This window comes from Alosa alosa, chromosome 19 (assembly GCF_017589495.1).
Source record: "Alosa alosa isolate M-15738 ecotype Scorff River chromosome 19, AALO_Geno_1.1, whole genome shotgun sequence".
NCBI lineage: Eukaryota > Metazoa > Chordata > Actinopteri > Clupeiformes > Clupeidae > Alosa > Alosa alosa.
Genome location: NC_063207.1, coordinates 3,124,378 through 3,264,600, shown reverse-complemented (window position 1 = coordinate 3,264,600; position 140,223 = coordinate 3,124,378). Strand labels below are relative to the sequence as shown.

At 43.5% G+C, this 140,223-nt stretch overlaps 2 protein-coding genes and 2 long non-coding RNA genes across 5 annotated transcripts; all 4 read right to left on the bottom strand.

Annotated features, from left to right (window-relative positions):
- Positions 1-11,127: 11,127 nt before the first annotated feature.
- LOC125312267 (CD59 glycoprotein-like) lies at positions 11,128-13,169 on the bottom strand. Its single transcript, XM_048270716.1, has 4 exons — positions 13,079-13,169; positions 12,673-12,729; positions 11,599-11,721; positions 11,128-11,279 (listed from the first exon to the last, which is right to left on the bottom strand). The coding sequence occupies exons 2-4, from the start codon at positions 12,719-12,721 to the stop codon at positions 11,167-11,169; spliced, it is 285 nt and encodes a 94-aa protein (XP_048126673.1). The 5' UTR covers positions 12,722-12,729; positions 13,079-13,169; the 3' UTR covers positions 11,128-11,166.
- A 16,001-nt stretch (positions 13,170-29,170) lies between these two features.
- LOC125284345 (paraneoplastic antigen Ma3 homolog) lies at positions 29,171-32,203 on the bottom strand. The gene is made up of 2 exons (XM_048228259.1): positions 32,154-32,203; positions 29,171-30,131 (listed from the first exon to the last, which is right to left on the bottom strand). The coding sequence occupies exons 1-2, from the start codon at positions 32,201-32,203 to the stop codon at positions 29,171-29,173; spliced, it is 1,011 nt and encodes a 336-aa protein (XP_048084216.1).
- A 3,140-nt stretch (positions 32,204-35,343) lies between these two features.
- On the bottom strand, positions 35,344-40,230 carry LOC125284443. Its single transcript, XR_007191863.1, has 3 exons — positions 40,078-40,230; positions 39,397-39,666; positions 35,344-36,581 (listed from the first exon to the last, which is right to left on the bottom strand). It is a non-coding gene; the product is annotated as an uncharacterized LOC125284443 (long non-coding RNA).
- A 33-nt stretch (positions 40,231-40,263) lies between these two features.
- On the bottom strand, positions 40,264-75,204 carry LOC125284253. 2 transcript variants are annotated; one of them, XR_007191843.1, is made up of 5 exons: positions 75,118-75,204; positions 68,293-68,462; positions 41,935-42,177; positions 41,254-41,523; positions 40,264-40,348 (listed from the first exon to the last, which is right to left on the bottom strand). It is a non-coding gene; the product is annotated as an uncharacterized LOC125284253 (long non-coding RNA). The 2 variants fall into 2 exon arrangements; XR_007191842.1 differs by lacking the exon at positions 68,293-68,462.
- Between the last annotated feature and the right edge of the window lie 65,019 nt (positions 75,205-140,223).

The following is a 140,223-nucleotide window of genomic DNA, read 5'->3' as shown; positions in this document are numbered from 1 at the left end:
CTCTCCTCCCACGGATAAATACTGTTTTAATTCAGTATGTGCATAATTCATATTGGTATTGTTTTCCTGAAATATTCAATGTCTTCCCTGAAAAGACTGTGTATGGATGACAGTATATGTTGCTATAAAAATGTGTACATCATTCAGAATTGATTGTGCCTTGCCAGATGTGCAAAATTCCCATGCCATAGGCACTAATGCACCTCCACACCATCATAGATGCTTGGATAGTTGAATAGTCCCTCTCCTCTTTAGCCTTTTTGCCTTTACCTCAGCTCAGGCTCAGATAAGATGGTAGCATTTCTCTATTATGTCTAAATACAATATATTAGGTGGCATGGTAGAGCTTACACTAAAAAAAAAAAGAGACAACTAAATGCAGTTAGCGTTTTACAGCATTTGTGAATGTGCATTAAACTGTGCTCATATAATGATACTATCAGTTTCCCTCGTTTTAAAGATTTCTATGAGTTCTCTGAATATTTCAATGATATTATGTAGCCTACTGTAGATTATGAAATCCTCAAATGTGGACCCATGGACCCTCACACACACACACACACACACACACACACACAAAGACATAAACACACACACACACACACACACACAAAGACATAAACACACCTGGTTCATCTCCTCCCTCCTCTGACTCAGAACTGGCATTCATAGGCTGTTTACCCAGTTCATGTGCTTCTCTCGTCTGGTCAAAGTCCAGATATATATTTGCAAAAGGCAGCGATCTGTTGCCTGTCTGTCTACAGTGGAGTGGTGTTTGTGTGTGTGTGTGTGTCAGGGGGTTGCTATGCGATAATATATTTGTCTCAAATACTAGGTTTCTCAATGATATCTGATGAGCATGAGCATTATGTTGTAAAGCAGACACTTTATTTGTACTGTGTCTTTAAATGTACATGGCTTTCAACAAAGACAGCGTATCAAACATTCTTTAACATTTAAATGTACGTGGCTTTCAACAAACAGCGTATCAAACATTCTTTAACATTTAAATGTACGTGGCTTTCAACAAACACAGTGTATCAAACATTCTTTAACATTTAAGTGTACATGGCTTTCAACAAACACATAGCGTATCAAACATTCTCTGATATGCCACTTTCTTCTTTATTACTTAGGTCAAACAGTATTTTATAGTATTTACAGTATTTGCACTAGTATTTTATTGACTGTCTATGCACAATTTGGACAAAATTTTGCTGCTCTTATTTTTTCATTATTATATGTGCCCTCTTATTTACTTATTTACTTACTTTTTTGTTTACTTGAATGTTATGTTTGTCTGCGGACTTAAAATTGGTCAAATATGTCTTGTCTTCACCGTGGGATAGTGAGAAACGTAATTTCGATCTCTTTGTATGTCTGGAACATGTGAAGAAATTGACAATAAAGCTGACTTTGACTTTGATGACTCAGCAGACTTCAAGTGAACCGGTGCAGAAAGATCTTGACATCTACAGGCTGGAGGTATGACATGGCTCCTGAAGAATCTAAGGTGTGTGTGTGTGTGTGTTGATGTGTGTCTCCACACATGTGTGTGTGTGTGTGTGTGTGCCCTCATTTTAATGCACCTGTTGAAGTATGAGACTGGACAGAGAGACAAGCAATTAGATCAGATACTTGATAAATGCCCCAGTTAGATCAGATACTTGATAAATGCCCCAGATACTTGTTAAATGCCCCAAATTGTTTAGTAAGACTTTCTTGGTTGTAATAGTGATAAAATGTGGTTACACACATAATAAGGCCAAACATGCACTAACACACACAAGCCCACACACACGCACACACACACACACACACACACACACACACACAGCCCAACAGAGGTAGTGGTAGAGGAAGCCCTGTAATCAGAGCGGGACTTACAGGGGGAGATGAGGAAGCGGGCGGCCACACAGGCATCCATGTTAGAGGAGCAGGTCTCCGTGGATACAGTATATCTTCCGCCTGGTACCGAAGGAACACAGTGTCTGCACTTCAGAGCACATCCTGAGGAGGTGTGCACACACACACACACACACACACAGACTACCTTTAGAATTTTGGTAATTTTAGCGAGTGTCTATTAGTAAATCATGTCCTGTAGCTTATGCGGCACTAAATTTGTTTAGATATCAATAAATACTAAAAACAAGTAACAAATAAATACCATTTAAAACTGTACATCTAAAATAAATACTAAATGAAATTAAATGTATCCTTATTTCCTCCAGTAGGTTAGACTATTTTAAAATATATGTGCACTTAAAATATACAGTAGTGGTATACACTAGCAGTTTCCCCTGAGTAGCTAGTGCAACACCAGAGTCCCTGCATTGGCCTCCAGTCTTTAAAGCACTACTTGTTTATAAGTCGCTATTTAGATCAGGACCTATTCACCTCAGGCCTCAGCAGAATGCACCATCCAGACCTCTCAGGTCAGGTCAGGGGGAAATACTTGTTGGTAGCCCACAGTCACAGCTACATGATTTAACTCTGGAACCAACTTCCAGATGACATCACAAATGCCCCAAAATAGACGTAAGACCCAGATGCTGTCTGCTAACTGGACAAATGCAATTGCTGTTAATGAGATGCACATATGCTTTTTCAATAACATTTAATTACTCTACTTTTACCTTTTAGTTATTCTATTTTATGTGGGCTAATTAAGTTTTTAAACATGTATTTTAACTCTTGCACCTTTATGCTATCCCTGTGTATGAAATACGCTACATAAATAAACTTGCCTTGAAAAGAGTCAAGTGTGTGAGTTTTGTTCATGCTTTTGTGGCCACTAGATGGCGCTGTCTGAAAGACTCACCATTTGCCACTGCCATCATCAGGAGCAAGGCTTCCAGGAAAGCCTTCATTATTTAGTCTACAGTCAAAAGCAAGAACACACGGCAAAATCACTCAGACAGTGTTCATGATGATTCAAAACAGACAAAGACGTCAGAGTTAGCAATATGGCAAATATCAAGACAGCTCATTAGATAGAGAAACAGACTGAAAGAGGGTAAGAGAGAGAGCAAGAGAGAGAGCAAGAGAGAGAGAGAGAGAGAAAGAGTGATAGAGAGAGAGAAAGAGAGAGAGAGAGAGAAAGAAAGAGTGATAGAGAGAGAGATAGAGAGTATTTGAGAGTGATTTAGTTGAGCAGAATTGATTTAGCATACAAAACAATATTATCAAAACATTTAATTATGGTAACACATCCAGTTTATGAACAGACATGGTACCTGGCTGCTGTTACAAGGATACAAGGATACAAGGAAGTTTATTGTCACATGCATATAGTTACTGGAAGTAAGAAATGCAGTGAAATTATGTCTGGTGTCAGCCTATTTGTGCATTAATGGGGGGAAGTGCAGTAGAAGAGGGTTTAGTAGATTAAGTGGCAAGGGCTGCATAAAAACGGTGGGGGAGGATTGGGATTGGGTGGGGGCACCAACAAGGAGCACCCAAGAGCAACAGGGGCAAGGAAAACTCCCCTTACCAAGGAAGAAACCTTGGGCAGATCCACGGCTCAAGGGGCTAACCCAACTGCCAGGGGTCTTGGTGTGTGTGTTGGGGATGACAGGGGAGATGGGATAGTGTGCTGTGTATGTGGGGAGAGGGCAGTGTGCAATATGTGTGTTGGAGAAGCTTCCTCATGAGACAATGTGCTGTGTATTTGGGGGGCAGTGTGCTGTAAGCCATGTTGGGGATGTGTGTTGAGAAGCTTCCTGATGAAATAATGTGCTGTGTATGTAGGGGGGGCAGGGACTTACTATTGCAAGCAGAGTACTGTATGTAATGTATGTGAGTGATGACAGTGAAGATGTGTGTGTGGGCGGGAGGGGAGTGGAGCAGTGACTGTGTGTGTGTGTGTGTGTAGTGTGTAGGTGGGTAGGTGGGGGCAGTGTGCTGTAAGTATGTAGAGGATGTGTGTTGGAGAAGATCCTGAAGACAATGTGCTGTGTATGTGGGGGGGGGGGGGCAGTGTGCAGCAAGTATGTAGAGGAGGCTTACTGTAGCAAGCAGTGTGCTGTATGTATGTGAAGTGATGACAGTGATGATGTAAGTGTGTGTGTTGGGGGTCAGGGACTTACTATTGCAAGCAGAGTACTGTATGTAATGTATGTGAGTGATGACAGTGAAGATGTGTGTGTGGGCGGGAGTGGAGCAGTGACTGTGTGTGTGTGTGTGTAGTGTGTGTGTGGGTAGGTGGGGGCAGTGTGCTGTAGGTATGTAGAGGATGTGTGTTGGAGAAGATCCTGAAGACAATGTGCTGTGTATGTGGGGGGGGGGCAGTGTGCAGCAAGTATGTAGAGGAGTGCTGTATGTATGTGAAGTGATGACAGTGATGATGTAAGTGTGTGTGTTGGGGATGGGGTGGGGTGGGGGTGGGGGGCAGAAAGGCTAGGCAATCAAGGACATGGGTAGATGGAGGAGAAATCAAAAATAATAAATAAAAAAGTGTGCAAAAAGTTGGAGAAAGTCAGATATGTGTGTGTGTGTGTGTGTGTGTGTGTGTGTGTGTGTGTGTTTGTGTTTTGACGGTGATGAAATAAGAAAATAAATAAAAGGTCTGTAGCATAGGGAGAGGGATGTAAAAGTGCTAAAAAGTCTTGTAGGTGTGTGTGGTGTGTGTGTGTGGGGGGTCATGAGTGCTGAGGAGTGAATGAGTGCAAAGTCAGTATAGTGTGAGTTCAGAGTTGGGAAATGTTTGAGAGTGCTGAGGAGTGAATGTGTGCAAAGTCAGTATAGTGTGAGTTCAGAGTTCTGGATGGCCTGGGGATAAAAACTTCTCCTGAGTCTCTCTCAGTTCTGGCTTTGTGACTACATAGGCGTCTTCTTGATTTCAGCGGTAGGAATAATCCATTGTTAGGATGAGAAGAGTCCTTCAGAATCTTTGGGCTCTTAGGAGTACTCTTCTGGAATAGATATCTTGTAGAGCAGGGAGTTGAGTTCTTATAGTAACGTTCAGCTGAGCGACTACTCTCGGCAGAGTACTACAATCTCTAACTGTGGAGTTCCCATACCAGGTGATGATGCTACCAGTTAGAACACTCTCAACCGCTGAAGTGTAGAAGGCCTTCATGATGGATGTAGAAACTTTGAATTTCCTTATTTGACGAAGGAAGTAGAGTCGTTGTCTGGACTTCAGAACATATTGAGTGTTAACAGTCCATGTTAAGTCTTCAGTAATGTGGACACCAAGGTATTTAAAACTTGTGACTCTCTACAGGTTGCCCGCTGATCATTAGTGGGTGTAACTGTAGTTCTGCTGCTGCCTTCTGTAATCCACTACCATTTCCTTGGTTTTATTGATATTCAGTGTCAAGCTGTTAGATTGACACCACTGTGCCACCCTCATCAACCTGATCCAAGTAGAACTGTTCATTGTTGTTACTAATCAGGCCCAAGATCACTGTGTCATCTGCAAACTTGATGATGGAGGTATGACTACTGTTGGCTTTGCAGTCATGTGTGTAGATGTTGGACAGCAGTGGACTCAAAACACAGCCTTGGGGAGCACCAGTGCTGATGGTTAATGAGTCAGATGTCAGACCCCCACTCTAACCACTTGTGAACGGTTGGTGAGGAAGTCAAATATCCAGTGACACAGGGTGGTGTTCAGTCCTAAGGCCTTCATCTTTGTGACCAAGGTGAGAGGTACTATCGTGTTGAATGCTGAACTAAAGTCAATGAACAGCATCCTCACATAATTCCCATCCCCTCCTCCAGGTGAGTTAAGGTGGTGTGCATGAGGTTTGAGATGGCATCCTCTGTAGACCTGTTGGCTCTGTAAGCAAAATTGAGGGGGTCGAAGGAGGCAGGGAGGGATGAGCAGATAATGTTTTTTTCACAAGCTTCTCAAAACACTTCATCACTGTAGACGCCAGGGCTACTGGGCGGTAGTCACTCAGACATGATGGACTTTGTTTTTCGGTACTGGAACAATAACAGACTGCTTTGAGGCAAGTAGGAACTGTCTCTTGAGCCAATGATGTGTTAAAGATATAAGTGAACACAGGAGCTAACTGAGCAGCGCAGGATTTCAAAACCCTGTTCTGGTCAGGATTGAGAATGTTGTCTCTCCAGATTCTGTTATTGCTCTCTCTCCCACGAGGCTGGCCTTTTAGAATCTGTAGTGTGTGTGTGTGTGTGTGGGTGTGTGTGGGTGTGGGTGTGTGTGTCTACTGAAATTGCAGGAAATTCCCACTGACTCAGTGCTTGCTATGTTTGCCAGGGTCCATACCTGGAACAAGTCATTGTGTTCCATTGCCAGTAACGGTGTGTGTGTGTGTGTGTGTGTGTGTGTGTTTGGTGTTAACCTGGCTCTTACCTGACACTGATCTGGCACTGTCTGATCGGATTCTTAGCTAGGGGTGACCCGTTGGATGTGAGTCAGATTCTGTTCCGCTCCAAATGTTTAATAAGCTGAGTGGGACTATAGGCACTCTTGATATTCTCATAGACTGGCCCTAATGCACATATCAACACCACTGGCCCTAATGCACATATCAACACCACTGGCCCTAATGCACATATCAACACCACTGGCCCTAATGCATGTGTTCATTTGCTAGTGATGTTTTAGTGTTAGGCCCATACACATACCCTGGTCTTTTGTAAAACCGGTTATTTGCTATGTGTTTTGCAATAATAACAAGGCTCATGTGAACAGAGTCTTAGTGTATCAGTCATGACATGTTTGCTGTTTAGTGGAGTTACGCAATCAGGGTTTTTCCTCAGGTCATAGATATCATGAACAGGAAATGCCCTTGCTGCATATTTCCCTGTTGTGAGTGTATGTAGTTTGAATAAAGGTTGGCTAGGTGTGTTTTCTGTTGTGAGTGTATGTAGTTTGAATAAAGGTTGGCTAGGAGTGTTTTCTGTTGTGAGTGTATGTAGTTAAATAAAGGTTGGGTAGGTGTGTTTTCTGTTGTGAGTGTATGTAGTTTGAATAAAGGTTGGCTAGGTGTGTTTTCTGTTCACACAGCAATCACACATTGCACTTTAACCACATGCATCTCCATGGCAAACACTGGGCAGAGAGAGATGGAGAGACAGGGAAAGATGGAGAGTGAGTGAGTGAGAGAGAGATGATAATGAAGGAAAAGAGAGAGAGAGATGGAGAGAAGAGGAGGGGAGAGAGTGAAGCGCCACGTTTGCTGCAAGTTGAGTTGGTGCCAGAGAGAGGTCAGTGTAGTATATTGATACTATAACTGTTTAGCTGCGCCATTTTATATTATTTGTAGTTAAACAGTGCCATCTAGTGGTGACTAAGTTATGCTGTAATCCCCGGATGTTGACTACATTAGGGTCGGAGAGTTTCCAATAAAGAGATGCAGACGTGTGGAAGTTTGTCTCCGTCATCCTTGGCTGTTATGGATATATTAACAGTGTAAGATAAGTCCAAGTTATAACAGTCAGCGCATCAGAGATCCATGGCCCCCCTCCAGACTGGCCTCTCTCTGAAGTGCTCCCCGTGGACCGGACTTCGCGCTCACCTCTACCCACTCACTCACTGTGCACCCTGCTGATTGGCTGGAGTCCCGGAGGACTCCCCAGTGACCGCTCTGTCTGACTCCTGCAGGCGAGCTGACTGAACGAAAAGAAACGTGTGTGTACGTTTGCATGTGTGTATGTGTGTGTGTGTGTGTGTGTGTGTGTGTGTGTGTGTGTGTGTGTGTGTGTGTGTGTGTGTGTGTGTGTGTGTGTGTGTGTGTGTGTGTGTGTGTGTGTGTGTGTGTGTGTGTGTGTGTGTGTGTGTGTGTGTGTGTGTGTGTGTGTGTGTGTGTGTGTGTGTGTGTGTGTGTGTGTATGCGGTGGGTTGCACAGTGCCTGCCTGCCTCCACTGAGGCATCTCTTTTCAGCAGTGTTCACAGTACTGGTTAAAAGAGCCAGTTTACCACAGACTGAGAAGAAAGGGAGAGAGAAGGAGGGAGAGAGAGAGAGAGAGAGAGAGGGAGAATGAGGGAGAGAGAGAGAAAGAGGGTGAGGGGAGAGAGAGTAATCACAATACACTAACATTGTCATTTAAAAAATAACTCAGAAATTCCCCTGGCCACCCTCCATGGTCACCTGCAGACACAGGCCCTCATTCATGAAACGTGCGTATGACATAAAACAGGCGTAGGACAGGCGTACGCTCATTTCCACACAAAGCATGGTATTTATCCATTTGAACGTGAGCGGTGGCTACGCTTAAATCTCACGTCAAGTCTCAACTCATGAACGCGTGTTTTTGAGGCAGAACAGCGCGGTGCAGCAGTAAATCGGTGGAGGATTGGAAATTCATGGAATATCTTGGACCTAAGACTTTTCCTGCACATTTGTAGCCTACTTGCTGTAATGTAGCCTGTTATGTTGAAACATTTGATGACTTAGGATAGCCATATAGGCTATGTGGAGAGGATTACTTTTTCTTTGGAAAACGCAAGTCATAAATATTTTTTTTTATTATTTTCAAATTACAAATGGAAGTGTATGGTTTCGGAGTGAATGTATTTGTAGTATGTTGTGTTCTCTCTGCAAAAATAAAGTCTGTTGCACTTAAATCACTAGTTTCTCGGCTTTCTTGGTGACACTTTTGTAGCTGTCAAAATGAACAAGGTTCAGCTGGACTAGCAACTTCACTGTGGCTATCTCGAGGTCACAAATAGCAACGTCACTGTGGCTGTCTCAAGGTCACAAATATTTGTCTTTTGGACATATAATGCACCTCCATGTCGTAAATTCTAGGGGCAAGGTCTTTAAAACGAGCATATTAAGGGTGGACACAGTGAGGTGAAGCACACACTAATCCCGGCGCAGTGAAGCACACACTAATCCCGGCGCAGTGAACACACAGTGAGGTGAAGCACACACTAATCCCGGCGCAGTGAACACACAGTGAGGTGCCTGCAACAACAGCGGTGCTCGGGGAGCAGTGAGGGGTTAGGTGCCTTGCTCAAGGACACTTCAGCCATGCCTACTGGTCGGGGTTCGAACCGACAACCCTCCGGTTACAAGTCCGAAGCGCTAACCAGTAGGCCACGGCTACCCCACTACTGTGCTGTATTGCTGCTGGTACAGCCCACATACCGGTGGACCCACGAAGCCCAGTCTAAAGACCCACACCAAGAATGATAACTATTACGATAACGGCAAAACATGGTCAGTCTAGTTAATATTGCCATGGTTTACGGTTCAACATCAACATGAGACTCATTGGTCAGTGTGGGCGCTTTTATTATTATAGTTATAGTTATCGTTGTACAGTTATATTTATCATTATAGTTATCTTTTATCGTTATAGTTATCGTTATCATTATCGTTGTAGTTATCTTTCTTGGTGTGAATGGCCCTATAAAGCTATCAAGCCATTCCATATATTTCAATGAGTGCAGGTTTATAGAAGAATAAACTCCCTCCTTAACCAGTCCAGTATTTGCCTCTCAATTCATTTTGAATATATAATATACAACCAGAATTCCGAAAATGTTGGGACGCTTTGTAAAATGTGAATAAAAGAAGAATGCTATGATTTACAAATCAGGTCAACCCTACAGTATATTCAAAGACAAAAAGTCAAAGACAAAAAAAGTATATTCAAAGACAACATATCAACTGTTTAAGGACAAATGTTATTGTTTTTTGGAAAAAAATATGTTCATTTTGAATTGAATGCCAGCACGTGTTGCTTCACCTCTAACAGCATTCTGTACATATTTAGGAACTGAGAAGACCAGTTGCTAGAATTTTGAGTATGACATGTTGTCCCATTCCTGTCCGATATCGGATTTCAGCTGCTCAGCAGTCTCTAAGATTCTTAATTATTTTTTTTTTATTCCATGATGCACCCAATTAGATAGGCCAAGTTAGCATCTGAACTCTCCTCCTACAGATAAATACTGTTTTAATTCAGTATGTGCATAATTCATATTGGTATTGTTTTCCTGAAATATTCAATGTCTTCCCTGAAAAGACTGTGTATGGATGACAGTATATGTTGCTAAAAAAATGTGTACATCATTCAGAATTGATTGTGCCTTGCCAGATGTGCAAAATTCCCATGCCATAGGCACTAATGCACCTCCACACCATCATAGATGCTTGGATAGTTGAATAGTCCCTCTCCTCTTTAGCCTTTTTGCCTTTACCTCAGCTCAGGCTCAGATAAGATGGTAGCATTTCTCTATTATGTCTAAATACAATATATTCGTGGCATGGTAGAGCTTACACTAAAAAAAAAAGAGACAACGAAATGCAGTTAGCGTTTGGCGAGCATTTGTGAATGTGCATTAAACTGTGCTCATATAATGATACTATCAGTTTCCCTCGTTTTAAAGATTTCTATGAGTTCTCTGAATATTTCAATGATATTATGTAGCCTACTGTAGATTATGAAATCCTCAAATGTGGACCCATGGACCCTCACACACACACACACACACACACACAAAGACATAAACACACACACACACACAAAGACATAAACACACCTGGTCCATCTCCTCCCTCCTCTGACTCAGAACTGGCATTCATAGGCTGTTTAACCAGTTCATGTACTTCTCTCGTCTGGTCAAAGTCCAGATATATATTTGCAAAAGGCAGCAATCTGTTGCCTGTCTTTCTACAGTGGAGTGGTGTGTGTGTGTGTGTGTGTGTGTGTGTGTGTGTGTGTGTGTGTGTCAGGGGGTTGCTATGCGATAATATATCTGTCTCAAATACTAGGTTTCTCAATGATATCTGATGAGCATGAGCATTATGTTGTAAAGCAGACACTTTATTTGTACTGTGTCTTTAAATGTACATGGCTTTCAACAAACACAGTGTATCAAACATTCTTTAACATTTAAGTGTACATGGCTTTCAACAAACACATAGCGTATCAAACATTTTTTGATATGACAGGTTATGACTTCAAGTGCACCGGTGCAGAAGGATCTTGACATCTACAGGCTGGAGGTATGACATGGCTCCTGAAGAATCTAAGGTGTGTGTGTGTGTGTTGGGGTGTGTGTCTCCGCGCATGTGCGTGTGTGTGTGTGTGTGTATTGGGGTGTGTGTCTCCGCGCAATGTGTGTGTGTGTGTGTGTGTGTGTGTGTGTGTATTGGGGTGTGTGTCTCCGCGCACGTGCGTGTGTGTGTGTGTGTGGGGGGGTCTTGGACACTCAGGAGGGATCTGGACATCTAAAAGCTGGAGATATTGCACATGTCTGTCTGGCAGCAGTTGGCTTTTATGTAGGGGCTCCTCTGCAGGATCCTGCAGTCGCTCATTTTAATGCACCTGTTGAAGTATGAGACTGGACAGAGAGACAAGCAATTAGATCAGATACTTGATAAATGCCCCAGATACTTGTTAAATGCCCCAAATTGTTTAGTAAGACTTTCTTGGTTGTAATAGTGATAAAATGTGGTTACACACATAAAAAGGCCAAACATGCACTAACACACACACACGCACACACACACACACACACATACACACGCATGCACACACACGCACACATGCACGTGCGCAGACACACACACACACACACAAACACACACACACACACACACACACACACAGCCCAAGAGAGGTAGTGGTAGAGGAAGCCCTGTAATCAGAGCGGGACTTACAGGGGGAGATGAGGAAGCGGGCGGCCACACAGGCATCCATGTTAGAGGAGCAGGTCTCCGTGGATACGGTACATCTTCCGCCTGGTACCGAAGGAACACAGCGTCTGCACTTCAGAGCACATCCTGAGGAGGTGAGCACACACACACACACACACACACACACTACCTTTAGAATTTTGGTAATTTTAGCGAGTGTCTATTAGTAAATCATGTCCTGTAGCTTATGCGGCACTAAATTTGTTTAGATATCAATAAATACTAAAAACAAGCATTCAAGTAACAAATAAATACCATTTAAAACTGTACATCTAAAATAAATACTAAATGAAATGAAATGTATCCTTATTTCCTCCAGTAGGTTAGACTTTTAAAATATATGTGCACTTAAAATATACAGTAGTGGTATACACTAGCAGAGTTTCCCCTGAGTAGCTAGTGCAACACCAGAGTCCCTGCATTGGCCTCCAGTCTTTAAAGCACTACTTGTTTATAAGTCGCTATTTAGATCAGGACCTATTCACCTCAGGCCTCAGCAGAATGCACCATCCAGACCTCTCAGGTCAGGTCAGGGGGGAAATACTTATTGGTAGCCCACAGTCAGAACTACATGTGATTTAACTCTGGAACCAACTTCCAGATGACATCACAAATGCCCCAAAATCGACGTAAGACCAAACTGTACCCAGATGACATCACAAATGCCCCAAAATAGACTTCTGACCAAACTGTACCCAGATGCTGTCTGCTAACTGACTTTTTAATTAAAATTACTTTTAATTACTCTACTTTTACCTTTTAGTTATTCTATTTTATGTGGGCTAATTACGTTTTTAAATATGTATTTTAACTCTTGCACCTTTATGCTTTTATCAACTTATATTCTTTGTTTTTGTTTATGTAAAGCACATTAAATTATCCCTGTGTATGAAATACGCTACATTAATAAACTTGCCTTGAAAAGAGTCAAGTGTGTGAGTTTGATTCAGAAAAATAGATTTGGGCAAGGCTGACATGATTTGGGCAAGGCTGTTCATGCTTTTGTGGCCACTAGATGGCGTTGTCTGAAAGACTCACCATTTGCCACTGTCATCATCAGGAGCAAGGCTACCAGGAAAGCCTTCATTATTTAGTCTACAGTCAAAAGCAAGAAAACACGGCAAAATCACTCAGACAGTGTTCATGATGATTCAAAATAGACAAAGACGTCAGAGTTATCAATATGGCAAATATCAAGACAGCTCATTAGATAGAGAAACAGACTGAAAGAGGGTAAGAGAGAGAGAGCAAGAGAGAGAGAGCAAGAGAGAGAGAAAGAGTGATAGAGAGAGAGAGAGAAAGAGTGATAGAGAGAGAGAATTTGAGAGAGAGAGAGAGAGAGTATTTGAGAGCGATTTAGAGCAGAATTGATTTAGCATATAAAACAATATTATCAAAACATTTAATTATGGTAACACATCCAGTTTATTAACAGACATGGTACCTGGCTGCTGTTCTGGTCAGGATTGAGAATGTTGTCTCTCCAGATTCTGTTATTGCTCTCTCTCCCACGAGGCTGGCCTTTTATAATCTGTAGTGTGTGTGTGTGTGTGTGTGTGTGTGTGTGTGTGTGTGTGTGGGTGTGTCTACTGAAATTGTGGGAAATTTCCACTGACTCAGTGCTTGCTATGTTTGCCAGGGTCCATACCTGGAACAAGTCATTGTGTTCCATTGCCAGTAAGGTGTGTGTGTGTGTGTGTGTGTGTGTGTGTGTGTGTGTGTGTGTGTGTGTGTGTGTGTGTGGTGTTAACCTGGCTCTTACCTGACACTGATCTGGCACTGTCTGATCGGATTCTTAGCTAGGGGTGACCCGTTGGATGTGAGTCAGATTCTGTTCTGCTCCAAATGTTTAATAAGCTGAGTGGGACTATAGGCACTCTTGATATTCTCATAGACTGGCCCTAATGCACATATCAACACCACTGGCCCTAATGCACATATCAACAACACTGGCCCTAATGCACATATACAGCATGACTGGCCCTAATGCACATATCAACACCACTGGCCCTAATGCACATATCAACACCACTGGCCCTAATGCATGTGTTCATAGCCAGTGATGTTGTAGTGTTAGGCCCATACACATACCCTGGTCTTTTGTAAAACCGGTTATTTGCTATGTGTTGTGCAATAATAACAAGGCTCATGTGAACAGAGTCTTATTGTACCAGTCATGACATGTTTGCTGTTCAGAGCAATCAGGGTTTTTCCTCAGGTCATAGATATCATGAACAGGAAATGCCCTTTTTGCATAGTTCCCTGTTGTGAGTGTATGTAGTTTGAATAAAGGTTGGCTAGGTGTGTTTTCTGTTGTGAGTGTATGTAGTTTGAATAAAGGTTGGCTAACTGTGTTTCGTCAAAAAAAAACGTGTTACTCTGTCCTGTTTTCTCCCTTTTATTCCAAACCGTGACCAACGCCAGTCTCCCTTCTCCGCAGAACGCATTAAAAAAATAATAAGAAACCTGCCATAAATCGAAAAATAATCAGTTTTTATAATCTTTACATAAGTGATCCGAATCAGAGCTAGTGAGCGGAGCTGAGCCTCTAAAAAAAAAACGGTCAGGTGTATCTAATCTAGGCCTCTCTTATGTTCAATCAAATTTGCTTTGCCCGCCCGTTTTTTCTGTGCCCACCCATTTGAAAATTTCTGGCTATGCTACTGTTAGAAAAGAAAGTGATAAGTCATACGTGTACTATTCCTACAAACAACTAGATACTAACAATGTAGAGCAAGAATAACCATGTGTTGACACAGTTTCAGTGAGTAAAGATTCATTTTGGAATATTTTGCGGAAACATAAGAGTGTGCGCCAGAGAGCAAAGAAAAACGTGAGCAATGTCAATATGCTTCATATCAAGTAGAAGGATAAAGTAAAACTTGGATGTTAAGCCTGTATTCTTTAGGCAATTAATCCCACTGATCCATTTAGTTTTAGGCTTATTAACGTTGTCAAGCGTGTTTGTTGTTGCACTATCTTTTAAAATAAATGTTCTGAGTGAAATATATTGCCGTTGCTCTAGTTCTTTGGGATTTAAGTTTTCTGTTTAAGGTGACAATTCGTCTTGTAGATTATTTCTCCCTCTTTTAAATTGGAGCGAGCATGGAGTGATTTCACTGGAGCAGGATGATGTTTAAGTGGAACAGGGAGCTTTAAATTGATGGAGCTGACCTAACGCCGAATTTGTTTGAAAAGGGGCCGAGTAAACAGTCACCTGCTCTCAGCGCAGTGTTGACTTGCGCGTCTTTTTAAGATGGTGAGCTTAAACGAAGGAAAGCCCTCTAATCGGACGGGCAAGACTGACAAATAGACGGGCCTAGGCTATATAAATAGGCCCGCCTGTGGCTATGAGTATGCTTTCTAAATTATTTAGCTAACTCCATCCCCATCCACTAACTTAGGCTACTATGGCCTATATCTTTGCAATTTAACGGTCTTGGTTTTATTAGGAAGACATGAATTCTGGGTGGGTTTGGGCATGCCTCAGACCATTGGTTCCCAAAGACTGGGTCGCGACCCACAGGTGGGTCGTAGATTTTATTTGGGTCGCCAGCATAGCCTAGTGACAATTTATGTTGTGTAATACCCCTAGCTTATACCTTATATATATTAAGAAAGCTAACAGCTTTCTATTAGGATCTAGTTTGTTAACTACCACAGTCACGAGTTGGGTCGCAATAGTCTGTCATTTTTAAAAAGTGGGTCCCCAGAAAAAAAAGTTTGGGAAGCACTGCCTCAGACTCGTGGTGTGAACGTGGTCAAATTCCATCCATATTACAGGGGGGGGGAGGGGTGCAAGGAGTGGGTAGGAGAGAGAGTCACAAGGGCCAAGTCAACAACAGAAGCTGGGGAATGGCAGAGAGAGAAAGACAGCATGAGAGAGAGAGAGAAAGAGAAGACAAGGAAGAAAGAAAGAGCAGAGAGGGGAGGAGGGGTGTGTTTGTGTGGGTGTGTGGGTGTGTGTGTGTGTGTGTTGTGCTGGAGAAAAGGGTTAGAGAGCAGCGGTGGGGATGAATATGCAAAGCTGGGCGCAGGTTGAGCTGAAGTGGTGGCGTGGAATGGATGGAATTCCATCCATCCAAATTCGCGTGGTCAAATTCCATCCATATTACACAACCAAGCGCGCCGGAAAAAAAGGGCAGTTGTTTACCACAACACCGACACGGCATCGCGCAGTGGTTCCCAAATTGGGGTAGGCTACGTGAAGGCACTCCAGGGGGTACGTGAGATTTTAACCCTTCGAAGCCGATTGATGCAAAGTGCGTCAAAAAACACACCCTTTCTTCTCTGTTACATTGCTCCGCAACTGTTCAGCGAGAAGCCTTTATCCTGTGATAGAGCAGAAGTGGGGCTTTCCAACGAGACCACGCACTTGTCTGTACGTTAAAGTATGAAGATAAAAAAAAACATGAAATTAAATCATATTTACAGTCTCTGCGTTCACCTGCGCACCCATTACTCTCGTTTGAATTACTCGCGAACCCGTGAACGCATATGGTAAGCATATCAGATGAAAGAGGAGACACAGGGCTATCCATTGGTACATTCTGGTTTATGAAAACAGACAAAGCGACTGAAAAATAATAACGTCATGTACAAAAACCAACTGCACACCCCTTACTCTCGTTTGAATTACTCGCGGACCTGTCATCGGATAGATATGCCACGCATGTCAGATGAAAGAGGAGACAGAGCTATCATTTGATACCAAGTACATCCTTCTGGGTTATAAAACAGACGAAGTGACAGCAAAATAATAACTTCATATAGCTCGACTTACCTCACGTTTTCTCTGTTTTTGTGGCAAAGCATGTTTATAATCCAACGCTATTGAGTGTTTCTCTATGGCAAGGAAATGTTCATAATCCGGTTTTGAGATCCTAGCAAATTCCTGCATGGTATTCAATTCAAGGCTCACATTGCATCCCAATTTGTTCGACAAAGAAACACCTTTTTTGCCTTTATTTTGTTCATGGCAATGCAGTAAAAAGTTGTAGAGAATCATGAGTGCAGACAGGCACACACATAAACTCGGGTCAGGTCAGATCAGTTCGTGTTACAAGTATAGAGCGCAGAAAGGTCATTTTTAATCACTAATTAATGTATAACATGATTACAGTCAAACACAAAGGGAACAGGCACAATTGGGTAACTAATTCTAGTGTCGGATAAACAGTGACAGGTTACTAGCTAACCTTTAAAATGTAGCAAGTAGGTTACGTGCAGATCTTTTCATCACAGTCATTAACAAGGCTTGGCTGCGTGCACAGGATGGAATGGAAATTCAGGTTATGCTGGTGTGTCTGTGTCTGTCAATATCAGGCGCAGTTTATTCATTTAGAACTTGTAGCCTAAATAACTCGGTGCGTAAAAAGACGCTACTTGCAGTCCAATCAGCTTGAATGAAACCACAGCACCTAACCACGCACCTACTGTAACATAATGACAATGTTTGTTAGACTTTTTAAAAATTATTATTAGACTTATATCGTAATATCCCACGTGAAAACGTGCGTGAATAGTTGGCCTCTGGAATTTTCAAAATGGTCTCTGGGAACCCAGCCCGAAACCAGATTTTTTTTTTTTTTTTTTTTTTCAAAGTCAAAGTCAAAGTCAGCTTTATTGTCAATTTCTTCACATGTTCCAGACATACAAAGAGATCGAAATTACGTTTCTCACTATCCCACGGTGAAGACAAGACATATTTTACCAATTTTAAGTCCACAGACAAACATAACATTCAAGTAAACAAAAAAGTAAGTAAATAAGTAAGTAAGAGGGCACATATAATAATGAAAAAAATAAGAGCAGCAAAATTTTGTTGAAATTGTGCATAGACAGTCAATAAAAACTAGTGCAAAGTCAGGCCAATAAGAGGCTTGGGTAGTTCTGTTTGACCTGAGTAATAAAGAAAGTGGCATAGTGGTGCAAGTTATGTAAGAGCAGCAGAAGTGTTGTGTTTTCAGGACAACAACACCAAGTTGTAAAGTGTACAAGTGTGCAAGTGTTCAAGTGTGCAAGTGGAGTAGTGCAGGCGGCCATTGTGGGTCCAATGTCCAGGATGTTATGTAGCTGAGGGTGGAGGGGGGAGAGGAGGGAGAGAGTTCAGCATCCTTACAGCTTGGTGTATGAAGCTGTTGGTGAGTCTGGTAGTGCGGGAGCCGCGAGGCTTCTGTACCTCTTCCCAGAGGGCAGTAGATCAAACAGATTGTGAGCGGGTGACTTGCATCACTCACAATTTTGGTGCCTTGCGGGTGAGGTGGGTGGTGTAAATGTCCTTCAGGGGAGTGAAGCACCAATTATCCTTCCAGCTGTGTTCACTATGCGCTGCAGGGCTTTCCTGTTGTATTCAGTGCAGCTTCCCCCACACAGCATACAGCTGGAGAGGATGCTCTCAATGGTGCCTCCCGGGTAGAATGTGGTCATGATGGCTGGTGGAGCACTTGCTGCCTGAGTTTCCAAGAGGAAGTACAGGCGGCGCTGAGCTCTCTTCGCCAGTGATGCAGTGTTGGTGGTCCAGGAGAGGTCTTCACTGATGTGCACCCCAGGAATTTGGTGCTGCTCGCTCTCTCCACCACAGCACCGTCGATGGTCAGTGGCAGGTGTTGGGTGTGACCTCTCGAAGTCAACAACAATCTCTTTTGGTCTTGCTGACGTTCAGCAGGAGGTTGTTGTCCCTGCACCACGTGGTCAGATGGTCGACCTCCAACCTGTATTGAGTCTCATTAAGCCCTTGGTGATGAGACCCACCAGAGTTGTGTCGTCAGCAAATTTCACTATGTGATTGTTGCTGTAGGTTGCAGTGCAGTCATCGTCAGCAGGGTGAAGAACAGCGGACTGAGCACCCAGCCTTGGGGGGCCCCTGTGCTCAGTGTGATGCTGCTTGAGGTATTGTTGCCAACACGTACTACTTGGGGCCTCTGACAGAGGGAAGTCCAGTAGCCAGTTGCAGAGGTAGGTACTGAGTCCCAGTTTGTCGAAGTTTGCAGATGAGTTGTTGTGGTATTATGGTGTTGAATGCAGAACTGAAGTCTATAAACAGCAATCTCACATATGAGTCTCTTTTTTCCAGGTGGGTGAGGGCTGGGTGGAGGGCAGAGCAGATTGCATCCTCTGTAGACCGCTTGGCTCGGTATGCATACTGGAAGGGGTCCAGGGTGGGGGGGAGAATGGCTTTGATATGTGACATGACAAGCTGCTCAAAGCACTTCATGATGATGGGTGTCAGTGCCACAGGGCGGTAGTCATTGAAGCAGGATGGAGCAGTTTTCTTGGCACAGGTATGATGGTGGCAGCTTTGAAACATGATGGGACGATGGCTTGCTTCAGGGAAGTGTTAAAGATGTCTGTGAAGACATCTTTAACACCCCCACTTTCAAACTCGCACTTGCACCCCCACTTTCAAACTCGTTCCGGCGCCGCTGTACACAACTATACAATAATCTAAACTTCATTCACTCTCGGTGTATAGATCAGGACAGACTTGCGGAACAGGCTGCAGGGAAACAGTCTGACAGCCTGCATAAAGATGGGTATTAATGGTCCAATAGTAAAACAGTATAAGTATATATCTTGTATTCTCAGTGCAATTACCAAAGGGCCCTTAAAATGTTTCTTTTTTAAGCCAAGGAGGATGGCTTGTAACAATGCTAGTTGTCAGCTCTGCCATAAGTAGTGACTGATCACATTTGCGCATTTTGTTGTTTTGCACTTTCTTTGCACTGTTTTTGTTAAAATTGCACAAATTACACAAATATTTTGAAATATTTGTATACTGTTGTATAGTTTGTTTGGTGTTATTACTTTGTTAACTGTTATTTTGAGAAGCTGGTTATTTATTTAATATGCAGTGTTTAGTAAATAATTGTTAAATGTACAGAGTCTGTAGTGTATCGCACAAACAAGATGCCAGCACCCACAACCCCAACGGTCGGCAGGGCTGGGACGGTAACCACATTACCGCAATACTGTGTCATGTGACGCCTACTGAGCTTGTCACTGGCATCACCGCAAAAAAAATAAAAAATATATCCGTGAAACATTTGGGAGATTGGACTTCGGACTAGCCGCTGATAATGATACGAGACTGATACTGATTCTGATACGTTTTCAACCATGATATATGCACAAGTGGTATTTTGATTTTGCAATGAAAATTCTTGGTATGACCGTTGATGTGCCCTGTGAGTGGGTGGAAATAGGGCACCCACCAGCCCAGCACCAAACTCCGAGCACGGTAAACAAAATCGGATTTAAGTCAATGCTTCCGTTAAAAACCAAACCAAAAGAGCTTGATCAGCTGGAGACTTCGCTCACTGCCATGCACAACTGAAAGGCTGAGGAAGTCATTTGTCCCCAGGGCCATTGAACTGTTCAATGCTTCACTAAAGGGAAGAGGAGAGATAGACTTCTCTGCTTAGTCTGTCTGCCTCTCCACCCTCTCCATGTTTGATTACTGACTGCCCACTACTGCTTTACTACTGTTTAAATACTGTTTTACTACTGTCCACAGCCTAATGTTTTTACTACTGTTTTACTGCTACACTTTTTTCATGCTATATTAGCACACATGACCAATGGCTTCTACTACAATACTGAATGGCTGTAACCCTATTACCTCAACCTATACTTGCAATGACATAGTTTTTATATTACCTTGTCTACATTATACTTTACTCTCTTATTTGTATATATTATTTATGCTGGTCTCTAGACCTTATTCTTGCACTGTTGCACACACTGATGCACACAGAACTACTACTGTTGGACTACTTTTTGCACCTTCACCATGACACTCACTCTCTTGAGCACCTCACCATGCGCACAGAACTACAGGCCAGTCCCGGCCCTAACTTAATGAAACATCGGTGAATGAGGGTGCCCACTTGATAACCCCAATGACATGCCGCATACTATATCCTGCTGTTGGATGGGCCATTTGTATTGTGTTTGTGACCATTTGTTGGCGGATTTGTGGGTAGTGTGCTTTTTTAAAGTTAAACTTGAGCAGGGGCTTCTGAATGTGTTTTTACCTTGGATTTTGGCACAAGGGATTTTAACATCTAATCCTGTGTATTACTGTAATTCTGAAGCTAGCGTAGGCTAGTGACTGCTGTGAAAAGGGCAGCTGGCAACTAGGGAAAGACCTTGTGACAGCACGGAAAGACGGCTGACAGGAGGAAATAGACCCCGCCGGGGCTACAATGGGTTAGCAGCTCATTGTGGCAGTAGCCCAGGCTTCACTAAGCTATGGGCTGCACCCTACTAAGCTACAGTACGACATAATGAAAAAAATACCCTAGAGTCAGCGAGAGCAGGGCGGAAGATGACTCACTTGTGATAGACATGGTTACTGACCCTGGAACGAATTTGATTATGAGTAAGGAAAACATGTTTGTGGGAAGCCACTAGTTCAGAAAACTGAGAAAAAGCTGCAGATGTGTGTGTGTGGTTGGCAGAAGGTTACAAGTCTAAAGGGCCTGAAAATTCATCAAGGGAAAAAGAAGTGCTTGGTAGAGGGAACACAGGGTCCCCGCATTGACAGCTATTTCTTAAGAAGTGCATCAAGTCAATCGGTTGAAGTTCAGCGACAGGAAGAAACCCACAGTTCGCAGGACATCAGCACCCCTGTTGTTGAGGAAAGTTCTAGCACTGAGGCAGAAAGAGAGGCCAGTCAACCAAGGAGGGAGAAGATTAATGGTCATAGGCCTGGGGTTAGATGGCCAGGCGCAGCAGAATGTAGAATGTGGGAAGATGTTAATAGTGGTTTGGTCAGCATCCTGGGTCAGCTCAAGGGGACGGCTGAAAGCAAATTACAGAAAATGGGAGACATTATTTATAGCTATGGTAAGGAAAGATTTGGGACTATTGAGATATAAAAACGGCAACATGAGGTAGTCAAATCTAGGCGCCAGCAGGAGAGCTTGGAGCTCTAAAGGAGCTTGAGGAGTATTTAGAGGGAGTGCACAAAGATAGGGAGCGGTTCAGAGAGATGTTACTTCCTGCTGATATCCCACCTATTGGTGAATTAAGTAGCCAATGCGACGATAGTCCACCAAGGTGGAAAGAGGTGCAAGAAGTAATAAAACGTGCAAGGGCTTCTTCAGCCCCGGGACCTAATGGAGTGCCCTACCGGTTGTATAAGAGTGCACCAGATGTTTTAAGATTTCTATGGCAATTGATGAAGATAGTTTGGAAAAAGCAGAGTATTCCCAAGGCTTGGCGGAGGGCTGGGGGAATATTTATTCCCAAAGAAAAGGATGCAGTGGAGATTAATCAGTTTAGGCCAATTAGTCTACTGAATGTTGAAGGGAAGCTTTTCTTCAGTGTGGTGGCATGGAGACTGACAAATTACCTTGAAAGGAATAGATTAATTGATACCACGGTGCAAAAAGCTGGAATTCCTGGCTTCTCCGGGTGCTTAGAGCATACCAGCATGATTTGGCACCAAATTCAATTAGCAAAGCGTGAGAAGAGAGACCTGCACGTTGTGTTCTTGGATTTGGCTAATGCTTTTGGGTCTGTGCCGCATAGTCTGTTGTGGGAGGCCTTTGATTATTTTAGAATCCCGGGTAGCATTAAAAGCCTAGTAAAAGTATACTTTCTGGATATTCAATTATGTTTTACTACAGCTGATTACACCACAGGGTGGCAACAACTCGAGATAGGAATCATGGCGGGATGTACCATCTCCCCACTTGCTTTTACAATGGCAATGGAGGTCATCATTAGGGCCTCAAAATGGGTAGTGGGTGGGGAGAAGTTGCAGGGAGGGCCACGCCTCCCCCCGATTAGGGCTTTCATGGATGACATGACAACCTTGACGTCAACCGTTCCATGCACCAACAGGTTGCTGGATAAGTTAAATAGCAATCTGCAATGGGCCAGAATGAAGGTGAAGCCAAGTAAGTCTAGGACTCTCTCAATTGTTAAAGGGAAGGTAATAGATAAGAAGTTTGCTATAAATAAAGAGGTGATTCCCACAGTTCTGGAGAAACCAGTGAAGAGTCTGGGAAGGTGGTATGATGCAAGCCTTAGTGATAAATCACAGGTTGAAGACTTGAGACAGGTCACTAGGCAAGGTATTGCAACAATTGACAAGTCAGGGCTGCCAGGTAAGCTCAAGCTGTGGTGTTTGCAGTTTGGTTTATTGCCTCAGCTAATGTGGCCATTGACAGTTTATAAAGTTCCTCTGTCAAAGGTAGAGAGGTTGGAAAAAATGATCAACTCCTTTGTCAGAAAATGGCTCAGAGTCCCACGCTGCTTAAGCAGTGTAGCCTTGTATGGGAAGGGCATTGTAGAGTTGCCAATATCTAGTCTGACAGAGGAATTTAAGTGTGCTAAGGCTAGATTGGAAATGACTCTTACTCAGTCCAAGGACCCAGTGGTGAGGAAAGTTGCACCCACAGTTAATGCAGGGAGGAAGTGGAACCCAGAGCAGGCAGTTAAGCAAACTCAATCAGCATTGAAGCATAGGGATATAATGGGCCATGTGCAGCATGGGCGGGGGGGTCTAGGGGTGGGCATGAGTAAACCCTTGTGGAGTAAGGCTTCTGCAGGAGAAAAGAGGAAAATGGTAGTGGAGAAAATGCATAGACAGGAGGAGGCTGTAAGATGTACTAAGGCAGTGTCGCAGGCAAAACAAGGGCAGTGGGTGAACTGGGAAGGGGTGGAAAAAAGATGGATTAAATGGAAAGATCTATGGGGCATGGAAGCTGGTAAGATCAGATTTATGTTAGGTGCTACATATGATGTGCTCCCATCTTCCAAGAATTTAAGTCAATGGTTTAGTGAGGATGATAAATGCATACTTTGCTAGTGTGTGGGCAGTCTCCACCATATCCTATCAGGGTGCAGGGTGCAAAAGTCTCACCCAGGGACCAAAGTGACTTACATATACTATATTACAAGGGCGTCATAACCAGGTATTGAAATGTGTGGCAGCAGGCAATAGAGGATAAAAGGAGAGAAGTCAATTCATTAGCAGCTAGTAAAGGGGGGTAAGGCAAATTAACTTTGTAACGCCAGGGGATAAACCTTGTTCCCTTGAAGGCCAGGTAAAAACCGCCAGTTGAAAAATGGGGCGGGCTGGGAAATGAAGGTTGATCTTGGCCAGCAGATGGCGGTACCTCCACATATAGTGAGTACTAAACTACGACCCGACGTAATTCTATGGTCGGATTCAGAGAAGATAGTTTACTTCATTGAACTCACTGTTCCTTGGGAAGACAGAGTGGAAGTGGCCAATGAGCTGAAGAGCTAAATACACTGAAATAGCAGAGGAGGCAGCCAAGCGAGGTTGGAGTGCACAATTAAGGCCTATTGAAATCGGTGCACGTGGCTTGCTGTCTGAATTGGGCATTTGTGGTCGAAGTCTAAGGCAGGTGGTTAGTAACATGTCTTTAGCAGCAGAACGGGCAAGTGAATGGTTGTGGGTAAGGAGAAGTTACCCTTCCTGGGGCGCAAGCTAAGGTAAGCTAACTGGCTCATTTGTTTTGTGTTTGTGATGGACTGTGCCTAGGTTGATGGTACTTGGCTAAAGTTTTTTATGGTTTATGGTTCAGTCCGCATCAACGGGACGGACCCACCTAGCCAACTTAGACCATGCCTAGGTTGGTTAAGGGTATTTGGATGTTTGTAGTGGTAATATGATGGCAGCATGGGGCGTAAGCTGACTGGCTAATTTGTTTTGACTTTGCGATGGGGCCTAAGCTAACTGGCTAAGCTAACTGGCTAATTTGTGTGTAGGCTGTGCCTAGGTTGATGGTTGGTTGGCCAAGGTTTTTATGCCTATGGTTCAGTCCACATCAACGGGACGGACCAACCTAGCCAACCTTGACCATGCCTGGGCTAAAAGTATTTTGGGTATTGGATATTTCAATGTGGTAATATGGTGGCAGCATGGAGGGGAGTGTCTCCAGGACGCTGGTTTCACTGTTAAGCCTTCATGAGGTGTTGTGGGCCTAACTTAACGAAACATCGGTGAATGAGGGTGCCCACTTGATAACCCCAATGACATGCCGCATACTATACTGCTGTTGGATGGGCCATTTGTATTGTGTTTGTGACCATTTGTTGGCGGATTTGTGGGTAGTGTGCTTTTTTAAAGTTAAACTTGAGCAGGGGCTTCTGAATATGTTTTTACCTTGGATTTTGGCACAAGGGATTTTAACATCTAATCCTGTGTATTAATGTAATTGCTCTTTATTCATATACATATTTATATTATATTTATATCACTAAGTTTATTTATGGTTCTATTTGAGCATGTATTGCTATTTATTCATATAAATATTTATATTATTTATATCACTAAGGTTATTTACGGTTCTATTTGAACTGTGGGTTACAGCCTCCCCTCCTTTCCTGATGCACGTCCCTGTGCATCCTATTAGCAGCTACACAGTCATCACTCTATGTCACTTCCAGGAGTTTGGCTCATTTAAAGAGTCTGAGATGACTGCACTCAAACTCTGGAACAGTGACTGCACTACTGTGACTATGGGGTTTCCTAAGTGGGGGTAAGTCAGTCTCTGTATGGGTTGTCTGTGTCTACTGGACTTTCTTAGGTGGCTTCCATTCTCTCTGGCATCTTCCTCTGGATTTGCATAGGGTTATTCTCTCCTGGATTCATCTCAAGTAAGGCACTCTCTGGATTCTCGTCAGGTAGGTTGTTCTCTGGATTTTCATCAGGTATGTTGCTCTCTGGGTTCTCAAAAGGTAAGTCATTCTCTGGATTCCTATCAGGTAAGTCAGGAAGGAAACCACAAGGCAGTAGCAGATCTCGATGGAGGGTTCGTAGTGGACCGTCTCTGTTCTCAGGCCTAACAACATAGACTGGGACATCTCCAGATTGATTGACAACAACATATACACCAGATTCCCATTTGTCTGCCAACTTATGTTTGCCTCTGAGGCGAACATTCCTCACCAGGACTCTGTCTCCTTCCGTCAGCGTGGACTTAACAACGTGTTTGTCAAACCTTGCTTTGTTGGGATCTGCTGGTTTTTTTGCGTTTTCTGTTGCTACCTTGTAGTTGCTTCCAGTCGGGATATCAAGTCGCGGACATACTGTGAGTGAGAACCTGGCTTGTAGTTGACAGGTAAGCCAAATGCAAGGTCTACTGGTAACCTCGGTTGTCTCCCAAACATCAGTTCATAAGGGGTGAAACCAGTGACTTCACTTCTAGTACATTTGTAGGCATGTACTAAAGGCTTGACATACTCTTGCCAGTGACTCTTCTTCTGGTTCTCTAGGGTGCATGCTCAAAAGGGTCCGGTTGAAGCGTTCAACAGGGTTACCTCTTGGATGATACGGAGTAGTTCGTATCTTCCGGATGCCTGCTAGGTCACACAGCTCCTTGATAGTACGGGACTCAAAGTCTGGACCTTGATCACTATGGAGTCTTTCTGGGATGCCATAGTGGACGATGAAGTGGTCCCATAGGCATTTGGCAACAGCCCGAGCCTTCTGGTTTGAGGTGGGAATGACCACTGCATATTTCGTAAAGTGGTCCGTGATGACCAGGATGTCTTTGGTACCACTAGAGTCCGGCTCCAGGGTGAGAAAGTCCATGCACACCAGCTCGAGAGGTCGTGTGGCTGTGATGTTCACAAGAGGTGCAGCTTTCTCTGGTGAGACTTTACGTGTCGTGCAGCGGTCGCAGGTCTTGATCTTGGCCTCTACCTCAGCTGACATTTTTGGCCAATAGAAGCGTTTGCGGACAAGGTCAAGGGTCCGGTCTATGCCCATGTGGCCCATGTCATCATGAAGACTCTTCAGGACTATGGGTCTCAGATCTTCAGGCAGCACAAGCTGGTAGTGAGTCTGTGCACCCTCTTGTCGCTTACGGAACAAGACGCCATCTAAAATGTCCAGCCTGTTCCACTCTCTGAAGAGGAGGGAGAGCTCAGGGAGTTCTTTTCTGAGAGATGGTGGAGGTTTTTCTCCCAGCTCCAGCTGTCTAAGCACTGCACTGATCCAAGAATCCGCCCTCTGCTTCTCCCACATTTCAGTGGGTGTCATCATCGGGATGATGTTCACACCGTGAAGCTGGCATTCCTCTTCAAAGCTCTCTGGAACAGCATTTGGATGGTGAGCAAGCAACATAACCAAGGTAGTGCCAGGTGATGGCTTTAATGGTGCTTTCATCCATTTCTGTTGACAGGTGTCTTTTTGTGAACTGCTGTATCCTCTCAATCTCTTTTCGGGATGAAGTGTCATCAGATAGCCTACCGTGTGGACGTCTGGACAGCCCATCTGCGTCCTGATTCTGCTTCCCAGCCCTGTACTGAAGCTGGAAATCGTAGGTTGACAGATCAGCTAACCACCTGTAACTTGTGGCATCAAGCTTGGCAGATGTAAGTATGTATGTCAACGGGTTGCTATCAGTGACAGCAAGAAATGGGCATAGAGGTAGTCTTGGAATTTTTCTGTAATTGCCCACTTAAGGGCAAGAAATTCCAACTTGTGGGCAGGGTACCTGCTTTCACATCTTAACAGACCACGGCTTGCATAGGCGAAGGCTCTCTTCTGCCCTTGTTGCTCCTGGTAGAGTGCCGCACCAAGACCTGAAGTGCAGGCATCTTCAGGCAGTGGTCAACTTCTCGATGAGAGTGTCAAAAGCTGTTTGGCAAGCAGGGGTCCATCTGTCACCGAAGAGGTCTTTTAGATTGTGGTACTTCTCAGTGTTCACTGTGGTCTTAAAGCTTTTTCTCATAGGTGGATATCCGGCAGTGAGGCCATTGAGAGGCTTCACAATCTTTGAATAGTCCTTAATGAACCTACGGTAGTAACCGCAGAATCCCAAGAATGCTCTCAGTTCTTTCAGTTTAGTTGGTCTTGGCCAGGTTTTTAAAGTTGTTATTTTCTCTGGGTCTGTTTCAATTCCCTTCTCAGACACAATGTGTCCTAGGTACTTCACGGAGGTCTGGAAGAACTTGCATTTCTCGGGTGATAACTTCAGGCAACTCAACTTCAGGCAACTCAACTCTTTCAACTGGTTGAGCACTCGCATCAGTCTTTCCTCATGCTCTTGTAGTGTTGAGGAGAAGACAATCAAGTCATCCAGGAAGACGAGGGCCTGCTTCATGTTCAGCTCTCCTATGCAGCGTTCCATGAGCCTCTGAAACGTGCTAGGGGCATTTGTTATCCTCTGAGGCATCCTGTTGAACTCGTAGAATCCAAGTGGACAGACAAATGCAGTTTTCTGCTTGTCCTTTTCCTCCATTTCGATCTGGTAAAACCCAGATTTGAGATCGAGCACCGAGAACCACTTTGATCCAGTCAATGCTGAAAAGGAAGATTGGGTAAGGCATATGAATCTTTGATTGTCTGCAGGTTCAGCTTCCTATATTCCACGCAGAGTCTGACGTCCCCATTCTTCTTCTTGACGACCACAATCGGCGAGGAGAAGGGTGACTCAGATTCACGGATGACTTCTGCATGAAGGAGTTGCTGGATGTGGTTTCGTACAGCCTCAATGTCCTGTGGGTGTATAGGCCTCGCTCTGTGCTTAAAAGGTGTCTCGTCACTGAGCTTTATGTGATGTTTGATCTTGTCAGTGCGGCCAAAGTCAAGGTCGTGCTGCGCGAACAGGCATGGAGCTCAACTTTTCAACTATTCTGTCTTGCCACTCGCTACATATTGGAGAGTTACTGAAGTCAAATTCAAGCTTTGTCTTGGGGATCAGGTCTGTTGAGGGTTTGGAGCCAAGAATTTGAAGAGACTGGGCACTATTGATGGCATGGATCTCTGCTATCACAGCTTTAGGGGGTAGAGTTATGTCATGGTCTGACTCAATCTTCAGAATGACTGGTAGGCGATGGGGCTGCTTAGATGGCAGGTTTGCTAGCCCGTCAGTTACCAGTATGCCACCTGGTAACGAAAATGCTGTTGGCGACTCTACCATCACCCACTGACTACCATTAGTTGTTCTGCAGCTCACCGATCCTTCAAAGACTCTTGTCTGACCGGCAGCAATGGGTCTCTGCTGTGTAGCCTCACTTTCCCCATGCTTGAATCAAAAGTGTGTCTTTGTCTGGCTCCTAGAGTTTTTAAGACTGCTCTGTAGCCATATGGCAGTGACTGATAGCTCTGAGGAGTGACATCTGCATACTGCTCATAGAGGACATCCAAAGCATTTGTTCCTACTAGCACTGATGACACAGTTGAGCGCATATCAGGTACAATCAGCGCTAGTGTAGCAACTCCATGGTGTTCTTAGGGAAGCTGGTAACTTCGATGTAGCCAAGGTAAGGCACTTCCTGACCATTTGCTCCCTCCACTTCAAGTAGGTCACTTAATGAGTGGATGGGATCGTTGTGACTTTAGAGCCTGTGTCTAGCAAGCAGCTGCATTCTCTGCCACCTATGGTCACTTGTGCAGTGCACCGTGCCCCAACCAGTCCTTTGGGCAGGGTTGCTGACTGTCTCTTGGTGTGAGAGGTTGAACACATGTGGGAGACGCGCCGTTTCTGTTTGGGACACTTTTTGTGTCTCCCAGTCCCTGTTTGTCCCTCTGCAGGAACTGGGTCTAAAAATGCTCAGGCTCTGAAGTGCTGTTCACAGCATCCCATGCTTGCTGCTTTTCTTTCAGCAGTCTTCCCTTTGTGGCTACCAGAGAGGGGTTTGGTTCACGGTCACACTGTGGTTTGATATGTCCGTCCTCTCCACATCTGAAGCAATACCAGGGCTTTGGTCTCTTGCTGGTGGTGCTTTTTTCAGCTTGGCTTTGAGGTGTGGGAGTCTGAACTCTCAGAACAACCGGTGTGGGCGCCTTTGGTTTGGTGGCTGGCTTAGCTTGGTTCTTTCTGTGACCTTTCTGTGTGACACGTGCGAGCTGGGTTTGTAAATCAGCTATTTGCTTTTTCAGATCTTGGATCTCTGATGAAGGAGAAGGTGACTGTGATGTACTGCATTCTTCATCATACTGCACACAAATGCCTTGGTAATGGGATGACACCTTGGGTTTTGAGGCACTGAGGTGGTGCTTCATGCGAGTTGCTTTGGAAGCTCGCCTGTCTTCTGCTGTGCGGAGTAACAGGAGCAGTTCTGCAAAGGTAGGTGGATTTTGCTTCTTCTGCTCCAGTTGCAGCTCAGATATCAAGGTGTTGTCCCAACAACCTCTGACAAACTGTCTCAGAAGCTGCCTGTCAAACTCACTTGCAGAAACACCCCCCCTCCTGAGGGTGGCATTCAACATCACTTGCAGCCGTTGAAGGTAAGCTGAGGGTTTCTCACTACTGTCTTGCATCGTATTAAGGTACTTTGCAAACAGGTCATCTCCATCTTCAACGGTGCTAAATGCAGAGTCCAGGATCTCCAGACATACACTTGGAGGTGTTTCAGGTGTCAGGTGCTTCACAATGTCAATGGCAGGGGACAAGAGGCTTTCGAGGAGCTTTCGTGACTTGTGCAAGTCTGATTGCCTAGTGTCTCTGAGAAGAAGTCCCACATTAGAGCGCCAGGTCTCATAATCCGCCTCATTGTTGGGTCTAGGGAGACGCCCAGAGAATGGTCTGAGTCTTAGGGCTGTGTTTACATGCATAGCAGAGTCTTCATTTCGCACTATGTGTTCAACGATTACTTTCTGAATTTCTGGTGGATTCACATCACAAAGTTTCAAAGCTGGTTGTGTCTCTTTGGATGGGGCTGGTGGCATTGCCCAGTTACGCTCTGGCTGAACATGCCGCTCTGGAACTGTGCTGGGTCGGCTAACTGTGCTGTGAGGAGAAACCTGTGCAGCTATTTGCGGAACATGTTGCTCAAGTGAGCTCAATTCCATGTTGTCACTTTGGGTTTCGGAATTATCAAGGTCAACAGCCTCGCTGATGATGGAGAGTTCTTCTTTAAGGAGAGTTGCAAGGTCCTTGCCAGTCTGCTTAGCTATCTCCTTCAGCTCAGAGAGGTAAGTCTGTGTAGCTGTTTTGCTAGCTACAGGTGTGTAGACACTAGCTAGGGCTCTAATACAGTAACTGTAGTTAGCTGGGGAACTTGTGTCAAGTGTGTAGGGCAATAAAGATGCAAGTGCCTGTACAGCTGTGCCATATGTATTTTCTATGATGGCTTGCTTGTCTGAGTGTGCTGTGTGTGAAGAGTCTATTGGGATTAGTCTTTCGATGGGGCCATACTGTTTAAGAAAGTCATAAAGTTCTTCATCTGTTTCTGTGTTAGTTATACCACTAACTATAACTGAGTTAGGGATTTTTACATTGTTTGTCTGAACTACTTCCATGTCTCGTTAAGGTTAGACTCTAGTTTTTAACTCTAGTTTATTTGGATTAATACCACTCCTGGCCTGGCTCGCCAATTTTGTGTAGCACTTGTGTCACTGTGACCGTAATAATTATGCTACTGGACCAGTTCTAGGTTCGTTGAGTGGTGTATATTATAGAGAAGAGACATGAGACATGAACGTTTATATAAATAAGTCTGCAATTTACTAAACAAGAACAAAATTAAATAGGTCAGTTAGTAGGGTAGATAGAATTCAATAATATCAATATAAATGGTTCAATTAATATAAGCTTATCAATGAATATATCAATAAATATTTACAGTACAAGATGTAGGTCAATAAATGGATCAATAAATAATTCAACCCGTTCTCATCTCAGGGCGTCATATAAGGCCGTTTTGTCACGTCCTTCGGCGTTTTCTATCCACGCATATAGCACCCTTTCGCGTGCAGGTGCACGCTCATGGCTTTCAACCAACTTCATCGTAAAACCACCTGCGATGTTATTAGACGCTGTGGGCTTCACTCGTCATTAATTCACCACAATGTTGAACGACTGCACAGACGTAGGTTTTGAGCAACAACGAGTTATGTTTCCTCCATGATGATTGGCTAAAACAGGAGGTCATTAATCGTTTTTGATATAGGAGTTTATTGGCCGTTTTAACACCTTTATTGTGCGAGAGAGAGACGCATGGCTTTCTTCAATGCAACCCACGGGCGTTTCACAGGACGCATTTAGATTTGGCCAAATTACAATACAAGGGCGACATTTCCAACGCTTTCAGCAACAGTGCGGACAATTTGGTTTTGTTTTAAATTATCCAGTAGCCTAACCTTAATTTGAACATGGACGTGTGCTTGGTAGGTCTAACAAAAAACCCCACAATAACAGGTGACATGCCCGTGCATAGAGGAGTATATTGGCCGTTTCCAACACCTTTACCGTGCGAGAGAGAGATGGCTTTCTCCAATGCAACCCACGTTTCACAGGACGCTTTCGGATTTGGCTTTCAATCCAAGGGCGACATATCTGACGCTTTCAGTAAAAGCGTGGACAACTTTTCAAATTACTCTTGTTACTCTTGACACTCTTGTTTCAAATTATCCAGTAACCTTAATTTAAACATGAAAGTGTGCTTGTTAGGCTTAGCCAAAAAACATAATAATATGTGACATGCCCATGCCATCTATTGCCTGCATAGAGGATTTGATTGGCTGTTTTCAACACCTTTATCGTGCGAGAGAGACGCTCATTGCTTTCTCCAATAAAACCCACATATGCGTTTCACAGGACGCATTCGGATTTGGCCTTTCTAAGAGCGACATATCGGATGCTTTCAGTAACAGTGCGGGCAATTTGCTTTTATTTTAAATGATCCATAATCTTAATTCAAATATAAATGTGCGCTTGGTAGGCCTAACCAAAAAAGTCAATAATATGTGACATGCCCATCTAATGCCAGCTTAGAGGAGTTGCCATTTTCAACATCTGTATCGTGCGAGAGGGACAATGCAACCTACACAGGCGTTTCACATGACGCATTGGGTACGCATTCGCAGCAAAGGCCACTGTGCAGCACATAGCCCATTGATTTCCTATGGAGAGCGCAAGGTACAGAAATGCAATATTATGGACAGAGAAATGTAATTGTACTGGCTACACGAAGACCCTAAAATAATATGAAACTGGCCTGCAGCTGTACGTAATACTGTTAACCAATGCAAGGAATTTTAACATCTTTTATTGAAACACTCACACATATCACTGACATGTTCCTCCAAAGCACCTTCTGTCTTGGTTCAAGTCGCAAACAAGGTCTTTTGGATAGGGTGCAGTGGCGAACTTGTTCTAAACTTAATGGCTTCGCCACCATAGCTTAATATATTTTCACTAAACTAACACGCGGAGCAGGCGGAACAAATATTTCTGGCAGGCGGACCGATAGACTAGAGCAAAAGAGAGAACTTGTGTACCGAAGATGTACTTTCAATAATAAAGGTTAGGCTACTGGATAATTTAAAACAAAACAAAATTGTCTGCACTGTTGCTGAAAGCGTCGGATATGTCGCCCTTGTATTGCAATTTGGCCAAATCCAAATGCGTCCTGTGAAACGCCCGTGGGTTTCATTGAAGAAAGCCATGAGCGTCTCTCTCGCACGATAAAGGTGTTGAAAATGACCAATCAAATCCTCTATGCAGGCAATAGATGGCATGGGCATGTCACATATTATTGTGTTTTTTGACTAAGCCTAACAAGCACACATTCATGTTTAAATTAAGGTTACTGGATCATTTGAAACAAAAGCAAATTATCCGCGCTTTTATTGAAAGCGTCAGATAGCCTATGTCGCCCTTGGATTGAAGGCCAAATCCGAAAGCGTCCTGTGATACGTGGGTTGCATTGGAGAAAGCCATCTCTCTCTCGCACGGTAAAGGTGTTGAAAACGGCCAATATACTCCTCTATGCACGGGCATGTCACCTGTTATTGTGGGTTTTTTTGTTAGACCTACCAAGCACACGTCCATGTTTAAATTAAGGTTAGGCTACTGGATAATTTAAAACAAAACCAAATTGTCTGCACTGTTGCTGAAAGCGTCGGATATGTCGCCCTTGTATTGCAATTTGGCCAAATCCGAATGCGTCCTGTGAAACGCCCGTGGGTTGCATTGGAGAAAGCCATGCGTCTCTCTCTCGCACAATAAATGTGTTAAAACGGCCAATAAACTCCTATATCAAAAACGATTAATGACCTCCTGTCTTAGCCAATCATCATGGAGGAAACATAACTCGTTGTTGCTCAAAACCTACGTCTGTGCAGTCGTTCAACATTGTGGTGAATTAATGACGAGTGAAGCCCAGAGCGTCTAATAACATCGCAGGTGGTTTTACGATGAAGTTGGTTGAAAGCCATGAGCATGCACCTGCACGCGAAAGGGTGCTATATGCGTGGATAGAAAACGCCGAAGGACGTGACAAAACGGCCTTATATGACGCCCTGAGATGAGAACGGGTTGTAACCAATAATTAGGCTACAGTACAAGATGTAGGTCAATAAATAGATCAATAAATATTTACAGTACGAGATGTAGGTCAATAAATAGAAGGTTTATAGAAATAGAATAATGAATGAATATATATATATATTTCCTTGGGTAGGCTCGCCATCTAGTGTGCACTTGAAATATCTCTCAAGCAAAAAAAAAAAAAAAAACCTGGCCAAAACCGTCTTCAAAACACCTTAATCAAAACCACCGCTAAGATGTTACGGAGTTGATTCTTGATGAACAATATTAGAGATTTATTAGATATTTATTTGGAGCTTAATTCAAGCTGTCTGGATTTCTGTGTCTATCCTATTGATTTTCCGTTTGTGTTCAAAACTAGCTCGTGCATAGTCTAGCTGGGACAGGGTCTTAAAGGGGCAGTGATATTAAATTAAAGGGATGGTTCAAACATCATTGAAAGCATTGAAACTATTACAAAAACAATATTTTAACACGTTTTGTGGGTTCTAATAAATGTATACATAAATAACTTAATGTCTTATTTATATATTTATTGCTCTTCATTCATATAAATATTTATATTATATTTATATCAATAAGTTTATTTATGGTTCTATTTGAGCATGCATTGCTATTTATTCATATAATCACTAAGGTTATTTACGGTTCTATTTGAACTGTGGGTTACAGAAGCATCAAAGGTGAAGGGAGAGGGGGGCATTTTTGATTTAAATGAATTGAGACATAGTAAGATTAATTTGACAATATAAAGCACTATACAGATTGTACATGAAAAAGGTTGTCATGCATGGATTCCCAAGAGTCCAAGCTTTCAAATTGTGTATATTATTACTATGCTACATAGCAATATGGAGCATACAATTGATTTAGAATACTGGGTGGAGATGGGGGAGGGTGGTAAGTGTTCCGTGAGTGGAACACTGAGTTTCTTCACTGGCTCCCAGTCAAACACAGGATCAATTTCAAAATACTTCTACTCACATACAGAGCACTTAATAACATCGCCTCTCCATACCTCTCAACCTCCTCATCCGCCACACTCACGCCCACCACCTCAGATCCGTCGATGCGAACACACTCAAGACCATTCAGAACTAAGTTGTTTGTAATCAGCTACATACCTTCCTCAACGAAAACAGTATTCTCGAAAAATTCCATCAGGTTTTAGATCAAATCACAGCACAGAAACGGCCCTAGTAAAAATAGTCAATGATCTCAGACTTTGGGGTGGTTTTGTTATAAAACATTATCAAACGTTGGGCACCTGATGCAAAAATGTGGTTTGTATGTTTCTTAATCAGTCATGGGTGTGTTTTGGGCGTAACATCATTTAAATTGAATTAATGGACTAATGGAATCAGATTGATTTTGTAAAAAAAGAATCCTGATACACGATCCAGTAATTTTGGCCAGTATTACAATGATCCCAAGTATCAGGTCAGCAAATGCCTTATGTTTTATTAATCAATTACGGCAGTTGAATGATCTGGTAAAAATACACAGTGCATGAAGTAGCTGCAAAAGAGCTTCTTCATTTCTTCCATATGTTTCTGAATCATTACCGAAGGGGTTATAATGTTATATTATGTAGATAGAAAGATATATATATCCATACATTTTCCATTCATGTTCCATAGTACAACACCACATATAAACACAACACCACATATAACATGTAACATGTATGTCCCATCCACCCATTGACATATATCCCATCCACACAGCATCTAACAGATAAAGCAAGTGACATATATCGGATATCCCAAAAAACATTCAACACCAAGAACACATCACACATTAAGACACCCAAAGTGAAAAACTTAAGTCTAGACACATCAAAGTGAAAAACATATGTCTAGACACATCAAAGTGAAAAACATATGTCTAGACACATCAAAGTGAAAAACATAAAGTCTAGACACATCAAAGTGAAAAACATAAGTCTAGACACATCAAAGTGAAAAAGTCTAGACACATCAAAGTGAAAAACATAAGTCTAGACACATCAAAGTGAAAAAGTCTAGACACATCAAAGTGAAAAACATAAGTCTAGACACATCAAAGTGAAAAACATAAGTCTACAAGGCAGTACTGAGGTGATGGTGGCAGCATTACAGTTTGTTTAGCACTGTGATGGCGGTGGGGACAAAGCTGTTTAGCACTGTGATGGCGGTGGGGACAAAGCTGTTTAGCACTGTGATGACGGTGGGGACAAAGCTTTTTTTTGAAGGTAGCTGTAGCACAGCCATAAAATACAGTACAATATTAGTTGGAACACATTTTTTTATAAATTAAAAGTAGATACATGCATAGAAGAAAAATAATAACACAATTCAGCAGAAATTTCATCTGCGCTTCATACGCTGCTTAGGCACAGTAGCCACGTAACTGCACAGCTTTCTAGCACAGCTTTCTGATTGGTCTACACATTATACACTACGCACTTTTATGCGAAGTTCAGACATTGACGAGAAAGGAGCACCATGGCAAGAGCCAGTGGGAGAGCCGGCACTGACCGGTCCCTTGGAGCGGAGCTAGAGGTCGTCTGGGCAGCTGTTGTAACCGTAGCCGAGCTAGAGGTCGTCTGGGCAGCTGTTGTAACCGTAGCCGAGCTAGAGGTCGTCTGGGCAGCTGTTGTAAACGTAGCTGGAGCCGAAGTAGCCGTCGTAGAAGAAACTACGTTGGGTGCAGTGGTGTCAAAATGTTTCAGGTACACCAAACAACAAAGAAAAGCAATCTTGTAAATATTTAATATACTGTGATCATTTTAAAAACAAATAACTTAATTGAAGGTACTGTCAGCAATTCTAGGTGATTTCTACCCCATAACACTTTTTGTCACATTCCTGAAGAAAATACAGTGCATGAAAATGCAAAAAATATGATGTAAAATATTATAGAGTAAAAACAAACTATATTGGTTGCTAGGTAGATGAGGTTTAATATAGTTAGAATGACTGAACAGTTAAATAGGTGGATAGTTTAAATGGTTAAATTATGTGCTAGGGAGATGAGGTTTAATATAGTTGGAATGACTCAACAGTTATATAGGTGGATAGTTTAAATGGTTAAATTATTTGCTCGGTAGATAAGGTTTAATATAGTTGGAATGACTGAACAGTTAAATAGGTGGATGAGGTAGATGAGGTTTAATATAGTTGGATCGACTGAACCAGGTAGATGAGGTTTAATATAGTTGGAATGACTGAACTATGTAGATGAGGTTTAATATAGTTGGAATGACTCAACAGTTAAATAGGTGGATAGTTTAAAAGGTTAAATTATTTGCGAGGCAGATGAGGTTTAATATAGTTGGAATGACTGAACTATGTAGATGAGGTTTAATATAGTTGGAATGACTGAACTATGTAGATGAGGTTTAATATAGTTGGAATGACTCAACAGTTAAATAGGTGGATAGTTTAAAAGATTAAATTATTTGCTAGGTAGATGAGGTTTAATATAGTTTGAATGACTGGACAGTTAAATAGGTGGATAATTTAAATGGTTAAATTATTTGCTAGGTAGATGGGGTTTAATATAGTTGGAATGACTGAACTAGGTAGATGAGGTTTAATATAGTTGGAATGACTGAACAGTTAAATAGGTGGATAGTTTAAAAGATTAAATTATTTGCTAGGTAGATGAGGTTTAATATAGTTTGATTGACTGGACAGTTAAATAGGTGGATAATTTAAATGGTTAAATTATTTGCTAGGTAGATGAGGTTTAATATAGTTGGAATGACTGAACTAGGTAGATGAGGTTTAATATAGTTGGAATGACTGAACAGTTAAATAGGTGGATAGTTTAAATGGTTAAATTATTTAATAGGGAATTAAATTGGATAGTTTAAATGGTTAAATTATTTAATAGGACTTTTTTAAAACAGTTGTGGACAGAGGAAACAGTTGAACAGAATGTGCAGTCTTAAGAGAATGAGTTTGTATGTTTAAAGCCTGAGAAACTGACAGTTGATGCAGGTGGCCTGGCCACCTGGCCTAGGAAGAATTGCTTAACGGCCCGATTGTGATGTCATCAGCCCATGTTAAGTCTATGGGGAAATTTTCAGTAGTTTTTAATTAATAGTTTAAAAAGTATAAAAGTTACAAAGATTAAAAATACAAAGCTCACATGTCCTAAGTAAGACCTACGTAACATAGTTTGAATGAAGTGTCTACGTTAAACGGTTGAAGCTGCATTAACTGTGTTAGAAGAAGAACTAGAAAACACAATTCCAGGGAATTACCAGTGCATGAAAATGCAAAACATATGGTGTGAAATATATTGTTAAAACAGATGATGTGCTAATTGGCAACCAACATGATGAGGTTTAATATAGTTGGAATGACTGAACTAGGTAGATGAGGTTTAATATAGTTGGAATGACTGAACAGTTAAATAGGTAGATAGTTTAAATGGAACTAGGTAGATGAGGTTTAATATAAATGACTGAACAGTTAAATAGGTAGATAGTTTAAATGGTTAAATTATTTGCTAGGTAGATGAGGTTTAATATAGTTGGAATGACTGAACAGTTGAAACAGTTGAACAGGATGGGTATTCTCTGAAGAGAATGAGACTGGTTGATTAAAGCCTGAGAAACTGACAGTTGATGCAGGTGGCCTGGAAGCACAGTACAGTGCATTTTCATGCACTGTAATAAGAAGATGCCTAGGAAGAACAGTACAGTGCATTTTCATAAACTATAATAAGAGCTGTATGGTTACTTGTTAAAGAAATACTGTACATGGTTATGGGTTAAAATAAATACTGTACATGGTTATGGGTTAAAGAAATACTGTACATGGTTATGGGTTAAAAGAAAGAACATGTATATCAGAGAATCCTTGGGATCCTGGAAAAAAAGTTTAGATTTTACAGGGGAGGAGCTGTGGTGTTCTGAATACAAAAATAACTAAAAGGTTTTAGTTTTGTAGTTTTGCCATCTGTGATTGGTAATGAGATAATGGAGGTCTCTGGTTGTTTTGTTCTGATTGTTTTGTTCACTAAAGTATAAATACGACGACGCTCTCTTGGTATTGTGATGTTGGCTAAAGAAGTCTGTGTTTAATAAAAGCAAACTTTGATTTCATACCCTGCCGTGTGATATTCCAGTTGTGCTGCTTAAACAAGTTTAGAACATTTTTATTAGTGTGCAATACACGACAGTAAACCCTTTGTTTTTCTAGGGAGCAGCAATCCTAAAATGTTGGCCTACATCTGTGAAAAAATAGCTGATGGCAATATTTCCGTTGACTTTATATGGGAATATTTGATTCAGACTTATAGATTCAAGTAGCATGTAGCTGTTTCTAATCTTAGGTCTTTGATTAAAAGGTTTTTCTTTTTCAGCGAGGGAATACAGCTGACATCAACTAAATTATACCCATATAATTTATCCAGTAAGATGCAAAACATCTGTAGTTCACAGAGGAACCATTATGATATAAGTAACAGTCAAAACATTTCAACTCATGGTATGACTAACCAGTTGTTAAGGAGATTGTTGTCGGATTTGTATGTGGCGTTACTGATGTTGATGGGACATTTGGTGTTGATGTTACTGGGGATGTGATGGCCTCTGAAGTAGATGTAGGAGTTGTAGCTGCTTGTGAAGATGAAGCAGAGATAGCGACTGATGTTGAAGCCTGTGTGCTAAAGGTTATTGATTCCGTGAATAGAGATGTTGAATGGGACGTTAGAGGTGATGTTGAGATGGGTTCTGATGTTGATGATTGTGCTGGTGTTGAGATGGAGCCTATGGTAGAAACTAGAGTTAGTGCTGGTGTTTGGGTGTTTTGTAATATTTAAGGTGATGTTGAAGATAAAGCACTTGGGTAATTTGTATGAGGTAAACCCTTTGTTTTTCTAGGGAGCAGCAATCCTAAAATGTTGGCCTACATCTGTGAAAAAATAGCTGATGGCAATATTTCCGTTGACTTTATATGGGAATATTTGATTCAGACTTATAGATTCAAGTAGCATGTAGCTGTTCTAATCTTAGGTCTTTGATTAAAGGTTTTTCTTTTTCAGCGAGGGAATACAGCTGACATCAACTAAATTATACCCATATAATTTATCCAGTAAGATGCAAAACATCTGTATTTCACAGAGGAACCATTATGATATAAGGAACAGTCAAAACATTTGAACTCATGGTATGACTAACCAGTTGTTAAGGAGATTGTTGTCGGATTTGTATGTGGCGTTACTGATGTTGATGGGACATTTGGTGTTGATGTTACTAGGGATGTGATGGCCTCTGAAGTAGATGTAGGAGTTGTAGCTGCTTGTGGAGATGAAGCAGAGATAGCGACTGATGTTGAAGCCTGTGTGCTAAAAGGTTATTGATTCTGTGGATAGAGATGTTGAATGGGACGTTTGAGGTGATGTTGAGATGGGTTCTGATGTTGATGATTGTGCTGGTGTTGAGATGGAGCCTATGGTAGAAACTAGAGTTAGTGCTGGTGTTTGGGTGTTTTGTAATATTTAAGGTGATGTTGAAGATAAAGCACTTGGGTAATTTGTATGAGGTAAACCCTTTGTTTTTCTAGGGAGCAGCAATCCTAAAATGTTGGCCTACATCTGTGAAAAAATAGCTGATGGCAATATTTCCGTTGACTTTATATGGGAATATTTGATTCAGACTTACCCATACCCATATAATTTATCCAGTAAGATGCAAAACATCTGTAGTTCACAGAGGAACCATTATGATATAAGTAACAGTCAAAACATTTTAACTCATGCTATGACTAACCAGTTGTTAAGGAGATTGTTGTCGGTTTTGTATGTGGCGTTACTGATGTTGATGGGACATTTGGTGTTGATGTTACTGGGGATGTGATGGCCTCTGAAGTAGATGTAGGAGTTGTAGCTACTTGTGGAGATGAAGCAGAGATAGCGACTGATGTTGAAGCCTGTGTTCTAAAGGTTATTGATTCCGTGGATAGAGATGTTGAATGGGACGTTTGAGGTGATGTTGAGATGGGTTCTGATGTTTGATGAGAGTTAGTGCTGGTGTTTGGGTGTTTTTGTAATATTTGGTGTGTTGAGATGATAAAGCCTCTGGTATAAACTAGAGTTAAAAGTGCTGGTGGCAATATTTTGTTGACTTTATATGGGAAAATGTTATTTAGACTCATACATTCAAGTAGCATGTAGCTGTTCAAATCTTAGGTCTTTGATTAAAGGTTTTTTCTTTTTGAGCAAGGGAATACAGCTGACTTCAACTAAATGATACCCATATAATGTATCCAGTAAGATGCAAAACAACTGTAGTTCACAGAGGAACCATTATGATATAAGTAACAGTCAAAACATTTTAACTCATGGTATGACTAACCAGTTGTTAAAGAGATTGTTGTCGGATTTGTATGTGGCGTTACTGATGTTGATGGGACATTTGGTGTTGATGTTACTAGGGATGTGATGGCCTCTGAAGTAGATGTAGGAGTTGTAGCTGCTTGTGGAGATGGAGCAGAGATAGCGACTGATGTTGAAGCCTGTGTGCTAAAGGTTATTGATTCCGTGGATAGAGATGTTGAATGGGACGTTTGAGGTGATGTTGAGATGGGTTCTGATGTTGATGATTGTGCTGGTGTTGAGATGGAGCCTATGGTAGAAACTAGAGTTAGTGCTGGTGTTTGGGTGTTTTGTAATATTTAAGGTGATGTTGAAGATAAAGCACTTGTGTAATTTGTATGAGGTAAACCCTTTGTTTTTCTAGAGAGCAGCAATCCTAAAATGTTGGCCTTAATCTGTGAAAAAATAGCTGATGGCAATATTTGCGTTGACTTTATATGGGAATATTTCATTCAGACTTATAGATTCAAGTAGCATGTAGCTGTTCTAATCTTAGGTCTTTGATTAAAGGTTTTTCTTTTTCAGCGAGGGAATACAGCTGACATCAACTAAATTATACCCATATAACTTATACAGTAAGATGCAAAACATCTGTATTTCACAGAGGAACCATTATGATATAAGTAACAGTCAAAACATTTCAACTCATGGTATGACTAACCAGTTGTTAAGGAGATTGTTGTCGGATTTGTATGTGGCGTTACTGATGTTGATGGGACATTTGGTGTTGATGTTACTGGGGATGTGATGGCCTCTGAAGTAGATGTAGGAGTTGTAGCTGCTTGTGGAGATGAAGCAGAGATAGCGACTGATGTTGAAGCCTGTGTGCTAAAGGTTATTGATTCCGTGGATGATGTTGAGATGGGTTCTGATGTTGATGATTGTGCTGGTGTAGAGATGGAGCCTATGGTAGAAACTAGAGTTAGTGCTGGTGGCAATATTTTTGTTGACTTTATATGGGAAAATTTGATTCAGACTTACACATTCAAGTAGCATGTAGCTGTTCAAATCTTAGGTCTTTGATTAAAGGTTTTTTCTTTTTGAGCAAGGGAATACAGCTGACTTTGACTAAATGATACCCATATAATGTATACAGTAAGATGCAAAACATCTGTAGTTCACAGAGGAACCATTATGATATGGTGGTAGCACAGGCAAGTCACTGCCTGCTGAGCATTTCTGCTTGCCGCACCTCCGACAGTGCCATTGCGGGCAGCTGCAGGATCATCAGCCAGGAGCCACTCTTCATTGATGTTTCGCTCCATTAATCCCGGAACATCTCACGGTGGTGGAGCAACGGCAGGGACGTCTCCCTACCGCCCCCTGCAGCTAACCCTAGGACCCTTGCTTTCCCCATGCCTGGTCCTTCCTTCTTAACCAAAGCCAGAAGCTTCCCTGCTCAGCCTCCTCAGCCAGGTCTTTCAGGGCCTTTCTGAGTTTGGGGACTGTGACTCCCATGTTCTTCAGGAAGCGCTGGGTGGATGCTCCCACAAACCCCCTACAGCCAACTTCCACCGGGTAGCTGACAGCTGACCACCCAGCCTCTCTGCATTCGGCTGTGAGGTCGTGGTACCTCTCTGCATTCGGCTGTGAGGTCGTGGTTCCTCTCTGCATTCGGCTGTGAGGTCGTGGTTCCAGTCTTTTTTCCTCTCAAAGGCCACCTCCGTTCCTCCCTCCCATGGGACAGTGAGCTCTGCCAAGATTACTGCCCGGGCTGTGGCAGACCAGAGAATAATGTTTGGTCGAAGGTTGGTTGTGGTGATCTCTGTGGGAAACCTGAGCTCCCGATCGAGGTCCACTCTCAGGTTCCACTCAGAACTGCCTGAGAGGGCTGATCTCTGTGGCTGCGTGATGTTAGGGGCCCCTCCTCCCTCTCTGACAAAATGGATCGGCCGGCATGATGGCTGTAAAAGGCGCTCCCTGCGTACCTCCAGGATCTCCACCAGCTCCAGGATCTCCACCACCCTGGGCTGGGTCAGTGCTGCAGGCCTGGATTTGGGGCCCAGGTCTGAGCCATACCACAGACAGAGGTTGTCCTGGGGCACTGGCTTATGAGGAAACCTCAGCCTGGCTTTGATCATGTGAGCCTACAGTCCTGTCCCTCCCTCGTCCTTGTTGGCACTGGCTAAGGGCTTTGATCTGATGGTTCTCCTCTTCTGTCCTGACCACCTCGGAGATCACCAACTCTTTCCTCTCCTTCCTTGTGGCTTTGGACCACATCTTTGGAGCAGTCCCCCACCCCAGGCCAGCTCTCCCTGACTGTGTCCTGCCAACAATCTCTTGGTGTTTCAGCCTGCTGATAGCCTGGTCGACTGCTAGTTCTGCCCTCCACTTGCAACCTGTTCGGACTGGGGCTTTGGTGTTCTGCACAGATGGGTCTGACGAGTCCCTCAGCTCTAGGACAAGCCTCGCCTTCTCCTTTCTGTAGCCCAACAGGATTGACTTCAGTGGCAGTTGAAGTGCATTCTTCCCAAAGAGGCCAACGCTGGAGAGGCTCCGAGGTAAGCCCAGCCACTTCCTGATGTAATTGTTGGCTTTTGAGTCCATCTTCTGTACAGTGGAGGTGGTGATCTCACACATCTTGAGAGGTCACATTAGCCGCCTATATAAGGTGAATTGGTAGCACCAGATCTTGACTTTACCAGGCAGAAGGCTCTTGTCGGTCCGTGTCAGACCTTCTGTAAGTTGTAACATCACTGTATTAGCCATATGCTGATCTGACAAGTCGGCTGTATACAGTTTCCCAAGGCTCCATATGGTGACGTGTTGCCTGAACACCAACCGTATGGATCACAGAGCAGTAGCACAAAATCAATACGTCTTACAAGGCGAAAACGCAGAAAGGCTAGATTCAGCGCTAGCGATCAAGGTAATCTCTCTGATCTAGAAAATATGATTAGACAAATTAGGAAAGAAACTGACCAGGAATTGAATCGTAATGTTAAACCAATGACCTTGCAACCTACTCTTGAATTGGGTTCACCTGAAAGCGTGGAAGTGAATGAATGTGCTGAGATAGATGTTGAACAATGTGCTGGATTACTGAACCAGATTACCCTGACCTCAGGAATACTTGATGATTATTGAATGTGAATAAAAGAATGGAAAATGAACCATAACTGCAAACAATGACCTCATAATAAATAATAAAGTGCGATGAATGAAATGTGTCATTACAAGTATTTTAGTAGCCTGACCTTGTAAAGTCTAGGGAATTATGCATGTAAAGAATTGTATGTCTCAAACTGTGAAATGGATAAAGTGCCTTAAACTGTTTAAATGAATGTATTCAGATTGCATTGTGTGAAGAGTTAATGCCATAAGCGTTTGTAACCTGTAAAAATGTAACCGATCTCTCTTGATGACTGTAAGTGTATGTTGTTAAATGTAATGTGTCACTTTGTTATAATTGCCATTGAATGTAAACTGTTTGTGTAACCTCTGGAAACTATCTGTAAACCTGAATGTAATGTAGCATCTCCGAAATGTAACCCGGAGAAGTATGTTAATGTGTGTCATCTTAAATTGTTGGTTAAAATCAGTGACTTCTAGAATGTATTAGCTATCGTGAGAATATTCCCAGCTATCGTGAGAATTTTCCCAGCTACCGTGAGAATATTCCCAGCCATCGTGGGAACTTCTAGAAGGTTCTAAACTGTTGTGGGAAAATAGGATTGATTTGTCTCAGGAATGTGTGGGGGAGGTCAAGTCCACCTAGTATAAATAGGGGCCAAACTAAACGATCGGGCTGCTGCTTCTCTTTTCTTCTACTGCTACGTGCTTTTTGCTGTTACGCTTGATTGTTAGGATTCGTTATCGGTACTTCGTTGAGAAGCAAAGTGTTGGAACTTTGTGCCAGGCTGAAGCTGCGGACCGTAACTCCGCACCACCTGTTGCCGGGATCGCACTGCTACTCCGACAGTGAGAGACTGCAGAACGATAATCAGCGGATTTTTCCCTTTTTGAGGACTTATTCTTTTTTTTCTTATATACCCTTTTTCTCCGTTGGTGGATTACTATTGTATTCTCTTCTCCGTTTGTGGATTTACTACTTTTATTGTATTCTCTTTTGTGGATTTACTCTTTTCATATTTTCTACAACATTGTAACCTGCAAGTGGATATTACGCCGCATTTTGTTAACATCACCAAAGTGCTGAAAAGTAAAGAACTCATTTAACCTTGGCATCCAATTCTTCAAGCAGTATTTTTGTCTTTTCTTGGTTTTTCTATGAATTCCAGCAGGAGGGTAAGATAACTGGTTTCTTCTGTGGTTATTCATCTGCTTTGTCTAAGACTTGGGTTAGTTAGACTTTAGTACTGCTGGACGGTAATAAAATCTCCATCCTTATAAAACCTGAGCAAGAAGTAGCCTATAACCTGTGTCTCTAGAAAAACTCTAGGGTCAAACATCTTTGCACGTTAGCCAACTGTTCGAGACCTAGGCGTAGTCACTCATTTCATAAACATCTCAATAAATCCACCATGGAAGCCCGATCAACTTCCAAGGGGGATATTTAAAATAGGAGTAATAGGTTATCTACGCCGCAGAGGGAAGGCGACGACGACTTATTTCGCCAGTAGTAGGTCCCTGCTATCTACAATAACCTCTAGAGGGTATCGTGGGTCTTACCTGCCTAGGCCTGGGGTTACGTCTGAGAAACGGCTGACGTTGACTAGGTTCTGGGAGTTACCTGCAGGGGGCAACACAACGGGTTGTTCTGCCAGTGTTGGGATCTTCTCACTGTTCACTGTGAAAGATATGTGATCATTTCTGGCTCCTTTGCGTATGGAGAGACTCCGGGACTTGGAAGGTTTTATCCTCATCCTGGCCCAACTAAGGAGTTCTTCAAACCTCTTCATTAGCCGATTGGTACAGGCTGCTGTTTGAAGAAGGGTGGTTACATCATCCATGTAACTCCGCAGGGCTGGCAGTCGTTGGCCTGACTGTCCTCTCACCCCTCGGACCATCTGTCTCCCACCAATGAGAATGATTTCAAAGGCTGCAGTGAAGAGGATAGGAGAGATTGAGCAACCCATTGCGATGCCTTTCTCTAGGTGGTGCCAGCCTGTCGTTGCATCCTGTGTTGTGTAGCAAACAGTGAAGCTGTTGAAGTAGTTGGAAATGAGGTTCCGAATACTTGGTGGTATGTGAAAGAATTCCAGGCCAAAGGTGATTAGCTGATGGGGAACAGAACCACTCTGGCATCCCTGCTGGACTGTCGCTTCTCCTGAATGCGAAGTCTGAGTTTGTCCTGCGTCAGGCCTAGTCGGTTCACTTCGCCCGGTTGACCGCGGTTACGGCGCAGCTCGATCTGGACCACAGGAAGAGAAGTAACAGAGTCAGACTGGAAAAATGTATATAAACCAAAGTCCTTTTAGGCAAGTCCCTCCACCCGGTGGCCATCTTGCAACATACTCTGGGCAGTTATCGGGTACCTATTTTCCTATTCAAGTGAATGGGGAGGCATACAGGAAAGGGTGGGATATGTAAAGTATATGTATGCATTCTCCAGATCCAGCCAAACTACATGGAGGTCTTGCTTTTCCCGCTTGGCTGTCTGAATCTCTGAATCTGCTCCCAGATCATGGTTGAGTGTTCGCAACTGGTGCCAATGTAACCTGGGATGCCTGCCTTCTGGCAACTGGTGTCAATGTAACCTGGGATGCCTGCCTTCTGGCAACTGGTGTCAATGTAACCTGGGATGCCTGCCTTCTGGCAACTGGTGCCAATGTAACCTGGGATGCCTTCTGGAAACTGGTGTCAATGTAACCGTTGTTCAGAAGGTAGTTGGTTAAGCGCTTTGCCACCACAGAAAAGAATATTTTCCCCTTCACGTTTAGAAGTGCAATGCCTCTGAACTGGTTGATGTTGCAGGAATTTTGTTCTTTTGGGATGAAGGTTGTCACGGCTCGGCTCCATTCTGAGGGGATGTTCTGGGCCTTCCATGCTACTCTCATTAGCCTCCAGAGCAGCTTCAGCACCATGGGGCAGTTCTTATAAACCTTGTAGGGCACGCCATTGGGACCTGGTGCAGAGGCAGACCTTACCCTGTCTACCACTAATTTGAGTTCAGACCACTTGGGCGGTGTCGTGTCGAAATCAACGACTGGCTCAGCAGTGCGAGGCACATGCCCTGGCGACCCAATCGGGATGTTCTTCTCCTGGTCGGTTAGCTGGTTCTTGATGTGTTCCTCAAGTTCCTGCTCAGTGGCTTCCAGCCTCCCGCTCTTCTTCTCTTCCAACAGGCTTCGGGCAAATCTGAAAGGATCCCGAAAGAAACTCGCTCGCTCCTTTTCTTATATAAGTAACAGTCAAAACATTTTAACTCATGGTATGACTAACCAGTTGTTAAGGAGATTGTTGTTGGATTTGTTTGTGGCGTTACTGATGTTGATGGGACATTTGGACAGTCCTCAGGTGCGAAAGATAGGTATAGTTGAGTAACATCTGCATTGCAGTGATAGTTAAATCTATTGGAGTGAATGATCTCACTCAAGGAAGTGGATCAGCCTATGATCAGCCTTCTCCCTCTACACTAATGACTGCACCTCAAAGGACCTGTCTGTAAAACGCCAAAGTTTGCAGGTGACATGTCACCACCGTCATTGGTTTGATCCAGGATGGTGACGAGTCTGCCTACAGATAGGAGGTGGAACAGCTGGTCCAATGGTGCAGTCAGAACCACCTGGAGCTAAACCCCCAGAAGACTGTGGAGATGACTGTGAACTTTAGGAGAAGCCCCCCCCCACCACCACCACCATTCAGAACGACACAGTGTTCACTGTGGGTTCCTTCTTTAGGTTCCTGGAATCAACAATTTCACCCTAATCGACCCTAATCTCCCATCACCATCCCCACCCCGTCATCCCACCACCCACTCAAACTCCACAGGATCCCCTGAATACCCATCTCCATCCCCACCCAAGCACATGATGTTCCCTGCAAGAATGGAGAGACTGCTACCAGTAGCCATGCAGAGTTTTACTAGCCCAAGATCATTGGCACCAAAGAAGCGAAGGGCACCTCCACCCCCTCGCCCTCCCCCTCCCCGTTTAGAAGGATCTCTTAAGCAGCAGCAACCTCTTAGTTCATTTTCTCAGCCGGCATATAGCATGGAATGTGCAGTGGAAAATACAGATGGCAGCAGCAGGGGACAATTATATGATGACTGTATTGCATGATATTCTCAGGGTCCCTGCAATATAAATGGTACTAGTTTTGAGAACATGCCGGGACCCAGTAAGCCCATGACATTCTCTATTCCTGTATTGACAAGAAATAGAACACAAATGCATTGAGCTTATAGGGTAAACCTGTCCAATCTCCTACCCGTACCACATCAACCTCAGATTTCCCCCATGGATCATATTTCCCCAACACTTACAGCAAAACTAGCACTCCTAAATATCAGATCTCTTTCAAACAAATCGTTCTTAATTAATGATCTAATTTGCACACACAACCTTGATTTTTTACTTTTAACTGAGACATGATTAGATCAAGCAAACAGTGCTGCTACTCTCATCGAATCAGCTCCCCCAAACTTCAGTTTCTTGAGTGCTACCAGAGCAAATAAAAGAGGTGGGGGGATAGCCACAATTTTCAAGACGTCTTTTCAGTGCAATCAGTCGTCATTCGGTGACTTTACTTCATTTGAATATCTGTGTGCATGCATTAAGTCTTCTCCTCAGATTTTATTACTGACAATTTACAGGCCTCCAAAACATTCAGCTAAAGTTTTTCTTGAAGAGCTAGGTGAACTGCTATCAGTTGTTTGCATACAGTTTGACTGTCTTATTATATCAGGGGATCTAAACTTGCATGTGGATAATCCTGAAAACAATTATGCCAAGGAATTCATTGCACTAATCAATAATTTCTCCCTAACACAGCATGTACAGGGGCCAACACACTCTCTCGGCCATACCCTCGACCTTGTTATCACAAAGGGTCTCGATGTCTCTACAGCTGTTAAAGACCTGGCCTTATCTGATCATTTCTGCGTGTTCTTTGATGTGTCTATGTCCCCACACACTCAAAACACAGCTATGATGGTAAAAAGGAGAATCATAAATGATCAGACAAGTGCTCTCTTTGAGCAAGCACTTTCACTAAAGTCAAGTCAACTGTCAGACTCTGAAGACTTATTTGATCACTTTAATGCAAAAATGGCAAACATGGATGACATTGCTCCATTACAATTCAAGAAAGTTAAGGACAAACAGAAAGCACCATGGAGGCAAAATCCAGCAGTTAAACTTCTAAAAAGAGAGTGTAGGAAGACTGAAAGAAAGTGGCGTAAATACAGACTTCAGATCCACTATGAAATCCATAAAGAGATACTCCGCACATATAACTCTGAAATATGCAAAGCAAGACAGTCTTTCTTTTCTAACATTATCAATAGAAGTTCAAATAACACTCGTATTCTATTTTCAACTGTTGATAAGTTAACAAATCCCCCTCACAATTAGCCTGAACTTCTCTCAACTAATAAATGCAATGAGTTTTCATCTTTTTTTAAAGGTAAAATTGACAAAATCAGACTCAACATATCTGCTCAATTACAAATTCAACAACCTGAACTTCCAGCAACAAACAGAGGGAAACTAAACTTGATGTCAGAGTTCAGATTGATAGACTACGAAACACTTGAAAAAACGGTACAGAATCTCAGCTCTTCCACAGAACACTCTGCCTACCAATTTCTTCAAAACTGTTTTTCACCTCATAGCGGCGGATGTCCTTCAAATTGTAAATGTATCACTGCTGTCTGGCACTTTTCCTAAGTCACTGAAAACAGCTGTTGTAAAGCCACTTCTCAAGAAGAATGACCTGGATGCCTCCTACCTTTTATTGGCAAAATTATTGAAAAAGTAGTCTTTAATCAATTAACCACCTTCCTAACATCAAATGGGTATTTTGATTACTTTCAGTCTGGTTTTCGGGCAAATCACAGCACTGAAACAGCTCTCATTAAAGTTTCCAATGACATACGCCTCAACACATATTCAGGTAAAACATCAGTCCTAGTGCTACTGGACCTTAGTGCAGCATTTGACACTGTTGATCACAATATTTTACTACACAGACTAGAACACTGGGTTGGATTTACAGGCATAGTTATCAGCTGGCTAAAATCATATTTACTAGAAAGGAGCTTCTTTGTTGCCATCGGAAACTGTACCTCAACACCAACGTCCTTGACCTGTGGTGTTCCCCAGGGGTCGATCTTGGGGCCACTATTATTCAACCTCTATATGCTCCCACTTGGACAAATCATTCAAAATAATTTGATTTCATATCATAGCTATGCAGATGACACACAAATTTACTTAGCTCTATCACCAAACGACTATGGTCCTCTTGAATCTATGTGTCAGTGTATAGAACAAATCAAGACCTGGATGTCTCAAAATTTTCTTCAGCTGAACAAAGAAAAAACTGAAGCAATTATATTTGGTAAAAATGAGGAAAGACTTAGGGTTGCCACTCTCCTTGACACAAAAGGGTTGAAGGCAAAGGATACTGTTAAAAATCTTGGTGTATTAATTGACAGTGATCTAAATGTCAACAGCCACATGAAAGCGATAACTAAATCAGCTTTTTACCACCTCAAAAATATTGCCAAACTCAGAGGGCTGATGTCAAAACATGAGTTAGAAAAACTCATTCATGCATTTATCTCCAGCAGGGTTGATTACTGCAATGGACTGTTCACAGGCCTTCCTAAAAAGACTATTAAACAGCTTCAGGTGATACAAAATGCAGCAGCTAGGACTCTAACAAAAACTAAAAGAACTGACCACATTACTCCAATTCTTAAGTCCTTGCACTGGCTTCCAGTAAGTCACAGAATTGACTTTAAAGCACTATTGCTTGTTTATAAATCAGTAAATGGAGCAGGACCTAAATACTTGTCAGACATGCTTCAGCAGTACACACCTTCTTGTCCTCTCAGGTCCCAGGTGAAAAACCTGCTAGTAAAACCTACAGTTAGAACTAAACATGGTGAAGCAGCTTTTAGCTGCTATGCGGCTCAGCTGTGGAACCAACTTTCGGATGACATTAAAAGGCCCCAACTGTAGCCAGTTTTAAATCTAGACTTAAGACCAAACTGTTCTCAGATGCTTTCTGCTAACTGTGCCGAGTTACAAATTCTGAATCTGCCTTGATAATTATTCTACTTTGTCTTTTATTACTTTTTTTTACTACTTTTGCCTTTGTTTTTGCTTACTAATTAGTCTTTATTTTTAAATGATTTTACCTTGTGTTTTATGTTTTCTTTTTATTATGATCTTTACCTTTTAACTATTCTTTGACTATATTGCCCTTCTATGCTTTTATTTGTTATTATTGTTTGGTTTTGTTTATGTAAAGCACATTGAATGACCTCTGTGTATGAAATGTGCTATATAAATAAACTTGACTTGACTTGACAGGACCTAAAATGGTCTCCTCAAGTTCACTTTGTCCAGAAAAAGGCCAAGCAGAGGTTAGGTGCTGCAGACCACTTTCTACTCAGCCATCAATCAGTCTGTCATCTGCACCTCCATCACTGTCTGGTGTTGGTCAGCCACCAAACGGGACAGGGCCAGACTACAACGGACAATTAGGGCTGCAGAGAGGATCATTGGAGCTGACCTTTCCTCCATCCAGGACCTGTACCAGTCCAAGGTCAGGAAAAGGGCAGCAAAAATCTCTGCAGACCCCTCACATCCTGGTCACAAACTGTTCAACCTCTTTCCCTCTGGTAGGCGATACAGGGCACTGTTCGCCAAAACAAAGACAGCTTCTTTCCCCAAGCAGTCACTCTGTTGAACGCTCAGAAATAGTCCCCACCCTTACACTGTGAGTGTTGTACTTTGAGAGCAAAGATTAACCGGAGTCAAATTCCTTGTTTGTTTTACGCAAACCTGGCCAATAAAGCTAATTCTGACTCTGATCACTTCTGACAAATAAAGTGTCAGCTAGCTGTCTAGTCTATGATCACTTTTGACAAATAAAGTGTCAGCTAGCTGTCTAGTCTATGATCACTTTTGACAAATAAAGTGTCAGCTAGCTGTCTAGTCTATGATCACTTCTGACAAATAAAGTGTTAGCTAGCTGTCTAGTCTATGATCACTTCTGACAAATAAAGTGTCAGCTAGCTGTCTAGTCTATGATCACTTCTGACAAATAAAGTGTTAGCTAGCTGTCTAGTTCTGCCTGCTGCGTGACTTGGCCTTCAGGACATGACAAGTCCAGTTTCATTGTCTCATGATCCATAACCGTCCCTTTGAAATGAATGACAGAGTTAAAGTTAGGGTGACTCTGGTGTAAAGAATGATCAAATGAATTGTAGCTTGTAAATGATGCGGTATTTGAAGGGGAGCCAATGAAGTTGCTGCAGGACAGGTGTTATGTGACTGATGGAGGGGGTTCTGGTAATGATGCGGGCAGCAGAGTTTTGGACCAGTTGTAGTTTATGGATGGATTTGTCAGGTAAACCATAGAGAAGAGAGTTGCAATAGTCTAGGCGAGGACTTTAGAGAGGATGGATTTGGTGCCAATAAGGAGGAGTTCAGTTTTGTCACTGTTGACCTTGAGAAAGTTTAGGGAAAACCAGGATCTGATTTCCTGAAGACAGTTGGATAGAGAGATGGGAGGGAGGAATGTGGTGGATTTAGTGGATAGGTAGAGCTAGGTGTCATCTGCATAGCAATGGAACTGAATGTTATGTTTACATAAAATATGGCCAAGAGGGAGAAGGTAGATAATGAACAGAAGGGGCCCAAGGACAGAACCTTGGGGAACACCAGAGGAGAGGGGGGAAGAGTGGGATCTAAATGTTTTGAGTTGGACAAACTGAGTACGGCCAGAAAGATATGATTTAAACCAGTGCAGGGGTGTATCAGATAATCCAAGGGAGGCTAGTCGGTCGATGAGAATGGTGTGGGAAATGGTGTCAAAAGCCGCACTCAGGTCCAGGAGGATGAGGATAGTTTAGAGTCCAGAGTCCGCAGCCGTGAAGAGGTCATTGGTTATCTTAACAAGAGCTGTTTCAATGCTATGAAGGGGATGGAAACCTGATTGGAACTGTTCATAGAAACTATTGTGGGAGAGGTGGTCATGAATCTGAGAGGCAACTGTTTTTTCCAGGATTTTTGAAAGGAAGGGGGGTTGGAAATTGGGCGGAGATTGTTGAAGTTGCTGGGGTCAGCTGCAGGTTTCTTGAGAATGGGGGTTATTGCAGCTGATTTGAGGGGTGACGGAACAATACCAGCAATAAGAGAGGAATGGATAATAGCAGTTATAAGAGGGGTCAGGGAGTGAATGCAAGCTTTAACCAGTGTAGTTGGGAGAGGATCAAGTTGGCAGGTTGATGGTTTAGATTTGCGGACAAGGTTGGTTATTTCAGAAGCAGAGGGGAGGGTAAAATCAGAGAAAGGATGACAAGAAGATATGAAAGTCAGAGGATGGTTTGAGGGTTGAGATCTGGGGGGCTAACTGTTGATGAATACGGTCAATTTTAGTATTGAAAAATGTCATAATGGAATTACAGGACTCAGTGGAGTAAAAATTAGGTGGGAGAGAATCAGGTGGGCGTAGTGTTTTATGAACCAGTGAGAAAAGTGCTCGAGAGTTGCCAGAGCCTGATCTGATTAAATCTGTATAATAGTTGGACTTTGCAGTGGAAAGAGAGTCTTTATAGATAAGTAAATGGGTATATAACATTTGTTTGTGGATGGTGAGACCAGTTTTTCTATAGAGGCGTTCCAGTTGGCGACCTCTGGCTTTCAGTTGATGATGTTCAGAAGTAAACCAGGGTGCAGATTGGGAGAAGGAAGCAGTCCGAGTTTTTAATGGGGCCAGGGTATCGAGGAGATGGTGTAGGCCACAATTGTAGTGACTGAGCAGTTCATCAGGGGTGGATGTGAAGTCAATGTTGCGAAGATTGGCAATACTAGAGTCTAAAGCTGCTGGGTCAATGGACTTAATGTTGCGGAAAGAGATTGTACGTGACAGTTTTGTTTTGAACAGTGTCACCTTATATTTATTTTCACACAATACCGTTATACCTGATGGTTAACTTAATCTGTCTAAATCTGCTATTTTAACACAATACCGTGGTCCCTGATGGTTAACATAATCTGTCTAAATCTAAGTAACAGCAGTGCTCGGGGAGCAGTGAGGGGTTAGGTGCCTTGCTCAAGGGCACTTCAGCCGTTCCTACTGGTCGGGGTTCGAACTGGCAACCCTCCGGTTACAGGTCCGAAGTGCTAGCCAGTAGGCCACGGATGCCTCCATTTGCTGTTTCAACACAATACCGTTGTATCTGATGATTGACATAATCTGTCTAAATCTGTTGTTTTAACACAATACCGTTATACCTGATGGTTAACCTCAACTTAATGTCTAAATCTGTTGTTTTAAGTTGACACACACATAAAGACACCCACACGCATAAACACACACACACAGGCAGAAGTGGAAAAGTCCAGCTTCAGAAAGTAAAAGTCCAACCATGTATTTGTTCTACCTGTACACTTAACACCAATTAGCTGCTACCAGGCTGAAGAGTTGTGCTAGTTAGAATCAGCTGGTTGAAGAGTTGTGCTAGTTGGAATCAGCTGGTTAAGGTGAATGATTGGCACAGATATGTGGGAGGACTTTTACTTTCTTTCTAAAGCTGGATTTTTCTGCCTCTTACACAGACACACAATCACACACAAGCATGCACACACACAACACACACAGGGACATAAACACACACACACGCTCGATGGTGTTTATGTCCCTGTGTGTGTTGTGTGTGTGTGTGTGAGCGTGTGGTTTCTTGGTGTTTTATGCCCCCAACATAGTCTTCCAGGCAGCGCTGCCACCGCTGACTTTAGGTGAAAGGCACCTAATCCTAAACCTAACCCCAACCCTAACCTTAACCTATACCTAACCCTAGTGCTTTCCAGGCAGCGCTGGAAAGACTCAACACAGTGCTAGAACTTTTTAAATTTCGATCTTAGAAGTTCTTACCCAAGCTATTTGGCTTTTTTAATATTAAACTTTTAAAATTTTAACTGGAAGCTGTGGAGTTTCCCCTCAAAAACAAGGACAATATATTCTCTCTACAAACCACCAAGGACTTCACCACTGGATCATCGACTTCAGCCTCCTCCATAAACTCATCCTGACAGGTTTTTTCCAACCTTAACACAAGGATTCATTACCACTGGCTGTGCAATAAAGTTTCTACTGGACTCTGAGGCTCACCTAACCGCTTAGGTGAGCCTTTTTACCTGGACTACTGCTTTTACTGAGGTAAGATTTCCCCACAGCTATCCCCTTTTAATCTTGTTTAAGCCTGTTTTGACTCTTTGTTTTCTTACATTTTAGCTATCCCCTTCACATTTTAGTCCTTCTCTTTTAATTAAAACTATATATTGCCCTTCCCTTTTTATATAAGTCATTTTACCCACACCTTTTCTTTGCCCCTTCTATTTTTGTCCACCTGCTCACCCATAACCACACACATTTACTTTAATCTCATTTACCCCCCATGGTTTAGCCTAGCCTTACACTCAGCCTTTTTCCTTATTTCTTCCTTTTTTTTCCTTTTACTCCATTACTTTTAACTTTCCCTTCCTCCTTCCTTAACTTCTTAACCCTACACACACGCGCACGCACGCGCACGCACACGCACACGCACGCGCACACACACGCACGCACGCGCGCGCACGCACGCACACATACACACACACACACGCACACACACATACATACACACACACACACACACGCGCACACACAAACACATTTTTTCCCCTTCTCTCCTGGTCCCTACCCCACATACATTTACACTTCTCATATTTTAATTATATCCTCCTTTTTTAATCTTTTTTAATTATTTCTTTGTTTTTTTACTGCATGTTTTGTCTCCATCCACCCATAACATATCATGTCTGCCACAGTTCCCCTTCCCAAACACTTAGCTAGACCCACTCATAGACATCCCCCCTTAGACCCCAACCCCATCCTAGACCTACTGCACTCCTACCCACCCCCCCTCACACTTACAGAAATGCAATTACCAACCCCACACAGAGAGGCTTTCCTTTACAGTACCCTACCCACTCCTACCTTCACATAACACGTCCTCTCCTACCTATGCCCCCACCCAACACCAGATACATTCACACACATAGACCCCCTGGGCCCACACACACACATATGCATCCACCTTAACCTCCACTAGACCCCCCTCTTAACACACACACACACACCCCACTCCACCACCAGACATGTACACAAACACTCTCAGACATGAACCAGATCCCCTCACACGCCAACAAGCCAAACAATACTTTAAATTAATCCAAGTCACACATCACAAACAGATCACACACACAGCTCTGGATACACACACTTTCTCCACAGGCATGTACAGACAGGTCACCAAACTCACAGAATTCATCAAACCAGCCGCCCCCACACCCCAGACACTAGAACTACTCAGAAACAACACAACACAGTGGATGGAACAGAACATGCAAATTTTACACAACCACTACACCTCACAAATTTTAAATTTTACTACATCTTCAGCACCTTTTAACAACACAGCTTTTCAAATAGCGTGTGGCTGGGCCAGGAAGAGGTACCTAGAAAAAGATTCACCACTCCTCTCTTCCTACAGTTCACCTGGCCCTCAACCCCCTACTCCCCTTTGCCTACACCCTCCTCCCCTATATACCCCCATATATTTTAACATGCCTTTCAGATTTTCCACCACTTTCATCCACAACTTCACCATCACACACAACCACAGACACGTTAGCTCAAACACTTCCCAACCCTACTTCCACTTCCCCTCCCACTTCCACCCTTCCAACCATACACAATCACAACACACCACCAGGATCCACCAACTTACAGACTCACACACATACAACACTGACAGCTGACACACTCACTACACCACACTTTTTTACACCTCCACGCACTCCTGCTAACACAACCACACACCTTTCCCCCTACATAATATCACAAGCACATACAGCAAAGCCACTACCCCAGCGTCCCACATTGAGAGTCACCACACAGTTTCACCACACAATACACAGCCAACCTGAAACAAACACTACCCCCACCACCACACACTCACCCAGGTCAACACGTACACAACCCCCCAACCACTTAGTAGTACACACCCTCGATAATATAGTTTCCTTGTCCCCACAGCACCCACCAGAGGAGGAGAGGGAGACTGGGCGCCCAAGAGCTGGAGAGGGCGAGGACTTAAAGGGCGGACTCATCAAGTCAAACGATTTGTCACAACCGCAGCTGAGCCCTCTCCATCAAAAGCTGTGGGACCGCCGGAGACACCCAACCCTCCTATCCCTTCCACACCCCACACCCCACCACACACCATCTCCAAGCTCCTCCTACAACCCACACCACCCACTACACACCTCTTCCACCCCACTTACCACCGTGCCCTCAGAAACAAACTGGAAGAATGGTCAATTTCAATACACAAACCACTAGCTTTCATAGGAGATTCCAATCTCAATAGGATTCCCCCCTTCACCCATCCCGATATACAAATTGACAGTTACCCTGGAGCCACCACCTATCACTTTGCCAAACTCTTACAGAAAACCACCCCCCTTCCCCAAGTGAAGTCGGTGGTCTTGTCAGTGGGCCTCAACAACAAGGACCATGACCCCAAAAACACCAGCATCAGACAGTTCCTCATCCTCTACAAACATGCTTCTACAGTTTTCCCCAATGCAATCATACACATTCCCCTCATTAATTTTTCACCCCGCCTCACTACCCAACAGCAGGCCAATCTCACTCACATTAACAACTTTATAACTTCCCACTTCCCCCACATCCCCACTATCCCCCCGGACACCTTCCACACCACCCAAGATAACATACACTGGACACCCCATACAGCTCATACAATCTTTACACATTGGTGCCAATATTTACATTTTCAATAACTCCACCCATAACCCTGGCCCCCCCAACTCCCACCCCCCCTCCTGCACACTCACCCCCTCCACCCACTCCCACCCTCCCTCATGATTTAATCATGAACCTTTCCACCCTTTTCCAACCCACTTCCCCACAACGCCTCTGTTGGAGAGGGGGGCTTACATTCATTCCACACACCACTGCATGGACCGGGAGGAACTCCAGAGGGACCTATACCTTTATCATCAGCCTTTAAAATACTCCATCACTTTTCCTCAGACCTACACCTACACTCCCACCCCCCTTCACTCTCCCTCCACTTGGGAACCCCACACTTCACAATTAGATAAGAAATTAGTTAGCACATTCACAGGGACAGGCGTGGCACTCACCTCCTTTTCAGACACCTCCTCCCCCACCACCAGCAACCTCACACTAGCGGAAAACAGGCCATTTCACAACTCACAAACAATAAAAAATATAGTCATCAAACCTATGGACAAGGGTTCCAAAATTGTTATCATGGACACCCATCACTACCTCACTGAAGCACACAGACAGCTCAACAACACCCAGTTTTATACACCCATAGCACAGTCCACCCAACCCGCAGAAAGCACAGTCTGGAACTACCGGTTAGTCACCTCACTTTATCAACAACACTTCATTAACTATAAACAAAGTATATTTTTACAAGGACTGACCACCCCCGACCACTACAATTTTATCTCCTCCCCTAAAATTCACAAACCCCCACACACCTGGACAGTTCCTCTCAGGTTCCTCCTGGTCGCCCCATTGTGTCAGATTGCAACAGCACCACATACAACATTTCCATCTATATTGACTCCTATCTTAACCCCTTTCCAACAGACACCCTTCCTACCTCAAGGATACATACCACTTCCCTCACTAGGTTTCTCACCCATGGCAGTCCCACACCACACTCACCCTCTTCACTTTAGACGAGATAGCCTTTTACACCAATATCAACACCCCCGGGCTGGATTACAAGCAGTTCAAAAACACTTTTCAAAAATACCCAGACCCTCACAGACCGGACACCATCCTCCTGCAACTTTTAGAAATCTGTCTCACTCACAATGATTTTAACTTTGACAAGAAACTTTACCTACAAGTACACGGGACTGCCATGGGTCAACGCTTTGCACCTTCCTACCAACATCTACATGAGTGAGTGGGAGCAGGCACGCCTGGCCAAGTGCCCCTTCAACCCACTTTTTATTTTCGTTATCTGGATGACATCATTGAGCTTGGCCACACCCCCTACAGGATTTCAACACTTTTTTAGACACCTTAAACTCACATCACCCATCCATCTCACTTAAGGCCACTATTGACCCTCACCAAATTAATTTTCTAGACACTACCATCTTTTTCACCCCTATTTCACCTACACATAAACTTTTTAGCTCCAAAGTTTATTTTAAAACCCAATGGACACTCACTCACTTTTGCACAAGGACAGCAATCACCCAAAACACACGCTTAGGATCCATAGTTAAATCACAAATAATCCGCTTATCGTGATCTGCTCCTTTCCCCACAGACCTTCACTATGCCATACAACAACTCTTTTAAGCCCCTCCTCGAAGAGGCACTATTCTAAACGCTTCTCCGCCACATTAAGCACTTGACTTTGGCCGGCCTTGCTCCCACTCACTCATACACCCCAAACACTTGCCCATCACCCACTTCCCCACACCAGACCTCCTCTTTACCCCCAACCCGACCCCAACCCAGACCCAGATCCTAATCCTAACCCTTTTCCTAACCTTAACCCTGACTCTAACCCCCCTACCCCTTTCCTAACCTTTTAACCCCAACCCTTTTCCTAACCTTTTTAACCCCAACCCTTTTCTAAACCTTTAACCTTAACCCCCCAACCCTTTGCCTAACCCTAACCCCAACCCTCTTTTCCTAACCCTAACCCTCTTCCTAACCCCAACCCTGGACTCCACCCCATCTCCTGCCCCTTATTGGCACCTACCACACGCATACAACACCTTCACACACACTGAAACAACACTATACTGATTTCCAAAACAACACACCCCACCTTCCAACACCACACACTCATCTCCTCAAGATATAGACGCAATAAAACCCTTTCAAAGACCTCCTCATACGCACCCACCTTCAATTCGGCCACTTACAACCACCACCCCCTAAAGAAAAAAACTTTACACTTCACCCCCTCACCTATTCATCACCAATATTCATAGTCACTGTTCTGCACCCACTAATCCACTAAACTTAGACACTCCCCCAACTTAGTATATGCTATCACCTGCACTTCACTGTCACATGTTGTACATTGGGGAAACTGACATACACTTCGCGATACTTCAAACAACATCTGCACAACATACATAAAATACACTCAACACTTATCTCTGTCACACATTTCCAGACGACAACATCACACATTTGAGGGTCTGTGGCCTTGGCTGGACAATTTACAGAGGAAAAGAGCAGAGAGATTGTGGATTTTAAAACTTCAAACACTACACCCACAAGGTCTTAATGAAAAATTAAATTAAAGTTTTAAACCACTCTGTGTCTTTTTTACAGCTCCTCTTTTTTTTTTTCCTTTTAACTTTTTATTTTATTCTGTTTTATTTAATTTATTTGACTTTTAGATGGGATTAGTGGGGCGGGGACAACTGGCCAGTGCATAATGGTCCAAACAACCACTCACCAAAACAAATTTTAATTCTAATTTCTTAACCTATACCTAACCCTAGTGCTTTCCAGGCAGCGCTGCCTTGAAGACAACGTTGGGGGCATAAAACACCAAGGGCCTGTACTACGAAGCGGGGTTACTGGCTTATCTGGGTAACTTCGAGAGTAACTTGATCACGTGTGGCGTAAGTTCCCGATTAACCCGTACTATGAAAGGTGGATAGGTTTTAACCGAGGTATGTGATATTATCTTTGTCAGATGATCTAGGCAGAAGTCTCTAATGTCACCCGTCAAAGCAATGCCCTTACGTGGACATTCATGTTTTCCATCTAATCGGTGATGCTGAACATCTGAGCAAGAATACTGTATGTCCGAAAATAAATCGGACATAGGCCTAGCCTAGCCTACAGTATGCTGAACATCTGAGCAAGAATAGACTAAAATAAATTGGACATAGCCTAGCCCTAATAAATTAAAATCACCATTTTAACAAACTTGTTGAATTGAATGTCATATTACTGTACCCTGCACATAAAGGCTACACATTTCCACAGCACCAGAATCCGACCGAATGCCTCCCACAACCCCTCCCACAATCGGCCTTCCACTATTATTTGCGATGGCCAACTCCTCTATTTTTTCTCAATCACTTTGGAGGGTCATAGATAAATTTCTTGCTGGCGAGGGAGGGTCACGTCTTTTTTGACTAACGCTCCCAAAACTCCTCCGGTCGCCCCTTAAATAATTTTAGACATTCCGCAAGCTATTAATCCTCAACACAGGATGAAGAACATGTGGAAATAAAACTTTACTTCTAGGCATTTAGGCTACCAATACGTTGCCAACAGCCTTGCCTTGCTTGCAGGGCAGACGCACAATGTAGTTGCAGTTGCTTTTTAAATAATCCTGCCGACGTATCCTTCCCTTCTGGCTGCCGCTCACATTGCAATTTAACAATAAGTAGCCTAAAACTAGTCTGAGGTTATTATGGGCCGTCCAGTTTCACTTTACATATTATATATTGTATTGATGTAACCTATTTAAAACATTAACTTTCTTCTCAGTGTCTTCTCTTCATTTAGCGGTGCCACTGCTTCAGAATAAGGGGAGACGCACAATATTGTCCGGACGGATAGTAGGCTAAATGACCTCCACTGGCTGCAGAAAATCGCAGTTTAACAATAAACAGCAATGCTAATCCGAGATACCTCTCTAGTTTTATTTCATAAATATAATGTTTTTATAGACGTTAGTGGCGTGCGCTATCAAGAGCTTCCGTGTGCTACGCATGTTTGTCAACATGTGTTGACACAAACAACCACAAGGTGTCACTACTATTTTTGATGCGACTTGACTTAACTGCTTCCATGACGCAGTGAGCCATTACCAAACATATATGATAATACAATAGCGTGAGTTTATAGATCTTATACCCTATTTGTCACGGTTACTTATAGATTTGATAGTGCAACGATAAGCGCATGAGACTTTCAGCGGAGGCACGGGAACTTAAATTGATCACGGTAGTTTAAGCTTACACTTAAACAGACAAAACATTCTAATATGAAAATGTAGATGCAATTGTTGTAAAATGGTGCAGCTCCTTTAAGAAAGCCCTGTGCGCAGGGATGGAGAGAGAGAAAGCGAGAGGGGATGTGTGTTAGAACTTAGATGCGTGTGGAAAAAGTAGACGTGCTGTTGAGACTAGAGCTAGTCATATTCAAAATAATGCAAAAAATAAATCTGCAGATAAAACCAATTATCCTCATTCATTGCAACCGCAGCATGCCTGCTTGCCGACGTTCAAACGAAAAAAGATATCAAAGCACCTTTTGCGTTTGAATGTAGCACGAAATTTTTTTTAAACAGCTGGACAAATGATTTAGCTAATTGATTATAGCCTGTACACCAGCAATTGTTGAACATTTACCTGTACAAGTACATTGACAGTAGCCCAGCCTAACAAGCATGTTGCATGTTGTAGGCCTACTGTAGAAATTTCCCTTAAATTGCAACCGCAACATGCCTGCTTGCCGACATTCAAACGACAACGAAAAAGATATCAAATCAACAAGAGGGTTGAGTCTGAATAACACGGAGTTCAGACTCATATTGCTCCTCATAACCGTCTATAAAAAGTGTTTTTTCTTTTCTTTTTGAGCACGTCCGAATCCCAGGGCATAACGCACTGGACCTTATAATAGGCTCGAGATATAATTCCAAAGGGGGCAGATAGGGGCCTACTGCACTTAAAATTTAAAAAGATTGAACGAACCTTCCCAAAATTTGAAATTGCGATTATTGACTGGCATCGGGTGAACAAAGCTTTTCGAAGTTGAACAGGCTATTAAAAACTATTTGCGTACCTCAATGTCACAGGAGAGACTGGGCTCTCCCTTCTATGAATTGAAAAAGTTGTTATGCTACCTGCAAACTGGCCTATGATTTCATTGCTGAGTTTGCGGCAAAGCAAGATATGGCGAGTCAGTGTCATTTATTTGTCCAATGTTAGCCTACCGACCAGTTTCCATAGTGCACATCTTATCAACAGTTTGAATGTCGTGTGTGTTTCTGCTTATTGACCAATACCGTTTGTCAACAATGATTCATGCCCAATTAATTTCCCCTGTTAAAGTGTTCGCCTTTGTTACACTATTTGGTTTTGTGATGTAGCCTATGATAAACACCATATGGCCAAATATGTGACTCAGCTAATGTTATAGGCTATACAATTTCCCCTCTTAAAGACAAGCTGGTGTAGCTTATTAGACTAGGCTACTATTAAAATGCACCGACGGTAGCCTTGGCTATATGTAAAGTAAGCTATCGCATGATTTCATGCACGTAAGTTCATGCATCTGTCAAGTTCGCACAGGGCCTCGCACCCCCTTGCGACGGCCCTGCAGCTCCTCCTAAGACAGCGAGGAAAAGTTAAAATACGCGATAAACCCGGGAAAAGTTGACAGGTTTGTTTCGGTCCCGGTGATTATTTGTGAAATTGTGCAAACGACAGCCTTTTCAAGGCATTTCAAGGAAGGAGTCGTAGCATGCAAGCTCCCAAATTGACCCAGTAGCCTACAGAAGGCTAGCCTAGAAATCTAAACGCACCCTAGCGGCGGCAAATTAATTTGCTCAGCCTGTAACACTAGTATCAAACCATAGGGATTTCTATTGGCTGATGCCGTGGACATCATCCAATCACAGCGCTCTATTTTGTTAGAGAGTCTTAAGGCGGGCTTAACAGGATAACTACAGTCCTGTGACGGTGAACAACAAGGAAGGTGGCTATGGTGAACGAAGAGCGGTTGTTTGAATCGGCGTTGGCGTCAACTTTGGAGGAGTTGGACTTTTTTTTTTTTTTGAAAGTTGAGCAACACAATGCATAAGTCATTCCTTTTGAAGAAGGATGTATTTGCCGTTTGCCGACAAAACACTCTGGATATGGTAAATGGCGCTGGCCTATTGCATGCCTAGGCAGTTTGAAAGACAATTCTCTGCCCGCCCCTTGGATTAAGCGAGGTGAATGGTTCGATTCCAGACTATACATTTCAAGATATAGGATGGCCCGCCAGGCTAACAGAAGGCATCAATAGCCTAAATTGTTGGGACTGGGGAGGGTCATGCATTTTTTCTCAATTACTTTGGAGGGTCATAGAAAACTTTCTTGCTGGCGAGGGAGGGTCACGTCTTTTTTGACTAACGCTCCCAAAACTCCTCCGGTAGCCCCTTAAATAAATAACAGTCCCTAATTGATTATAGCCTGTAGGCCTACACCAGCAATTGTTGAACATTTACCTGTACAGGACATTGACAGTAGCCCAGCCTAACAAGCAGATGTTGCAAAAGACGCAATTAATCAGAAATAAATAATGTAATCTGCATCGCTTTATTTAACATACTGCAAGCAACAAGAGGGTTGAGTTCGGTGTGAGGCCAAACCCAAGAGCAGAGCCTATCTGTTAAGGCACTCGATAGGCTATAACGAGCTGTGTGCGCCTGGAAAGACAATAGAAGATGCTTTCTGAATAGCACAGCGAAGATGGCTCTGGTCATCCCATACCCTCCCCCCACTTCCTGTATCCTACCATTATGACTTGTTGCCGTTTTGGGACATTAAGCTTTTTCACGTTAAGCCCCCTCCCCTTCTTTCACAAGCAGTGGGGGAGCTGGGGCCTAAAGTAACACTTTTGGGAGACAAAGGAGGGTTCTCAGCGGCTTCTGTCGTTTGGCCACAATCGGTGCAACCAGGCCAGGACAGATATTTTTAGAGAAGGAGAGAAGCCCGGTGCAGCTCAGATGTCTTCTTAATTTTTCTTTATTATTTAATAAAAGGTGCAGAACGTTATTAAACTTTGACTAACGTTTCGATGTGTCGATGTTTTTGACTAACGAACATCGAAACGTTAGTCAAACACCGTCAGACAACGCTATCTGCTTCGAGTAGGCCTATTGGGTAGGACTGTAGCCTACACTGGTTGCTGTGGCACAGTCTTGAGTGACCGAATTCGTTTTCCTTTGTCATATGAATGCTGTCATTTTGTTAACATTACTGTTAAGGAGATGCTGTAGGCAAAGGCTATATTTCAACCTCGTTAGTGTAGTAAAAAAAAATCAGAACTATTCACAAGGTTTCTGGGCAGCATATTTATGTTCTGTCAGCAAGCGAACTTCTCATGACTGCCGACAAAGTAGCCTACTGTCAGCTGACGAAGCTCTCATTTTAAAACATTACTGAGAGACAGGCACTGTACAATCAAGAAATATTGCCACTGAATCCAAAATTATGTTTAACATTATGTACAAAGCTTATAGGCTACAGTGGACTAGCATGTTGCAGGGGCTGCTAAAAACACAGAGAAACGCACTGAAAGCAACGACTGGTAGTAACGAAGGTAAATTGGATTAAAGCAAAACTTGGGCAAAAACATTTTGTATGCACTTGCGGTGATAGCCTAGTAATGTGAATAGCAAACTATAGCCTAACCAAAGAAAGTAAAGGAGATTTGCACCAAATAAAGGCAGTGTTGTGGGTTGTGTTTCTACAACATGTTGGCATAAAACTTCATTTCTTTCATAAATTAAGTAAGCTAAGTGTTTCTCCATTGTCAACGTGAACTACCGGTATGTTCAAGCAGTGACATGCGGTTTAATGCATGGGTTAACGTGACGTGAGTCAGACAGAAGATGGGCCTGTCTTTAGTTCCTGAATCCTGTCCATCTCAAGTCACGTTAAATGGTGTGATTAGCAACTAGAATTAAAAGTTTTTAATTCTTTTAATTCTGCACATGAAAAAACTATTAAATAGTTTTTTCATGTGCAGGACTGGGTTTTCGTACCGCTTGGTACATCTAGTTTCTTATAGCTTGCAGAAAAAACATATATCATCCAATGGGCTTCCCCAGTTAAAGGGTTATCTGTCTTCAATCCACCCACTTTTCCAACTCGCACGACCATAACACAATTGCTTTTAGGCGTATAACTGCTGCATCAAATGTGTGTGTTCTAGTCATTTCTAGTGTTTCTCGACATGTCCTCCCTCCAGGACATACTGTAGGTTGTTTGTTTTTTTCTCCAACCGATCTGGCTCTGAACGTGAGGCATTAATTTCCATAGCCTACGCCCTGTGAAGATTTTGAAATCATAACTTCTAATAGAGAGTGATGCAGGAAGTGGGGTAAGGTTTCTACTCAGTTGCCACGGTGACTCGTCATTTCTGAGTTCTGTTGATCATGGCTTTTTTATAGTCACACACTGAACACACAGAGTGAACAAACTTTAGATTGAACTAAGCCAGATCAGCTGTATTGCAATTACGAGATTGTAAGTGCGCTGGTCTCCAACACGGTACCCGCGGGCACCAGGTAGCCAGCGGAGACTGACTGGCGCCCCCAAGCACCTTCTAAAAAATATCCAACAGATTAGCCTGCAGATCAGCTCTAAAAACATGCTCCATTTTGAAGTTTTCAATAGATATTTAAGTCTAGACCAGAACCATTTTAAGAATGTATGTAGCCATACATCTGTAACATTAAATTGATATTAGTAATAGCCTACCTTACAAATTGTAGCTGTGTTAAATTTTTAACTGTGTTAAAAAGGTCCACTATAATGGTCAGAAAATGGACCAATCAGAGGGCGGGATTTACGTAGTCTCACTCTGAGCCAAGCCCTCGCTTCTCGTCCCCAGATCCCCAGAGTTCTACAGGCTGACGATGGCGCTGGAGAATCTGCTCCCTGAGGATGCCACCGAACTGTTCAAATTTCAGATTCTCTGTGATCACTTGAAGCTAGATGAGGCACAGTTAATTGCAGATTCTTACTGCAACTCAAGGCACCCCTACACAGACACCATGCACGCCCTGACAAGGATGTATGGGCAACCTCATAAGCTGGTTCTCCGCCACATCACTGAGGTCATGGATGGCCCGAACATCAGCAATGATGATGAGAAGAACTTCCGCCTGTTTGCTCTTTGTGTCCGCTCGCTGGTTAGTATGCTGGAGCAGCTGGGAGCAGAGGGACGTGCAGAGCTAGATTGTGGGTCACATGTATCAAGGCTACAGAGTAAACTACCACATGGTCTGAAGATCGGCTTTAAGAGATTCCTCCATCCCATGAGAGTAGCCATACCCACACTTTGTGAGTTCTCGACTTGGCTGGAATATGAGCTGCAAGTGCATGAAGACAGCGTGAAGCTGCCCAGCTCTTCAAAGCAGGATTCTTCAGCAAAGAAAGAGAACCGTAAAGACACAGGGCCTGCAGGTAGATCCACTACCATTCTGCTGAGCACAGAGAAGGTGGACAGCAGTTATACACCCACACCAGAGATATCAGCTTGTCCTGCTCCACAGAAAGGTAAATTCAAAACCTGCTGCCCTTACTGTGATAACGATAAATGGTGGAAATGTCATTCTATGTAGACAACTGCCTACACAGTCAGACCTCAGTGGCTGCAGCCAAAGATTTAGTAAATGAGCTTAACTCCCTGTTAGCCACTGGAGGCTTTGACTTACGGCAGTGGGTGAGTAACGAGCAATCAGTTATCAGCCACCTCCCCTCAGAAGCAAGATCCACCAGCTGTGAGTTGTGGCTCAGGTATGGTGAGCAGAACGCCCTCGAGTCTGCATTAGGCCTACACTGGCACTGCCAATCTGACATGCTGCACTACAAGTTCAGACTGATAGACTGTCCCACCATCACAACAACACAACAACAGCGCAACATCTATAAAGTCCTCGCAAGTCAATATGACCCACTTGGGTATATTGTGCCCTATACGACCAGAGCCAAGGTCCTTGTACAGCGGCTTTGGGACAAGAAACGTGACTGGGATGACCCCCACTTACCCGAAGAGCTACTCCAATCCTGGCGTGTGTGGGAGGCAGAACTGAGCAGCCTGGAGAAGATTTCCCTTCCTCGATGTTACACTAGTGCGGAGATGGATCAACCTACCAGTAAGCGAGACATCCATGTGTTCTGTGACGCCTCCGAGCAGGCTTACGGGGCAGTTGCTTACCTGCGGACAGAGAACACAGAGGGTCATATGGAAGTTGCCTTCTTAACAGCGAGGTCTCGTGTTGCACCCAAGAAGCAACAGTCAATACCCCATCTAGAGTTGTGCGCAGCTCTTAGTGGTGCACAGGTGTCTAAACTCCTCACCACTGAGCTCACAGTATCCATTCAGTCCATCACTCTGTGGTCTGATTCTACAACAGTGCTCCAATGGCTGCTCTCCCCAGCCTGTCGCTACAAAGTGTTTGTCGGGACACGAGTAGCAGAAATTCAAGAGCTGACAGAGGGTGCAAGATGGCGTTATGTGCGGTCATCTGATAATCCGGCTGATGATATAACCCGCGGCAAGTCACTGAGCGAATTGGCAGGCGATGGTAGATGGAAACACGGACCTTCCTTCCTTAAGATGTCCCTCAACTACTGGCCGGAACAGCCACCACTGGACTGTGCTGAGCAAGATGGTGAGTTGAAACAGATTATTGCCAGACCCTCAGAAATCTGACTCTCTCTGCGAGTTCATCACCGCTTGCGTACACCAGCTGTATGGGGCGGCCAACCTCACAGAGCCTTTACCACCAGACTCTAACCAGAGAGATGAAGAGGCAGCTCTTCTTCAAGCACAGAGAGACTCCTTCCCAACCGAGATGTCCCAGTTGAAGTCAGGGAAGCCTATTTCAGGGAGTAGCAGCCTGAGTTCTCTTTGTCCAGAAATAGACAGTGCCACTGGACTACTCCGCGTGGGAGGCCGCCTTAGGCGGTGTAGTGAGCTGGAACCAGACGCAGTCCACCCAATCCTCCTCGAACCTAAGCACCCTCTGACCCGACTGATCATCAAGGATTATGACGAGCAGTTGTTCCATCCAGGCAGTGAGAGGGTATTTGCTGAGGTAAGGAGGAAGTACTGGGTGCTAAGAGGGCGCGAAGCAGTACGGCGACACCAGTTCAAGTGCACTGAATGCAGGAAATGGAGGGGGCGACCTGAACCTCCACAGATAACTGACTTACCTGCAGCTCGACAGCGTGTTTTCAAGCCTGCATTCTACTCAACTGGCGTGGACTGTTTTGGGCCCTACCTAATTAAAATTGGATGGCGGAATGAGAAGAGGTGGGGACTGCTATTCAAGTGCATGACTACCAGGGCAGTGCACATTGACCTCCTTGCCAGCTTAGAGTCAGACTCCTTCCTCATGGCGATGAGACGCTTCATCTCAAGACGGGAAGCCTTAAGAGATTTTGTGTGACCAGGGTACAAACTTCAAAGGAGGAGAGCGTGAGTTGCAGGAGTCCTTCAGAGCACTCCATCCAGAGCTTCAAGCCCACCTTTCCAGTCAGCAGGTTCGATTTTGTTTCAATCCCCCTGGAGCACCGCACTTTGGTGGATGCTGGGAGAGGGAAATCCGCTCTATCAAGACTTCACTGCAGGTCACCATTGGAGTGCAGACCGTCACTGAAGAAGTCCTGCGGACTGTCCTTGATGAGATTGAGGGGATCCTCAACTCAAAGCGGCTGGGCTACACAGCCACAGATGCGGCCGACCCCGACACAATTACTCCCAACTGCTTTCTCATCGCGCGAAGAGATGCTTCGTTGACTCATGTGGTCTACCAGGACTCTACCAAAGTGGCTGTGGCGCCCTTCTGTTAATTTAGCAAGCTGTTAGCGAGCTGCAAAGGGTGACACTGTGTGTGTGTGTGTGTGTGTGTGTATAAGACGTTAATGGCCACGAGGGCTCTGTGTAGCAGGGTAAGCAGGTCCTGCTCTCTGTTGTCTGTCTCTCACTGATTACCATGATTGACAGACCCGCCCAGTCATCAGCCTTTCACTGATATATTGGCAGGCAGGTGCTTCCCGTGAGGGCGCTCCTGCCTTTTCCCCTTCTGGGGACCTGATCATGGTGTTGCACTGAAATGCACTGGTTTGGCTGACTGGTTGGCGTCCTGATGGGCTGCTGTACAGTCAAGTGGCGTCAAGTTATCACTGTTTTGTGCTAAGGAGTTGCGGCTACTGGGCGACGTGATTTGTTCAGTTTGGACAGGGCTGGTCCCTCAGGATTTTATTCTGTGTGGCTTGAAGGTAAGCTCCTTCACTCTGATGCTCACCTACTCGCCGTTTTTTTTATCAAATAGGTAAAAGGAGTAACTATAATATTTCTATTTTTATAGAGACGGCACATTTGATCGTGGAAGAAGATTGGCCACCTGGTGCATTGCCTGCCATCACCAACGGGCTGCTGTTTTGTCTCTGGATGTTTATTTTCTTTTGTGCAACCGTATTTTTGTGTTATTTGTTTGTCCCAGTTCAGTACCACTAGAAACAGGGGGCCTTGGCCGCTCACTGTGCGGGATTAGTGTGGTTACAGTCTTTAGTTTCCCCTGGTTTCACCTGTTTGTGTTGCCTAAAGTGAAGTCTTTTTTGGTTTCACTTGTTGCAGTCTTGAGTGTGAGTTGTGTTGAAGTGTCATAACTTGTTTGCAGTGCAGTGTAAAATTGTGTTCGATAGCTCTGTCTCTCTCCCCTCTGCTGTTCCACCAGTGATCAAGCCCTGTTCTGTCTATTGTTTTTATGTCAAATCCTGTAGCTCCATTTGTATAATAAATAGATATATTTTCTAAAAACATGTCTCTGCCCAGCATATGTCGAACCTGTGTTGCCAATTAGCAAGGGTGTGTGTGTGTGTGTGTGTGTGTGTGAATTGGTGACTTATTTCCTAGTGGTGACAATACCCTAGGTGGCGTAGTCTGCTACTACTTTCCCCTCTTGAATCTGCCACATTTGCATGTGCAGTCATACTTGCGTAATACACGTTGTACACATTAGCCTGCTGATACATTTGCATGTCCGAACGTATTGTATTTCATTCACTTATACTTTCCTTTCCCCTTTTGTATGGGTTTATTTCAGAACCACACAACAAAGTATCTCAACTCGGCTTCAATAAAGAAGATTACTTGGAATTGGTGGTGCTCGTCTCATTCAAGATTAGTTTAGCAGTCCTGACCGACTGGCTGTAGCACTTCAAATTACCTCCGTAACAGAATAATTATACAGTCCTTTAAATTAGTATTCCTCCATTTCATTGAGCCTTTGGCTCCAAATCCGTTTCCCATTCAATCTTTAAACAACAACGAGGCGGCGCGGCGCACGCTTCTTCGCACGCATAGACAGTAAAAGGGGAAAAACTTGCTCGTCTGGTGTAGCAAATGGAAGCATATCTTTGCAAAACTTCTGTGGCCATTCCATGTTCGTCAAATACGGTTCTTGTATGATTGTTCAAGGACTGAAAAACAATTTTGTGGCATGCATGACTGAGCAGGACTGTGCATTACCTTTTTTGTCAAATCATGGAGAGATTTCAGGTGTGCAATAACTTTAAAAGGTGTCTTCATATGTTAGGGTGGTGTGGGCGATTGGCCTACTATTGAAATGTTAAAACCGAATTGTCCACTGAAATCAGAACTTAAACAACCCCTGAATCCACAATGATGGTAAAATTTGTAACCCAAATTTTTAATTGCACAAAAAGATTATTGCTTTTTTTGTTAAAAAAAGAGTCCCCATGCAAACTTTGAAATGAACAAACTGAACAAAAATGTTGGTAGTGTTGCATTTTAGACATATAGGCCTACACAATATTGATAATTTAAAAGTAAAAATCACATAGCCCTATTATTTAGGAGGACTACCCTCGCAAAAAAGGGGTGAGGGTCTGTTTGTTTCAAATGAGTAGCCCTCCATATTATTTCGGGTCTTCAGGTAGCCCTCATTCCCAAAAAAATTGGAGACCCCTGGGCTATAGGATGCTCTATGGGCTATAGGATGCCATGACCCATCCACAGAGCTCTATGGGCTATAGGATGCCATGACCCATCCACAGGGCTCTATGGGCTATAGGATGCCATGACCCATCCACAGAGCTCTATGGGCTATAGGATGCTTTATGGGCTATAGGATGCTATAGGATGCTCTATGGGCTATAGGATGCTATAGGATGCTCTATGGGCTATAGGATGCCATGACCCATGCTTTATGGGCTATAGGATGCTATAGGATGCTTTATGGGCTATAGGATGCCATGAGCCATGCTCTATGGGCTATAGGATGCTATGGGCTATAGGGGCTATAGGATGCTATAGGATGCTTTATGGGCTATAGGATGCCATGAGCCATGCTCTATGGGCTATAGGATGCTATAGGATGCTCTATGGGCTATAGGATGCCATGAGCCATGCTTTATGGGCTATAGGATGCCATGAGCCATGCTTTATGGGCTATAGGATGCTCTATGGGCTATAGGATGCCATGAGCCATGCTCTATGGGCTATAGGATGCTATAGGATGCTCTATGGGCTATAGGATGCCATGAGCCATGCTTTATGGGCTATAGGATGCTCTATGGGCTATAGGATGCCATGAGCCATGCTCTATGGGCTATAGGATGCTATAGGATGCTCTATGGGCTATAGGATGCCATGAGCCATGCTTTATGGGCTATAGGATGCTCTATGGGCTATAGGATGCCATGAGCCATGCTCTATGGGCTATAGGATGCTATAGGATGCTCTATGGGCTATAGGATGCCATGAGCCATGCTTTATGGGCTATAGGATGCTCTATGGGCTATAGGATGCCATGAGCCATGCTCTATGGGCTATAGGATGCTCTATGGGCTGTAGGATGCTATAGGATGCTCTATGGGCTATAGGATGCTATAGGATGCTCTATGGGCTATAGGATGCTATAGGATGCTTTATGGGCTATAGGATGCTATAGGATGCTCTATGGGCTATAGGATGCCATGAGCCATGCTCTATGGGCTATAGGATGCTATAGGATGCTCTATGGGCTATAGGATGCTATAGGATGCCATGGGCCATAGGATTTATAGGATGCTATATAGGATGCTATAGGATGCTTTATGGGCTATAGGATGCCATGACCCATGCTTTATGGGCTATATGATGCTATAGGATATGACCCATGCTTTATGGGCTATAGGATGCTATAGGGATGCTCTATGGGCTATAGGATGCTATGAGGATGCTTTATGGGCTATAGGATGCCATGAGCTGCTTTATGGGCTATAGGATGCCATGACCCATGCTTTATGGGCTATAGGATGCTATAGGATGCTCTATGGGCCATGGATTCCATGAGCCATGCTCTATGGGCTATAGGATGCTCTATGGGATGCCATAGGATGCTCTATGGGCTATAGGATGCTATAGGATGCTTTATATGGGCTATAGGATGCTATAGGATGCTCTATGGGCTATAGGATGCTATAGGCCATGCTCTATGGGCTATAGGATGCTATAGGATGCTCTATGGGCTATAGGATGCCATGAGCCATGCTCTATGGGCTATAGGATGCTATAGGATGCTCTATGGGCTATAGGATGCCATGAGCCATGCTCTATGGGCGCTTTGCACAAAAGGGACGCAATGCAGCCACTATGTTTCTGGTGGAGCGTTAACTCTGTGCTCTGTGGATGGGCAACGGCATCTTCTTCCAGTAGCAGCAACTGGAATCCATGCATTTCCACGGAATTATTTTTGGAATCTGATCCTTTATCATACCTGTTCATTCTTACTCGTCGCTCGACTTATCCTGACTAAATTCAAGATGGCTGCAAACGCTAAACTTCATGAAGATACTGTCTGTATAAATCGTCTTGTAAGTAAACTACCAGTGCTTTTTCAAAGTTCTCAATGTCTCGTTTTAAATGTCAGGGCCCTCGGAAGTCTACCAATGAAGTGTGGAGATACATTGAGCCTCGTAAATGGTGTAAAACAGTGATTTATTTTGCATAGCTAGCCGATGCGAAGCACCACCATTGAAAAAGCTGTTGGTAGCATCGTCGGCTAACTGGGCGCCAGATTTTGGAGTGCAGGGGACAAGCCGAGATGGGCTATGAAACATACGTTCACACTCGGTATCATGTTTCAACACCCTTTAGGTCAATATCACACCGGAATTCTCCTTTAACTTGCGTAAATTCTTCATCGTAGCATGCTGATTCACTAGTGCCACACCCAGCCGGGTCTGTGTAGACACTAATTACATTAACAATACTTGCTACAGCAACTCAGGGAGCATATTCTGCTTCTAACTTTATCTTTACTCTGACACTGAATATCTTGTTTACCCAATAATAACAATTTTAACTCATAACTCATAAATCCTTCTTCATCGTAACATGCTGATTTACTAGGTGCCACACCCAACGGGGTCTGTGTAGACACTAATTACATTAATAGTGGCAGGTTCAAACACACCTGGTCTGTGTAGACACTAATTACATTAATAGTGGCAGGTTCAAACACACCTGACTCTACCGGACACAAACAAGCAGTATGTGAAAAGAGCCTATTGCCCTGGACCTGATGCCATGCCCCATGCTCTATTGCCCTGGACCTGATGCAGTATCAGTGTAGCAATATTTCAGAGGAGGTACAATGTATATCAAATGCAAAACATAAATGTGAACTGTTACCTGTTTATTATCAAATACAAAACATAAATGTGAACTGTTATCTGTTTATTATCAAATATAAAACATGTAGATGTGAACTGTTACCTGTTTATTATCAAATATAAAACATAAATGTGAACTGTTACCTGTTTATTATCAAATATAAAACATAAATGTGAACTGTTACCTGTTTGTTGTCCTTGTTGAAATGTCTGCGATTAAAAAATGTGTTTCCACTGAAGAGTAGAGAGTGATGATTTAAAGGATGTGCCAAACAAACTCCTTAGTCACCTGTAACAAAGTGATGCATGGTCACAGGTCTTCAAGCTTTTGTGTGAGGAGACCGGAAAGACCTAAATGTAGGAACAGTGGCTTGAGGGCATGTGGTCAATTTGAAGAATGTGCGGAATTGTGTATGTTCAAATACATATAAAACCTGTTTTTAGGAACACAGCCATATTTCAAGTTTGTGCCTGAAATTGCACAGCACCTGCTTCAGCCACTGTTCTCACCGAGTTTGCCCTATAATCAAATGCTTGACCTCATTGGAAAGCTGAGACCATGTAGTTTCTTGAAAAATCTTTCTTTCTGCCAGATAACAAGCATCTCTGAATCATGCGTTTTGTAAAACGCCCTATGGCAACTCCCTATAGGACTTTTGGTTGCCCAAAATGCATACTGACAATCAAAGACTTACTGCATATTATCCCCTTTGTGTAAAAGCATAATGTTTGCTAAGCTTGCTACATCCTTCCTTCTCAAATGACTTGAAAAGGCCGTTTGCACAATTTCACAAATAATCACAGGGACTGAAAAATACCTAAGGGACCGTTCGTTATTTAGAAACGGGATCACCGGAGGGATTTTGAATGCTTCGATTAAAAGTTGCATAACCCTACCCTGCCTGCTATATAATTTTCAAAAATGACATGACCCTCCCCAGCCAATTGTCAATGTCTTCGGCCCACGCTCTTACGCGCTATGAAAACACATCAACATATGCTACTGCCTAAAATCAACCTCTGCTTTCTGATCTTACACATCACACTTCACCAAGATGGTGGCCATTTCAGTAGATTTACTCACTAACATTGTTGTGGAAACACAATAAGCATGGAAACTAAACGCACACTTCCTGCAACTGCATTAGCCTACTTGAAAAGTTACTCCTCTAGTAAGTATTCACATGAAATAAAGCATTGAGACCATTCAACAAAGCACACTGGTTAATAACTAATTCAACACATGAACTTGTTGCTATGGACTCGTCTCTAGGCTTCCTCAGTCATTGTAAAGCTGCCGAAGCTGAACATTATCCAAAACTCAATTTTTCATACGAGCGTCAATTTGGGAGCTTGCTACACTCCTTCCTTCTCAAATGACTTGAAAAGGCCGTTTGCACAATTTCACAAATAATCACAGGGACCGAAAACTACCTAACATGCCAACTTTTTCCGGGTTTATCATTTTAACGTTCCCCGCTGTCTTGCCGTTTTTTAATATTTTCCGTAGAATATCCCATATTACTGTAATACTCTCATAACATTAGTCCTGCATTCTGGCCTGTCTCTGTGTTGTCCTGTTGTTACCCCTTGCCCTTCCAGTGAAACAGATGTATTCAAATCATCGTTTTGCTTGCTTAAATGCGAACTCAGAGTGATGTTAACCTAGGCCTATTTAAGTTAACGACGTGGTTGTCGTGAGAGCACGATTCATTAGCGCTTGCAGCGTTCGGGCGTAGGCTATGCCTACGTGCGCACCTGCCATGCTACTCAGCTAGACAAAGAATTCCCCCTGTATATTCACTCCAAGTTGGCCTACCATAACTTACCAACTCTGTAGACCATAAACTGGCTTTATGAAGCAGAATTACGCACTGCTACTTGGAACGTAACACATTTTTGTTGGCAGGAGAGAGAATGACAGCGATTAACAAATTGCACTTGTTGCTGGTTACCAATAAATACTATATATTTTTTTTGCAAACAACAAAAACAGAAAGGTGGAGACAGCAAAGCTAGAGATGGGCAGGAACGAGGTCAATTGGTAGAAATGCTTGTCAAAACGTTAGGAGCTGGATGTGTGGATGAATGAAGCACAAGTATGCTTTATGTTAAGCATGCACACTGTTTAAAGTTAGGCTACACGGTAAACTACAAGTAAACCAAAGTTAAATTTAACTTTTTAGGGCTGGATAAAGTTGACCAAATGGATATAGGCTGTCAGGCGTGAATAAAGTAGGCTACTTTGTTGCTCCAACCCTTCCAACGTTAATGGGGACGAATGTTGACATTTTCCGTATTTTGCGTGAGAAACCCGGGAAATCTCCCTTATTTTCATTGTTGAATGTTGACAGAGCTATGGAACGAAAGAAAATGTTATATGGCGACAGAAATCAACAATCAAACAAGCCACTTTGATTTTTTGCTGTTTTCATTAATACAAAAGATGGGTGACCCTCCCTCCTAGACAAAAAAAAGTTAGGTGACCCTCCCCTCAACAAAGAATAAAAAGACATGACCCTCCCCTATTTTCCTCCGGTGGCCCCATGTATAAATAACGAACGGTCCCCTAAACATTCAACGGGAACCCAACTTTATTACAAGGTAGTCTAGTCTGTTTTGCCTTGTATTGTTTAGGTAGATAATACAGAAGTTATGTCGGCTGGGATATATGCTGTATGAAGTTAGGGTCTGTGCTCAGGGGCCCTGTGACTCCCCTAATCCCTCCATTCTCTTCAGATAGAACACAACATCACCATGCAGCGGTCATATTACATCCCACTATTTGGTGCACCTTGAATTTAATATACAAATTGAGTGTACTGTGGAACACTTGATTTGCACAACACCTGTATTGTGTTGTGCTCATCCTCCACCATAACTGAGAAGTTGGTTGCCAGTGTGCCCTGTCTGTGTGCATGTGTATGTAGGTAGGGTCCCGTAAATCAGTGTTCAGTGCACGGAAGGGAACAGGTGTGGTGACCTGAGGCATTATTGACAAACCATGATATAGTAACCTCCCCACAGCCCCAGGCCCAGACATAGCTTAAGTTTTGCAACATCCAGATTTTTCTCATACTGGACTATGAGCTCAGGGCTTCACACTAACTTCTTTTTTATACTAGGAGCACAATTGGGAAGTTTAGGCATGCACACTTTTAATTTGAGTTAGCTAAATATTTTAGGAAGTTAACGACGTGGTTGTCGTGAGAGCACGATTCATTAGCGCTTGCAGCGTTCGGGCGTAGCCTATGCCTACGTGCGCACCTGCCATGCTACTCAGCTAGACAAAGAATTCCCCCTGTATATTCACTCCAAGTTGGCCTACCATAACTTTCCAACTCTGTAGACCATAAACTGGCTATTTATATGACCAAATGTATTTGTTCAACTTTATGAAGCAGAATTACGCACTGCTACTTGGAACGTAACACATTTTTGTTGGCAGGAGAGAGAATGACAGCGATTAACAAATTGCACTTGTTGCTGGTTACCAATAAATACTATATATTTTTTTTTGCAAACAACAAAAACAGAAAGGTGGAGACAGCAAAGCTAGAGATGGGCAGGAACGAGGTCAATTGGTAGAAATGCTTGTCAAAACGTTAGGGGCTGGATGTGTGGATGAATGAAGCACAAGTATGCTTTATGTTAAGCATGCACACTGTTTAAAGTTAGGCTACACGGTAAACTACAAGTAAACCAAAGTTAAATTTAACTTTTTAGGGCTGGATAAAGTTGACCAAATGGATATAGGCTGTCAGGCGTGAATAAAGTAGACTACTTTGTTGCTCCAACCCTTCCAACGTTAATGGGGACGAATGTTGACATTTTCCGTATTTTTCGTGAGAAACCCGGAAATCTCCCTTATTTTCATTGTTGAATGTTGACAGAGCTATGGAACGAAAGAAAATGTTATATGGCGACAGAAATCAACAATCAAACAAGCCACTTTGATTTTTTGCTGTTTTCATTAATACAAAAGATGGGTGACCCTCCCTCCTAGACAAAAAAAAGTTAGGTGACCCTCCCCTCAACAAAGAATAAAAAGACATGACCCTCCCCTATTTTCCTCCGGTGGCCCCATGTATAAATAACGAACGGTCCCTAAACATTCAACGGGAACCCAACTTTACGTACAAGGTAGTCGAGTCTGTTTTGCCTTGTATTGTTTAGGTAGATAATACAGAAGTTATGTTGGCACAGGATATATGCTGTATGAAGTTAGGGTCTGTGCTCAGTGGCCCTGTGACTCCTAATCCCTCCATTCTCCTCAGATAGAACACAACATCACCATGCAGCGGTCATATTACATCCCACTATTTGGTGCACCTTGAATTTAATATACAAATTGAGTGTACTGTGGAACACTTTGATTTTGCACAACACCTGTATTGTGTTGTGCTCATCCTCCACCATAACTGAGAAGTGGGTTGCCAGTGTGCCCTGTCTGTGTGCATGTGTATGTAGGTAGGGTCCCGTAAATCAGTGTTCAGTGCACGGAAGGGAACAGGTGTGGTGACCTGAGGCATTATTGACAAACCATGATATAGTAACCTCCCCACAGCCCCAGGCCCAGACATAGCTTAAGTTTTGCAACATCCAGATTTTTCTCATACTGGACTATGAGCTCAGGGCTTCACACTAACTTCTTTTTTATACTAGGAGCACAATTGGGAAGTTTAGGCATGCACACTTTTAATTTGAGTTAGCTAAATATTTTAGGAAGTTAACGACGTGGTTGTCGTGAGAGCACGATTCATTAGCTTGTGAGCGTCGGGCGTAGGCTATGCCTACGTGCGCACCTGCCATGCTACTCAGCTAGACAAAGAATTCCCCCTGTATATTCACTCCAAGTTGGCCTACCATAACTTTCCAACTCTGTAGACCATAAACTGGCTATTTATATGACCAAATGTATTTGTTCAACTTTATGAAGCAGAATTACGCACTGCTACTTGGAGCGTAACACATTTTTGTTGGCAGGAGAGAGAATGACAGCGATTAACAAATTGCACTTGTTGCTGGTTACCAATAAATACTATATATTTTTTTGCAAACAACAAAAACAGAAAGGTGGAGACAGCAAAGCTAGAGATGGGCAGGAACGAGGTCAATTGGTAGAAATGCTTGTCAAAACGTTAGGAGCTGGATGTGTGGATGAATGAAGCACAAGTATGCTTTATGTTAAGCATGCACACTGTTTAAAGTTAGGCTACACGGTAAACTACAAGTAAAACCAAAGTTAAATTTAACTTTTTAGGGCTGGATAAAGTTGACCAAATGGATATAGGCTGTCAGGCGTGAATAAAGTAGGGCTACTTTGTTGCTCCAACACTTCCAACGTTAATGGGGGCCGAATGTTGACATTTTCCGTATTTTTTGCGTGAGAAACCGGGAAATCTCGCTTATTTTCATTGTTGAATGTAGACAGAGCTATGGAACGAAAAGAAAATGTTATATGGCGACAGAAATCAACAATCAAACAAGCCACTTTGATTTTTGCTGTTTTCATTAATACAAAAAGATGGGTGACCCTCCCTCCTAGACAAAAAAAGTTAGGTGACCCTCCCTCAACAAAGAATAAAAAGACATGACCCTCCCTATTTTCCTCCGGTGGCCCCATGTATAAATAACGAACGGCCCCTAAACATTCAACGGGAACCCAACTTTACGTACAAGGTAGTCGAGTCTGTTTTGCCTTGTATTGTTTAGGTAGATAGTACAGAAGTTATGTCGGCACAGGATATATGCTGTATGAAGTTAGGGTCTGTGCTCAGGGGCCCTGTGACTCCTAATCCCTCCATTCTCCTCAGATAGAACACAACATCACCATGCAGCGGTCATATTACATCCCACTATTTGGTGCACCTTGAATTTAATATACAAATTGAGTGTACTGTGGAACACTTGATTTGCACAACACCTGTATTGTGTTGTGCTCATCCTCCACCATAACTGAGAAGTGGGTTGCCAGTGTGCCCTGTCTGTGTGCATGTGTATGTAGGTAGGGTCCCGTAAATCAGTGTTCAGTGCACGGAAGGGAACAGGTGTGGTGACCTGAGGCATTATTGACAAACCATGATATAGTAACCTCCCCACAGCCCCAGGCCCAGACATAGCTTAAGTTTTGCAACATCCAGATTTTTCTCATACTGGACTATGAGCTCAGGGCTTCACACTAACTTCTTTTTTATACTAGGAGCACAATTGGGAAGTTTAGGCATGCACACTTTTAATTTGAGTTAGCTAAATATTTTAGGAAGGAAACTGATAAGTCATAAAAATGTACTATTCCTACAAAACAACTATACTAATAATGTAGAGCAAGTGACTCTGTTTCAGTGAGTAAAGATTAATTTTGGAATCTAAGAAGACACATTTCGCAGAAACATGAGTGTGTGCTATGGAGAGCAAATAAAAACTTGAGCAATGAATATGCCTCATATCAAGTAGAAAGCTAAAGTAAAACTTGGATGCTAAGCCTGTATTCTTTAGGCAATTAATCCCACTGATCCCTTTTTACATTTGTTCAGATAGATAGATAGATAGATACTTTATTGATCCCCAAGGGGAAATTCAAGAACACGCACAGCACATCACACAGCACATCGACACTTGACTCCATGGCCTAGGCTAGGCCACTGGCGGATGGACACTTATTTGTTTGTTTGTTAGGTAATTCAAACTTTAGGTTTGGTGCAATTTTTGTAAATGTGTACTTTTTTTAAACGTAATTTGTCTGTATTTAATAAATTGTGTTAGACAACACGGTCGATTCTCTGTTCATTGGAATAGCCTTCTCATGACCTCACTGTATTTGTATTAGCACAATATTTGTTGAGAATGAATAAGGCTTAGCAAAATAAAACGAAGAAAATATTCGTTGCCATAAGGCTGGTCACAGGATGTCGGATTGAGAATGAAGATAAAATTAAAATTAAGAAAACACACTTTGTTCCAAACTCTTTACGTAAATGCAATAGGCCTACAGACATCCCAAGTCTCCCGGAAGTTCCGGGAGTCTCCCGCATATTGATAGCGGCTCCCTGACGTCCGCAAATTAGATAAAATGTCCCGGAATCTACAGTGAGCGATCAAGAGCGCGTGTGCATCTGAGTGTAGCGCGCACACGACGGGGAAGAGAGAGGGGTGGTGCGTGTGTGCCTGAGCGCATCAAAGACAGAGAGCATCCTGATTGACCTGTTTCGCTAAATCAACCAATCAGTTTTCAGTGTAGGCGGGCTTTTATCTCTTTTCTCCCGAACTTAATCAGTTTAGTGTATAGGAACAGGAGCATCATGGCAGAGTCAGTGGCTCAAAAAAAGGAAAAAGTAAGACCCATTTCAAAGTGTAGGCTACCCTTGTCTCATAAGAGTAAAAAATTATGATAGGCCTAATCTTGCACGCTGCACTGTTTGTAACAGTGACTTTAGCATTGCCCATGGCGGGTTAAATGATTGCAAAAGACATGTTGAGGGGAGTTTAACAAGTGCCAATTCATGTGCATATTATTCAGGCCTATAGCCTACTAGATGGCTAGTTGCCAAGGCCAAATGCCTTGGCAACTCGGAACGCAAATAGCCTAGGAACCTCCATGCCAGGCACACATTTTCTGGGCTGTAGTTTGCAGGTGCGTATCCCACAAAAGGCACCTGCTGCAAATAGCCTATAGGAACCTCCATGCAGTCACACGTTTAATGGGCTGTAGTTAGCAGGTGCGTAACATCCCACAAAAGGCACCTGCCATTGGGGGAGGGAATGGGATGGGGAGAGGGAATGCTTTTGGGAAAATAAACTGAAAAAATGAACCATTTCACCGTCATGTTGTTAGTATGTGCTATGTGAGGTTCATTGCAATTATTATTAATCAGCGCAATTACGTGACTACTTCAAGTACTACCCACAATAGGCTAAATGCTTTTCTTTATCTTCTTTCGAGCCTACATGTGCGCTTTGTGTGCACTTAGGCTTGTTTACAGACACATCATGCAATATATCACATAAAAGAGTTCACAACTGCACGTGTACATATAGTTTAATTTTATTTACAACAGTTAGCACAACAATATGCCTATAGGGTGACAAAACGTTTCTGCCTTCTTGAAGCATCAAAATGTTACATTATTGATAGACTAAGTGGAATTGTCCACGGACTTTTCATGATCATTCCCGCGGCATGATGGTCATGATGGCCTCTCTGATGCGCTGTGCGTAACCTGCCTGCGGTGCGTGCAGGACCTCTGGGTCAGCCTCCAGAGGAGGCAGGTCACGCTCTTTCATCGATGCTGCGGATGTTGTGGATGTAATGGAAAACATGCTGCATTGTTGCAACAACATTCAAAACGAACGTGCTGTATTCATCCTCCATGCTGTCTGTGGTAAAACAAAAACAGTAGCCTACTACTAGCCCTGTGACAGCGGCCGCATATATTCTGCGTCATATTCCGCTTCTTGCGAACTTGAGCGATACGTCATAGCCCACCCCCTGCAAGCCCCCACCCCTCACTCAACCATACGGAGATTCTGTAATGTGTGTGTATGTCGTTCACACATAGGTCCGTATAAGGTCCGCAGGTTAGCATCATATCTGAATCATCCGAAGGGTAGAACCTCCGTTTGACAAACCTCTGCATACACCCGGAGGTTATATCTGAAAGCCCTTATTGATAAAAGGTGTGCCTTTCTAAGTGGGTCAAGTCTGTGTCAAATCAGACAGAATTCACGAAAATGGTTGCTGCACTGTCTCAGAATTTCATCAAAGTTTATAATCTCAAAAAGAACATCTGTAAATGAGTAATATTCTGTTCCAATGTGGTCATATTTTCTTTGCCCTTAAATGTTTACACTCTAAAAAACGCCTTATCGTGGGAACGGATGTCCATGAGAGGACCAGGTGGGGTGATACATGCTATGTCACTGATTTTGACAAAACTTGGCCAGTTTGAAGGGTCCATCTAAAAACTCAAAAAGCCAAAATAGTACACATTTAAAACAATGCAGGGGGAGTTAGGGCCCATTCCTTGTTTTAGGCCAAAACACCTAAAAAAGGCCAAAAATTGCATAAAATGTTGACGTCCCTCCTGCTGTCAGATTTAAACACAGCAAAATAATATTTCATGCCATCCACCCAAGTTTAGTTTAAAACTGGGGTTACAAGGCATATAGTGTGATGGCTGTCAGTCCAGAACTGCGCGTGTCCACTACGTCACAGGTCTAGGTCATTGTGACCTCATTTTCTGTGAAGATGATAGGGATGATATGATCAGGAATGCCTGTAGGGAGTTTCTTAAAATTTGGCACACACATTCACTTGCACTCAAAGATGAACTGATTAAATTGGGGCGGTCAAAGCTAAAATTCTTTGTTTCTCATATCAATTTGACATTCAGTCTTTGTAAGCAAAGACATTTATTTACAAAACAAGCATAAAGTAAGCGCTAAAAAATATTGATATATATAATAGAATAGAAACTTTAATTGCCACACAACATGTCGGTGGTATTTTTTGTAGGTCAGTCCGGTGGGGTTTTTCAGTTGTCTTAGGAAATAAAGTCTCTGATTTGCCTTTTTGATAAGGTGGCTGGTGTTAATGTCCCATTTCAAATTATGGCTGATATGAGAGCCAAGAAATTTAAAGGAGTCAGTCAAGGTTATAGGTTGTGCACATATAATAGACAGGGCTTTGGTGTTAGGCCACCTTCTCATGTCCACAACCATTTCTTTGGTTTTTTGAGGCGTTAAGATGGAGCTTGTTTTCAGTACACCAGTCCGTAGCCCATTTCACCTCCTTGTGGTACTGGGACTCATCATTGTCACTAATGAGGCCGATGATGGTGGTGTCATCTGCATACTTCAATGCTTTGACAGAGTGATGGTGAGATCTGATTTCATTAGTGTAGATGGAGAACAGAAGAGGAGACAACACATAGCCTTGTGGCGCTCCAGTGTTGCGGGTCAGAGGGCATGATGTCTTATTGTTAGATAGATAGATAGATACTTTATTGATCCCCAGGGGAAATTCAAGAAATGTTAACCTTGACTGATTGAATACTATTCCTCAGGAAGTCCAGTATCCAGTGACACAGAGCTGATGAGTGGATCAATGGTGTTAAAGGCAGAGCTTAAGTCAATGAACATCATGTGTGCATAGCTTGACTCCAGGTGTTGCAGTATAGAGTGAACTCCTAGGTTGATGGCATCTTCCACAGATCTGATCTGTTAGGACTGGTAAGCAAACTGGTATGGATCCATAAGCAGCAATACTGTGGTTTGCAGATGGGAGAGTAGCACACGTTCAAACACCTTCATAGCCACTGAAGTGAGGTTTGCAGATGGGAGAGTAGCACACGTTCAAACACCTTCATAGCCACTGAAGTGAGGTTTGCAGATGGGAGAGTACCACACGTTCAAACACCTTCATAGCCACTGAAGTGAGGGCAACGGGCCTGATGTTATTAAGCCCAGTTGTTTTTGTTGTCTTCGGGACAGGAATGATGGTAGAGGCTTTAAAACACTGTGGAACTATGTGCCAGTTGATCTGCACAGTGACGCTGCAACAACCCAAACAACCGGCAGATGTCTTAAGTGAGCAGGGTGTCTCGTAAAAAGAACTGGAGCCTGGAAAACCCTACACAGACCAAACCGAAGTATCCCGAGGTCTTTATGTGGTCGGATAGAGTCCAGAATGAATTTCATCAAGCCAGTACCTTTCCGGAAATGTTGCTGCTGCAGCTGGCGTCTTTAGGGGAAAGTCCGTAGGAGCAGGGCTGGACTGGGACTAAAAACTACCCGGGCATTTTTGGCCATGGCGGCCCACCATGATTATTTATACGATATGCTGAGGCACACGACATACCAGAGGATATATGCGCACATTTATCATCCATTTCGGGAAAGCAATGTTTCACTAATATTACATGATAATAATAACTGTAAGCTGTAACACCTGCAAACTATAACTTTATGGCAAGCTAAAATAACACTGTAAGTTGGACAGAGTCTACTCATAGCATTATTTGAAAACAAAGGCTATTAAAACATACACACACACACACTAGGGTGACCACCTCCAAACCAGCAAGGACGAGGTTGTGCACAAAACTCTATAGGCTACTATTATTATGCATGTTTGAAGTCTGACAGAATAAAATGAGTCCTGCAATTATTTACACGCTTTTAGCCTACAATCTCCCCAGATACTATTAAGTGAAGATACACATATCCCAAAACATTTTCATTGTTACGGGCTATCATAATTTCTGTGTCATTCTAGTGTCTTTCTGAGTGCGTGCGTGTGTACCCTACGTGTGTGTAACTGCCTGTATGCGCACAGAAATGTGATAGGTTTGCTTGTTGTACTGCGTCAAGATTGACAACAATTTCAAACAATCATGACTGACTTCAGATCTCAAAAAGTTGAGTGCGTTCTGAGGCTGACCACTCATTGATTTGTTGTGGATAATTTATTTTATTTTTTCTCCTCTCCGCGTCGACGACAGTCGAATAGCGCAATGTAAAATGCAGATGGCTTCTTTGCTACTGATGCATGTTGCAGAAAAACGCTCAAATGCATGTCAATCGAAAGAGGAGGAGCAGGTGGCCACCCAGCCCTCCACACACACACAACAGCCCTCCCTGCATGAAACCTCTTCATTCTGCTAACATTTACAGTAGCTATTCTGACCTTTTCCTCAATTTGTCCCTGCTGGGTAACGTCTCTCTCCTCCTCCTCCGTAACGTCTTTCTCCACCTCCTCCGAATCCACCTGTACTTCTCTTCCTCTGTTTCACTACACTGCACATCAAACATAATGTCTCTCTCCTCCTCCGAATCCACCTGTACTTCGCCTTCCTCTGTGTTACTACAATGCACATCAACCGAATCCACCTGTACTTCTCTTCCTCTGTTTCACTACACTGCACATCAAACATAATGTCTCTCTCCTCCTCCGAATCCACCTGTACTTCTCTTCCTCTGTTTCACTACACTGCACATCAAACATAATGTCTCTCTCCTCCTCCGAATCCACCTGTACTTCTCTTCCTCTGTTTCACTACACTGCACATCAAACATAATGTCTCTCTCCTCCTCCGAATCCACCTGTACTTCTCTTCCTCTGTTTCACTACACTGCACATCAAACATAATGTCTCTCTCCTCCTCCGAATCCACCTGTACTTCTCTTCCTCTGTTTCACTACACTGCACATCAAACATAATGTCTCTCTCCTCCTCCGAATCCACCTGTACTTCTCTTCCTCTGTTTCACTACACTGCACATCAAACATAATGTCTCTCTCCTCCTCCGAATCCACCTGTACTTCTCTTCCTCTGTTTCACTACACTGCACATCAAACATAATGTCTCTCTCCTCCTCCGAATCCACCTGTACTTCTCTTCCTCTGTTTCACTACACTGCACATCAAACATAATGTCTCTCTCCTCCTCCGAATCCACCTGTACTTCTCTTCCTCTGTTTCACTACACTGCACATCAAACATAATGTCTCTCTCCTCCTCCGAATCCACCTGTACTTCTCTTCCTCTGTTTCACTACACTGCACATCAAACATAATGTCTCTCTCCTCCTCCGAATCCACCTGTACTTCTTCCTCTGTTTCACTACACTGCACATCAAACATAATGTTCCCTCTCCCTCCGGAATCCACCTGTACTTCTCTTCCTCTGTTTCACTACACTGCCATCCAAACATAATGTCTCTCTCACCACTCCAGATCCACCTGTACTTCGCCTTCCTCCTGTGTTACAATGCACATCAAACATAATGTCTCTCTCCTCCTCCGAATCCACCTGTACTTCTCTTCCTCTGTTTCACTACACTGCACATCAAACATAATGTCTCTCTCCTCCTCCGAATACAGCCCGACCCCAAAAATGTCGTCGGCCCACGGTATGCCAGATGGCCAGTCCATGCCTCGTGGTCGATTGCCGAGTGTGAATTATGCGGCTCTGGAAATTCACAATTTAAATGCGTTTTAAAAAGAAGCATAGTCAGTCCATACAACTTCATTTCAATTTTCAGAAGATATACTGCTATGTTTTAAAAAGCCCGGTAATAATTACGAAGTCATTACTCCACGCACTATCGTCTGAACTTTCCCTAAAGACACCAGCTGCAGCAGTAACATTTCGGAAGGTACGCTTGATCAAATTCATTCTGGACTCTCTATCCGACCACATAAAGACCTCGGGATACAGGGTTTGGCTTTAGGGGACCCTCTACTCACTACCACGTAAGTGTAATGTTTGGAACTGTAGAAGAGGTATAAAAATAGCGTTTTGTAGCGGCGAAATGACTTCCCTGGTCACTTCCAGGCTAACGAGTTTTGACTAAAAGCGGCAAAATCGAACTTTCTCAAAACACATCCGAATGACATGATTTTAATGTCAACTCAACGTATGTAATCCCAATCATCCGTAAATTGATCTAAAGTGCATTTTACTCCGTCTTAATTCCTTTAAGCCAGTGGTTCTCAAACTTTTTCTTTTATTCCCCACTTTGATCGTAGCGTAGAATGTTAAAAACGTCGCCAGATAGTATTAAATCGACAACAACATTGTTTTCTGCAGAAGCCTACCCAAGGCTACAGATTAATTCTGAACAGTTATTTCTCTACTGGCTCAATTATCACACCACTGTTTTCATTTGCGTGTAGTTGCATACCTTAATACTGACAATAATGTAGACAGCAAATTTCAATTTCGATTTTTCGTTACCACCGTGTAGTCAAGCCTTAAGCCATACCCAAGTAGCCTAAATCGAGGTAATGTTTAATTATGCATGATTTATTTTGTTATTGAATTCGTAGGCTGGGATTCCTTCAATTATGTTTAATGGTAGCCTCCTGCTTTTTTCAGAAGGGGCGGCAGGCAGAGCGATGTACAGTGGCAGAACGACGCACAGTGGCTGAAAGTGGTACTAAAGCTTCACGCAGCTTCACGCCTCGTAATGCGCGACTGAAGTGGTCATTTGAAAGGGATGCCCACTGTAAGTAATTCACTATATGAGCGCATTCTCGTTTTTCCTCCAAAGAACCCACGGTTGGGGAACAAAAGACACGGAAAATAGCGTCATTTGAAGACGAAGTGAACAAAAGCTTTTGATATAGACTAACAATGAAGCAAGGTAATACTTGTTTGAATGGAATAGCTGCTGGAAGCAACTGGAATCCATGCATTTCCACGGAATTATTTTTGGAATCTGATCCCTTATCATACCTGTTCATTCATACTCGTCACTCGACTTATCGTGACTAAATTCAAGATGGCTGCGAAAGGTAAACTTCCTGTAGATACTGTCTGTATAAATCATCTTGTAAATAGACTACCAGTGCTTTTTCAAAGTTCTCATTGTCTCATTTTAAATGTCAGGGCCCTCGGAAGTCTACCAATGAAGTGTGGAGATAATCAGTCATTAGAACTATGCCGAGTACCTGCCTGCTTCAAATCTGCTGTCATCATTCCGGTGCCGAAAAAGCCCAAGATCACCTGCTTGAATGACTACAGACCGGTCGCCCTCACCTCTGTAGTCATGAAAACATTTGAACGCTTGGTCCTCTCTTATCTTAAAACATCCACCGACCACCTCATGGACCCCCTTCAATTTGCATACAGACCCAACCGCTCAGTTGACGATGCAATAAACATTGCACTTCACTTCATTCTACGCAAGACTCCTGTTTGTGGATTACAGCTCTGCCTTTAACACCCTCATCCCTGACCTCCTTCACAGCAAACTGACCCATCTGAACATTCACCCCCTCCTCTGCTCATGGATTACAGACTTCCTCACCAACAGGACTCAGTATTTCAGGCTGGGCCCACACCTCTCACAGCCCTGCACAGTTAACACCGGTGCCCCCCAGGGCTGTGTGCTGTCCCCCCTGCTCTTCTCCCTGTACACCAATGACTGCACCTCTGGAGACCCTTCTGTCAAAACCATCAAATATGCGGACGACATCACCATAATAGACCTCATCTCCAACAACGACGACTCAGCCTACTGCAGAGAGGTCAGTCTCCTGGAGTCCTGGTGTGCAGTCAGTAACCTGGAGCTTAACATCAACAAAACAGTGGAGATGATGGTGGACTTCATAAAAAGCCCCGACTCATCCTCCTCTGGTCATTAACAACTCATCTGTTACTGTGGTAGAGGACTTTAAGTTCCTGGGCACAACCATCACCAACACACTCAAATGGGACAATAACATCTCCCAACCAGTGAAGAAAGACCAGCAGCGCCTGTTTTTCCTCCGCCACCTGAAAGGACTACAGGTCAGTTTGTGTTGCCTGCATGAAGAAGACCAAATCAAATTCCTAGTATCTCTCTATACATGGCGAAATAAAGTTGAATTGAGTTCATACATTGAGCCTCCTAAATGGTGTAAAACAGTGATTTATTTGCATGGCTAGGCCGATGCCGAGGCACCCCCATTGAAAAAGCTCTTGGTAGCATCGGCTAACTAGCGCGAGATTTCGGAGTGCAGGGGACAAGCCGAGATGAGCTATGAGACATACGTTCACACTCTGTATCATGTTAACACATTTTAGATCAATATCACACCGGAATTCTCCTTTAACTTAACTACCAAGATAACATGACGTTTATTTGTATGTGATATCCATCAATAATGTAGCCTATGAATTTCTATGTAGGCTATATACAATCATCTAAGATGCACGAGAAATAAAGGTTTCTGTGATCGGTTGATAACTCAAACTTGCGATAACCTAGACAACCGCCTGGTAACTCATACCCTCGGTTACGGTCTCGTTCAGTGGTGCGCACTTTCTTCGTGAACCTACTATGAAGCCAGCAACATTCACTTCTCTGAATTTCTCTGAACTTCTAATCTTTAAAAAGTTCTTTAGCGACAATAATTGCTGAGTTACTTAGACACAGGTTTTGTTAAATTAGAGTAGTAGGCTTATACAGACTAGAATACAGCAGTGCTGCTCCTGTGGGGTATCAGGGAAGCAGCGAACTTTCGAATTCAGCAAAACCCTTTGTGACGTTTGAGGCTTCGGATGTCATCAGTCATGTGCTTATGCCAATTTGATACAACACACTGTGTTGAAACAATTTGCTTTGCAGGAGTAATACAAGCTTCAGTGCATCAGTGTTGATCCCATAACTAGTCTGAGTAGTCACATTAAACATGATGTCCACACTTCTGCCAGAGAGGCTTGCGCTTGGGTCCTCCTGCCTACCCTGACAATGACAAGCACCATTTCTTGTTTGTTTGCCTCCTTTTCAAAAAACACTTGTCTCAGGACGCCAGCAAGGGCGTCATGTGTAAAACACTTTAGATGTCTCAGGACGCCAGCAAGGGCGTCATGTGTAAAACATAGGTCTTTTGTGTCAAAAAAATGTTTGATTAGGGAAGAGATTGATTGATTCTCATGTGCACTGATTCAAAAGATTGATCCACTAAACGGACAGAGCGCAGGCAAAGCCAGAAAAAGACAGGATGCAGTGAACAGATGAGCAAAGCAATATTAGAGAAATGGAAAGACATTGTTTCCTATCGGAGCAGTGAAGTTTCACTGATGTCAGTTCTTGAGGGGAAGGAGTACTGATTTTGAAGCAGTTATGTCCAAATGTTATTTAAAAAAACACCATATTGGGCAGGTTTTTTTTTTTTTTATTAATTTCATATTAACAGGATTATGGAAGTTCAACAGACCATCATGTAATTAGCTGAGAGTCACTTTAAATTGTCACCACATGTGACACAACATCTGTGAGGTTTCATAGTGACACAGATATTTGTAAGGCATTCAAAACCAAACATACTACTGTAGCACAAGACATGGCACAGTAGTCAAAACAGGGAGAAACATTGATGGAACAGTCTGGTGGAAAGCGACCCCTCCAGGGGCGTTGTGTGTGTTGTGCAACCCATATTTTTGGGTGGGCACTGGGCTGAGCTGTATTTTTTAAAAACCCTTTTCAAGATCAAAACCACACCTCCAACATAAATAATACATAGAATATATTGTTCTTGATTCTTTATGGAACTGTGTAGGCCTACAATTCTATGATTGACAACCAAAATGACATCCACCTGTCTATTTGACCAAAAAAGATAACCAGGATTGTGTGACCTCATTTTAAAAACTCACAGAAAGCTGCCAATGTACAGAAACAGTTCTTGCAAATGGGGTTCACCCTTTATTACGACATCCCGTTATTCCGACATGCTCTATTTAGACATGCCCCTACTCCTATTTTTTTTAGTACCGCTATTCCGACATTACCCATCCTCATTTTCAATTTATCTCTGCAGTTCCTGTATCCTATCAAATTCCAACATCCTAGATGCATGGATGAGCTAGTCATGTCATCTGCACCTGCAGCTTTAACAATCTCCAAACAATGTTTTTCCCAATAATTGATATTGGCACACATTTCAGTCAAAACCTAGGTAATTTTGGACTGGCCATGTGAATAAATGTTACACATTACGTAAAACACAGGTAGCTCTCCTCATTTTATTCAAGTTGCTTATATTGCATTTTAGAGGACAATGATAAAGCCATGTGCAATGCATTTTGGCTTGCCAGCAGGTTGGATGAACTCAATTTACTACACAATAATGTAGGCTAGGCCTATATCTTTTATATGTCATGCGTGCAGTTGTTGAATTGCACATAACATGTCTGCATATTTAGTCTTCTTTCTCTCGACTTTAGGCTAGCGCATGCATTATCATGGCCCTATAATTGTGCAAAGATAGGCGGGATATCCGACGCTCCTTTTACAGTAAACCACTTCACAACGAACGTTCAAATAACCCCCAGAGTTCAGTGTCCATCAGTCCCAACATTTAGAAACATAATCGAAAGGTCCAAGCGTGAATTGGGTGTGTTTTGATTTTGAAAGAGACTGGCATCTGTCTCATAGCAACTGCGAAACTGCGATAACCTTGTTTCTTGAAGGCTATCCTTACCTCCAAATATCCACATCTAATGAGGGTCGGTGACTATCCAATACCCAATACTATTTGCAATACCCTCAATATACATATTGTTGGAAAGCTAAGTTTATGGCCGTGTGAGTACAATAACTTAATTTTGTAAATTTTACCAAAACGACGCCTTGCAGGGTCACATTTCATTTGTTGCCTTCTTGCATTTATTTTTATTCAAAACAATTCGTAGGTACCCATACTCAAGTCTAATTACCACCAGACACAAATAATCATCACCTAGGTTAATTCCTCTCTCTCTCTCCAAAATCTCTTCCTCTGAGATGCACGCACTATAGGCTACCCAACATTTCAAATGTGATTCTCTAATCAACTTTTTTAGCTCTTAAACACGAAAAATACACTGTTCAACGGAGCTGGTGTGTGTGTGAGGCTCACTCTTGGACTCCTTGAGATGCGGCTAACCTTTCGGTTGAAGTTCTTGTGCGTAGGCTATTATAGAATCCAATCCTGTTGCCCCTGCTATTTATCAATGTAGCCTTTTATTGTTTTTTTGCCATGAATCGTCTAAGCTGTGATGAAATCGTGTGTTGTTTAAAGTTGGGACGATTACTTTAGGCCTATACTGCCCATATTGGAATAAAAAATAAAGGCCCACCCTAGGCCTACTTCGCAAAAGTCCACTCCGTTAAAAAATCCTGCCTACGCCACTTTTAATGACCTCGTGTCGGAATGGCAGGACGTTTGAAAAAAAGGTCAAGTGTCGCTACGCCGACAATGGAAAAAAAAAATGTTGCAGTAGTGGGACGCTTGAAAATTAACGTTAATGCCACCAATGTCTAAGTAGCGGCATGTCGGAATAGCAGCATGTAACCCTTGCAAATACGGCCACGGGTGTATGACGTTATCTTCACCACTACCCTGTTCACCGAGTTCACCAAAATCGTCGGGGTAGTCGTCTATGATAACGGGAGGTCCTCCAGTAGGTGCTTGTGCTTCCATGGCGGTTTCAGTTGTGCGTCCTCCTCCTTTAGCAACAAACAAGCGCTGAAATAGAGTGCGCAGCGTGCGTAATGCAATCTAGGAGCAGTGATTCGCCAAACCTCCCTTATTGCAGTCGCACACATTTCTTCTAATTTTATGTTTTAGTAACGAGTAACGAAGATGCTTCGTGGAAATATAACGGAGTAAAAGTATACATTTTATCTAGGAAATGTAGTGGAGTAAAAGTGAAAGTTGATATAAATTGAAATAGCGAAGTAAAGAAAAGATATGTGAAATTTCTACTTAAGTACAGTAACAAAGTATTTGTACTCTGTTACATTACAACACTGGTACTGACCAACAATTTCACTGACTTCCCCAGTGACCAGCACATCATCAAGTTCCTGTAAGATTCTCAGATCAGGCTGGTTAAATCTTTCCTCAAATTGGACATCTACACAGTCTAGCATTTTGAAGTATTCTACCATGTAGTATTCCTCTGGCATTTTTGGAATATACTGGCTTGCCCAGTATAACTTTTGGAGGAGGCCTTTGGTAGGGGACCTGAATTTGTTCAATCCCAAGGGATTCAACTATTTCCATTGCTTTATCATACATCACCTGGAAGCTTGTCTCACTCCTCTTACCATGCACAGTGGATCTAACACAATCAATCGCACTCTTCATGCCTGCGATAGTTTCAGTCCGTTTCCGCATGGACTTGTTCAGACATTCAAGGACTTCAATTACCTTTACTGCCAAAATAAGGCCAAGCACTGTTTTGCCCTTTTCAAAACGCTCTTTGGGCCCATTTGCCTTCGCACCTGTGGATCCACTGTTGGCTGCCATCGCCTCTAGGCTAGTCAAAGCATTCTCATACTGGGAGAGCACTGCTCTGATTGCTCTGATGGAGTACTGCATGATTGGTAATGCCTGGACTGACTGTGCAATACCTCTGACAACGCTGTTTCCGGACAACCTGTTACCCATGGGCCTCCTTTCTTTTCTTTTTTCTCAGATTGCCTACATTCTGTAAAGCGCCATGATGAAAATCTCATTTTGCACTTGTGGAGATGTATAGTCTTGAGAGCGGGACAGCCAGTCAGAGAGGAGAGTATCTCGCTTGGCTTTCTGTCTCAAATGTTGGTAAAAATGACCTTCTTCGTAACTGTGCCCTCGCAATGCCAAGCCCTGTATAGCAACATACTGTACAGAATCTACAATGCTCTCTAGGCAGTATCTAGCATTTTCTTGCTGTCTTGCGCATGCACTTGAGAGTTGTGACTCTATTGGGGCTGCTCTTGGCTACTGACTGTAACTGCATGGTGATGAGACTGGTTTTCAAATCTACTAAGAGGAGAATGCCGGGTCTGCTTTTTTGGACAGTGTACTCTTCTTTATTGTGTATGTTTTCACACAGTGGAAGCAAAGAATTCCCTTCACTGTTGGGTCATAGTGAAGCCATGGATACTCTCTGTACCAAGCTTCCTGAAAGTGAAGGACCTTATTGGGCAATGTTTGAACACAAATGAATTTGGGATGAGGTTGATTTGGCTTGCTGCCAATATCAATGTCTCCAGTTCTACACTGTTCTTCATCGTCATCAGACTCCTCACCTTCACTGCTTCTCTCCCTGTTGCTGTCTAAAGCTGGATCAGTTTCCTTAGAAATAGACCACGTTATATAATTAATACCGCCACGCAGCGAAGCGGCGGTCATATAGGTTTAGTCAGATTTTTTTTTTTTCGCATGGCCAATTTTCCGTCAAGGATTCCCGGGACACTGAAAGACCAGGGGACACAAAACTTGGTGGCCACATGGATAGCATTGGAACCATTGTTTTTCATTTTGATCTGTAGCCCCCCCGCTGGACTGGAACCCCCGAAAGGAGGGTAGGGCAGACACAGTTTTCTGTGAATATCTCGAGAACCGTAGGGTTTAGGAGGACCACCTTTTTTTATGTTGATCTTAAGGGGCCATGTCAACCCATTCCATAACCACTCATTTCATGTATAGTGCCATCGAGTTAAAAATTGAAAAGCAAAAAATTAGGTGTTTTAATCACAATATCTCTGGCTGACATGGTCAAAACTACAGGAAATTGAAAGTGTAGGATCATTATGACACCCTCCGAATGCATGCCAAGTTTCGTGGACTTTCGTTCATGGGGGGCAATACAGTAAATTAATTTATGTGTATGTTTGCCTCTAGGGGTCATGTTAACCCATTCCATATGCATACATGTGCATAAACATATACACACGCACACACATACATTCACAGTAATCATACGTATGACACATACTCACAGAGTAGACATATGTACGCATGCATGCACATGCACACACATAGGCACATACACAGGCAAAAACACAAGCACATGCACACACACACATAAACATGTACACGCACACATTTCAAGAATTTCTCAGAATTATGAACAGGCAAGATGGGGGTGGGGTTGTATAAAATGTATTTTACATGTGAACATCTATAAACTAATCATGTTTTGGTACTTGTTGTTTAGCAGATACCAGTGAGAATTGAGTGTGCATAATGCAATTCAGTGAGACAGTTAGAATCATATATGCCTTTCAGCGTGATTTATTTTTGTGAAAAAAAAATGTGCTGGACTGGGCGGCGGTCATATTTTGTACCGCTCTGTGGTATGTAAGGGATAATGTATAGAACGGCGGTCATTATTGGGAAAATAAGTCCCGACAGGGCGAACCGGACCCTGATGCGCCAGCGTCCACCTGGCCTATCCCTGAACTAGGCCCAGGCCTACAACTAGGCAAGTTTGCTGCAGCACCCAAATGAAATAACATGACACATTACCTACTGTAAGCAGTCCAACAGTTAGAAAAAACATCACATCAAATTTACCAGCACCAGCGGAGGGGTCTTGTTTCGCCCTGAAGGGACTTATTTTCCCATAATGACCAGCGTTCTATACATTATCCCGCTTATTATACGTCCAACATTTAGAAAAAACATCACGTCAAATTTACCAGCGCCAGCGGAGGGGTCTTGTTTCGCCCTGAAGGGACTTATTTTCCCATAATGACCAGCGTTCTATACATTATCCCGCTTATTATACGGCTGCTTGCCAAAACGAAAAAATAAACTCCCCATGATATGACTTTAGCCTACATAGCCTAGCCTATTTGTTACCGTTCATCGTGGTATTTGCTAAGAAACAAATAGTTCGCAACAACACGCGCTGCTGAACTTAAATCAAACATTCTTTAGAACACAACTGATCAACAGTCTGCTTTCACGTTTGAATGAAGTTCCAGTCCTTGTGTAGTGATATGAAAGACATTAATCAGAAGCACAAAACCCGTTGCCATTGACAGCAGTAATTATATGAATTTATTTTACCGTAGAACGTTGGGAAATCCCATTCAAGTCAATGGAGCGTTCTACTAGCATTTATGAAGAGCCGTATAATAAATCTAGTTAACCAATCTCTAACCACGTCTATGACTAAATGAATAATCATATCCAAGCAAAGTTAATAATTACACATTTTATATTTTGTGATTATATATTTATATATATATATATATATATATATATATATATTATTATTATTTTAATAATTGTAATATATGGAAGATGGAAGAATATCAGAGTGGCAAGAAGAGGGCTTCATATGAGACACCAAGTCTGACAACTGTGAGGAAGAGACTGGTTGGAATTGTTGGAGGCGGCAAACTACAGACTGATACAAAGCAGGATCAGAAATTGAGGGTGTGATATGAGACTTTATGTTGTCAATTTTGTCAATAAAGAAATTGAGAAACATCTCACAGGTTTTTGTTGTAGCAGGAAGAGAGGACATTGTAGTAGGAGGATTTGTGATTTTATTAATTGTGTTAAACAACAGTTTTGGTCTGTGAGCATTTTTGTGAATAAGCTCAGCATAGAAAGCTGCCTTTGCTGCTTTGATAAGCCTTAAGAGAATCTCTAAATATATCATATGAGACCTGTAGTTTATCTTTTTTCCATTTTCGCTCTGCTTTCCTACAAGCCTTTCTGAGCGAACAGGTAGTGGAATTTAGCCAAGGAGTAGTTGACCTATTGGATTTACACCGCTTTTGTTTTAAAGGAGCAACAGAATCAAGAGTGGCAAGGCAAGATGTATTAAAAAGAGTAAGTAGATCCTCAGAGTCAGTGCAGGTGGAAAGAGAATCTAAGACAGCAGGTGAAAGAGAGAGCATAAAAGTATTAGTGAACTGTGAGGCTGTGGTGGAATTAATAGCTCTGACAAGGGAGTAGGATGAGGGGGGTGGAGGGGGGGCACAAAACAGTGAAGATTCAAATAAAATCATAAAATGGTCAGACACACCAATATCAACTATTTTAACATTGGAAACTGAGAAACCAGAGGACAACACTAGGTCTAGTGTGTGACCCTTCTGATGTGTTGGGGCCATAACTGACTGCACAAGGTTAAAAGAGTCCACAAGGCCTAAAAACTCATTGACCAAAGGTTTAGATGGGCAGCATATGTGGATGTTAAAGTCCCCCAAGATTAATAACTTATCAGCACGAGAGGCCATAAAAGATAGAAGTTCAGCAAATTCTTGAATGAAATTACAATTAATTTTTGGTGGACGGTAGACTAAGGCACAAAGTACAGGATGCATTGATCTTGAACAGCTGTAGTTCAAAAGTAGAAAACAGATCAGTTGGTACAATTCTACATTTAAAACTGTTCTTAAACACTGTAATTAGACCACCACCACGACCAGAGACCCTAGGTGAGTTTAAAAAACTACAGTGAGCAGGGCAAAGGTCACCAAGTGCAATGATGTCATCGCCAGAGAGCCAAGACTCGGTGATAAACAGAAAGTCTAGATGGTGGGAAATAAAACGGTCATTCAGAATAAATGCTTTGTTGGAAACAGAGCGAGCATTTAAGACGGCAAACTTAACCAAAAAAGAGTCCTGTTCATGACGTTCTTGGAAGGGGCCGCAGTTAGAGAGATTTACCCGGCAGAGATTAGCCTCTCCACCAGAGCCCGCACAGGTGGAATCAGTGGCAGCAGTGACGGGAGCAGTAGCAACAGCAGTAGCGGTAACAGGCATAGTCCGTATGGTGATGAGGTGTTGATGGAAGACTTTCTTGCGGGGAGCAGAGTTGCCTACAGGAGTGGACCACAGTGGTTGATTCCAATGTCCATTTATTCACTGTCAACTAAATTTTTACCAAGAAACAAAGTTCCTGTCATTTCGATGCCTTGAACTAGTGCATAATATTATGACTTACACTTTGTTTTTTGAAATAGCTTCTGTCCTCAGTCTTCCTTTTCTTGCCCGACATCCTCGAATCGACAGCCAAGCAAGAGGGCCAAGTGAAGTGAGCCAAAAACCTGATGAAAAACTTTGAATTGGCAGCATACAGGGAGCTAATCAAAAACAGACCTATCTCAGGAGGCGGTACCAGAGTGGGGAATTATTTAAAGCGATGGTTCGGAGTAATTTCACCCTAGGGTCATTTGCATCATGACTCCGAGCCAAACACCCTCCCAGAACGTGTTTTCCCTTGGTCGAGTAGCGCTGTCAGAAACTAATGACTTTCTGCAGGCGTAATGGAACCTACTTTTATCTCGTAAATTACCCCACTAAAAATGCCCTGAATGGTACAAAACTTCTACAGTAGTACAACTATGCTCTTTACTCATAAAACGAGGCATTGAAAAGTTTGTAAGTACACCAGGAGTTTATTTAAATAACGCTTGCCTGATGGATGCTACTATACCGCTGCGTCGACATTACTTCCGTGATTTGGGAAAAGCCCGTAAAAGTCCTGGCAGGAAGCATGCATAAGGATGTAGATCCAGGAATGCACTAATATTTTGTTCGTAGTACCAGTTTGCAACAATGATTAGTTAACACTAAGTTGTAAACACTTTCGGAAAAATATTAAAAACTGGGATATACCAAAAAACGTTGATGTAATCGCTCCCTGCCATGACTTTTACGGGCTTTTTACAAATCACGGAAGTAACGTCGACGCAGCGGTATGGTAGCAGATAGTAGCATCCTTCAGGCAAATTTTATTTAGTGGGGTAATTTACGAGATAAAAGTTGGTTCCATTATGCCTGGAGAAACTCATTCGTTTCTGACAGCGCTACTCGACCAAGGGAAAACACGTTCTGGGAGGGTGTTTGGCTCCGAACGATCGCTTTAACCCTTTGCTAGGCCTACCGCATGATGCGCTTTTTTTGTTTCAACCTGAATATTGGTGGGGACATTTCAGTCGTCTTTTCATATTGTGGACACGTCCTCAGGGCCCCATGCAAATCTACGCCCCTGCACAGTAGCCTACTCGGTGACCTCGAGATCTATGTGAAAAGTGCCATCTTGAATGACTGAATAATGTGTCAGCCATTCAGGGGTGCGTTTCCCGTACAACTACGGAGGTTAGCTTTTTACTAACGTGGTACGATGCATCGTTCAACTAACCAACATGTAAGTTACGACTGTTTCCCAAAGCCGTCGTACTTACATAGTACTTTGTTAGTTTGAACCATGTTGGTTTCAACCAACATAGTTCAGACTACAATGGTTGCAGATGTGTTCGGAGAATGTCGGGCTATGTCGGTTAGAGCCGAACGCATGAAGTCACGTAAAAGTAATGAAATGTGACATTGCATGACGTTTCCTGGGCCCAGCAATTATAATATCATTCTTAATAATAAGAATAATAATGATGATAATACTTATTACAACAATAGGCAGTAATTTCAATAGGCCCTGGGCTATGTATGGTTTTTAAAAATATATATATTAGCCTATTAATAATAATAATAATAATAATAATAAATAGGCATAATAATGATAATGTCAATAATAACGTCACAGTCTATTGAACGTAGGGTAGCCTACTAATTAATCAGTGAAGCATAAATCGCCAACCGAGGAAATGTGAACAAATAAGTTACACATTTAATGAAACACACCACATAAATATAAATATTAGCCAATAATTTCACGTGTTGTAGCGTGACAGTGTGGCGTGAAAGGATAGACATCTGCATTTGGGATCTTGCAGTCGTAGGTTCGAGCCTGGACTATGTTAATTTTACAATGGTATTGGAATCTTGCATAGCCTCAATCATGAAATATTCCTATGATCGATTAGAACCTGTAGTCCTACTATAAGGTAGGCTAGTAAGACCATGCTTACTAGCCTACCTTATAGGCCCACAGTAGCCTATTCTGTGGTCCAGTGATCTGTTCTTTTTTTCTCCATATGCGCTCTTCCAACACGATAGCCTATATGTCTTTAAGCTATGCAAATTGAACAGAGGTCACGCACTGTTTCAATGAATAAGGCAAATAAAGTAACACTGATGAATACCACATTGCTTGATTACATTTGGGGTACAAGCCGTTGTAGCTCAATGAGAGAGGCTCTTAACTGAACATTGTTCACTGACATTCACTGGAATTTGTGATGGGTTCGACTCACGATGTCCCTGCTGCTTTTGTGTTATTTGTCTGAAGATGCGCAGTGATCAATGGCTTAGGCTAAACCAAAATTGTATATTATGTTCTATCAAAACTGGCATCACATAGGCCCACAACACGCTATTTGAAAAAAATATCACTTCTTAACAATTCTTATAGGTCCACACATACAGTCGCACACGTATGCTCTCCCATTCCCTCAAATTACCTGTGTGAAACAGGTGAAATATATTTCAGCAAACACCTGCTGGTTGTAGATGATCTACACCATAGCCTATTTAAACCCTTGTGCAATGAGCAGAGATCCTTTGAAACGCATCATGGCAAGAAAGCCAAATTTCACTCCGCAAGAGCTGTCAAAGTATTGTATTGTTTAGCAAATTCAAAAATGCCAGAAGCAATGCTGCCAAAAGTCAGCAGTGGCAGCACATCACGGATCGGGTGAATGCAGTGGGCCTCGGCTGCCGGCGCACGGTGGTGGACATCAGGTCAAAATGGAGGGACTACTCCAGCGTCACAAAAAGAAAGGCTGCAACCCTCAGAAGAGAGAGGGAGCGGACTGGTGGTGGGAGGACCAGTCTGCCTTCCCTCACAGCCGAGGAGGAGAGGGTTGTAGCCATTCTAGGTCCGGAGGCGCTGGAGGGAGTCCCTGGTGGCATTGATATGTTCGCCCGTCGGCGTACGAGCGCACCTGAATCCCCACCGTGCCAGTCACAGGGCCCCTCCACTTCCACCTCCATCCCGCCACTCCCACCGTCCCCCCGGAAGACCCCTCCACCTCAGTTTACAATTTACATTAACAAATTGTATGTTATAGTGAAATACTGCTTGCATTAAGTAACAATACATGTTTGTTCCATCTTTTTACAGACACCGACCCCAAGTGCATCCACCCCTACCCCTTGTGGTGCTTTAGGTCTCAGCCTTTGTTTTTTCTTTTGGGTGCCTTTCTTTTTCAAAGTCAGCTTTATTGTCAATTTCTTCACATGTTCCAGACATACAAAGAGATCGAAATTACGTTTCTCACTATCCCACGGTGAAGACAAGACATATTTTACCAATTTTAAGTCCACAGACAAACATAACATTCAAGTAAACAAAAAAAGTAAGTAAATAAGTAAATAAGAGGGCACATATAATAATGAAAAAAATAAGAGCAGCAAAAATTTTGTTGAAATTGTGCATAGACAGTCAATAAAAAAACTAGTGCAAAAGTCAGGCCAATAAGAGGCTTGGGTAGTTCTGTTTGACCTGAGTAATAAAGAAAGTGGCATAGTGGTGCAAGTTATGTAAGAGCAGCAGAAGTGTTGTGTTTTCAGGACAACAACACCAAGTTGTCAAGTGGTCAAGTGTGCAAGTGGGGAGAGTGCAGGCGGCCATTGTGGGTCCAATGTCCAGGATGTTATGTAGCTGAGGGTGGAGGGGGGAGAGGAGGGAGAGAGTTCAGCATCCTTACAGCTTGGTGTATGAAGCTGTTGGTGAGTCTGGTAGTGCGGGAGCTATAGGCTTCTGTACCTCTTCCCAGAGGGCAGTAGATCAAACAGATTGTGAGCGGGGTGACTTGCATCACCACAATTTTGGTCGCCCTATGGTGAGGTGGGTGGTGTAAATGTCCTTCAGGAGGGGAGTGAAAACCAATGATCCTTCCAGCTGTGTTCACTATGCTGCAGGGCTTTCCTGTTGTATTCAGTGCAGCTTCGGCCCACACAGCGATACAGCTGGAGAGGATGCTCTCAATGGTGCCCCTCGGTAGAATGTGGTCATGATGGCTGGTGGAGCACTTGCTCGCCTGAGTTTCCTGAGGAAGTACAGGAAGTGGCGCTGAGCCTCCTTCGCCAGTGATGCAGTGTTGGTGGTCCAGGAGAGGTCTTCACTGATGTGCACCCCCAGGAATTTGGTGCTGCTCGCCTCTCCACCACAGCACCGTCGATGGTCAGTGGCAGGTGTTGGGTGTGACCTCTCCGAAGTCAACAACAATCTCTTTGGTCTTGCTGACGTTCAGCAGGAGGTTGTTGTCCCTGCACCACGTGGTCAGATGGTCGACCTCCAACCTGTATTGAGTCCCGTCAGCCTCTTGGTGATGAGACCCACCAGAGTTGTGTCGTCAGCAAATTTCACTATGTGATTGTTGCTGTAGGTTGCAGTGCAGTCATGCGTCAGCAGGGTGAAGAGCATTTGGTTAATTTGTTTGTTAGATTAGATTAGATTCAACTTTATTGTACAAAAATAAGACAAAAAGACGTCCAAATGCGGTTTGCATCTAACCAGAAGTGCTTAAAAAGCAGGAAAGTGCAAAGTGATGTACAAAGTACATGGTGGTGCATAGACGGAACAAGATGTAGACAGTAGTGTACAGTTGGTTACAGAAGGTGGGTTAGAGCAATAGAAATGCAATATAAATATGTGCAGTGTGTTGGCAGTTACCTTATAATAGCAGAATAAATATGGCTATGTAATATGGACAATGTATGAACAACATCTTTCCCATGCTCATGTCTGTGTGCTTTGGGTTGCAATCTGTGCTAAGCGCCATAGTACTTTACTTTATAATTGCCCTTAAATTCAATGACTATGTTTCATGCCCATTAAAAGGTACCATTTTCCCAATGTGGCCCTTGTCATGTGTTTTCATTGTGAGACTTAAAAACTGAATACAGCTACCACACGAGTATTTCATGCTATTTTAAATGAATAGATACAATGTTTTTCGATCACTATTCATTCATTGTAGTTATGGAGTGTGTTGAATCAACAACAAAGAAATGACAGTTCACATAGCAGCAATGTTAGAATGTGCAAAGGTTTGGAGGATCTGAGCCAGCTGTACCAACAGACACACACAGAGACATACACAGTGATAGGTGTTGCTCGTTTTGTTTTATTTCTGCTGCTGAGATGGTGGCAGAGTCCATACTATTGTTTTCAAACACATGTTTCTATTCCCTGAGTGCACTGACATTTCAAGGCCTACTTTATTCCATCAACCCCCCACAGAATGACACAAACATGTTAGTAAAATAGTCTTCAATTCTGAAACCTACACATGTCACAATGAGGATATTGCATATTGTGGGAAGTACAATAAGCCTTGTAGCACAACATAACATGGGCCCCCACAGAAAACAACATCATCACAGTGTCTACGGAATGGATGATGTTACTCTTGTACTTATTAAACACCTCTGCTGTCCCCTTGACTCCTCCATTCAGCTCATAATGATCATTCACAGTCCTGAGACATGGACTACATAGATATGGCAAGTAAGTCATGCCTTGGTTTGTAGAACAGGTGTGTGAAATCAATGAAGGATAATTGCAATACAGTGGGAACATATTGATCATTATATTTTAATTGCAACTCACAGATGTGGACCAATGGTAACTGCCGATCAATTAATCAATTCATCACAAGTAATACATGGGGCATTTCCTGTTACTCATAAAAGGTGTGGCAACATGTGAGGCCCTTAGACACAATGGCAGCTCTATAGCGTATTGTGGAGTTGAATCGGCGTCGTCGCCAGAGGCGTCGTAGCGACGTTGTATACGTCAATGCCTACATCCGAACCACATTCAGCCCATTAGACATCCTTTCGGATGAGGCAATCATCCGGAAGTACCGTTTAACAAGGGCCAAAATTGAAGAGCTGGAGCTATTCACCCAGCGACACCTGGTGAGGGCCACCAGGCGCAACTTCGCCTTGTCGCCTAGGGTGCAACTGCTGGCGGCACTGTGCTTTTACGCCACTGGCAGTTTCATGGAGGTATTGGGCATTGGCTTGAGTAAGTCCTCAGTCAGCAGGGCTGTGACAGCTGTCACACCAACCCGATCTCACAAGCAATGCGTATATAAAGTCAATGCGCTAACACTAATCACCAATTGCGTATGAATTCATACATAAAATCAGCTAGTGACACATGCGCAGTAGCCTACATATCCGCTCACTCAAACAAATATGGCACGCGACGCCACCTGTAAAAATCATTTTTTTATTTCATAAATAAGTTTCGTTACAATAAATAATGGTTTGGTGTAGGCTAATTAATGAAAATTCCGTTTGATAGCAGTACTTAAAATTTGATAATTAGGTAACCTTTTGGTCCGCGATGCTAAAGGTTTACGTTTTGTAATACATAAAAAAAAAAATCTGTTTTTTTTTGGTTTAGACCCATGTTTTATGAAATAAAAAATGATTTTGACAGGTGGCCGTATGTGGGCCATGTTTTGGAGTGAGCGGATATGTAGGCTACTGCGATGTGTCACTAGCTGATTTTAGCGCATGAATTCATACGCACCGGTATTAGTGTTACGCACGACTTTACACGATTGCCAGAGACAGCTGGTCACACAGGCTCTGTAGTATCTCCCTGACAGGATGACCTTCCCCACTACACCAGAGGGTGGGTTTTATGCCATTGCTGGCATCCCACGGGTGATCGGCGCCATAGATGGGACCCTCATCCGCATCAGGGGCCCAAGCAAGAATGAGCGGGTTATATCTGCGCAAGGGCTATCCAGCCCTCAAGCGTCCAGGGTGGTGTGTGACCCCCTGCGGAGTCTTCCTGGACATCGTGGGCGAAGTGGCCAGGGGGCATGCACCCACTCCCCGTGTGGGCCAACTCCGCACTCTGCCAGGTGGCAGAAGGTGGTGGCTTTGGGGGGTGCTGGCTCCTTGGAGACAGTGGCTGGGTGCTGGCTCCCTGGAGACCCCCCATCCAGGACCCCATCCAGCCCAAGTGGGCAGAGGCGCGCTACAACCAGGCCCACGGCCAGACCCGCGTTGTTGTGGAGAGGGCCCTGGGCATGTGGAAGCAGCGCTTCAGATGTGTGAGCAACTCTGCTGGTGGCCTGAAGCTCCATCCTGCCAAGGCGTGCTGTGTAGTTGTGGTGACAGCGCTTCTGCACAACATGGCCCTCCAAGATGGCATCCCACTGCCTGCTGATGAGGAGCTGCTGGTGGAGGAGGTGGAAGAGGTCGTTCCGGTGGCTGCTGCACACCTTCCTGCTGGCCTGGAAGCACGCCGGGAATTAGTTGCACACATGTTTGGCCCCTAAACACCCACTCCCCACAATTCCCTCCCACATTCCCTACCTTTTTTTGCTTTTTCCCCCTTTTGCTTTTGCTTTGCTTGTGTTTGTATATTATATATTCCCCCCTTTTGTTTCTGTTTTTGCATTTCTTTTAGTTTGTTGGGTTTTTTTTTATCAAATACTTCACTTTCCCACCATCACTTTCTCCATGATCCCTCCCACACACACACACACACACACGTTTCCCATGAGCCATGACATGAAAATACAAACACAGATTGAAAAGTGACAAAGCAATGGCAACTTACCATTCGTTTGCCTCCCATGACATGACGCATACCTGGGCTATGAAGCACAACTTAAATCAGTGAAAATCATGTCCCACTTTGACACTAACCACAGCACTCTGCATACTCACTAATCCACCAAGTCCCAGAGGTGTTAAAGTTCTACAAGCGAGAGGCTACTCAACTTCACTGCAGCATTCTCCAACGTCATTGTACCAACATAATTCAGCTATGTGTTCAAAAATCAACATTGTATAATACTTAGGAGTAGGCTAACTGATACACCCGCTAAACATTGCTTATGATTAGACAATATATAACATCAACACCATTCCACAAGCATACTCGTCTCGCAACCATCGAGTGTAGAACCTGTAACCACTACCATGTAGAGCATACACGCTACCATCTCTGCTACAGCACACTCGCTTAACCACAGTATTATGGGCTAGGCTACATGGATTCCAGGAACCGTTAGCTATGTGTATGATAAGCAGATGCTTCATCCCAACACACTTAACATACGACTACAATGTAACGTTATCCTTTCTAACGATTACAATGCTAGCCTCACATATTAATACTGTTGGCATTCAAAATCATATAATAATTAAGAGTAGCCTAACTGATACACCGGCTAAACATTGCTTATGATCAGACTAACATCAACCCCATTCCACAGGCATACTCGCCTCGCAACTAGAAGTGCTAGTTATAGCGAGTGTAGAACCTGTAACCATTACCATGGAAAGCACACACGCTACCGTCTCTGCCACAGCATGATTACTTCACCACAGCATTATAGGCTACTACATGAATTCCAGGAACCGTTAGTTATGTGTATGATTAGCAGATGCTTCATCCAAACACACTATGTAAAGTTATCCTTTCATAATAAATACAATGCTGGCCTCACATAACAATACTGTTGGCATTCAAAAGCTTTATCACCAGATAACTTAACTTAACGGGTGTTCGAACGAATCTGTGCTGACACATTAGCATTAGGCTACATGTAAATTCACGAATAATAACAACACAGATGATTGGGGTCACCATAGCACTTCACCACAGGCCGCTCTGTTGTAGGCTAACTCCACAACACTTCACTTTCCACTGTACCACATAACGTTGTCCAGTAATGTGCAATTGTAGTTTCCAACAATGCTATGGTATGGTATCCCACAGCAATGTTATGGGATCGTTTAATGGCTACCTCTCATCCATCTGTCCTCTGCGTGTTCCGTCATCAGGGTTACGTCTACTATGCTTCTTACTACATACTACAGGTCGAGAGGTGTAGCTGTAACTACACAACTTTACGATGGTGGTTGCAAACGTTAGTTGCTACTATGGTTTTGGGAAACACTGACGCAGTGTCACGATGCATCGTACTATGTAAGTTCCACCACCATAGTCCACACGATCGTTTTGAGGAACAGTTGTGTCGTACTTATATAGTTGCTACCGTAGTTAGCAACGATGCTTTTGGGAAACGCACTGCAGGATAGCAAAGCATACCACAAAGATTGCATATACTACCAAGACATGAAAGGGCTAGATGAGTGATAAACAAGGTGATTGTGTACAAATGCATTATTAAAAGATGATGGATCCTTAATTTGCTTGGGCATCATCAGTGTGACTAGAAGTCGTGCAATTTTGCATAACCACCTTGGCTTGTTAATGTTAGTTTTCTGCCCCTTTGAGTCTTGGTACTGGTAGTATGTATGAAATCTAGTGAGTATAAAGTATATGCAATCTCACTTGACTGAATATGTTAAACTCAGTCATTCAAGATTGCAGAGCCTACTTCAAAGATTGCATATAAGACACATAGGGGCAGATGGTGACATGTAGCTGTTTTAAAGATGCAGGTCTGGTTATTCCTTCGCCGTTTCTGGGTTTTTGCTAGCCTGGGTTTTCCCATGCTGCCTTACGCGCGCAATTTTTTCACGCTGCTAGGCAGGGGTACATGCTGCTATTCCGACATGCCGCTACTTAGACATTGGCGTCTAATTGTCGAAGTGGCGGCATTGACATTAATTTTCAAGCGTCCCACTACTGCGACATTTTTTCCCCCATTGTCGGAGTAGTGACACTTGACCTTTTTTTCAAACGTCCTGCCATTCCGACACGAGGTCATTAACAGTGGCGTAGCCAGGATTTTTCAACGGAGTGGACTTTTGCGAAGTAGGCCTAGGGTGGGCCTTTATTTTTTTATTCATGGGCAGTATAGCCTAGGCCTACAGTAATCGTCCCAACTTTAAATAACACACGATTTCATCACAGCTCAGACGATTCATGGCAAAAAAAAACAATAAAAGGCTACATTGATAAATAGCAGGGGCAACAACAGGATTGGATTCTATAATAGCCTATGCACAAGAACTTAAACCGAAAGGTTAGTCGCATCTCAAGGAGTCCAAGAGTGCACCTCACACACACCAGCTCTGTTGAACAGTGTATTTTTCGTGTTTAAGAGCTAAAAAAGTTTATTAGAGAGTCACATTTGAAATGTCGGATAGCCTAAATTATAGCCTATAGCGCGTGCATCCCAGAGGAAGAGATTTTGGAGAGAGAAATAGGATTTAACCTACCGTAGGTGATGATTATTTGTGTCTGGTGGTAATTAGACTTGAGTATGGATACCTACGAATTGTTTTGAATAAAAAAAGATAAGACATGAAATGTGACCCTGCAAGGCGAACAGTCGTTTTGGTAAAATTTACAAAATGAAGTTATTGTACTCACACGAACGGCCATAAACTAAGCTTTCCAACAATATGTATATCGAGGGTATTGCAAATAGTATTGGGTATTGGATAGTCGCCGACCCTCATTAGATGTGGATATTTGGAGGTAAGGATAGCCTGTAAGAAACAAGGTTATCGCAGTTGCTGTGAGACATACGGCCCTTCTCCAGTCTCCCAAAATCAAAACACACCCAATTCACGCTTGGACTTTTCGATTATGTTTCTAAATGTTGGGACTGATGGACACTGAACTCTGGGGGTTATCTGAACGTTCGTTGTGAAGTGGTTTACTGTAAAAGGAGCGTTGGATATCCTGCCTGTCTTTGCACAATTATAGAGCCATGATAATGCATGCGCTAGCCTAAAGTCGAGAGAAAGAAGACTAAATAAATATGCAGACATGTTATGTGCAATTCAACAACTGCACGCATGACATATAAAAGATATAGGCCTAGCCTACATTATTGTGTAGTAAATTGAGTTTATCCAACCTGCTGGCAAGCCAAAATGCGTTGCACATGGCTTTATCATTGTCCTCTAAAATGCAATACAAGCAACTTGAATATATCGCACATGCAGTTTGAACACCCTGATGGACACTGAACTCTGGGGGTTATTTGAACGTTCACTGAAGTGGTTTAGGCAACTGGAACGTAAGAATTCCACCCGTCTTTGCGCAATTGGCTATTGATTGACGGCCGTTAATTAATTAATATAGGTGGCCTGCACGCACAGAGTTTGTTTGATGCATGGAGTTTCCGACCGTTTCACCCTGAGAGCTTAGAGAATAAAATGAGGAGAGCTACCTGTGTTTTACATCATTGTTACGACCCTGTGGTCGTATATATGTGTATAAAATATCTGTTCCTTGTGGCTCCCTTGTTCATTTGTGTCTTGCAGATTGCCTCTCAGCCAGTTTACTGATTGCCGGTGCAGTTTAATTGACCAACCACACTCATTGGATGTTTCTGGCTGCTGGCCCTTTAAAAGTTCAGCCGTGACGTCAGCAGGGGCGCTCTTCCGACTTTCTTTGAGACGCCTGCCACGCCACTCCTCGCCACCTTCGGGCCCAGCCTCAGGCCAGAGTTGTTTTCGACTACTGCTTCAGCTACTCTCGGAGTGAGAGGCCGGGAAGTGAACTGCGGCCTGTTGCCTGGTGATTTTTCCGGCTCTTGCCGTATACTTTTTTGTTAACATTAAAATGGAGCCTTAGTTTCCTAAGTTATTCTATTTTTGTTATTAATAAATATAATTAATTTTATATCTTTTGTCTGCCCATTATTGCTCTTTGTTATTTCCATAGACAAGGGACGTAACATAATGTGTAACATTTATTCACATGGCCAGTTCAAAATCACCTAAGGTTTTGACTGAAATGTGTGTTCAATTATTGGGAAAAACATTGTTTGGAGTGGATGGCGGGTGGATTGTTGATGTAGCTGCAGGTGCAGATGACATGACTACAGCTCATCCATGCATCTAGGATGTTGGAATTTGATAGGATTCAGGAACTGCAGAGATAAATTGAAAATGAGGATTGGTAATGTCGGAATAGCGGTACTAAAAAAAAAATCGTTGTAGGGGCATGTCTAAATAGAAACATGTCGTAATAACGGTACGTCGTAATAGAGGGTTGTTGTAATAAAGGGTGAACCCCGCTAGGCAGCCTGGATACCATGGAGCAAATTTTCGCCTCAGTTAAGGGACCAATCACAGAACAGAGGGAGGGCAGCAAGACGATGACGACACACCGAAGCCATTATGAGCTACGTACAGATGCATTTGATAGACATTCGTAGCGCCCAATAAACGGCTCTGGGCATTCGTAAACCACGTTTCAAATACGAGAAAATGAATGCCTAGTTCCCAGACCCCATCTTAATGAGATGAGGTCTGACGTTAGCCAGACTAGGTATTTGCCTGATTTGGGCTCGCATTTTTCACGACATAGCTCCCCTTGCAGCTTCGGTAGCATGTGACTGCTACGCTAAACCCCCACTAGCTAGTGAGCTAGCCATCAATAAACCAAGTTAAACACATACAGGGCTCACAATAAAACGGTCGAGCAAACACATTGTTCAAAAGACTATCAAGCCACGAAGTTCACCCAAGGGTAGGCTACTTACAATTTCAACAGCAACAAAGCCAAGTCGGAACAGTGGCCAAGTTGGCAATCCTTAGAAACTACAATCTGATTACATTTTCAAAACGCGATTGGATACTTCCGCTGAGTCACATCCGGATTTGTTGGTTTTTCCGCGGAGAAGCACTAGGAGGAGACGAAGCACCCACCAAACGACCCAAAAAGTGTTGTAAAACCATCGGTCATCAACGACTCTCAACCTGCATTTTTGCTAAAATTGTTGCATAGGGCTTCTTTAACACCAATAGGGTCAGGTAAGGTAAAAAGCCCCACACTATTTGCCTACTGTAAGGCTGACTTTTTTTGCCAAACTCTCTGACGTAAAAAAAACATGCAGTCACAAAAAAAAAACACATTGAGAAGGCGAAACCGGATGCGCCCAGTCAATAGCCTAGAAATCTAGACGCACCCTAGCGGTGGCAAATTAATTTGCTCAGCCTGTACGTCTAGTATCAAACCATAGGGATTTCTATTGGCTAACACCGTGGATGTTATTCAATCATGCCAGGCTACCCAGTCAAAGCTCCCTGCCCATGATTGCGACCAAAGTCGATGCCACAAAAAGGCTGAAGCCACTATGGCTTTGGTGATTGCGGCGCACTGTTCCCTACTCACCATAAACCACCTAGGAGAGAATTGCAAGGTGGCGTTTGTCGACTCGGGGGCAGCCACTCATTTCAGGATGCACAGGACTAAATTCCGGAAAATGATAATGGGTGTCCTGGCTCCGCATTTCCCCCAAAAATTGGCGACCGATATAGGCAACAACATATTAAACCTGTTGCTTGATGAGCCGACCGACATTAGAGTCTCAAAGTACCTTGGGGTAGTGGTTCGGTATTTCAGTGATGTTAAGACACAAGTTGTATCAACTTATCTTGGGCTTATTAAGCTGGCAGCTGGTGATGTGAGGGCAATCCTTCCAAATTGTGGATTGAAAAAGGAAAATTTGATTGGCATTGGAACAGACAATGCATCTGTAATGATTGCACACAATCGTACGTGAGGAATTTGGCCTTACAAATTTACTTTTAATTCGGTGTGTGTGCACCCTGCAATTGGCGGTCAGCCATGCCTCCAGAGACACAATACCGAGAAGCATCGAGTACCTGGTAAGGGAGACCTACAACTGGTTTTCCATATCTCCCAAGGGTAGGGAGGCTTACCAGGTACTCTACGGGAAAATAAACATTGGGGAAGAGCCCCTCCAAATCACACAAGTGTGTTTCATGTGAATTCATTTACACCTTTCGACATATTAGACCTCACTTCCACAATTTCCTCATCAAAATCTACAACTAGTCTACTAGATCCTATCCCTACTCATCTTCTGAAATCTGCTCTCCCTTTCTTGGATAATGCTTTGCTCCAGATCATAAATAACTCACTGCTTTTAGGGCATGTACCACAGTCGTTTAAGTTAACTGTTATTAAGCCATCCCTCAAAAAACCTACAGCCTGTCCAAATATAGGCCTATATCTAATCTCCCTTTTCTGTCGAAAATACTAGACAAAATAGTGTCCAAACAAATTAGTGCCTTCTTAAATATGAATAAAATCCAAGAATTATATCAGTCTGGTTTCAGAGCTCACCACAGTACTGAATCAGCCTTAGTTAAAGTTTTTAACGACCTCCTCATTGCTGCCGATAATGGACATATATCAATTTACTCTTGTCCATTCTCACTATGTAAATCATAGTGAGAATGGGCAAGAGAGGGAGAAAAGAGTAAAGAGAGTAAGGGGAGGGGAGGGGGAGGGGAGGGGGGTTGTACGGCGTGGCACATGAGAAGTCCATGACAGCACTATGCTATATGTATCTCCAATTCTAGGGAGTTTTTCCTCGCCCCTGTTACCCATGGGCCTTCCTTCTTTCTTTCTTCCTTTTCTCCCTCTTTTCTTTTTCTCTGATTGCCTACATTCTGTAAAGCGCCATGATACATGTGTAATGTTTTGGCGCTATATAAGCACAATAAATTAAATTGTAGGCCATTTAGTAGTCTGAACTTGTTTGGATAGCTAGTCTAATCAGGACTATAATTGATCTCACTTGTTTTGGGCATTTCCACAGCTCTTGAGAGGATGAACTCAGCTGCAACTAATGAGCACATTCCCCATGCCAGAAATAATGTTCTCTCTTCCTTTCCATAAAAAAAGTTAAAGTTAGTTTTAGTAGGCCTAGCCTATAGTTCTTTTGAGGATGAACGCTCATCTGCAAAAAAAAAAAAAAAAAAAACGTTAAAGTTCGCTTTAGTAGTCTATTAGTTCTTGCAAGGATGAATGTTCAGCTGCCAATAACAAAATCATGACGTTCGTGACACATGCTCATGGTTTCGCGGGCTTCTTTTAACAGCTGAGAGCTCATCTGTGCAAAATGTGTAGGTTTAAAGGCACAATGTGTCTTTTTTGTGAACTTTTGAAGTGTAATGCATTCTAAAATCAACTATACATATCAATAGAATGTGAAGAAATAACACTACTGACATTTTCTAATCGAAGAATATGCATAGCATTTCAGAGATCTCCTCCAGAATTAGCGTGCTAACCGACTAGCCCCGGGTTGTCCAGTCTTGCAATACCAGTTTATGTCTGAGGTGGCGACAGGGAGTAACATACCGGCCAAACCGTCTTCAGTGCAGCCCAGAGCAGTCGAGAAAGAGACAACGGAATTATGCACGCTCTGCTCCCACCCCCTCCTGCTCCTTCCCTCCCCCACGGAGTTCAAGTTCTACAGTGAAGTGTACTGCGAGAATGGCCGAAAGTTCTAGGAAGAGACCGAAGAGACCTCCATCGCCTCCAGCTAAAAAAAAACTCGATCTGAGGCGAAAAGAATATAAGATGGGAAGCAAGCAAATACATGTTAATCTAGGGAGTGCTGTCCACCGATGGAGACAGCTTGGATAGCAAGGAGATGCAGTTTGATTCTGAACTTGCGACATTTCTTCTTGACTGGTAAGTAAACATATGTTAAACAAAATTCATAATTTTGATTAAGCAAAGGAGATATTGTAGAATTAGCTCTCGAGCCACTAGGTAATGTTTGTCAGCTGTAGATCGCGGTAAATTGACTTCGTTCGACCGCCATTGCTAACGTTACCAACCTAGCGATAGCGTCCTTGCTGCATATGCTAAGCAGTTTGCCAAATACTATTATTTGTACGTGACCAAGTTTTGTGTCCTACACAATACATAGAGTGCAATGTTCCAATATGCAATAAATACATTTTGATATTGGTGAATGTTCACTGGCTTGTGGTCTCGCTAACAAATGATGATGGCAGCATAAGATACTAAAATTACAGCTAATGCTAGCTCTACACGATTAGGATAACTTTCAGATACGTTAGAATATTATCCTCTATCTCCGGTAACGTTATAAGTTGCTTAGATTGTGTCGGGCCTGTTGCAAAATAGCATCACCATTTTCCTTTGAAGCTCTTCAAACATGTCTTTATCACAAAATACCCATGTGTGTGTTTGTATCTGTTTTCACAGGATCAGATCACCTCTTCATTTCCTGTGGCTCATCAACATGAAGCCTGACTCGTTAGCCCAACTTCTTGCTGTTGAAGACTAAGGACTATCCATGTGCGCAGCTGCTTCCCTCCTGCCTCATATAGTCCAAAAGTTAAATTTCTATTCATGTTGTTGCACTTGGTAGATGTCAAATTTATTCCTGTCTTGTAGTTTTATAATAAATACCAAGAATCAGGATTGGTGAAACATTGGTTGTGCCTGAAAGTGTTCTTTGATCAAGATTGGTATACTAACATCATGCTTTTCTCTGCTGTTCCTGACTTCTTAGAATCTATTTGTTGTTAAAGAGTTGTTTAAACTAATGTAATTTCAAGTGGTAGCTTTGGCTCTTGACATTTGTGCCCATAATTTAAATATGAACTCATAGCCTAAAGGTGCAAAGGAAAAGATGAACATACCATTTTAGTCATAATTCAGGTATTCTTTATGTTACATGAAATGTAGCCACTGTGCTCTTAGAAAGTTTTATTGTTAGTTGTAGACGATGATTGTGTAAGGAATAACGTTCTGTAAGGCGGTCATTATCGTGGCATATCTCCCGACAGTGATGCAGCGCTGGCCGTGGCCTGCCGAGTTTCACTTTCCTTGACATTTTTGGTTATCCTTAGCAACGGTCCGGTATTAAAAATTATCAGACCGTAGGACGTTGGGAAGTCCCATCGGAGTGAATGGTGCATTCTACAGCATTATAAAGAGCCGTGTAATAAATAGTATTACTGTATTACACGGCTCTTCAGAGTGCTGCAGAACATTCCATTCACATGAATGGGCCTTCCCAACGTTCGGGCCTATGTTAAATCTAAATCAGCGGCAAAGCATTTAATCACCGCTGTCAATGGCAACGGGTTTTGTGTTTCTGATTAATGTCTTTCATATCACTACACAAGGACTGGAACTTCATTCAAACGTGAAAGCAGACGGTTGATCAGCTGTGTTCTAAAGAATGTTTGATTCAAGTTCAGCAGCGTGTGTTGCGAACTATTTGTTTCTCAGTAAATGCCACGATGAACGGTAACAAATAGGCTAGGTTATGTAGGCTAAAGTCATATCGTGGGGAGTTTATTATTTCGTTTTGGCAAGTAGCCGTATAATAAGCGGTATAGAACGCCGGTCATAACTGTGAAAATAAGTCCCTTCAGGGCGGAACAAGACCCCTCCGCTGCGCGTCGGGGTCCGGTTCGCCCTGTCGGGACTTATTTTCCCAGTAATGACCGGCGTTCTACACGTTATCCCTTACATAATAATGACCGCTAATAGTAAGCAGAACGATTGGCTGTAACCACTGACTACATGGAGCATTTTAGTTACTGGCTACGTAGCAAGAACACCTGTGTTGCTGCCAGACTCTCACGGTGACTGTTCTCCAAACGCCTCTGCTGGTCAGCACGCTCTCTGGCTGCTCTGACAGCTCGAGCCATCCCTGTACTGTTCTCTCCAGGTCTGGGACTGACACTAGACACCCAGGCCTTTTCTTCTTTGCCTGGCCCTTACGTTTGCCCACTCTTGTCTGACTTGATACAGGGGGGGATGTAATCTTCGTCGTCAGTCTCCACCCGAAAAAAATACCTTATTACTATTTTCAGTTTTATCCATCCTTACAATCACTACTACACGCAGGCTAGGCTTAGCCTTTGCTAAGACTCGCTTGCCAAATGCCGCTAGCAAATTTGTATTTATTTCTCAAATGTCTCATTACCAACCAACAATACCAGTGTGAAAAGCAAAACGTTAATGAAAACTGTTATATGTAGTGATCGGGTAAGGGTGAGCCGCTTGAAGAAGACATTTTCCGGATTTAAGAGTTTTTTTTCTAGGCGGCGACCATAGACACAGAGACATTCTCTGATAGACACATAGGGATAGACAGTAGCGAAAACGGAGACGGGGGAGGGAGGAGGGCATGGGCAATAGAGTGGTGAAGTCCCGCCCCTTCCGTTTGCCTCCATGGGACCTATCTTTCAAAAAAAATTGAACGGCAGTCTATGGCGAAAAAGAAATTATTTTCTGGTCCCAGTTGACTTGTGCCTTGAATTACCCATATGATGTTTGTCAATTTTAAAGACAATTTTTCATGTAAAGACATTTGCAGTTTGTTTCGTAACTATTGAATTACAACATTGTGAAAGATCGTAATTCCAACGACTACAAACCCATCAGCCGCGCTAGTGACGTTAGCTCATTCACAGCCACACTAGATAGTACAAGCATACCAGCAACAGGTCTTAATTGGGCTTTCCTTGCCGAAGAAAATACCATGAGACAGAGGATTAAACACATCAGGTAAGTTGTATTCGTCCATAGGCAGCAAGATGTAACCGCTAGCATAACAGCTCTTATCGTTTCATTACGTTGGTGACGTACATCGTTCGAGACGAGAGATGTAGTCCACTGAGTGGATTCGCACAAAACCAACATAACTTTTGAAGTCTATCGAAAAACTGTACTTTCTTGACGTGAAAAATTATCTTTTAAATTCACACATCATATGTGAAATTTGTGGCACAATTCAAACTGGACCAAAAAATAATTGTTATCTCTCCATTAACTCCCGTTCATAATTTTTTGAAAGATAGGTCCCATGGACCGGAAGTAGAAGGGGCGGGACTTCACCACTCTATCTGCGTTTCGTCGTTTCTACCACTAGCAAATCATTGTGACATCATTGTTTTCCTACATGCTGCCCCCAACTGGATTGGCGTGTGGAGCAGACCTCTCAAGTCTCACGCATTGAGCGTGAGACACACGCATTTCAATGACTCCACACGCTCACACGCCACACATGGCATTTCTCACTCCGAAAAATTATTAACTTGCCCGCACAGACATTTCTAAGGGCTTTTACAAACGTGTCGCACAACGTTGCTGTCTGTGCGCTCATTCAGCTCAGAGAGCTGCTGTTCAGTTACTAACCTATCGGCCAATCAAAAAATAGAATTTCTCAACCAATCAGGAAATAGTTTTGTTTTGATGTGGGTCCGCAACGTGGAGACTGCTGGTCCGCGGAGTCGTGGAGTGAAATTAGGCTAGGTGCTTCGTCTGATAAATTTGCTGCGCAGTTGATCCTGCGGACCAACAAAAAAAGAAAACAAATGTTTCTGCTATCAATGTCATTAAACATGGAGCCATAGGCCTACAATAAAGTGTTGGTAGGCTATGAGCGTTCATTCAATGCAGGCGTCTGCGTGAGAGAAACTGAAACTAATCGATAACGTTGGTATCAAAGCTCCGCTTCAACCTGTTGAATGCTATTTAATTGTTTAACGACACTTAATAGAACAATGTTGATTTTTGGAACTTCCATAGAAACAGAGCAGAGATTGTATAACACTGAGTATAGTTTTATTGTATAGCACTGAGTAATGTATAGTCGAATTTGAATATAACGTGGCCAAAAGCTAGCCTTCTTTCTATCTGTTAAAGATCAACAGATCAGTGATTTACGCCTATCTATCTGCTCGCCAAAAAAGCTGGTATTGTGTTTCCTGAATCCTTACATTCAGGCATTCAAATTAAACTTCATTTAAAAACATGTATTTTTTTTCTCCATTTCCTACCAATGTATGATGCTTGCATGAGGGAAACATCCCATAACAATAGCACCCATATAATTCTTGCTGTTTTGAGAAGTATTTCTTTTCTTATGCAAGCATCATGCAACCATGCAAAAGCAATGAAACTAATTATATTGTAACGTTTGAAGGCTTCAGGACGCCAAGAGTTGTTCAGAGCAAGCTTTATTAGCTGGGAACGAGGGCAGGGACACAGACCCAGAACACAATGCGCACAGGGCAGGTCAAGAATACACACACACTACACCAACAGGGGAGGTCGCAGCCCCCCACACAAAAAGGAGCACACATGAGGGGAAACTAAAAGGGAAACATGTCACACTAAAGACGCTAACTTTACACTTACAACTTACAAGAATAACGACATAAACCCCCCGACTGTTCGCTCTCGACTCCCAGCATGCATTTCGCGGGAGAACGCTAACACTGTCTTTTGTGCCGACGTTACAATATCTTACATTAGTAAAGCAGTCCTCTGATGTGCATGTCACAAAACATTTAAGTGAAAGTGCATGTATAACAATATCGGCATAATAACAGTGTTGGGAACGTTACTTTAAAAAAGTAATTAGTTATAGTTACTCACTACTTGTTCCAAAAAGTAACTGAGTTAGTAACTGAATTACTCTATGATCAGAGTAACTCCTTACCAGGGAAAGTAACTATTTGCGTTACTGTTACAAAAAAAATTGCTATATGTCTCACTCCTTGCAAACTTCAAAACTTGAGAGCCCTGGTGTGGAGTGTGAATTAAATAAAACGAAATCCTGACGGATTGTGCCTTTAAGAATAATATTTAAAAAAACTAAAAACACAAAAAAATATATTACCAAAAAAAAAAAACATCCCCTACTTTGTTCCGCACCCCCTTCCACTCAATTGTGCGTTTACATTTTCTACCGTGATCTCAACTATTATTAAGTTTAGCCTACTCACCGTGTTTTAAGGCCATCGGTAATCCATCTAGTGTTGACGAACTGACCGAAGTGTCGGTTAAATAACCCGGTTCGTGTCACTGAGCCGGGAGAATCGAGTGCCAAACGTCAAAAACCGACTCAGTGTTCCTAACATCATTCGTTTTCACATACAGAGCAACACTGGCTTGATTGGCTGTGCTCGAGTGTTCTCGTCGCTAGCCTACCTATTTTTTACAGTCTATGGTCGCTACTCTTTCATCTATCGCGTATTAGCGCCTCTACTGGAGTGGTAGTATAATCAGTCAAACTATGTTGAGCCTGTATGGCTCTGGGCCTCATAACCGTGGCTGTCAAACGAGTCAAACAGTTCGCTAGGTTCTCCGGGCCTCGTAACCGTGGCTGCCACACGAGTCAAACAGTTCGCTTCTCGGCAAGTTGTAATCAACCGATCACATAAGCCTTTCTAGTGCAAACTAGATGCTTATGTTCATGGAAATTTTATCGATGGGAAAGTATTATATCACATAGGCCTACATACAAATACACATAGGCCTAATGTTATCTTAGTAGTCATGTTAAATAAATGCTTAGAAGTGAATGACTGTAGGCTGCAGGCTGTCACGAGGAGACAGAATGAGACCGAATGTAACCGTGCAACAACCGCTGCAGCCTACCCTTTATCTTGTCTTGGTTCTCGGCAAGTTTGATTCATACCAGCCTTGTTAGTGCATGGTAGCCAGGGGCGTCGCTAACTATTTAAATACGACGGAGTATTAGGGCCACACATGAAGGAAGAAATATTTTTGCCATGACGAGATTAAACTCGCCATGTCGACATTAAACTCTACATTTCGAGAATAAAGTTGAAATGTAATGTCGACTTTAATCTCAATATATCGACTTTAAAGTCGCCATGTCGACATTAAACGCGACATTTCGAGAATAACGTTGAAATATCATGTCGACTTTAATCTCGACGTGTCGACATTAAACTCAACATTTTGAGAATAAAGTTAGTTTGGAGAGAGAACGACCGCTCGGGACGATTGAAAGGGAGGACAAATTAAACATTCCAGTTTTCTTCGACTGCAACAATGATTAGACATAGGCCTATATCATGTGAACAAAACATAAAACATTAACCTCCGTTGCTCAGCCAAATACTTTCCTGTAGGTCCTTATCACGGAGTTACAGGTGATAAATGCGATGGTCAAAAGTAGCCTAAACGTCATTAGCGGTTTATTTATTTATTGTAGGCCTATTATTAAAGAGTGTTTTTCATCTAAAGCAGGGGTGGGCAAACTGCGGCCCAAGCACTTTCATCCGGCCCGCTGAGCATTTCATTTGGTTATCAGGCTGCTCGCTATTTTTTTCCTGCGATAGAGATGACGTTGGTTAGCTTTACTGCAAACTGCTTTTCACTCTCCTTAGAGAACGTTTACAATGTCAATGTCAATGTCAAAACATCATGTTAAATAGAGATAACATCATGTTAAACGAAGTTAACTCTTAGTTATCTCCTTTGCAGCAGATCTAACGTGAACATGCGATCCATTTAATTGGGAACGCGTCTGCACTCACGAGAGGGAGAGAGAGCCGCAGGTTCCAGCTGGCTTGTCATTGTTGATAATTGATATCTCCTTCTTATAAGAAACTTTTAAAAGTAGTTCCCACTACTGACCATTTAAAAAGTGTAAGAGGGCCATACCGTAGCAGGCAGAAGATCATTGAGAAATAAACGTGAATTAAAGCGACAGTGCACAATTTATACATTTGTTAAACAGCATAAAATTAGCAGTATTTTTAAGCAATTAATATTTTAAAAGAAATATTTTGTCATACTAAATTATAAGCTATAAAAATGTATTTTTTTTATGTGTGTGTAGTGGGGGGGTTGTTGTGCGGCCCGCCAGCCAATTTTCAAAACCCAGTGTGGCCCTTGAGCCAAAAAGTTTGCCCACCCCTGATCTAAAGGTTCAACTTCATGCTTATGCACTAGACTAGGCATACTAGGCACTCTCCCCAATCCTAGAATTTCACATTGCTTGTTTGTAATGGATGCAAAACAGCCTATTGCTGAATGTCTAGGGACGAATGAAGCTGTCCTGCTCCCGACCACCCCATGTAGGCTACTAGCCTACATGCGCACATATGCACACATAGTGCATAAATAAAGTATAGGCCTACATGCACACATATTCCCTCACGGGATCAAAATAGTATATATGCTTAGGCTATACCTGTGTTTATAGCATCCTATGTTTATTGCAGGTGAGACATGGAAAAGCAGTTTTAGAGAAATTTAGTTAACCTATGGAGAGTGACGGCCTGGTTCATGAAGGGCAGTTATTTGAATGTGCGGTGGCCTTACCCACGTAAAACAGAGTGAAATAACATTTTGTATAGAAACATATCATTGGATACATGTATTATTTTAGCTATATAGCCTAAACGGCATAGTGCATTATTTCCAACCGCGAGATACAGCACTTCACGATGACGGCAATGAGTAGTTAACAGACAAGACGCAATCTATCTGAATATCTGCAATCTATCTGAAATAACACCTATTTGATTTGAAGCCCATTATTCATGTAACATATTGTGTGTTAGTGTAGGCTAGCTTAAACTGTGTATGCTATGTTTAAACTGTATTCCGAGTTTAATGTCAGCATGTCCACTTTAAAGTCGACATGTCGAGATTAAAGTAGATATTATATTTCAACTTTATTCTCGAAATGTCGAGTTTAATGTCGACATGGCGACTATAAAGTCGACACGTCAAGATTAAAGTCGACATTACATTTCAACTTTATTCTCGAAATGTCGACATGCTGACTTTAAAGTCAACATGTCGAGTTTAATCTCGCCATGGCAAAAATATTTTTTTTCCCGAGAGATTTTGAAAATCGGGCTGATGAACATGAAATTTTAACCTACTTTGAGAATGAAAAGGAAGGCCAATCGTAATGACTCACGTCACGGCATTCCGAATATTTTGATGTTTAAAGACCGTGTAAGGAGAACGTCTCTTCTTCTAAAGTGCACCATACAACACCCAAAATATGACATTAAAATAGCCTGTAGAATAAACATCGTCATGCACCTCTGTCAAGTGCACAGGTGTGAGCGTTCGTCTCGGGATAAACATTTGGACGTCATCACCTTCAATTAATGGGCTATGGGTGCCTTGAAAGCAATGCATTTGGGTTGTGTGTCACTAACTTTTGCCCAAAGAAAAAGTTCCATTCTGTCAAATGCTACAGGAGAGGAAGGTCGAAGAGAAAAGGCAGTGTGTAATTTCTCAATCTGTACATCTACTTTCATAATTCCATGGTATTCTGCAACTTTCACATCCAGTCAGCGATGGCTCAAGAGAGGATTATTGTGCAAGTCTAGTCAGTGTTCTCTTAGTCAGGTTCAGTGCCGGTGTTACATGGCAACTGGCACCCATGTTAACTGGCTGCGTTGGTGACGTTTCAAGAGTGATGACGTTTCTTTGACAGATGTGGCCGCTTGCAGATGGCTAGCGCCGGCCCTGGTCAGGTTTCACTTCACTTATGAATAACCCCTTACAAAAAAATAACTATAGAAATCTTTTAGTGTTTTGTATTGTATATTATATTAATACATGCATGATCACATCATATACTTTCCCAGATATGGGTAGCCTATACTGTCTTGAAAACTATATAGCCTAGTATAACAGATGGCCCTTACATTGAGCTTACTAGTAAAATTAGGCCTACACTGAAAATGGCCTAGGCCTCAAAGGGTACCTAATTCATTGAAGCCCTTTTAAGGTGTGATTTACAACCTTGGGGGCTAAGCCCCCACTGTCTTTCAATCATAGTGATGTCCCTGTCTCTTACCAAAGACGTTAAATTAAAATATAGGCTACTACTGGACATAGACCTACCCTCTTGAACAAAGCATGACTGCACTTCACCACCACACCACTAGACTATATGAGCAAACTGCATACGATCGATTTGACAGCACTCGCAAGTCCGAAGAACTCACCCTGCTTTGATGCGAGTGTTTTGTCTATTTACATAGGCGTCCATTGGGCTAGCCTACATGGTTTGATACGTGCTGAAAAAGTCCTGTTTGCTGTTGAACTTGCGCTTCGCCTCTTCTATGTTTATTGACAAACCTATGAATTATGACCCATAATACAGCCTACTTCAATGATTGTGTGAATTGATCTGTAGCTATCCTCAGCCTATGGTTCCAGATAGCCTAGCCAGATTGGGCAGCCGTGGCCCACTGGTTAGCACTCTGGACTTGTAACCGGAGGGTTGCCGGTTCGAGCCCCGACCAGTGGGCTGCGGCTGAAGTGCCCTTGAGCAAGGCACCTAACCCCTCACTGCTCCCCGAGCGCTGCCGTTGTAGCAGGCAGCTCACTGCGCCGGGATTAGTGTGTGCTTCACCTCACTGTGTGTACACTGTGTGCTGTTTGTGTTTCACTAATTCACCGATTGGGTTAAATGCAGCGACCAAATTTCCCTCACGGGATCAAAAAAGTATATATACTATACTATCCTACTATACTATCTGAGACGGTGGTCTGGTTCAAATGAGTTGCGTTATGAAATTGAGAATGACACTCCGACTAAATTTAGTCTATTTCTTTGTATTGTGAAATTGAAATGAAATATGGACTATTGCAATCAATAATATGTTGAAATTAATTCAAAGGAATCAATTTCTATGAAAATCTGTCAGGTGTGCGTGTGTCAAGGTATAGCCTAGGCCTACCGTGCGCATACTGCGCAAAAGCACCACTCGCGCCTAGGCTATTTAATTGTTTCGCCTCGGGATGTGCCAACTTTTTATGAGATAGAGAGACCCCCTTATAGAAAAAAAGATAATTCGAGCCCTGCTTACCTTGCAGTAACAATGAATGTCAACATTCTTCTCACCACTGATAATGTGATTTGGACTTGAGACTGTATTTTGCCAGTGTTTCGTTTTCTTTCATTTTGGACACCACATACATTGAGTGACAGAACTCCCTGATTCGTCATACAAATACACATTTACATATTTGGTATTGTTGGATTCAGAACAACCCTACCTTTCTCATAAGCCATCATATGTGTTTCTATGATAATCCCTGGTAAAGCAGCTACAAAGTAAATTAAAACATTCTGCATAGATATTTATTTGTTGTATGTCCGCTTATTTTAGGTGTATGTTTACATGTCTATTCATTCTTTACATCAAGATATTCACGTACAGTCATTTCTAGTAGGTAAAGCAACTTCCTGACTATAAACATGCCAAGTTTCAAAGTTCTCAGAGCTTGTGTGATTGATCTGCACTAATTTATATGCCTTAACTCCAATACAGACAGGCTATATTTTAGTCCTTTTTTGGTTTTGGGGTGTATAACAATATCTGTTAATTTAACAATCTTAGCAGTAAAATAATTTTAGCCAAGAATCCATTTCATATATGGGAGACCTTAGAGATGAGGAAAAACATTGTTGGGTTTAGTTCTACCTCCGGTAGGGGTATCTCAAAAACTAAAGCTCTTTCTGACCATTTGTCACTAGCCTATAAGTTAGTGTCTCTTTCTAGTTATTCAAACAAAGTGTCCTTCAAGTTAGTGAGGTGCAGCCTGCTAGCTAGTAACATCAGCATTGATCAACGTTGTCTTTGAGGGCTGCGTTTCACGAACCTGAGCTGATCGAAATGTCCTCCTGGGTTGCGGGAGATGATGACACACTGTGAGTTTCCACTTCTTGTCCCTGCTCTGCCCTTTTTTTCTAAAGAAACTTCTAATATCCATTTGTCCTTCTGTACACTTATTTCGCTAAGGCTAGTAGAAGCACGAAACAGCAATGCGATATAGCGTAGAGGAGAAGGTACTTGAAATTGCAACATTTTGCAACAAATGATTCTAAACCTGCCCAGATCACGTCAGATTTTCTTGCGCTGCTGTTAATGCACACAATGGACACAAAACACAAAAGTCTCTTCTACGGGGCTATTTAGACTATTTCATTCACGATTAGAGTTTTTGTTGTTGTTGTTGACGGCCCATAGATCCGGGGCTATCCCCAGACAATCCTGGGCCCACTTCCCCGATTACGACGGAGACACGCTCTTAAGAGGGTTTTCTACGATTCATTTTACGATCGTTCGTTTGGTTTTTCCGACTGTTTCCCGAACATGCTCGTAGCGTGAACGCGCATGCACTGCTCTTAAGATGCTCTTAAGGGGAGCTGTCCACGTTAATAGTTCTGAAATATCCTCTGATTTGACGGTGATGTCAGGTGACTGCACGTCACAGCTATAGGCCTACCATTTAAACTTCAGATCTACACATTAATTCACATCAATACGAAAATAGAAACACTTTGACATCTGCATGTAAGCATCCCAAGTAGGTTATATACCACACAGAGACATAAATAATTGTAATTATTTTAAGATTAGATTGTTGCACCATGCAATAATTTTTTGTGGTGCCACTTAAGAACATGTTTGAAGATAAGAAAGAAGTCGAGTAAGAAAGAGAGGAAATGTGTAGGCTTAGATTTTGATGCAGTAGTCTACAGACTAAACCACATGTTGCTTTCTCTGCTTTTTTACCTCATAGGCCTAATAAAATATTCACTTAGCAAAGATAATGTCAAACTATTCTGGCAACGCCTCGTTTCATAACTTGATTGCATTTTTGTCCGCTTTTCATCACATTATTATGACCATTAAATGTAGGCTATTTTGCACGCTAAAATCTGATTCATCACAGGTAAACACAATAAAGAATGGGAACGTAAATTGGATTATGTATTCTAAGTTGTAATTCCTCTGTATGTCCTGTTGGTGACCTCAGTGAGAAGTACTGTTAAGACGCTCTTAGCCGTAACTAGTAATTCTGGAGCACTCGTAGATCTACGAGTGTTTTCACGATGCTCTTAAGCTACGATGGTTTCGGGAAACAGTCGGCAAATCTTAAAACGTTCGTAAGAGGGACTTTACGACGCTCTTAGGCTTAAGATGCTTTCGGGGAAGTGGGCCCTGGGCTATAGCCCCGAATGCCCAGGTCTAACGACGCGCCTGATCGTAGCCTAGATTATTTATTCGTGGCAATTCACACATTATTGATGGGGAAGTAGGCCTACATCTCATATTAGCCTACACGTCATATTATCTTAAAGTTATAAAGTTAAATGTTAGAGAAGTGAGTGTTGCTTAGCCTCACGAAGACCGTGCCAGGCTGAACGAGACCGTAATCGAGGGTGAGTCTAATGTTATCAAACGGTCTAGGTTCTCGACAAGTTAGTTATTAAAGCCTTATTCTAGTATCGTAGATGATTGTGTTCATGGCAATTTACACATTATTGATGGGGAAGTAGCCTACATCACATAAGCTTCAAATAGGCTACACGTTATCTGGGTAGCCTAGTTATAAAGTTAAATGTTGCTGGCTTCGTTTGTCACGAAGAGACCGCGCATCAGGCTACTTAGCCTACTAAACGAGACCGTAACCGAGGTAATAGGCTATGAGTCTATGTAATCAAACGGTTGTCTAGGTTCGCGGCAAGTTATTAACCATGCCTTGTTTTTAGTGCATCGTAGATGCTTGTGTTCATGGTCATTCATATATCGATGGGGAAGTTCATCACATAGCCTACAAATACACGTCATGTTATCTTTGTAGTTAGAAAGTTAAATGTTAGAGAGGTGAATGTTGCTGGCTTCATAGTAGGTTCACGAAGTGACCGCGCGCCAGGCTACAGAAGGAGACCGTAACCTAGGGTATGAGTCTAATCAAACGGGTGTTATCGCAAGTTTGACTTATCAACCGATCGCAGAAACCTATTTATTTCTCGTGCATCTTAGGTGATTGTGTAGCCTACATAGAGGTTCATAGGCTTACCGATGGATATAAAATACAAGTACACGTCATGTTATCTTGGTAGTTATGTTAAATGAGATGTTTGTTGGTAGGTAGGCTGTCACGAGGACTGTACAACAGGTTAGAGACCGTAACCGTGCTAATGCATGAGTAATCAAACGGGTGTCTAGGTTCTTGGTAAGTTGAGTTATCAACTGATCCCAAAAGCCTTTATGTTTCGTGCATCTTGGAATTGTTCATTGAAATTAATATCCTAAATTACAAAGGGGGGAAATATTATATGACATAGGCTATGTCATCTTGGTAGTTAAGTTAAATGTTAGAAGTGAATAGGCTATTGGTAGGCTCACGAGGAGACCGCGCGCACAGCTGACTACTGAACAAGACCCTATGTAGGCTAACCATGGGCAGTGCTTGAGTCTAGTGTATGTCAATATGAGTGTGTATGTCAGCTAATTTTAGAGACATGGAGAGCATGACATTTGCAGCTTAAGGCTACATGTCTTGGAGCGATATGGCGGGGGAAGTAACGCGCGATATAACCCCGCCGCACGAACCGGTGACCGAATCTATTAACTCGGTAGGCCAACCAACGACCGTCCGGTTGAACCGACTTGTGTATAAGAGTCGGTTGTCCCACCATCCCTCGGTCCAGTGGGCAGTGGCACCAACTCTGACGTTTAAAACTATTCGTTTTCTTCCATTTCAAACTACAGCTAAAAAGGTTTGTCTTTGATGGAAACCTTTTACCAGCTGGTCCACTGCCATGACAGCATATCAGCTGACTCACAGGGCCCGCGAAATGATAAAGGTCACGGGAAGTTCAGTTATCGAATAAAAAAAAAAACTTCTCCCTTAGCCTTCTTTTCCATCCCCACTCCTCAAAAAAAAAAAAAAAACCTGTAGCGTCACAAATGATGTCATCACGCGAAAAAGCAAGCTCTAGCAACTTCTCAGAGAACCAACGGCACGACGTATGATGAGGCGAGATTACATCACATTTGACGTCATTACACAGCCTAGCGACTTCAGAGAACCATTAGTGACTTCCTGTGATTTTTTTTTTGCAACATTGAACGTGTGTTTCTGTGGCCATGTATTTCCATGATCAAGACAATTATAAGACAGTTGTTCAAGATGTTCACTATGAATGAGATCTAGAATTCCATTACGGCAAACGAACCGACCTTGTGACATTGGTGGCGTGACCCGGATGGGCGTGAGGATTTAGGGAGGTGAGTGTAACGGAGGACTGAGCCAGCATGCTAATTGTCCGTGTAAATCCTCACAGCCCTAACCTTAAGAACATTTCTAACCGCTGAGTTGGAAGCCTGTGCTTTTTGGCGCGGACGGCCGGCTGTGTGTCAAGCAACGGCCAGCGAATGACAACTCGAATAACTCCCAGCAAATGGCCAATGAGGCGGCTCGTTGCCCCCACGGAACGGCCGGGGAGCAGCCAATGACAGCTCGAGTATCTCCCTAGAAAGGCTGCTTGGAAAGTTACCCGAGTGACAGCCTAGCAACGGCCAGTCACAGAACAGTCCGCATATCCAAGTGCCTGGTGAAGCACGAACCAATCAGAGAACCGTTGCCATGGGGTACGTCCCGCCCTCACCCCTCGTAGCGGCGCGAGCTATCTGCACAGGTACGCTACGTTATTTACCTCAGCGAGTATTTTGCAGTGTCGTTTTTGGGAAGTTTCTGCGGAGGAAGATTTCGACTTTGTTGATAAGTTTGTTCACGTTTTTTTTACTGTACTGTAAGTGTCACGTTAGCTTATTGCATAAACGAGACATAAATAAACACTGTTTATAACCTGCAGGTTAAGTTCAAAGTTACCGATGGGTCTCCCTCCCCCACTTGAAAACGATTGATCACTCACTGACTGAATTCTGCTTCATTCATAAAGCTTGACTTGACTGAGGGAAAGTTTTTGTTTTTTTGTTATTGTTTTTTGTCAAAATGTTAGCATTAGCCTGCCATTGATGATAAATAAATTCAAGCTAGGTAGAAATGAGTGTTAAATTAGCCCGCAGTGCCTATCTAAACGTAACGTAACGTTAACTTAATCAGAGTCGTCGTTTGAAGCTTGTGCTATTTTTATCTTTAACGTCACTCTTCGTGACTTTTGGTGGACTTTATTAGCAAAGCTTTTATTACTATATAACATCCAGCTAATAGGTAACGTAGCTATGTGTGTGGTGTGGGGGAGTCTAGCAACACTGTCGTTCTCTTTTTCCCCTCCAAGAAGCTAGCTTAATTAATTTAGTCGTCATTTGAAGCTTGTGCTATTTTTATCTTTCTTGTCATCATCACTTTTGGTGGTCTTTTATTATTGCTATATAATAGCATCAAGCTATAGATATGTGTGTACTGTGTAGGGGAGTCTCGGTACAGTGGCTGTGGTACAGTGTCACCCACCCCCTCCCCCCTTATGTTGGCTAGCTGCTACCTGATATGCTGTGTCTAGACTGCGTAGTTGATATGGGGTGGTTCAAAGTGCTGTCTGGACTTGCCATCATGTTTCTAACCTTTTAATAGTCTCTAAGATGTATCATTAGGTTAATCTTCTGATATGTGCTCAGATAAACATGAGTTTTTAACATGGTTTTCCTTACTGACAGATATGGAGCCAAAGTTCAGAAAGAGGGCTGATGGGACAGTCATTTTAAATGACTCCCATGAAGCTGACAGGGTGAAGAGGAGTGCCCAGCCATGGTCGCGTCCTCTTCCACCAGACAAGGTGTTGGAGTTGGCCAAACAAGCAGCAGTTCAGCAAGGCCTTGACCCAGAAGATGAGGTCTGTGTGCTGGGTCTGCATACACTGCAGTTCGGTTTTTTCAGGGGACAGACATTCAGGTGGGTCCTGGAGAATGCTCTTGGTTTTGGTGGGTACCTGGTGGCTTCCATGATCAGGGAGAGTGAGAGGGGTGAGGTGAAGGGGACGCCTTAGCCAACAAGGCAAACAAGGAAGCCTTCAGACGCTATATGGAGATGTTCCCTGAGGGCCGAGGGGCTATCTCCATAAAGCTGCAACGGGCGCTGAGCACCCAATCATCCTCCTCCACGTCTCATGTCGGCAGTGCCTCAGCCTCTGCCACAGCATCCACCAGCCGGTCCCCAGCGCCACCCACCAGCCTGTCCCCAGCGCCCCCAGTGCCACCCACCAGCCTGTCCGCCTCTGCAGCGCCCCCAGTGCCACCCACCAGCCGGTCCCCAGCGCCACCCACCAGCCTGTCCCCAGCGCCCCTAGTGCCCCCCACCAGCCGGTCCCCAGCGCCCCCAGTGCCACCCACCAGCCTGTCCGCCTCTGCAGTGCGGTTTCCCTTCCACCAAGCGTGTGCCAGTCACATCATTGCGGGGATTGCTGGTGGGAAAGAGCCTGAGCCAAAGGAGCCTTGACATGTCGGTCAGAAGACTTGTCTCTTGTTCTGCCAACAGGTTTCGGCCTAGTAAGTCTGATGTAATTAAAGGTGTGTGATGCCAAAAGTAATATGAATACACATACATATAGATTTTTTTAAAACTCAATCATTATCTTGTCTTCTCTAGCCATTCCAGCAGTGCCAGCACGAGGCTCATCAGAGCATGTCTGTCCATCAGTCCCAGCAGCAGTGCCATGTGAACTGGAGCCAGGTGCCATGGATGACAGGGACCTTGTCATGGCAGCAGAGCATGTGGAGGAGGCGATAGCAGCATGTAAGATAGTAGTAATAAGAATAATAGTAGTAAAATGACATATACAAATTACATAAACACAGCTGATGTAATGCGCAGAAAACAATAAATATAAAGATACTCTCAGACATTTCAATTTGTGAGTGTTCAGCACAAAATACATGAAACAAGAGCCTCACACTGCATTTCTTGTGTTCTGTTTCATAGAGAACAGAGTTTTTCTCCCTGCTGGCTGGATACCGGTCCTAGACCAGCAGTGGATCTCAAAGGCCCTTTTTAAGTGGTCCCGGACTGGACAGCCAGAGCTGGACTTCACCAGGGTGGACAGGATGTGGTGGCACCCCCCGAATCCATCACTTGTCCCCACTGGTATTCCCCCAATGGAGAGGTACTTCGGCCACTCCCTATTTATTTGGTCTCCCTATTTATCTATCTCCAAGCTTTTATTTCAAGTTTTACAGTATACAGAAAATGATTATGCATACTACATTGCAGCTAACTGTTAAGAAGAGAGTAATTTTAAATATCCTCATTTCTCTTAGTTAGCGTTCATACCGTCCCACATGTGACACGTCATTATCATTCCATACAACGATTGATATCTGTAGCATATTTTCAATGCAATGCATCAGAGAAAATGACACGTGACAGGTGAAAAACAAACGTGTGTATCATCCTCGTTTCTCTTAGTTAGCGATCACACCGTCGCACGTATGACACGTCAGTATCATTCCATACAACGATAGACATCTGTAGCATATTTTCAATGCAAATATGAACGTGCATGACGGGATTCGAACCGGCGCTTTAGGGGGCGCTTTTGGACAGTTCTTGGGAGACAAACCTCGATATATGCGCAATTTGCCTTGGCGCAGTGGTTAGATTGTTCGTCTCCCATGCCGGTGTGTGTCAAGGTGGCGGGTTCGAGGCCCTTGAGCGGCGAATGAACCGACCTTGTGACACCAGGACATTGCATGTAATGTAGATGAAATTTTGAGAGACGACACGATGTAGACTGATTTTTTTTTTCTGAGTGAAATTGCTATTTTGTGTTTTGACTTGGAAAAACTGTCATGAGCTCTCTCTCTGCCTGGTAACACGCGCTGATTGAAGTCTGATGACCTCCACCTGTTCCTGCTCTGCTCTGCCTCACCCTCGTTTACCTACCAGCTGCACTGCATTCACCACTCATCATGCCCTGTATATAAAGCCTGGCTTTTCAGTCCACACTTGTCAGATCGTCTGCAACCAGCACCAGTTACCTGCCTGTTTTGGAAAACGCCTCTGACTCTTTGCCTGTGATCCCGGACCCGCTCGACTACTTCTGTGTTCTTAGCCCCGGTAATCTTGACCTGCTTTCCGTCCCTCTTCTACGAATACCGCCTAGTCCTTGACTGTACTGAAACCCCCGGATCATCCAACCCCCAACCCTACTAAATAAACTTTTGAACTCCTGTACCCCGAACCCTGAAACCCCTTTTAAGCGTGGCGGCTTTTTGTGGTCCTCGCCCTGTTTGGTGTCTGACAGTCTGACATCTGACCAAACATGGACCCAGCGCACGGTCGAACCAGCATGGAAACCGACGAACCAGAACCACCCACCGCCATGCAACGCCTGGAAGAGACAGAGAGGTAAACCGCAACACTGCTGACATTGCCTCCTACTTCAAGCCGGCTACCAACAGCGCCAGCAGTTCCAGCAGCAACAGCAACAACTTGCAATGATCATTCAACTTCTCACCAACCTTTCTCCTCTGCCTGCTCCCACCGCCCAGCCCCAGCCAGCCTGCTCACCGCCCAGCACCCGAAGTCTCCTGCCCAGTCCACTGCTGCCGTGGCTGCGGAGCCCCAGAACCCAGGATCGGCAATCCAGAGCGGTTCAGCGGCGACCCAACCCAGGTGCGGCGTTCCTGACGAGCTGCCGCGGTCCAGTTTACCCTGCAACCCAGGACTTTTGCCACTGAAGGGGCGAGGGTCGGTTACGTGATCACTCACCTGGCGGGCCGAGCTTCGACTCTGGGAACGGCGGAGTTCGAGCGCCAGACCCCAGCATGTGCAACCTTCAACCTATTCGCAGAGGAGATGCTCAAGGTATTCGATTTGGAATCCACAACAGCCGAGGCATCTCGGACCCTGATGAGTATTCGCCAAGGCAGAAGGACTGTTGCGGATTACTCCATTGACTTTCGAACTGTGGCAAGTCGGAGCTCCTGGAACATGGAAGCATTGGTGGATGCCTTCCTCCACAGCCTGGCGGACTACATAAAGGACGAGCTGGTTTCCCATGATCAACCCCCCACTCTTGATGAAGCCATTGCTCTGGCTGTCCGCATCGACCGCAGGATCCAGGCCCGCCGTCGTGAGAGAGGGCGCCAGAGTCCATCCACCAGCACACGGAGTGTCCCAACTGCCCTTCTGTCCGCACCTGCCACACCATCTAGCCAGCCGGACCAGTCTGAACCGATGGAGATCGGCCGCGCCTCCCTAACCCCTGCAGAGCGCCAGCGACGCATCATCTCCAACTTGTGCCTGTACTGTGGTGGTGATGGTCATCGAGTCGCCACCTGTCCAGCAAAAGCCGGAGCTCACCAGATGTAGGAGGAATCCGGATGAGCTCAATGAACATTCAGCCCTCCATCAGCCGTAAACCCCTCATCCAAGTCTGTCTTCACCTTTCTGATTCCACCCACACCCTGGCAGCCCTGGTGGACTCTGGCGCAGAAGCAAACATTATTGACACAGGACTTGCTCGTCAGCTGGGCTTGGAAAGCCATCGCTTGTCCACTCCTGTTCCAGCCCGGGCCCTGGACGGTCACGTAATTGGCACAGTTACCAGCATCACAGCCCCCATCTCAATGATGGTGTCAGGAAACCACCGAGAGACCATCCGCTTCCACCTGCTCAGCTCTCCAGGCCAACCCCTAATCCTGGGCTACCCTTGGCTCCGTCTCCACAATCCTCACCTCGATTGGGCCTCGAACTGTGAAAGAGTGGGGAAATGCCTGCCACCTGACCTGTTTTGCGTGCTGCCTCGCTGCCCCGGCTCAGTACCCCCAGCACTGCCCCGACATTTCTAATGTCCCTGAATGTTACCATGGCCTCGAGAGGTGTTCAACAAGACCAAAGCCACATCTCTGCCCCCCACACCGCCCCGTGCGACTGTGCCATTGATCTCCTCCCTGGGACTGCTCCACCCAAAGGTCACCTCTACTCACTATCCCCTCCTGAAAGAAAACTATGGAGGATTACATCAGGGACTCCCTGGCAGCTGGACTCATCCGCCCGTCTTCCCTCCTCCTGCTGGTGCGGGTTCTTCTTTGTGGGAAAGAAAGATGGTTCTCTTAAGCCCTGCATTGATTATCGAGGTCTGAATGATGTCACAGTGAAGAACAGGTACCCTCTGCCTTTACTCACCTCTGCTTTTGAGTTGCTCCAGGGATCCACTATTTTCACCAAACTGGACCTTAGAAATGCTTACCACCTAGTCCGAGTAAGGGAGGGTGACGAGTGGAAGACTGCATTCAACACCCACACCGGCCATTATGAGTACCTGGTAATGCCATTTGGCCTCACCAACGCCCCAGCGGTATTCCAGGCGCTGGTGAATGATGTGCTGCGGGACATGCTGAATAAATTGATCTTCGTGTACCTGGGCGACATCTTAATTTTCTCCAGAACTCTGTCGAACACACCCCGTCATGTCCAGCTGGTTCTTCGACGGCTCCTGGAGAACTCTCTTTATGTCAAAGCGGAGAAATGCGAGTTCCATGCTCAGACTGTGTCATTCCTGGGATACATCGTCGCTGAAGGCAATATCCAGATGGACCCCGCAAAGGTCTCGGCAGTTACCTCCTGGCCAGTTCCGGGGAATAGGAAGAAGTTGCAGCAATTCACCGGTTTTGCCAATTTCTACGGAGATTCATCGAACTACAGCTCGTCGCGCTCCCCTCACAGCTCTGACCAGCATCAAACACCCCTTTTTCTGGACCCCAGAGGCCAACACAGCCTTTCATACCCTCAAGGCCCGGTTCACCACTGCCCCCATCCTCCAGATGCGGATTCAGACCGGCAGTTCGTTGTCAGGTGGATGCCTCAGGCGTGGGGAGAGGGCCATACTCTCTCGGCGGGCAGAGGAGGACAACAAGTTGCACCCCTGTGCATTTTTCTCTCGCCCGGCTTTCACCTGCAGAAGCGCAATTATGATGTTGAAACCGTGAGCTGTTGGCTGTCAAGCTTGCCCTGGAGGAGTGGCGTCACTGGCTGGAGGGGTCCACCGTTCCGTTCCTGGTCTGGACCGATCCACAAAACCTCGAATACATCCGCCAATGCCAAGCGTCTTAACCCCAGACAGTCCCGCTGGGCCTTGTTTTTCACCAGATTCAACTTCACCCTGTCATACCGCCCAGGTTCTGCCGGAACCAAGCCGGACTCTCTCCCGTCAGTTTCATAAGGATGGCGCCCCTTCCCAGGAACCTGCATCAATTCTGCCCGATCCCTGCGTCGTAGCTGCCCTGACCTGGGATATCGAGGGAAATTCAAGAGGCCCTCCGTGGACCATCCCAGTCCCAGTGCATGCCCAGGCGGTCGTCTCTTCGTCCCAGAGAATTTGAGGTCCGGGTCATACAGTGGGGACACAACTCCCGCCTTGCCTGCCACCCGGGCTCCGCCCGCACCTGCCATCTCCCTTGCCCAGCTTCTGGTGGTCTTCTTTGAAAAGGGATGTCCGAGGAGTATCCCGTGCCTGCCCCACCTGCAATCAGAACAAGTCCTCCACTCGGCCCCGGCTGGTTTACTCCAGCCCTTGCCTGTGCCCACCGCGACCCTGGTCCCCGTCTCCTTGGACTTTGTAACTGGCCTCCCACCATCAGGTGGGATGGACAGTCATTCTCACTGTGGTTGACCGGTTCAGCAAGATGGCACACTTCATTCCCTCCCTAAACTGCCATCTGCCAGAGACTGCCCAGGCTGTTCTTGATCATGTCTTCCGTCTACCACGGGCTGCCCAGGGATGTTGTCTCTGACAGAGGTCCATAATTCACCTCTACATTCTGGAAGGAGTTCTGCTGTCTTCTAGGGGCCACAGTGAGTCTCACCTCTGGGTTCCACCCCAGTCCAATGGTCAATCCGGCGGGCAAACCAGGAGCTGGAGAAGCTGCGGTGCATGGTTTCTCACAAACCCCAGGCTTGGGCACAACAACTGATGTGGATAGAGTATGCTCACAACTCCCTCACCTGCTCTTCCACTGGTATGTCACCTTTCCAGTGTGTGTATGGCTACCAGCCCCCTGTTCCCCAGCCAGGAAGGAGATGTGTCCTGCCCGTCTGCCCTCGCCTATGCCGCCGTTGCCGTCGTACCTGGTCACAAGCTCGTGCCCGCTACTCCAAGTCAGCTGTCAGCTATGCCACTGGGGCTAACCACCGAAGATCGCCGGCACCCGCCTACCGTGTTGGCCAGAAGGTGTGGCTGTCAGCCAAGGATCTCCCACTGCGGGTGGAATCGCGTAAACTGGCACCTCGATTCCTCGGCCCGTTCCTATCCAGAGGGTCATCAGCCCAACCGCCCAGTCCGGCTCCAGTTGCCAACCTCCATGAGGGTGCACCCTACTTTCCATGTTTGAAAGTCAAGCCGACGCGATGAAAGCCCGCTGGTCCCGTGCGCTTCCTCCTCCTCCTCCTCCTCCCTCGTTGGCCCGGTGGGCTGGTGTACACCGTTCGGCGCCTGCCGGTCCAGGCGGAGGTAGGGGCCTCCAGTATCTCGTCGACTGGGAGGGCTATGGACCTGAGGAGAGAACCTGGGTGCCAGCCAGTCGGATTGTGGACCCGGACACTCATCGCCGACTTCCACCGTCTGCATCCTGATCAACCTGCAATCCTGGGGGGCCGCCCCAGAGGGGTCCCCTAACCGTCCTGCCCGCCCGGCTTCCTGTCCTGTGCCTGACCCTGTCTCGGGTACCTGTCCCGTCTTCTGTCCACGACCCTCCAGCTCCCTCCGAGGATGAGGATGTTCCTTTCGGACCGCTCGGAGGAATTCCTAGCCCTCCACCGGCTCCCCTCCGCCCTCGGCGTGGTGTCACTCTTGGGGACTTCTGGGGCCGTCCCTTAGGGGGTTCTGTCATCGCTCTCTCTCTGCCTGGTAACAGCTGATTGAAGTCTGATGACCTCCACCTGTTCCTGCTCTGCTCTGCCTCACCCTCGTTTACCTACCAGCTGCACTGCATTCACCACTCATCATGCCCTGTATATAAAGCCTGGCTTTTTCAGTCCACATTTGTCAGATCGTCTGCAACCAGCACCAGTTACCTGCCTGTTTTGGAAGCGCCTCTGACTCTTTGCCTGTGATCGGACCAGCTATTCGACTACTTCTGTGTTCTCCAGCCCGGTAATCTTGACCTGCCTTCGTTCCTCTTCTCACGAATACCGCCTAGTCCTTGACTGTACTGCTGCTTCGTTTCAATTGCTGTTGTGTGTGTGTTTCCCCAGGACTTCCCGGATCATCCAGCTCCTGCCATGGCTGTTAGGCTACTGGGGAACACACACACGCAGACTCTGGAACTCCAGTACCCCGAACCCTGAAACCCCCTTAACCCCCAACCCTTAAATAAGCTTTTGAACGTGACGCTTTTGTGGTCCTCGTCCTGTTTGGTGTCTGACAAAAACACAGTTGTGTTTGTTTTAATGTGTGTAAATAAACACTAATACTTTTTAGTTTGGATCCCTGTATGTTTACAGAACTATGACAGAAGTATGACCTCAAACTGATAGCCGACCTTGTGCACAATGAAAGCAAAAGCCAGATGTGTTTTTTATTCAGACCATCAGTGTGTAGTTGGTACATTGTGTGCTTATTATTGTGATGGCTTGTGTTTACTGTTTGATCCGAAAACACCATTTTTACAAACTAGTATAGCTAAGGCATGCTATCTAAACACATCTCACTAGTATAGCTAAGACATGCTATCTAAACACAGTACATCTCACTAGTATAGCTAAGACATGCTATCTAAACACAGCACATCCCACTAGTATAGCTAAGACATGCTATCTATTAGTAAACAAATCCATTTGTCTGAGGTGGAGGAGACAGCGGACTGCATGTGATCAAAATGGAATAATTTATTTGAGATTGGACATGTATAGCTGTAATCATTTTATATATCATTTCAAAATGACAATAGCAAATCATAGCATAAAGCTCAAACGCACAAACAAGCTTTATTAGTAGAGTCGGTATAATGAATATATGTGATGTGAAATTAATTTCTGCTCGGCTGAATGACTGCTCATTTAGGCTGTATACTGCAGGATCTCATCCAAAAAAAATCGAATAATGATAAAATGAATGGGATGGTGTCTTCGAGAAGGTTATTATGCAAGATGATATGACTTCCAAATTCATTAAAGGTGACCTGCCACACAAAACCGTTTTTACTTGTATTTTTTTAAATATGTTTGGTCCATGGGTGTTTGTGCCATGTCGTGAATGTGAAAATGAACAGCTAACTCCTCTGTCAGCTCAAGCCACTGAAAAGAAATAAGCGGAGAAATCAGGCCAATTGCAAAAGCTCTTCAGTTTGACGTGGAATTGATTGAGCTCATTACTACTCATGAGCTCGCCCAGTTGAGACCGTGTCCACAGACGGTCTAGCTCTGTGACAGTTTTCGTATGCAAGGATGGCTGAATGCCAACGGGCTTGTGCACTATGCACAAATAGAACTATAGGTGCACTATTAAAGGAACCATATGTAAGATTGTGGCCAAAACTGGTACTGCAATCACTTTCAAATTACTGTAGAGCGGTGTATCCCCTCTCCCTCCCCCCTGACTTGAGGTTGCCAACCTGGATGCCAAAACACTACTGACTGCGTGATTAGTAGATAGGTGGAGGGTGGCGCATCAGGCCAAAACACAACATCAACATCAGTTGAGGGCTGCAACTTCACTTTTTAAATGACAATATCCTGGCCGGACTACTGTTGTCAGTGATATAAGTATTTAAAATGAACCAGATTTATTCATGTCTAGTGACATTTCAGGACCATTTTATGATTAATTGAAATACATTTCTTACATACGGTTCCTTTAAGCTACCATGCTAAAGAAACCATGCAGTGTGAGCAGACGCTGACACCAATATTTGCTCATTTACTGACATGGAGTCCAATGTCCAGGGTTCTAAATTAACACTCGCCAAATGCGGGTTAAAATTCATGTTGGCAGGTGTTGATAAAAACTTACTAGCCAGTTTGGCCAGTGATGCATGAGGCATTACACGCATGATACATAAGGCTCTGTTCTCGGTCATATATCCCCCTGGCAGTACTTCTTACATTTCCCATGACCACTGTGCCGCACTGTGCTACGCGATGACGTTTCATACGCCCATTGGCTGTGCACAGTTTGCAGTGAAACCAGCGCAAGAGACCATGGAAACAAACAGAGCGTCTACCAGAAAACACAAGGAATTAGAAGAACGAACAGAGCCAGAGCAGGGAGCATAGACTGAAAGAGGAGGAAGATAGCCAGTAAAGTAAAAAGTAGACCTACATAACACAAATACATAACGCGTTACGAAATATTAATGCAATTAACGCATTGTGTTTACCTATTTCCTTTGTGGGGGGCTGATGTCATGTAACGGAGGCCGCAAAACCTGAAGCAGCAAGACCGTTTATTTTATTGTCTATGGAGGTAAGCTGAAGATGAAACGTGAGGAGCTTGTAGGCGAAAATATTCAGTTTTAAAAAGTTGCCTGATCAGAGATCACCCCCACCAGACGCATCACACACTGTGCATAGGGCACCGAGAGACAGAGGAGGGACCAACATTTAGCCAATAAATAGTAGCTGTACTGCAAACTGTTTTTCACTCGTTAGAGAAAGTATACAATGTCAACGTGCACCAACAGCATGTTACATAAAGATGATACTTTTCAGGCCCTCTCTATAAAGATCCAACTTGAACATAGGCTCTATGCTACTCCATTTAATTGAGAACGCGTCTGAGCACGCACGAGAGGGAGAGCAAACAAGTGGCATCTCCTAAAAATTGATATCTTCTTTTTATTAAGTTAAGATTA

What these genes read in the sequence shown, in the direction of transcription:
- LOC125284345 (XM_048228259.1), bottom strand. Translation starts at nt 32,203, where the DNA reads ATGTCGCTCTTAGAAAGGCCAAATCCGAATGCGTCCTGTGAAACGCAT. An exon ending in GCGTCCTGTGAAACGCATAT is followed by an intron (nt 30,132 to 32,153) that starts GTGGGTTTTATT and finishes GCGTCTCCCTAG; the next exon opens with ACCCAACAATGAGGCGGATT.
- LOC125312267 (XM_048270716.1), bottom strand. Translation starts at nt 12,721, where the DNA reads ATGAAGGCTTTCCTGGTAGCCTTGCTCCTGATGATGACAGTGGCAAAT. An exon ending in GATGATGACAGTGGCAAATG is followed by an intron (nt 11,722 to 12,672) that starts GTGAGTCTTTCA and finishes TCACCTCCTCAG; the next exon opens with GATGTGCTCTGAAGTGCAGA. An exon ending in CCGCTTCCTCATCTCCCCCT is followed by an intron (nt 11,280 to 11,598) that starts GTAAGTCCCGCT and finishes CTCTCTGTCCAG; the next exon opens with TCTCATACTTCAACAGGTGC.